The 143,646-nt window shown below is 43.5% G+C and overlaps 4 protein-coding genes and 1 pseudogene across 5 annotated transcripts; 3 read left to right on the top strand and 2 right to left on the bottom strand.

Annotated features, from left to right (window-relative positions):
• Window positions 1–23,860: 23,860 nt before the first annotated feature.
• Window positions 23,861–32,301, bottom strand: Rmi1 (RecQ mediated genome instability 1). Of its 2 annotated transcripts, XM_038334769.1 has the most exons (3): window positions 32,271–32,301; window positions 28,007–28,093; window positions 23,861–26,054 (listed from the first exon to the last, which is right to left on the bottom strand). In XM_038334769.1, exon 3 carries the CDS (start codon window positions 26,023–26,025, stop codon window positions 24,166–24,168), a length of 1,860 nt encoding a protein of 619 aa, XP_038190697.1. In that variant the 5' UTR covers window positions 26,026–26,054; window positions 28,007–28,093; window positions 32,271–32,301; the 3' UTR covers window positions 23,861–24,165. The 2 variants fall into 2 exon arrangements, with proteins under 2 accessions (XP_038190697.1, XP_038190696.1); XM_038334768.1 differs by lacking the exon at window positions 32,271–32,301 and having other exon boundaries at window positions 28,007–28,799.
• Window positions 32,302–32,543: 242 nt separating this feature from the next.
• Window positions 32,544–43,799, top strand: Hnrnpk (heterogeneous nuclear ribonucleoprotein K). The gene is given in 17 exon segments (XM_038334264.1): window positions 32,544–32,674; window positions 34,585–34,669; window positions 35,026–35,123; window positions 35,823–35,882; window positions 37,251–37,293; window positions 38,152–38,225; window positions 38,851–38,922; window positions 39,422–39,535; window positions 39,821–39,949; window positions 40,284–40,577; window positions 40,579–40,592; window positions 40,691–40,745; window positions 40,856–40,939; window positions 41,204–41,219; window positions 41,298–41,380; window positions 41,704–41,873; window positions 42,579–43,799. Coding segments are annotated over 16 exon segments (1,398 nt in total). The 5' UTR covers window positions 32,544–32,674; window positions 34,585–34,611; the 3' UTR covers window positions 42,613–43,799.
• A 7,436-nt stretch (window positions 43,800–51,235) lies between these two features.
• Window positions 51,236–60,480, top strand: C6H9orf64 (chromosome 6 C9orf64 homolog). The gene is made up of 4 exons (XM_038335422.1): window positions 51,236–51,631; window positions 52,479–52,738; window positions 56,183–56,378; window positions 59,854–60,480. The coding sequence occupies exons 1-4, from the start codon at window positions 51,301–51,303 to the stop codon at window positions 60,084–60,086; spliced, it is 1,020 nt and encodes a 339-aa protein (XP_038191350.1). The 5' UTR covers window positions 51,236–51,300; the 3' UTR covers window positions 60,087–60,480.
• Window positions 57,235–57,351, bottom strand: LOC119818174 (annotated as a pseudogene).
• Window positions 60,481–68,285: 7,805 nt separating the features above from the next.
• Window positions 68,286–143,398, top strand: Kif27 (kinesin family member 27). The gene is made up of 17 exons (XM_038333721.1): window positions 68,286–68,583; window positions 79,551–79,751; window positions 80,717–81,675; window positions 84,348–84,491; window positions 94,104–94,310; window positions 97,221–97,390; window positions 98,204–98,307; window positions 102,400–102,555; window positions 108,081–108,286; window positions 112,159–112,356; window positions 124,081–124,194; window positions 125,914–126,090; window positions 130,322–130,537; window positions 136,743–136,949; window positions 138,501–138,699; window positions 140,369–140,533; window positions 142,941–143,398. Exons 1-17 carry the CDS (start codon window positions 68,286–68,288, stop codon window positions 143,396–143,398), a joined length of 4,179 nt encoding a protein of 1,392 aa, XP_038189649.1.
• The last annotated feature ends 248 nt before the right edge of the window (window positions 143,399–143,646 follow it).

Here is a 143,646-nt window from a genome sequence, read left to right as displayed (position 1 = left end):
CAGATACACATACACGTACCAATGATAATAAATTTAAAAATTATATCTGTGAGTTTGAAGCCTGATCTACGTAGCAAATTCCAGGCCAGCCAGGACTACACAGTGAGTGAGACAGGTCTCATTAAATAAATAAAATTTTTTAAAAAGTCTCAAATTAGTAATTGAAGACACCTCCTGAAACAGAAATAAATCCAACTATGGTGGTTTGAATGAGAATGGCCTCCATAGATGCTTACTTTTGGTCTTTAGTTTGTGGAACTGTTTGGGAAGGGTCTTGTTGGAGGAAGCGTGTCCCTGGAGGTGGTCCTTGAGATTCCAAAAGCCCTCCCCCCGTCAGTTAGCTCTCTCATGCGCATGTGCTCTCTCTCTCTCTCTCTCTCTCTCTCTCTCTCTCTCTCTCTCTCTCTCTCTCTCTCTCTCTCTCCTCTGTGTGTCTCTCTGTCTCTCTGCCTCACGCTTGTGACTCAGATGTAAGCTCTCAGCTCATGCACAAGTGCCAATGCCTACTGACCTGCCTGCTACTGTGCTACTGTGCTCCTGCCATGATGGCCATAGACTCCCCGTCTGAAACTGAAGCCCCAAACAAACTCTCCTATAAGTGGCTTTGGTCATGGTGTCTTGTCACAGTAGTAAAAAGTAACAAAGACACCAATGTACAAAGTAGGGGGATGGTAGAGCTAAAAGTAGAAATCGTTGACATTGAAAACAGGAAAACAATGGAGAGAGATCAATGAAACAGAAGGAGAGCTCTATTAATGGGTCAATGTCTCTAGCAAGACTGACATTGATCAATAAGATGGATAAGCCTCCAGTAAGACTGACAAGAAACAGAAAGGTCAAAGATCACCAGTGCCAGGAATGAGATGCCTGCAAATCCAATACACCTGCAGCCACAAAAACTCAAGGTGTGGGTAAAATGCAACATTTTGCAAAACACCCGTTGCAGCATTCCCTTGAAGTGAAGGTAGCCAACGAACCCATAGAGAAATCTCGTTCATAGCTTCACATCCTCTGAACAGACAGCTCAGAACGTTTCTCTGATGGAGTCTACCAAAACAAAGCAAAGGACCAAACACCAAGTCTGCACGAGTGTTTCCCAAAGCATAGGAGAGAGAAGAGGTACATGCCATGACACCAAGATGGATCCAGAACTAAAGCCTAAGCCATTATAACAAAAGGAAGCCATGTACTCTGGGCTAGAAAGGTGTTTCAGCAGGTAGGAGCACTCCTGCCCTGTGGAGGACCTGGGATCCGTTCCCAGTACCCACATGGGGTTCACAGCCATGTGTAACTCTGTCCCAGTGGATTCAGTGACTTCCTCTGACTTCCATGGTCTCATGCACACATGGGGTACATATAGGTACACACATAAAATTAAATAGATTCTTAAAAAGGAAAACAATGTCTTGTAAATGTTTTCCAAAAAAACTCAACAAGGGGCCGGGCGGTGGTGGCGCACGCCTTTAATCCCAGCACTCGGGAGGCAGAGGCAGGCGGATCTCTGAGTTCGAGGCCAGCCTGGTCTACAAGAGCTAGCTCCAGGACAGGCTCTAGAAACTACAGGGAAACCCTGTCTCGAAAAACCAAAAAAAAAAAAAAAAAAAAAACTCAACAAGATATTAACAAACTGAATCTAGCAATAAATTAAAATAATTTGTTGTCTCAAAGTACAAGAAACAATCAATGTGATCCACCATTATCACATTCTAAGGAAGAAAAGGCTACATGATGCAATCAAATTACACTACACTCACTTGACACAGCTCAGCCTTCATGTACGGTAGGAATTCTCAGAAGTTTATAGATAGAATGGTGCTTCCATAAGTAGACAGAAGCATTACGGATGGGGTAGACCCAAACTTAAAACCTTCCTGTCTCAACCTCTTAAGAGCTGGGATTACATCACATGCTGTCATCCACTGCTCCTGGCTGTGGGCTTCTAGGCTCCAAAACTAAGGTGTTATTTAGAGTGTGAGGGTTACTGCATACCGCTCTTGCAGACAACCGGAATTTGGATCCCAGCCTCCAAAAGGCAGCTCAAAACCACCTGTAATTCCAGCTCCAGGTGATCGGTTGCCCTCTTCTGAGCTGTGCGCTCCTGCACACACACAGTAAAATAGACTCATGCAGGCATACACACACATAATTTTTAAATGTATTTATTTGTGTGTATCTGGGTGCTTTGCTTGCATGGATGTCTGCTCACCATGTGAGGAAAGCCAGAAGAGGACGTCAGATCCCTTGGGACTGGAGTTACAGATGGTTGTGACCTGCCATGTAGGTTCTGGAAAGTGCAAGAACAGCCAGGGTTCCTCATTGCTGAGTCCTCTTTCCAGCTTCTACATAATTTTTTTAAATCTTAAAATGTATTTAAAATTTTGGTGTAGCTCGGTGGTAGCATACTGCCTAGCATATTCAAAACTCAATACCACAGAGAGACAGAAAGATTTGATATTTAAGCGCCCAGTCTGTAGGGTCTGTTGCCTGTGTTAGCTGTACTTAGCAGAGATAGCTACAAGCCAGCTTTAGCTGACCTCACACCTTATTAAGGGGCAAACCTAACAGTTTTCTCTTCTAAGAACAAAGCAAAAATGTCCTTAGTCGTCAATTAGCTCCAAAAGGTGACTTGACGCTCTGTTCCACAGACGGTATTCCCTCTCCTCAATACCCTCAAGGTGTGTGCATGCCCGCACCACACACCTGTTATCTAAATGTTAACCACTTTTTTAACCACTGAGCCGTCTCGTTTACCTAAAGGTCTCCATTAAAACACTTTCACCTAAATTATCCAAATTGTCCCTGCGATCACCAGGCGTACACAAAGGCTATTTGAACGTAATGAGGGAAGAGGCAGGGAATTGGGTTCACCCCAATAATATGAAATCTGTGTGAAACAAAATTTAAAAAGAAACAGGATTTTAGTGTGCTCATGTGAGCGTCCCCAGCCCTGTTCGAAGGGTCAGGGTTCAGCTAATGGAGCTTTCGAAACCCGTTGTGTTCTCTAAGTTTATTATCCCAACCCTAAGGAAAGGGGAACAAAATATGATTAGAAAGCTTCTCAGAACCCTCAACCGTGAGTCATTTGGAGATGCAGCCCTCCCCACGTACGTATTGGAGCAATTTAGGACTGCAGGCTCTACTTCGCACCCACTCTGACCAGGCGGGAGTCTCACGCTAAACATGAAAATTGCAGCTACGGTTCTCAGACGGCTGCTTCACCTGAAGTCGGTGAGGGCCGCGGTGCTGCGTGGCGCGCCAAGGCTCCAGCAAATGAGGCTAGTGTTCGGTGGCTCTTCTCTCCTAAGGCTCTTTAAACAATGCCTGGATCTGCTCCCCACTCCCTAATTACCTTTTAAAAGAACGCAGCAGTAATTTAGCATCACTGTGTACTGTCACTTCTGCATCGGTAAACACCAGAACCTGCTGAGTAATTAGAGAATAACCTCGTAATGAAATGCAGTGAAGACTTCTAATTAAACTTTAATGTCGCTGAGAATGAGTCTGTTTTGAAAATGAGAATTTTCCGGCCGTGTGTTCTAATGAGTTATCAGAATGCAGCACCCTCCCCCGCCCCAAACTGCGGAGATGGACCCTAAATATTAGCACCAGCGGGCACATGTGTGGCACATTTATAGGCAAAATTATTCACCGCGCTTAAGTGGTTGATGTGTAGTCACATATGAGAATGCAGTGCCAGTGGGGAAAGGTAATTATGAAAGCTCGCTTCTCGGTTACTCTTCAGTCGGTCAGCCGCAAACGAGCTCAAAACTGTCTGCTCTGAATGTGGACTCGGGCAGGTCAGAAGCCGGCAACGCCTATGCTGTCCACCGCCTTCAAATGCTCCCTGGCCCCAGACGCACACTCAGACCTGCCCACGTTCTCTTGTTCTCCCGCTCCATCCACTCATCCTCTTCTGCGCATTTGCTGGAAATCCCTTTGGTGTTGATTGAGGTCAGACATGGTAAACAGCCCTTACCGGTTCTCTTTTTCTCGTGGCAGGAAGGCCACAGCCATCTCTTTTCCTCTTAGCACAGTGGGTTGAAGACCTGCCCCGGCATTGCCTGAAATCAGCGGCATCCTCATTATTGACATGAACAGCAGCATCTGCAGAGAGAACTTGCTTGGGTAGTTACTGGGAGACAGGACTTAATTCTCCCGAGACAGGGTTTCCCTGTGTAACCCTTGCTGTTCTGCACCTTGCTTTGTAGAGCAGGTTGGCCTGTAACTCACAGAGATCCATCTGCCCCTGCCTCCTGTGTGCTGGGATTAAAGGCATTCATCATCGTGCCTGGCTAAATAGCTTTTAAAAATAAAGATATAATTACATCATTTTCCCCTACCCCTTCCTCCCTCTGCCTCCTTGTAGACATACCCTCCTCCTCCTCCTCCCCTTCCTCCTCCCCCTCCTCTCTCCCTCTCTCTCTCTCTCTCTCTCTCTCTCTCTCTCTCTCTCTCTCTCTCTCTCTCTCTCTCTTTCAAGACCATGGCCTCTTTTTCTTTGTTGTTACATATACGTGTATATTCCTAAATATATAACTACAACCTACTCAGTCTGTATAATATTACTTCTGTGTATATGATATGATTTCAGGGCTAATCACTTGATTCTTGATAACCAATGGAAGGGGGCTCTTTCCTGGAAACACTATTTCTCTTATTCCTTAGTCCTTTGTTTAAGGTTGGAGCCCCATTAGATCTCTCTTTTCCATGTCAAGATGTCTATTGTAGTTCTTTAGCTGGGGTTGGAGCCCCATGAGATCCCCATTCCATGTTGCATGTCTGTGATGTCCTCTTTGTCCAGGTCTTGCTTTGGCAACCATGTAGTAGAGACTTCATTAGTGTGGCTTCCCTTGTTCTTCTAGGAGACACGATCTATCTCACAGTCAGCTTCTTGTCCCCTGGCTCTTACCATCTTTCCACAAGATGTTCCCTGAGCCTTGGGAGCAGGAATTGTGTTGTGCAGCTATCAGGTGGGCTTGGGCACCCAGGATCCCTTGTTCTCTGCATTCTGACCAATTGTAGTTTTCTACAATGGTCTGTTACAAAGAAAAGTTTCTCTGAAGAAGGGTGAGAGCTAAACTTACCTGTGGGCGAAAGAATAAATCTTTAGAATGCAGTTTGGAATTCTGCTGATTTAGTGAAGTGACATTTGTACGTTCTCCTGCAAATCCATGACCTCGCTCCCCCAAGGGAGGTGTCAGCTAGGCTTGCAGGACCAGGCACGGTTTTCCTCTGGTTGAGTGGAACTTTGTCACCACCAAGGTATGTGTGCCACGACTGCTCAGGGTTACCACACTGTGCTGGTCCCTGACAGTTGGCGGCTTCTCACCTTCGGAAGCTTGTGTGATGCCTTCTGGTACCATGAAAGACAGTCCTCAAGAAGGATTTTATGTCAAGCCAACTCTGACTCTCTAGGTTCTGTGTCCAAAGTACAAGGTATCTTCAGCAATAGGGTCTTACTTTCAATATCTGAGAGGCAACCAAAGGCAAAAGCATTTGTTCAGGTTTTTAGAGTCTCTTAGACTCTCCTGACCACCAACTAGAAAGAGGGCCTCTCGTGTCTGTCACTGGGGTTTTTGTAGATAGTCTGTGGCTCTTGAGGGAAGGAGCATTGTCAGCCCAGGTAGAAATGTTTCATTTAAATTATATATGTATTTATGTATATGTGTGTGCTGACTTGCATGTATTATATATAATTTTAGATAAACAGATAAAATAGGATTCCTTAAGTTTTTTATGACATCCTTACTATTATTTTATACTCCTCCTCCCTCTCAAAAAGGTTACTTTTATCTGTAGGCCAAGTTTCACAGTCTGAGTCATTTGTTTCTAATAATAAAGTTAAAACTGGTCCCAGGAATACCATCACTTTGTTGATTTTGAATCTTTATTATTTTTACTGCACACACACACACACACACACACACACACACACACTGTCCTGTGGTAGCTCAGCATGAGAGGTTTCTCAGTCAGCAAAGTTCCACAGTGAGACTTGGCGAGCCCTCCCACTCCCACTGATCACTCTGGATTGGTTCCCTTTCCTTTGCTTTCATCCTTCCCTCCCACTCAGGGATTCCTGATTCATCTCCCACATAAATTAAATCCTCACGTGTATCCAGAAGACCTAATCTAAGTCTCTCCCATAGATCATAGATTGAGAGGTCTAGACAATAGAAAGTAAGTTTCCAGAAGCACGCTGGCCATGAAAATACTTGACATAATCACAGAGGTGATTTCTTCCAAGGTCTCTTTCCCTGGGCAGTAGAAGGTCATCTTTCCTCTAAATAGTCACTGTCTTTCAACTGGAATCAGCCTCCAAGAGCCAACAAAAATCAAGCAGTTAATGTAAAAGTAGTGGTAGTTGTTTTGAGATAGGGTCTCATGTGGCACATGCTAGGCCTAAAATTTGCTATCTAGAGAGGATGGTTTTGAACTCCTGATCTCCCTGCCTCTGCTTCCCAGCTGCTGGAATTACAGGCATGTGCCACCACACCAATTCTTTGCAGTGATCAAATCAGGGCCTCATACACGCTAAGTGAACACTCTACCAGCTAAGCCGCCTTTCTAACCCCATGAGTAGTTAAATATACTCTATTTTTGACTGATGCAATTTTATTTTGAGACCATGAGAATTTGAGATAGTGGAAAATTCCAAAGAAGTTATGCCAGATATTTACCCAAAACATGTTTGTTCTAACTTAGCCCAACCAGTGTGTATATCAGGCCCAGCAGGCTGCTGTGAGAAACCCTGCTCCAGACCTGAGGAGCTTGGCTCCAAGGACACACTAGGGTCTTGCTGCTCCAGACCTGAGGAGCTTGGCTCCAAGGGCACACTCAAGTCTTGGTGTCACAATGGCGATTCAGTATCGCTGCATTTAGTAAGAATTTAACCTGAATGAATACAAGCCCCTTAATTCTGAGTATTTCTTTATGTCCTCGTGGAGCAAGGCAATGCTCATCTTTCCAGGATGCTCTGACATTGTCCTGGAAGCCAGCATCCTAGGACACATTGGAACGGCTGATAACCCAGAGTCCCTCAGAGTGAAGGGGGTCGTGGGGAGAGGTAGGATATGAATGGAAAACTGATAAGAAGGGAGAAAACTGATAGGCATTTCATTTATTGGGCTAAATTGAAAATGATGATTTTTTTCTGAGATTGTTTCCAGTCTAGTTAGAGCAAAGATATTATCAATTCCTTGCATGTTTAACTCTGAAACCTAGTAGTTGGTAAGAAAGTGACATTGAACATGAGAAAAACAATCACTCTATGGAGATTCTGAGAGAAGTCACGTGGAATGCAGTAGAAGGTGAGAGAGAAGATAACTCCTTTTGTGAGGTTTTCTTGTTTGTTTTGTTTTGTTTTAGTTTTTCAAGACAGGGTTTCTCTGTGTAGCCCTCACTGGCCTGGAACTCACTCTGTAGGCCAGGCTGGCCTCGAACTCACAGAGATCCGCCTGCCTCTGCCTTCCAAGCGCTGGGGTTATTGGATGTACCACCACCACCTGGATGAGTGGACAACACCTGAGCAAGGCTGCCCACAGTTCTCCACTGCAGCTCACACCTCATGTTCATAGCTGCACCGGAAACCACTTGTTGAACGTTTTTACATTTCTCTCCTCACTAGACAGCAGCTCCCTCCAGAAGCCTCCATCTCACTCACCTTGACATATTAAAATATTTACCAATTGCTGTTTGATTAAATAAACAATCAGATTTTGAAATTTCCCCATTTTTAGCATTAACAATGTATTTTTGCTAACAAAATCAGCATTCCATCCAATAGGGAACAAAAGTGCCAGGCATGGGATCGTCTGTGAGGTCCTGGAGAGTCCACCCCCACAAACATTAGTAGGTCATTGCCGTTGCTCTTGGTTACCTGTAGAACTTGATGGTTAAGACTCTATTACCCAAGATTCCATATATTTGAGTAATAGGAAAATGTAACACCTGCGCCTGTGTTGCTCTCTTGGAACGGTTTGCACGCCACTGTACCGTAGGCAAGCCGGGCAAGGGACTGGAGATCAGAGGCTGACTATAGTCAGTATAATGAATATGAGCAGAGGCAAGCTTTTCTTCAGTTAAAGTAATACATTGCCTTGCCTGAGGTGTCAACTTACAGAAGGAGTGTGCTCTAAGATCTTGCAGCAGCCTCCATTTACCAGACTTTTTCTTAATGACAAAGACAGGAGTATTCCAGAGAGAAGAGGATGCACTATGTGTCCTGCCTCTAGCTGTTCCTGGGTCAGGGTATGAGCAGCCTGTAATTTTTTTCCTTACTTAGGGGCCATTGCTCTATCCATACAGGTTTTTCAGTTTTCCATTTTATGGGAATGCTTTCTGGCTGCTCTGCAATGGCCCCTAAGAAAAATTTCCTAACCCTGCACGCTGTCCAGGTAACTGTTGTATTATTTTCTTGTCCGCTAAAATCTGCAGGTCTCCCTGGTTTGTTAACATGCGCTGCACAGGTTCAGTGGTCAGAACTGCTCCCATAGCTTGCAAAACATCTCTTCCCCACAAATTGAGAGGAAGGTGTTCCAGGACAAATGGTTTAAAAATGCCCTTATGGCCTTCTTCATCCTTCCAATCTAAATATTGGGCACTGCACTCTGGAGAACTGGTCACTCCTACCTCTGTAACGCCATAGAGGCTTGCTGTAGAGGCCAGGCCATGGGCCAGTGTTTTTTTAGCAATCACAGAACTATCAGCCCCTGTATCTAGAAGGCCTTGGAACCTTTTCCCATTGATTGTTAATGTAAGCGGTTCTCTAAGCTAGAGACCCCAAAAGCTCCAGGGAATCCTGTGGAGCCAAGCCCCTTGTCCCCTCGTTCTCGTGTAAAGAATGGATTAGTAGAGCGAAACATGGGCAAAAGCACTAGTTGAGCTCTTCTCGCTCCTTGAGGGGTGACAAGGACTCCCACCCCAGCTTCAATCATAATTTTAATTTCTCCAGTATAATCACAGTCTATAATTCCTGGTAAAATTTTAATTCCTTTAAGCACAGAACTACTTCTACCCAAAACTATACCTACTGAACTCTCTGGAATAGGTCCATATACTCCAGTCCCCAAGGCCTGCTCACCCATTTGTGGAGTCAATACTGCCGCGGAGGTACAGAGGTCTAGTCCTGTACTTCCTGAGGTGCCTCGGGCAAGGTCGTAGACAGTGAGGTGTTTCTTTGAAGAATGAATCTGATGGGAACAGCTGGTCCGCTCATGACCCCATACACTTGTGTTTTGGGGGCCTGGGGCAGGTCCCTCCTCCCGTTTCCCAACAGAGAGATGAGATTTCCTTAACTGTTGGTCTTAGAGTGACAGTCATTAGCCCAATGAGTCCCATTTGGACATTTTGGGCAAACACCTGGATTTCCCCTGGGCTGATTAACCATCCCTTTTGATGTGTCCTGCTCATCCACATTGAAAACAATTCCTTGACCTAGCTCTGCCTTGACTCTCCCTAAGGGCAGAAGCAATTACCTGTCCCATCACGTGACTGCCATCAATGTCCCTGCATTACCGGATATAGTCATTTAAACTCCTATTTCTATGGGGGTGTATAGCCTCTTGACAGTATTTGTTAGCATTTTCATAGGCAAATTGCTTTATGACAGGCATAGCTGAGTCCATGTCCCCAAAGCGACTTCCCAGCTGTAACAAGCAGTCAACAAACTCAGAATAAAGCTCTGAAGGTCCTTGAAGGACCTCAGACAGTTGTTCCCCTGCTCCTTTGTTAGGTAAAGCTTTCCATGCTTTACTGCAGCTGACCATAAACAGCAGGGTCATAAGCAACCTGTGCTGCTTATACCTAAAGGGTCTATGCCTCTCAATGGAGATAACGTTCATCCATGTTCATTGCTTGCTGTTCACAGTAGTGAGGAATCAGTCTGGATGTCCATCAACACACAAATAAATAATGAAAACATGATACATTTACAAATGGAATTTTATTTAACTGTAAAAAAATGAAATCACAAAACCTGCAGGAAAATGGATAGAACAGGGAAGTATTATACTAATTAAAGCAACCCAGATCCAGAAAGACAAATGTTGACTGTGTTTTCTCATACATGGACCACAGCTTCCAATTTTCAGATTCATGGGTTTAATTTGGAAGGTCTGTAGAGATCAGGAAACTAGAAAAGGTCCACGAGATGTGGGGAAGAGGCCTGAAGGGGTGGAGGTGGCAGGAGAGTGTGAAATGGAAGCCAAGGAAGGGGAATGCTGGGGAATGGAAAAACAAACAAAAAACAAGCAAACAAACAAAGACCACTGACTTTTGCTGGGCCTGGTGGCCTGTGCCTTTAATCCTGGAGGCAGAGGCAGGTGGATCTCTGTGAGTTTGAAGCCAGCCTGGTCTACAGGGTAGGACAAGTTCCAGGACAATCAGGGATACACACAGACACCCTATCTCAGAAAAAAAAAAACCAGGTGTGTGTGCAGGGTGTGTGTGTGTGTGTGTGTGTGTGTGTGTGTGTGTGTGTGTGTGTGTGAGCTGTACCAGAAGATTCTTCTGATGGCTGGTTTCCACCTTACTAGGTTCTATGAAGGCAGCTGAGGAAGAAAGGTCATTAACAATCTCTCCCAGTGATGGTTCTCAGGAACTAAAACACTGACTTGCCAGACAGCATGTGCCCACTGGTACAATGGTGACAGGGTTGTTCTAGGTGACCAGCTGCTTTCAGATTGAATCTAAGGCCTTCTCCACAGGAGGGAATTCATACCTGCTTCCTGTCAGTCTGTTCAGAAGTCCATGATTGGGGAGCTCATGGTCCCTAGGGAAGAAGTTATGTGATTAAGTGGACATGGCATCCTACTGCCTTTTAAATATTTGTGTTCAGACCCAAACACAAGAGGTGCTTTCGGCATTGATCGGAGAAGCTTCCTTTGCTGTCAACAGTAAAAGTTGGGTTGCACAAGGTGCAAGAAAAAGTGTGGTGTTCAGCCCTGAGCGGGCATCTGGAGCATCCTTCCAAGGCTCAGGGAGCAGCATTGTGGACGATGGGATGGAAAGCATCTACGAGCTGGGTGATGGGGGGCACTGTGAAATGCTGCTCTCTGGAATGGATACGGTCACTGCAAGCATTAACCCACAGCAGCCATGGTTGTCAGTGCTGGGCCTGTGCAAGTCTGGGCCTAGCAACAGTCAGTCATGGATGGAGATGGTCTCATGAGGGCCTGGCCACTCCCTCGGGGAGGATAAGTGTCTCCGGATGGGTCCTAAGGAAAGGAGAGTCATTATCTTTGATAATAAAGCCTCTGGTGGGTCTTCTCCGCTCCAGTGAGTAACTCTGTACTTACACTCACACCAACTGCCTTGGTTAAACTCAGTGGGTTGAAAAAACAAAAACAAAATAAAAAGACAAGGCGCTTGTACTGGCAACTTTTATGCCAACTTGACACCAGCTAGGGTTATCTGAGAGGAGGGACCCTCAATTGAGAAAATATCTCCATAAAAACAGGCTGTAGCCAAGCATGTAGGGTATTTTCTAAATCAGTGGTTGATGGGGAGGGCCTAGTCCATTGTGAGGGGAGCCATCCCTAGATTCTGGGTTCTATAGGAAAGCAGACCAAGTTGGGTAGTGGTGATGCACGCCTTTAATCCCAGCAGTCAGGACGCAAAGGCAGGCAGATCTCTGTGAATTTAAGGCCAACCTAGTCTACAGAGTGGGTTCCAGGACAGCCAGGGTGGTTATACAGAGAAACCCTGTCGAGAGACAGACAGAGAGAGAGAGAGAGAGAGAGAGAGAGAGAGAGAGAGAGAGAGAGAGAAAGAAAAAAAAACAAAGGAAAAAGAAAACAGGCTAAACAAGTCACAAGGAGCAAGCCAGTAAGCGGCTCCCCTCCATGGCCTCTGCATCAGCTCCTGCCTCCAGGTTCCAGCCCTGTTTGAGTTCCTGTCCTGACTTCGTCAATGATGAACTGCAATGCAGATCCATACGCTGCATGAGTCTACCCTCTCCTCCCCAGGTTGCTTTGGTCACGCTGCTTCATCACTGCAATAGGAACCTTGACTAAGATGGTGCTTGGGGATGGGAATCCAATCCTCAGGCACCACATGGGGGAAGGAGAGAATGGACTCTTCCAGCATGTTATCCTCTGACCTCCACATGTGCACACCCACACAGGGGGACACATACATACATACATACATACATACATACATGTAACTTTTAAAAAGGTATGAAAATGAGAGGAAACTTGTAGGAGGAGACGGAGGTTAAAAATAGTGTTGTAGAATATTATTTTAAGGTGTGTTTTGTTTATGCTCTGGAACTTTTGTTTAATGTTGCAAAGATATGTTTGATTAAATAAAATAAAATTCCCTGTGGTCAGATGCATTATATATACATATGTATGAAATTGTCAAAGAAGCTTAACTTTAAAAATGCTGGGCGTGGTGGTGCACAGCTTTAATCCCAGCACTGGGGAGGCAGAGGCAAGAGACCTCTGTGAGTTCTAGGCCAGTCAAAGCTACATAGTGTTGCCCTGTCTTTTCTGTTTTTGTTTTGAGACAGCATTTCTCTATAGTCCTGACTTTCCTGTAATTCGCTAGGTAGACCAGAATGACCTTGAACTCATAGAGATCCACCTGCCTCTGCCTTCAGAGAGTTAGGATTAAAGATGTGTGCCACCATCACCTGGCAGTGAAACCATGTCTTAAGGAAGGAAGCAAGGAAATAAGGAAGGAAGGAAGTCATAACAAAACCCATTATTTTGTGCACTAAATTAAAAATATTAATAATGTCATAATATGTGGCGTGAGGTGAGACCATGGAACCCATGGCAGGGGACAAACATGCCATCAGACAGGGTTTACATGGGAAGGAAGTTTATTGGGGAAGGTAAGGATGTGAGGGGAGAGAGAAGAGAAAGAGAGAGAGACAGAGACCTAGCTCCTCAGAGAAATGGCAGAAAGAGAGGAAGAGTGGGAGGAGCTTGTTTCTTAAAGTGACTTTTACAGCTGCATACATGCGTGTAGGGGTGGTCACTCTGCCTCTACCAGTTCCCCTAAGGGGCGGGGCCAGGATTGCATTTGCCTGGATGTTAACAAATAATACATAATTTAATTGGTCCTTTGTCAATACTAAGCTACTGCTTCAGAGTAAAAATTCACTACCTCCAGAATTCTATTTATGTTGGATAATATTATCCTTTTTTAAATCCAAGCTACTCTTAGCTTCTATTCTGTTACATGAAGTCCAATATAACCCAACAAATTAAAACAGTGACTACATGCCAAGCAGAGATCCAAATGCTTGCAACTTGATGAAGGATATGTAATTATTATCCCATTATACAGGTTATATAATTATGATCTCCAGAAGTCTTCAAGTCTGCACACCTAGTGAGTAACACAGCAACAGTTTGAAGCCAGCAATCAGCTCCCAAGTCCCTCACCCTTGGAGGCTGAATATACACATCGATGACAACACACAGATAGAAGTCAGGAGCAGGTGTTCGTAGTTGAAATTCCAAGTGGAAATGTCTATCAGGAAGCTAGAAATGCCAAAAACAGATATTCAGAACAGGGCATCATTTGCATGAGACAAGAGTTGACGGGCGACCTCTGAAAGATCCAAATCCTCCTGTTTGCAAGGTGAACTGAACAGAGGCGTGCAGGTAGCAACTCTCTACCTTGGCCTGAATAAAGATCTTTAATTGATATAAATGCCTTTACATATACAGAAATGAGCACATTTCTCAATGCAAGCATTTGTGTTCTGGCTTACGTCATCAGGAGTGCCGTGAAACAGAGCTCAGGCTGACCTCAGCTCTGTGCTGCCAGGGGAAGACTTTGGCTGTGCATAGCAATTAGAACATGACCTCAATCTCCCCGCAGCTACTGGTCTGCTAGGCTGTGCTGACCCAGCAGAACTGGACAGAATCTGAAATGAAGTTCCCAGGGCCGGTGGCTGCTCTAACACCTCTAACCTGAGCAGCTAGTCCTCCAGAGCAGGAATGGGCGCTGTTTTATCTTCACAGTACTGGGAAAGAAGAAAGCAGGGGAGGGGGTAGATGGCATGGATTCTGAATAAACAATGAAATAAGAGCTCACCTTATGCCAGGCTCTGAGCCAAGTGCTGCCCGTGAATTATCTCACTTGAAGCAAGTTTACTGCAGGTCTGCATCTACCCTAATAGCATCATAAAGTTCCTGAAGAAAACACTTGGTAACAGTGAGGATATCTTGGCATCTGCCAACTGTTTGAGCTGGTTGCTTTGGCTTGACTTTTTTCCACTTTTCTTTCCTTTCCAACTTTTCTCCTAGGAAAGGTCTAATAAAGGTCAGCTGCTTACTATAGCTGGGATATTCCTGTGTCCATGACAATGCTGTAGTTCACAGGCAGGTGACAACCAGTTAATAGATGAACGCTGTGGAAAAGAGCCCAGCCTGGTGGGTGACCTAAGCTCCCTACTGCCCACTGTGACAGGATGGTATTAATGTGGCCCTAGGAATGGACCAACCTCAGCCTGACTGGTCCAACACCACACTGTTAATGTGCAGCTGCATGAGGAGAACGGGAGGATGGGAAGATGCCCGTTGGACAGTCCTGGTGCAGGCCGACCTCATTTTGTGCTTTGCAGATAATTCACTGTTTATGAACAATGTAATTCATGGAAGTTTTGCGGCAGACCTACAGCAAGCGTGCTATTGGCACGGTTCTTCCAAAGCCAGGTGCTCACTCTGTAGCTGTCGTGTTGGTAGCTGTCCTAGCACCACAGGTATTATTGTCTCTATCATGGCGATCTATCAGTGATCTCTGACATCACTACTGTAGTTATACAGAGGCGTCACAAATCACGCCTATGAAATACAGCCAATGGCTTTGTATGCATCTCACCTGCCCACCAGACAGCTGTTTCTCTGCCTCTTTTTCTCTCTGTGGACTGCTCCAGTTTAAACCAGAGCTAGGTGCCAGGCATTGCACCCATAATCCCAGCTTTCTGCAGGCTGAGGCTGGGGACTTCTGTAGATTCTCACAGCCCAGGCTTCAGGGGCATCTCTCAAGAAAAACAAACCCAAAAACCTCCACAAAGCAAACTACAAAATATACAAATGATTATACCTTTGAGAGGGAGGTCTGCTAAAGCTGAGACCACCCCAAAGCCAGACCTCTTAAAGCAGACGTTTAGCCACATGGTAAACCTGAAGGGAAAGTTCTCACAGAAAATTAAAGTGGTCCTCCAGGGAAAACAAGAGTAAAGACAAAACCATCAGGTAGGTGCGGCAGCCCAGACTTGTAATTCTTGCTTTAGGGAGGTTGGGCAACCATGAGTTCAAGGCCAGTCTGGTTATGTAGCAAGACCGTACAAAAAAGAAAGAAAGAAAGAAAGAAAGAAAGAAAGAAAGAAAGAAAGAAAGAAAGAAAGAGAGAGAGAAAAAAAGAAAGGAAGGAAGAAAGAGAAACACCCATGGAGAAAGCCCTAGTGGTCTAGACAGACAAACATCGGCTTTTGCAGTGTTCCTTTAAATGGATGTGAGTACAGAGGAGGCCCAGCTCTGATGCTGAGCATCCCTAAGAGATGGAGGAAGATGCGGGGAAGTTTAAACTGGGAGGTTTAAAGGGAAGGAGCCCTCTCTATAGCAAAGTAAGTCTGAGACTACCAATACAGCTCTGAGAAGCAGTTTTCCTGCCCAAAGCCTGAGGTCAAACCTTAGCGCCACAAAAGAAGCAAAACGAAACAAACAAAAAAGGGGGGTAAAAAAAGGGCCAGAAAAGGACATTGGATACCTTGGAGCTGGAGTTAGAGACAACTGTGAGCTACCTGCTGTAGGTACTAGACACGGAACTCAGGCCTTCTTTAAGACCAGTATGAACTCTACCGAATCATTTCTCTAGATACACTAAGCTATATAGTTTTAAAGCCTTTCAATTTTTTTTAAGATTATAATTACATAAAAACCAAAAAAAAAGATTATAATTACATCTCTTCCCCCTTCCCTTTCCTCCCTTTCAATCCTCCCATATACTCCCCCAACATCCTGCTCTTTCATTCCATGGGTTCTTTTTCTTAAATTGATGAGCAAGTTGCATTTATGTACTTAAGATGTGAGTGTGTACACGTGTGTGTGTGTGTGTGTGTGTGTGTGTATTGGGAAATATTATTTTCAGGGGTGTGACTTTTGTTTATGCTGCATTTGTTTAACTCTGTGAAGCTGTGTTACTGTGCCTGTCTAAAGCATCTGATGGTCTAATAAAGTGATGAACAGCCAATAGGAAAAGGTAGCAAGGAGAAGCAGGGCTGGCAGATAGAGAGCATAACTAGAAGGGGAAATCTGGGAGGAGAGAGAACAAGGAACAAAGGAATAAGGAGAGGAGGACTTCAGGGGCCAGCCACCCAGCTACGCAGCAAACCCCAGAGAAAGAAGTAAAGAAAGGTATACAGAAATAGGAAAGGATAAAAGCACAGAGGCAAAAGGTAGTCGGGAAATTTTAAGTTAAGAAAAGCTGGCAAGAAACAAGCCAAGCGAAGGCTGGGTGTTCATAATTAAGAATAAGCCTCTGTGTGTGACTTATTTGGGAGCTGGGTGGTGGGTCCCCCAAGAGTCTAAAAAGCCAAAAGATTAAAACATCACATAATATTTTGGCGTACCATCATGGGACTTGAATATCCATCTACAGCCTGCAAAAGCTGGGGGTGGGGGGAAGGACACAGCTTCGTTAAGGGGTGTTGATGTTCCAACCATAGCATTAAGTAGAAACTAAAAACGGCAGGCTAAGAAAGCATTGCTTGTGGCAATGCAAGTGCAACAAGTACCGATTTCCACAGCGAGAAAGGTTTAATGCAGTTCTTGGTCACAAACATCTGACCAGGATGCAAGCTTTGGGCTTGACTTTCACAATTTTAACTGAGAGTGCATGGAACCAGCTGCTGGAGCATGCGGAGGATCCAGGTGCAACTCAGCAATCTAAAGTTTGTTTGTGCAGTCAAAACAGACTAGAGAGACACAGAAGAGGTCTAGACGGAAGAAACCTCTACATAGGTTCAAGTGTGTTGTACAATGTACATAGGCTTAAGATAGAAAAAACTGGGAGGAGGCAGTCATAGAAAGAAAGAAATTAAAAATAATAGTAAAGTCTTTAAAGAGACAGTAAAAATAATGTAAAAGGAAGAAAGAGCCACATAAAGATGGAAAACACACAGGTAGTCCTGATCCTGTGTAATACTGTGCTGATTTTGAGTTTTGTGACTGCTGAAAAGCAAAGGACAGCTGCTAAGAGACCCGGAATTGAAAGAGGGACTGTGGAAATAAACCAGTCTGGATATTTTAAGAATGCCTTAACTTTAAAAAAAAAAGTCAAAAAATGTATTTATCAAATCGAAATCAAAAATGCTTTGAAGAAAAGGAAACAAGAGGTTGTGGATTTGTTCCAGGTTGATTTGGATCTGGTTTGATGGGGGGGGGCCTCCAGAAATTTGACAAGTGATATCTGTCAACAAAGATGGTCTTCCCTGGTCTTGGCCATTATCTCAAAATTTCTCTCTGGAACCCGAAAAATACTTCACCCACATTCAGCAGAAAGCAATCCAGAGAACACAACATCCACATTCCCAAGAGAAAAGAGTGGGTGAGTGATCTTTGGTTATTTTGTGGGTTATGGATGTTTGTTATATTGAGGGGGATCTAGGACAAAAAGACAACTATTAATCTCAGATATTTTGCATTGGCATGGATTTTGGTAAATGGGCACAAATTCAAAGGCAATTTTGTTACACTATATGTTTTTACTCTTGATTAAAGAACTTTTGTATATTGATACAAATTGAAGGTAATTTTGTTACAATACACTGTATGTGTGTGTGTGTATATATATACTCTTGCTTAGAGGATTTTGTATATTGATACCAGTTTAAAGTTATTTTGTTACAACACTTTATATATGTTTTTGCTCTTGTTTAAGGTGTTATACCTATGCAGTTTATTTAAAAATGTAAGGTAAAATTGCAGTTTTGAAAGCTATTATGAATTGTTTAGAGTAATCAAGAAACACAGGTCAATAGTTAGTCATCCATCACAATCAAATTTGTAGATATGCTAGGTACATTTTCCAGATCATATAGAGATATATTTTAGATAGACAAGTGGTCTTCAAACTTTCCAAAGACCTACAGAAAATGTTTTGTTTACTTAGGAAGTTTTGTGCCAATGAGACACCTCTGCTTATGGCAGTACCAATATACTTCAGAGATGAAGGTTATCAAAGAAACTCTTTATGTAATTTACTTTCAATGTGGCAAGGCTAGCCATTTGGGCAAGAAGCTGCTCTTGCCTGGACTGCCCGACAGTATGTTGTATAAACTGGACATACAAGACCCATAGGAAAGTGACTGCTGAACTTTGCCAAAACAAGGTGGTATGGTCTAAATTGGACAAGTAGGACACAAAAGAAGGTAACTGGCAAACTTTGCCAAGACAAAGTAGGACAGTCCTTCAAAGTACCTGCTTCACAGAAAAGTCTGTCCGATATTCTAGACCCATAGGCCAAAGATGGATGCCCCAGTGCTGTGGAGGAATCTTGGGTGACTGTACAGGCAGTCAGCTGTTTCTGTCATTTCTATAATTTGGGAAGTTGTTTGAGCTGCACTTCCTGTTAATTCAGGTAATACATCCTTCTCAGATCTTTGATGGGGTTGAAGACTAGATATTTATCACTACAGTTCTTCTCGTTATTAAATAAAAAACTCTTAAAGAGATGTAAAGTTTATAAGATTGAAAGACATAAAAGCTTAAGTTGTATAAGAAAACGTTTTAAGGTCTAAAAAGATATTTTTAGGTTAGTAGTACAAGTTATTATATAATATGGTTTAAATACAAAACTTTAAATTCATGAAGATAGGATAAATAACAAGAGTATTTTCTCTGAATTTGCCCAAATACAAATGGACTGGACAGGGATGAACCAGCTCAGCTGGAGCACTGGGACCAGCAGGACAGGGTCTCAGGAATAGGTGATAAGGAGTTGGCAAATGACAGACACAAGACTCAAAGGAATTGCATCGGAACACATCTTTACTAGGCATGAGGCGCATCCTTTATACAGAAAAGATTGCTTAACAGCATGTATTGTTTTTCATGTGGTACAGATTATTCTTAGAATCATTATATCAGATACATGAGAATAGAATCTCATCAGACAGATGTCCCCAGTGTGAGTCTGTGGTTGGTCATGTTAGACATGGCTTGACATTAGTTTCGATATAAATCTATGAGTTCATGGCATTTTGAGCTAAGGGCAAGCAGTTGTGGTTAATAGCCACACAGTTTACAGTCTTTTTATATTTCTGCAATCTATGCAGAAAAACTTCTTTCCCTCTTCTTCTCCATATTTCTAACTCCTTTTCAAACCTTCCCCCAAACCAGTGTCAAGAAGTTACAGTCATTTATCTCTCTTCTGTCCTTATCCCATTTTTGCTAAATTTGTCTTAATTTTAATAAGCACCAAATTAAACCTGGAAACCTTTTTCCTTGAATGTTAACCTCTTCCTCCATTAGCATCATATATTCCTGTATATGGCAAGGGCTCATCAGTAGACTCTGGAAACTTAAACATACTGTCTTCCCTTCCAGGGGAAACCAGACTCTATTCCTTAGAACACAAGCAGGTAATGCCAAAAGTGCAAGGGCTCCAAAGCAGGAAGCACGGCACACACACACACACACACACACACACCTTCTCTGGGGCACTCTTCCTTGAAGCTTGTGCCACATCTTACATGAGAGACAGCACAGACTCCGTAAGAGGTGGCATGACACTGGATATTGTGAATGTAATTCTTACCTGATAATTGTTCTTATTGTATATAGTTTTTACTATGTTAGCATTAAAACCTTTCCTTTTTATTTAGACAAAAATGTTGTGGGATTATCTTTTTGTACACTGTAAAAATACATCTTTGCCAAGGTATCTTCTGATTGGTTTAATAAAGAGCTGAGTGGCCAACAGCTAGGCAGGAGAGGATAGGCAGGATTTCTAAGGAGAAAGAAGAAGAGAAGGAATCTAGGTATGTGAATTATGCCATCAAGAAGCCAGGGAGAAACTGAAAAGGTTGGACATATGGTACAGAGTAGAAGTAACTGAGCCATGTGGCAGAATGTAGGTTAATAAAAGGTTAATTTAAGCTATAAGGCCAGGCAGTGATGGCACATGCCTTTATTCCTAGCACTGGGGAGACAGGCGGGTCTCTGTGAGGTCCAAGCCACCTTGGTCTATAGAGCAAGTTCCAGGACAGGCTCCAAATGCTACAGAGAATCCCTGTCTTGAAAAATTAAAAAAAGAAAAAAGAAAGAAAATTAAATTATAATTTATGACTTATAAGAGCTAGTGGGACAAACCTAAGCCAATTACCAAGCTTTCATAATAATTGGGGGCTTAAGATCCAAAGGATAGTCCAACAAGAAAGCTTGCTACAGTGCACTGTGTGAAGTTATAAAGGAGCTTCCAGATAACCCTGGTAGGCTGGGTGTGGTAGAAGCAGAACACAAGGTCAGACTGGTCTACACAGAGAATTCTAAAACAATCAGGACTATATAGAAAGACCCCAGTTCCAAAAACTAAAAATAAAAGGCTTATAATTCTATGTGTGTTGGTGTTGGGGTGGCTGTGTACACACAAGGACAGGTGCTCTTGGAAGCCAGAATTGTCAGATTCCCTGGAGTTCTCAGCTGCCTGATGTGGTGCTGGGAATTAAACCCAGGTCCTCTACAGGAGCGTAAGAGCTCTTAACCACTGAGATGTCTCTCCAGACCCCAATTTGTATTTTCTTATCAGCTAACAATATCTTGAGTCTTCATATGCTCCTTTACTGTTTGTACATTTCTTGCCATGAAATGTCATTTTGTCCCCTAAGTTATTTTGGTCAGTGTGTTTTATCACAGTACCAAGGAAAGTAAATAAGACAGGTATTGAGCTGGGGGTAGACTGTTGGTCTGATGAAACATCAGTGCATTTACACAGGCCAATTACTCAGCCCCACAGCTCAAGCAGCTTATGTCCCAGCGAGCAACAGCACTAAAATGGGGATATTTTCCCTAGGATATACTTAGCAATGCCACAACTAGAAGGAAGCTGAAGGTCTTCCTACAGCAGGAGGAACATACCTGTACAGATTTGGACAACTACCAACAATCTGGGGCAAACTCGGGGGGGGGGGGGGGGGGGGGGGGGGGGGGGGAGAAAGGGGTAAGTTGATACAAAAAAGGAAGTCAGACTAGATCACAAATTGGGTAAGGAGTTCGGGCTTTACCTTGTATTTAAGAGGATAGTGAGAGATTGATATTAAAGGTGAAGGATGACAAAACAAGGAGAAAATTAGAAACATTGTAACCAAGTGGCAACCAAGAAACCGTCTTCCAGACACAGCAGAGCTGGTCATGTATGAACTCACTGAAGACTGTGGTAGCACACACAAGACTTGCACGGGTTCAAACAGGGTACAATCTCAGCACAAGGAAGGGAAAGTGAACACAAAGTCCCATCTTTAGCCAAGGAGCTATTTACAATTGATACCTGCTGGGAAAGGGAACTCTGTTTTCTCCAACAGAGCATCAGACACACTGCAGGGTAGGCTCTATGACCAGAAGTTGTTGGCCAACATGAAATGGACACCATGGTTTTTTTTGTTGGTGGTGGTGGTGGTGGTTTTTTTTTTTTTTTTTACGTTTTTTTTTTTGTTTGTTTTGGGTGTATGTTTATTGAATGATCCTGCCTCCAGGAATCTCAGAATAAAACTGTGAGGCCTGACTCCTCCCATTTTATAATCCTCTCTAGGGCTGGGATTAAAAGCGTGCACCACTATTGCCTGGTTTGTAAAGTAAACCAGTGTGGCTACTGGAATTAAAGGTGTATATTATTGTGGCCTGGTCTGTAAGGCAGACCAGGGCAGCTGTTTTACTCTCTGATCCTCAGGAAAGCTTTATTTATTAAAATACAAATGAAATATCACAACTTGTTTGTATTCTTGTGCTTTGAACTTTTTTTCAATGAAAAACATTTTTACATCTTTTTATTCAATTTTTTTTAGATAAGTCTCATGTGGTCCAAGCAGGCCTCTATGTAGCAAGAATCACCAACTTTTGATCCTTGATCCCCTTTCCTTGTTTTTCTCAATTATGAAACCAGGCATGGTGGCACACACCTTTAATCCAGAGGCAGGTCAGTCTCCAAGTTTGAGGCCAGCCTAGTCTACAGAGCAAGTTCTAGGACAGTCAGGACTACACAGAGAAATTGTCTCAAAATTTTTTTAATTATGTGTGTGTATCCACTGTGCACACAGCCACACCTGGGAAAGCCAGAAGAGGGTGTCAAATTCCCTGGAGATGGGGTTACTAGTGTTATACCCAAATCCGCCAAGTCCCAGCAAAAGCTCCATATGTAAACGCAAAGAGCCTTTATTTTAATCAAGTTTGCAAACTCAGTCTCTCTGCATTATAGTAGTAAAGGTGAGGGTGAGGGGGTTTCTGAGGTTTAGGAAACCTGATTGGCTGACACTTGTCTAGGGGAGTCCTGGTGTGTTGGCAAGTGATCCTGTCTACAGCAGTTGGAATGCTAGGCATTTCCTTTGAATGGTCTGTTCTTGGGTGGAGGTCGGGTAATCTCAGCTTGTGGTTCCTCCTACAACCATGCATTGCCTCAGGGTAAACTACTGAGACTCAGGCCTCCATTTAAATTTATTGATGGCCAGAGTTCTACTCTGGCAGGTGATAATGGTTGGAAATAAAGAACTTCCTTTGGGTGACCTGCCCATACTTAGCTTATGGCTGGTCCCCACAACTAGCAGGTCAGCAGCCCATCTTGGGACCCAAACTTGGGTTCTCTAGAAGGGCAGCAGTTGGTTCTTAACCACTAAGAAATCTCTCCAGAACCCCATTTATAATTTTAAAAGATAAAATAACTTCACCTCCCAAACATAATCTTGTAATAGCAAAGTGAGTGTAGCCTTTTTCAAACAGCCATAACAAAATGAAACAACTTATATGCACAGCTAGTTCGGAGGATGAGAAGCCTCATGAATTTGAGACTACCCTGGGGTACACAGTGAGATGCTGTCTCAAAAACCATTCGACAGTGATATGGTCCAGCAAGAAAGTAGCTGCTGCCAAGCCTGATGACTGTTTCTACAATCTGCATGGCATGAGAAAAGCAACTCACAGGTTGTCCTCTGAACCATACACAGACAGTAAATATAAAGACTCCTAAATAACAGCAAAAACAAACCTTTGAAATATTGAACATATTAGGGGAAAATTACTTTTACAATTTGCAACTTTCAATAATGTATCTCATTGGGGAACATCCTCCTATTACATTTTATTTCCTTGTGCCTACGGGGAGGGAGGGCGCATGTGGAAATCAGAGGACATCTTGTGGGAGACACTTCTTTCACCATGTAGGACCAAGAGAAGAATTGGGTCACGGGCTCAGCAAGAACACCCTTTACCACCAAGAGCTGTCAGCCCATCACAGTTCTTTACCCATCATCTTATATTCAACAAGTAGAAAGCCAGTTTCTCAGCAAGAATGAGTCAGCAAAGTTCTTCAACATGAGTGACTGGGGATTAGCTCAGTCAGTAGAGCATTGGCCTAGCACACAGTCATGGTTTTAAACTAGTGCACCAACTGAAACCGAAGAACCCTAATCCAGGCACTTGGGAGATGAAGACAAAGATCAGAAGCTCCAGATCACTCTCAGCTGTACAAGAGAGCTTGAGGCCAGCCTGAGAATGTAGACCCTTGCCAGGAAAGGGGGGGGAGGGAAGAGAAAATTAAGGGTCTAAAGATAAGGCTTCATGATAGAGGCTTGCTTACATTACAAGGTCCTGGCCCATCATCACCAAATCAAAAATACCCTTCACGTGCATTTTGATTAAATATCTTTATTTTTAAATGTCATTTAGCGTATATGTGTGTATGTTTATGTGTGCACGAGCTCCATGCTGCATGTGTGAAGGACAGACAACAGATTTTGGGAGTTGTTTCTCTCCTTCAGCCACAAGGGACCAAGGGATCAAACTCAGGTCCTCAGACTTGGCAGAAGCCTGTTTAGCCACTCAGCCATCTCACCCGTTTTTAAGCTCAAAAGTTTTTCCTTTACAGAGTTCCAAAAATAATACGAACAAATATTTGTATGTTTTTAAAGTGTACTCCAATGGTATTTTTGTCAAATTATTTATTCAGCCGCTTCTTTAGGTTCTCAAGGTGCTCTACACCAACATCTTGTAATTCAAGTACCAAGGCTTTATGTGAAAAAGGATCAAATAAAATAGTCATTAGGCAACACAAATCTATCAGATCTCGCTGACATTTTTGTAACCCTTTTAGGAAGTTTTGATATTTAAGAGGGTCTTTTTTTAATTGCTTCATTTCTGGTACTGAAAAGCCTATCATACTGGTAAGTATTTCATCTATAAAGTCCACATCTAGATAGGCGGTGCCATCAGAAACTTTTGCAGTCACACACCAGCAGCCACCGGAGCTTGAGAGATTCCCAGTCAAAGTGACAATAAATGCTTTGACTGTCACAGTGGTGACTTCCTTTGGCTTTCTGGCCATTAGAACAGACAAATAGATAAAGGGTGGAGAATGTAAGTCCATGTCAATAGAGAGATCAGTATTATTCTCAACTGATCTTGAAGAACAAGCCTGTAAAGGGGAGCCATTTTCATTAGAAACCTCTGAACTCTTTTCTGATAGACAGGTTCCTAGTTTTCTGTTTAACATTTTATTTCTGGAGCAATGTTCATCTGAAATGTCAATGTTTTGCTCTGTTGTATTACTGACTTCCAAAGTCTTACTGTCATCTGTAAAATCATGGGCTGAGAGTCTCTTATGATGGTCTCTCGCAGATGGACAGCTAAAAAATTTGTCTTTGTGAACTATTTGTTCAGATAATTTTTTTTCAATGCAATTGCTGTTTCCTTGTTTATTAATCAAAGGAGTGTGGTTCAGAGTATTAGGTTTATGTGAAAATATCTCTACACATTTATCTGTGTTTTTCTTCAAAGTTAATGGTTGTAATGCTTTTGTTTCCATCTGTTCTTTCTGGACAGTTTCCTCTAAAAGCAAGGCCTCCTCCAGTGAGAAGTCATCAAACTCTCCACTAGTGAAATGCACAGATTGGTTTGGCTTCTCCTTGTGCTTTAAAGAAATATTACATCCGGCCTCAGAACTAGGCTGAATTGTGGGAGTGGTAGTTGAGGAGCTGCCTGTGCTGAAACAGCTTCCTCCCGTGGGTGATGCATCACTGCTGGCTGCAGGCTCTTCACTTGCATAGAGACTTGCCAAGAGTTCTTCATCTGAAGGTCCTGAAACAGCATCCAACCCCCCTGAAACTCTGGGCACACTGTGATCAGAATTACTTGGTACAACTGAAACTGTTGGATCAAGTTCACCAATTAATCTTGCAAGTACTTTTTCTTGAGCATATTCTTCTGAAAGACCATCTACCTCACCCCCTAACACCTTCACATTTTCTGGTTTCAACAAGAGAACACCAAGACGGAATGAAATGCGTCCATGAACCAAAACTTTTGTACCTGGAGGAAGATCACCATGGAGAGCTGGAATAGACTGATACTCCATCCCTTGAATTTGAGTGACACCGTCCGTGAGCTGCAGCATCAGCATCCGGGAAGGCCTTGCTTCCCATGGTTTTGGAGTAATCTGTGTTTCAGCTGAAACTAGATCATTGGTTGTATTCTTTCCTCTCAGCTTTTGTATCTGGGAATACGCAGGCTGACTTACGTCAACCAAAGAATTGATCTGTAGAGCATAAAATCCATTCAGTTCTCCCTTTGGAATTTCTAAAACGTTATCAGGTAAGAGAGGATATTCCAAGTCTCTCAGGTCAGTAAGAAGCCATTGCTCCAACACCTGTTTGTTTATTTGTGCTTGGCTCAAATTAACATTATTATTTTCTTCTTGGATCCAATTAACACAAGCTTCCAGCCACATTAGAGGCACTTTAACATGCCATGTTGCCAAAAGCCAGGTTTCAACTCTCAATACATCACTAGTTAAACTCATTATTTTAAAATAGGAGCATACACATCCACCTGAAAACAAATAGAAAAGAGATTCAATAAACTTAAAGTTACATTTGTTTCTTTTAAACAAGAACATCTATGTCCACTTGATTCCCTAGGCTTAAAAACAGCACCTCTACCTCTCAAATCCACAGGCAGGCCTAATTACTTACCACACCCTTCACACCTTTCTCTCCAAAGGTAAAAACTACTTGACTTTCTACCCGGTCAACATGCAAACCTTACAAGTACTAAGAATGAGGAAAAACAAAGTGTCCGAGCGAGCTTTGTCGAGGCACAGGCTGCACTGACCCGAGTGTGATGCACTGACCCGAGCGTGACCCTTGACTCAGCACTGTCCGTCTGACAGGGCTGTTCAAAGGCTGACCGCGAAAGAAAGGAAGACAGTCATTACTATATCTTATTTTCTCAAAATTATAATCAGATTCATTTTCTATCACCCCCCTTTTTTTCAAGGTCTGATCATTTATTTGTTACCCTTAATAGACTTATTTTTGACTGGACTCAGACTCAGAAGTAGAAGCTCTCAGTGAGGACAGCCTTGGTCAGGAATTCTTCACGGCCTCAGGTGGGCTCACAGGCTCCTCACACCAGGCTGTTCCTCTCCACCTCACATCTCCAGATCTGCCTCTCTTTACAGTGCTCAAGCTGTTCCGCTTCTTTCTTTCCCATCTCTCCACCCCATATTTGTACACAGTAGCGGCTTGTGCCACAGGCAAGCCGCGTGTTGGGTGGGGTGTCTAGGTGTGTTCCTGCCTACTCTGCATCTGTGGTGGGTGGAGCCTATGTGTGTCTTCAAGTGTTTGTCCAACCCAAAGCTTCCAAAGAAATTAAATCTCTGGCCAACGTTAGACACAGCACGGCAAAACTGTAATTCAATATAGAGTTGTCCAGTCTCATAGCTGAACCACCACAACCACCAATGATGAGAAGTCAACCCAGCAGGACACGTCCAATCAGTTGTGGGTCTCCATTCTGCAGGCACTTCCCTTCCTCCTGGGCTAGGACATGGCTCTGGGAGTCACGATGACTCATATGGTGGTCAGTTTTCTCAAGGAAAAACTCGCAGGCCAACTAGTGCTTGTGTCTGTCGCTGATTCTCTTGATGAGCTGTGTATTTCACCTTTTCCCAAGGAGCAAGAACAGCAACTGCCTTCCATGCCTCCTTTGCACCTCACTTGACAGCGCTCTTCTTTTGTGTCTCTGCCATCTATCACTCCCCACCTCCTAAGCACGGTGCCTGCCAGGAGCTAGCACCGCTCTCATGCTGTCCTCACGGCCAGGTCTCACCTCACCAGGCTGGAATAGCACAGAGCTCTCATTCTTGGGAGAAATCAAGGCCCTGGCCGAAGCTTCCTTCAGCTGCCTCAGTCACTGCCGAGACCTGGAGCCTGACGTTCTGGTTGCAGTGGTTACTAAGGCCATCATGAGTCTCCAATAATCATACTCTATTAATTTAAATTTTACTTAAATAATGTTCACTAGGTTCTTTTGAAAGCTATAATTAACTTCGTATTTTAACAATTAAAATTTATATATCTATGGTTGGCCACCTACCTCTCTGGGCGGATATTGAGAAGTCTTACTTGTTTGTTTTCTTAAATATTCTCAACTGTGCTGTCAGTAATACTTAAATCTTATTTTCTCAGCAGGGTGGTGGTGGTACATACCCTTAATCCCAGCACTTGGGAGGTACAGACAGGTGGATCTCTGTGAGTTCAAGCCCAGCCTGGTCTACAGAGTGAGTTCCAGGACAGGCTCCAAAGCCACAAAGAAACCCTGTCCCAAAAAACCAAAACACAACAAACAAAAAATAAACCTCTCAGTATAATAATAGCAAAGTACTAAAGACAAATCTCTCTCTCTCTCACACACACACACATTATCTGTTCCTTCTAGAGATAAAGACACTAAAGAGACAGAACTTATTTAAGGTTTAACATGTCCATAAGAAAACTTACTTCACAGAACAGCATGAACTCTGAGGACAGGATTTCAAGCTAGGTGCCCAGTGGATTACTCGAAGCCTCTACAGCAGAGAAATGACCCTGGGAGGAAAGACAAGCAGCAGTAAGGATTCTAAAACAAATCAAAGACTCATTGTCCTATTTCTATGAATCTAAGAGTATCATCGTATAGTTCTAGGGATTCCTTAACAGTCATGGTAAAACGGAAACAATATAGGCTAGAAATGAGCAGGAGACTCTCTGTGAGTTCAAGGCCAGCCTGGTCTACACAGTGAGTTCCAGGACAGCCAGGGCTCCACAGAGAAACCCTGTGTTGTTGCAAGGGGAAGGAAAAGGGAGACTAGGGTGAGATAAACAGAAACAAGCTGTTGAGAGAAAGTTACTCTTTTTAGACCTCTTTCCTCATTTCATTTCTAAACTTAATGGGTTGTGAAAGTACAGTAGAAGAGAATTAATAAATTAGTGCAGTGTGTGATGGAGCGGTTCAGAGGAAACTGTAACATACTACCATCACTGTGTCTGGAGAGAGTGCACCTATACCACGGTACCCATGCAGAAGTTTGCACAACTTGCAGGAGTTGGTTCTCTCCTACCAGGTGGGTTCTGAGGACAAAACTATGGTTTCAAGCTGGGTGGCCAGAGCCCTGATCTACCGAGCCACCTTGAAAAAGGCAAGCATAGCAGAAAGTTTAGCCCAGGACCCCACCTGCTTTTGGTAGGACACACCCCCACTCCTATAGAATTATATTACCACAGTCACAGCAGGTAACAGCTCAGAAGGAAAGGCTAGCTAATTTCCCGTTAGCTGATAGACAAAGAACAGCCTCAGAGTCTTAAGAACTCCTCAATACAGGAAGAGAAACAACTCTGGAAAAGATCTTAAACTGAACGTTAACTTGTAACACACATTCTTACTTTCTAGAACCAATATTAAAAGAACAATCAGAGCAAAGCATGGTGGCGAATGCCTTTAATCCCAGTACTCTGGAGGCAGAGGCAAGTGGATTTCTGTGTTCCAGGACAGCCAGGGCTGTTACACAGAGAAACCCAGTTTCCAAAAACAAACAGGAAAACACACCCAATTAGAAATAAAGATAAAGGCAAGAACAAGGTACAGCTAGCTCTGGGGCCCTGGGTTCAATCTCCAGGATTTACGAAAGGAGAAAAGGGAAGACTAGAGGAAAAAGAAAAAAGATATGAGAACAATCATGTCAATGTTCATGTTTTTATATTAGAGGGATTTTGAATGTTATTTAGAAAAAAAATCTGTATCATGTTCATGAAATAAAAAGCTGTGTAATCTTAGATTTTTTAAAATGCTTGGGCATATGCACAAGTGCAGGTGCCAAAGAGGCGAGGTGTCAGAGCGCCGGAGATGAGTTAAACTCCAGCCCTCCAGACCCTGAAAGTTTTTTCTTTCTTTTCTCTCTCTCTCTCTCTCTTTTTTTTTTTTTTTTTTTTTTTTTTTGAGACAGGGTTTCTCTGTATAAGTGCCTTGGCTATTCTGGAACTCACTTTGTAGACAGGGCTGGCCTTAAACTTGGAGATCCACCTGTTTCTGCCTTCCAAATGCTAGAATTAAAGTGTGAGCCACCATACCCAGCTCTGAAGAGGTTTTTAGGGACTACTTAATGACATGAAAATATGTTCATGTTTTCTTAGTTATAGTAGCCACATACAAAATTACAGAACTTAACCCTCCCTGGTTTTACGGTAAGAAAAAAATATTTGAATTAACCTTTGTGCCTGACAGACTTGGCTGTCCGTGTAAATCTTCATTCTAAATTCCAACTACTGGGAATGAAACAGAAGAGAACAAAGTAGGAAGGTTCCATTACTTGTCACTAAAGCTTAGGCATAGCTGGCTCAATGATTAATTTTCAATCAGCTTCAAATGTTTTTAACAAGAAAAGCAGCATCCCTAGATGGTGTATGTGACTCCCAACCAATAGCTGAGATTCTAAAGCACCAACAAAAATCTACATCCACTTTACGGGTATTATTTAAAAACCGGGCCAGCAAGATGGCTCAGCAGATAAAGGTGCCTGCCCCTAGTGTAATGACTGCATCCATCACTACTGTCCCACAGTGGAACAGAGCCAACTCCACAAGGCTGCCTCTGGCTTCCACCTAGTCTCTCTCTCTCTCTCTCTCTCTCTCTCTCTCTCTCTCCCTCTCTCACACACACACACACACACACACACACAAAACGTAATTAAAGCATTTACTCTTTAAATCCACTTTAACTTGTTAAAGACTTCAAAGAATTTTCGAATTTTGAAAAGGTACTTCAAAAAAATCAGGGATGAAAAATTGTTATATTGTCTGGGCAGTGGTGGCGCATGCCTTTAATCCCAGCACTCAGGAGGCAGAGGCAGGTAAATCTCAGTGAGTTTGAGGCCAGCGTGGTCTACAAAGTGAGCTCAAGGACAGCCAGGACTTGTTACACAGAGAAACCCTGTCTTGGGGGAGGAGGGATGTTATATTATGGTTGACATAAAGTAAGAATAATAAGAGCTGTCTGTGCATCCTCCAAAACACAATATAAGGAAACATGAAAGAAAATTTCATTTAGGAGTCTACAACCCAGCTGTTATGAGGCCTTGGCTATGGTTCTCATCCTCAGTACTTTTTACATTCTGTGTGTGTGTGTGTGTGTGTGTGTGTGTGTGTACACATGCAAGTGGGGATTAGAGACAGAGAGTCGGTTCTCTCCCTCCACCACGTGGATTCTGGGGACAGAATTTACATCATCAAGCACGGCCTCAGCACAAGCACCTTTACTCACTGATTCCTCTCATACCCACCCCCACCCCACCCCCTCCATGTTTTCTGTGTTTGTTTTGTTTCTTGAGACAGCCCTTATCCACCTGTTTCTGCCTCTCAAGTGCTAGGATTAAAGGCAGGAACAACCACACCCATGAAACGAAGATAACCACAACTTTCTCAAAGTACTGTGATAGCATTTAACTGCCAGCACAAAGTCTGGCATACAGTAGAGAACTCGGGATATGGTACCTATAGTATTTTAAATATTATTCCAGCTAGCTCCTGTACAGTTACAATTATATTAAATCCCAGTTCAGTAATACTGGCTCTAAAACATTCGCCTATACAATTTAACCATTAACCCCTGATGAACCCGGGTGTCACTAAATGAAGAGACTGGCACAGTGCCCAAATCCAGGGCCATGACACCGAGCTGTATATCCAGTCCTGAGCAGGGGTTTTAATAATGAAAACGTCCAACTTCAAAGAGAAAATGAAAGATGGAGACGAGGCAAACTTTCAGTTACTCAAAGAGGAAACCTATAAAGACAAAACCAAACGAGTATTGCTGAGTTTAGAGAAAGTAACTTTCCACTAGCGTCTACTCGAGATAGTTCCAGGAGTTTCCTTGGGATTCCCACTCATCATTGGTTACAGGGAAGGAAAAAAAAGGCGCAACAGAAATACTAATTTTAGCTGGGTGTGGTGAACATGCTTTTAATCCCAGCCCTTAGGAGGCAGAGGCAGGAGGATCTTTGAGTTACAGAGTGAGACCCTGTCTCAAAAAACCAAACAATTAAAAATTGTGGGTCAGGTGTGGCACCCCTTTAATCTCTGCATCTGAGAGGCAGGGGCGAGGTAAATTCCGTGGCAGCCAGGGCTACAAAGGCTGTCCCAAAACCTTTCTTACGTCCACCCGCACTTCAAGCCTCACCAAATCCTCAATTCCCAGTTTTCGTCTGCCAAGAAAGTAAAAGATAACGCAACGACTGTAAATAGCGCTCCTTAGAAAGATGCAGGCATAGATATCCTGAGATCATTCAAGGGTCAGGCAGGACACAGGTGGACCAGCACGGAAGCTGTTAGGGCGGCTTCCAGAGACCGACATCTTGCCGTCCCAGCAAGAGTCTGGAGCAGGGGGTGAGAACGGAGGAAGTACCGAAACCGGCCCTTCCCCAGGTCGGGCGGCCACGCCGCCTGCGAGCTTCCGGCAGAAGGAGTGCTGCCCAGACGCGCGGGGGCCTATGTCGTGTTCTGCGCTCTGCATTTTACGGGGCCAAGGCGAAAGTGACTTGGGTCAGTTACAGCGACGTGAAGGCCTCGCCAGGCAGGCGCCCCTTCCGGGCCGCGGCGTCCGCCCGCCCTCCCGCCCGGACCGGGCCGTTAACACAGCGGGTTTCCCGGGCCCTGCGGAGGGGCGCGCAGACCCGCGGCGCTGGGAGCGAGCGAGCCGCGACGGGGAGCTGTGGAACCCCGGCCGATCACCGACCTGGCCATCCCGGCTCGTGTCGCCACAACCGTGGGCTCTCCAGCCCGGCGAGGCACCGCCGCGCGCTCCCTCTCCCGTTCGCGGGCTCTGTCCTCTCCCCGTTTCCACTTCCTACCGCCCACCTCGCGGCGCACGGCCGTCCCTCCTCCAGACCCGCAGCCACCCCCTCGGGGCTCGCAAACGCCCTGGCACCGCCCCCTCCACGGCACACGTGAGCGACCGTGGCAAATCTCGCGAGAGCGCCGTCCCCCTCTTCCCCCCCCCACCCCCTCGCGACAGAGTGCGCGAACGGGAGAGGAGGAGGGCGCTTCGGGCGACAGCACTGCAGACGCCATTATCCTCTGTGCCTCCGCTGCACGGACGTCGCCGTCGTGCTCGCCTCCCGCTCGCCTGCGGCCCCTCACGTAGGTGTCGGAGGGGACGGGGCCGTGGGGAAGCGGCGGGTCCGGGAAACGGGCGGGCGCCGCGGGACGGCGGGTTGTTCGGGCGGGCGCCCCAGCCCTGGTGGGTTGTCCCAGGCCCCGCGGCCTGCCAGCCCGAAGGGAGTAGCCGGCGGGAGGCGGGGTTCTGGGCGCCGTCATTGACGCGGCCGGGGGCCAATCGCCGCGCGCTCGCGCCACCGCCGACGCCCGGGTAACCAATGAGGCGCGGCGCCGAGGCGGGAGGGGGTGGGTCCTCGGCCTCTGTCTGGAGCAGGGACCGACCGTCGGAGGCGGCGCGGTGCGGCGGCCAGGAGGCAACGGCGGACTCGGCGCGGTGAGCCCCGGGGGGCCGGGCGAGCGGCGCGCGCGGCGGGGAGTGGGGCCGGAGCTGCAGCTGCGGCGCTGCTGTCGGGAAGGGCTCGGGCCGGCGCTCTGTCCCCCGCCCGCCGGGGAACGTTGCCCGGGCTCCCCTCCCCCACGGCCGCCATTTCCCCGAGCGTGCCTCTGCAGTTGGCGTGCGCGCCGCTGCTGCCGCTGCCGGAGACTTCGAGGAGCTCGTGAGCGGAAGCCCGGGGGTCGGAGCCGGGGGCGCCCGGGGTGGGAGCGGCGCGGGGATAAGGGAGTCCCTCCTCGGCCGGGACCCCGATGGAACGGGAGCCGCCGCTTTGTCTCGGGCGAGCGGGCGGGCAGTGGGGGGAGGTGCGGGGGCCGAGCTCGCGGGCCCGCGTGCTGGGTGGGTGGGGGAGGGGGTCTCGCGCGCGGCGCCGCCTAGTCGCACGTAGTCGCCATTACGCGGGCCGCCATTTCCTGTCGGATCCGGGTGAGGAGAGAGGGAGGAAGGCGGGCGCTGCTACGCTAGGCCACCGGCCGAGCCCGGGAGGGGAGGTCCGGGGCGGACCGTGGGCAGGGGGACGGCGCGAGCTTCCGCGCGGCCGATCCCGCTCGAGCGAGCGGCTTTCGGGGACGTGGGCTCGACTCTCAGTCGACCCTGCTGTCGTCCGCGCCTGCATCCATTTGCCGTCGTGGCTGCAGAGCGAGCCGAGCGGCGGGTCCCCGAGCCGCCCTTAGCGACGCTAGCAGCCAGCGCTCGGGGGTGGAGGAGGCGTAAGTGAGATTCGGCCTCGGCTTTGTTGTGCTTGCCGTTCGCTTGGTACGGCCACGAAAGGACCGGACCAATTGTGTCGCTTTGGCTGCAGTCTTTAAGAGTTGTATTAGAGGTGAAATTGTTGGGAATTGTAGCCTTTTTAAAGCACCGTTTACAATCGTAGTGAATGGTGGTGGTTGAAGGCTTTGCTGGAGAATGGCGCTGGTTTGAGTCTGGTCGGGGCTTTAGATTGCTCCCTGTGGACGTTAAAAGCAGCTTGTATTTGCCGTTATATTTGTAAACTTGGCAGATAACATTGAAATGGTGTCATTCGCAAACAGCCACAATAATTTCAGTTACTTACTGGTCTTACAATAACACTGATTTTGTGCTACGGTGCGGTCTTTCCCAGAATTAGTTTTGTGAACAAAATCTTAGGGCAGTTGACTTTCCAGTTGTAATGAAATGAAGTGAGTTGTTGAGGACGCGATTACTGCGTTCTTTGAGGGAAATCCTTCATTTCGTGGTAGTGAGTTGAGCTGTTGCGTTTCATTGAGACAGTCCAAAAGCAATCCATCACACTTATTCCCCGCCTGAATTTTTTAGAGTAGGAAGGAACAGCCGCTTCCTCAAATCAGACTTACAACCCAATATTAGTATTGAATAATAAAAGGAAAAGCAAAGTTGATGTCAATTCAGCACTGCAAAGCTGTGTGTTCTGGAAGCAGTCCCTTTTAAAGATTTTAAGTAAAATAGTGTTTGCTTTTTCCAATAAGCCAAATGTACTAGCTTCTTTATTTTTTTACAGGTTGGTGTATCCATTTAATTCAAGAAAATGGAGACCGAGCAGCCAGAAGAAACCTTCCCCAACACTGAAACCAATGGTGAATTTGGTGAGAAGATATTTTAATTATGAGAAATTTATGAATATATTGTTAGTTTCATTATGACAATAGCTTTATGTGTGTGGTGTGGTTACCTCTTAACATAAATATAATTCCGTAGTTTTGAGATTCTGTTAAATCTTGGATTTTATGAACAAGAAGTAACCCTGTCTTGCACAGGTAACAACCAGTACAAATTGTTTTCATCCAAATTTTTAATTTTTTTTTTTTTTTTTTTAGTATTTGTTATTATCTTTGTCGCAAAGGGGAAAGACCAAGAAAACAGTGGGGACTTTATAAAGTGTATTTTAAAATACATTTACTTGAGGATATTTCTAATTCAAAATAATGAACTTAATTTCTAGGTAAACGCCCTGCAGAAGATATGGAAGAGGAGCAAGCCTTTAAAAGATCTAGAAATACTGATGAGATGGTTGAACTGCGCATTTTGCTTCAGAGCAAGGTACAAATACAACTTTTTGACATTTGAATTTTGGATGTTTAAATTTTGTCGTTAAAATTACAATATTTCATTCTAAGCCCTAGTTTGAATCCCGGGAATGCTTTTAGAACTTTCCACATTGAATGAAAGTTTGAAAGATTTCATTGGTGAGGCTGGCCTTAGCTCTTTATTCATCTGTCTTCTGCCTTTGATTGCTGGCAGAACAGATGGACACTAACTATGAGTTAGTTGGTTTGCCTCTTTATAAGTAGACTTGTGAACTCTGGCTAGTGCTCGAGTTCTGAAGGTATGAAAGCCTTATTACAGGGTCACCACAGATGGCTCTGAAGAGTGAGTGGGACTCTGGGCATTGGTAGTTTTATTCCCCTGGGGAACTAGTTTGATTTTGGTTACCTTATAATTTTGCTCAAGTCACAGTATAAAAGTATTTGCTGAATAGATTTTTGCCTGGTTTTCACAAGATAGCACTTGTAAAGGTATTCTGTACTTTCTAGGAACTTTACACTCAGTTTGGTGTTCTAAATATTCCAGAGATGTATTGTAAAAATTACTCTATGCTCAAGTAGTGGAAATCTTGGGTTTCCCTTCATTCCGCAAATAGATTCCCTGTCCGTGGTGCAGACTTCATTGTTAAGTTTATAAAATACATGGGAGGAATACTAATTTTATGGAATGGCATCAGTATTTTTTTTCTTTCAGAATGCTGGGGCATAGTGATTGGGAAAGGAGGCAAGAACATTAAGGCTCCTGCGTACAGACGTAAGTATTAAACTACTAAAACCATTCGTTGTCTGTTTCTAGAATTTTTAAAGGTTCACATCTTAGAAATCACTAGCTACAAACCATTTGTAGTAATTAATGGTCGTGTAGAGGATTCCTACTCTTTTTAAAAGCTCTGATGGTGGAACATATATAATTAAAATCTTTTCATTTTATAGGAAGGCCCTTAAATTATACTTTTCAAATAAGACAAAACATCTTAATTAGAAATAGACAAAGTGTGAAAACCCTTAATTGCATCATTCCTCGTGTGTGTGTGTGTGAGAGAGAGAGAGGGAATTGGTATTACTCAACGCCATTGTGGATGGCTGATGAAAACAACCTTTATTTTCTTTTAATAAATACTTTCCATTCTGTTCCACAGCTTGCAACATAGAGCTAATGTTAACTATTTTTAACATGAATAAAGAATAATCTTGCCAGTCGAACTATCTGCCTAAAATTTGAGTCTTCATAATTTATAGTGGGTTGACTCTGTGATTAGACACATTAATGTTGGCAGCACCGGAAGTGTGTGTGTAGTTCTAGACCTTGATTACACCAAAATTTCCTACTTATCTCAGTAAAGAAGAGGCGATAGCTGTGTGGAGTATCTAACAGTATTTCATTTCTTCTCGGTAACAGATCTTCGTGTTTCTCTTTATTGCTATAAACTTTGAATTTTGTTTTGATTTTTATAAGCCTGCTTTGAGATACAGGATTGTGTTTGACACCTCATGAAACCAAAACAGTCTTACTAGTTGGGGATTTGGTGTGGGGAATTTGTGGTTTGTCCTTGAAACTCTTCTTATCCTCTTAAATTCAGATGTTCGGTATATATACTGGGTTATTTCCCCATTTTCCCTCAAGAATTTCAGTAAAAACTTTTGAGTCATGACAGGTTTTTGTGTCTAACCCTCGACGAGCCAGCACTGCTATACTGAAACATTTTTAGAAAAAACAAAAACAAAACTGAACAATCAATTTAAAGGTCCTTAAATGTTAAGAAGGGCACAGTCAGGTATAGAGAAGTCCATTTTGTGTTAGTCCTTCAGAACAACTTAAGCTTGTTTCATTAATTGAGAGTAGTGAGTAGATTTTGTATTAATTAAAATTTATTGAGTTCTTTTCCCCCTTTCCCTCGTCCTTGTTTTTTTTGGCCATATATCTCCGTTGCCATGTACTGGATAGACTTACCCCTGCGGTTGCCACCATGACGTGGCCCATCCGCACCCGGAACGCCCATGTGAAAACCCTGGTTGGCTATGCCCAAAAACTGTGCTCGTGCCAAACGGTACAATACTTGACAACTTCTGATTGAATGCCCATGCCCAATGCCAACATCCACGAACGCCATGACCAATGCAGTACAATGCCAGTGTTTCAGTCCCAGACAGCAGTGGCCCCGAGCGTATGTCCCAACAGTTTATGCCTCACTGCCTGATTAGAAAGAGAGAAATGTATTTTATTACCGCCTTTATATAATTAAATAGTATCCCCTTTAGACGTGGTATTTGTTTTTCAAGTTTTCTGTCTTATTTTCCCCATTAAGTCCTTTTGTCACTGAACTTTTACCGTGAGTTGCCCACCCAAAACGATCCCACTAATTTTATTTCAATGGAAGGAGCACAGCTTCAAGTGTTGCATATTGCTGCATTTGTAAATCAAACTGTTACCACCAATAGTCTCTCGCTCTGTCTTTGTGGCCCACCTTGCTTCCCAACATTGTCTGTTCATAATGTTTCTGATGAAACGCTAACTGGTTCACTTTCCTTCACTTCTCATTTGTATTGTCTTTGTTTGTCTTGCATTTGTATTTGTTTCTTGCAGAGCCATTAGTAGGTCTAATTTCTAACTGGTATCCATAACCTTACTCCAGATACAATGTTCACCACTTGCATATTCCTCCACTTTACCCAAGAGAAGGTGTGCCAGTATTACCAATGTAACAGCGAGGGTGTCCTTAACTTGGTGGCGGGGAACATGAGAATTCAACTCTGCTTCAATTCTGGTCGATTATTGCCACTTAATCTGAGCCCTTCCAGCAGCCCATTCTCTCTGTCTTTTCTCTCTCAAAGTCTTCTAATAATGTTATGTCTGTATTGGGCATAAAATAAAATGCATGTACAAAATTCATAAATAGGTTACTTTAAATGGGGACTATTAAGTAAATGTGTTGTTACTTCTCTAAAAGATGACAAATCTGCTGATGACAAAACTCATTTTTCTTTTCCACCTTTTTGTATTATGTGGTATTTGATATTTGGCAGCATACTGAGTATCAGTGCTGATATTGAAACGATTGGAGAAATTCTGAAGAAAATCATCCCTACCTTGGAAGAGGTAGGTTTCTTTTGTTATAATAAAAAGATGTTGGACAAGTTGAGGGTCGGTGTTTTAAGTTTTATTGGAGTGTACAGAGGGACAGAAGAGAAACTGAACAGTTCTGTAGCAGCAAAATCATTCATAGTATATAACATTCTCTATTTGTCTTTAAAATTCAGGCTGGCCACTCCTGGAATAGTAAATATCTGTGGTCATGTATTATGATTTAAAGGCCTTGATTTTAGGGTCTGTTTTCTTAAACTGACAATGTTGAAAAATAAAGGGCAGTTCTTTGTTGTTGTTGTTTTTTTCCTTAATTGGGAGAAAGGGTTTGTATACAGCTCAGTTGCAGGGTTATAGTCCCATCTAAGGTAGTTTTAGCTACAGGAACTTTCATAGCTCTTCTGTAGATAGGAAGCAATGAATCCATGGGTATGGCTCACTTTCTGTATTAATATTGGCATTAAGAGTCTGAACATTTATTTACTGAGTATACATGGAGAAAGGCTTTTACTATTAAATAAGTTGTTTTCTGGATTAGTAATATATTTTAAAATATGTTGTAGTAGCTTTACCAATATATGCGACAATAGCCTGATCACGCTAGACACTTAACCTATTATTCTTATTTTTCTACTTTCAGGGCCTGCAGTTGCCATCACCCACTGCAACCAGCCAGCTCCCGCTCGAATCTGATGCTGTGGAATGCTTAAATGTATGTCATAGTGCCATTGAACCCCACTGAAGTATGGAGCCTGGCCCATAGGATCGATTTATTTTTAACATAGTGTGCTTTTCCCATCTCTATAGAAAAAGGCTTAAAAATATGATATATGAATGGTCTTACAACTCACTGTTGACCCTGCTCCATGCTGCAGTGGGAATTAACTACATTTGCAAAGTGCTTTGCAGTCATTTTTATTATGGTGTTATTTGAATGTTAATAATTTTGTGGTAACAGCGACATGCTAAATGGCTGCAGTGTGGGTATGGTGTTGCAGGACCTGAAAATAAAATAGTTTTTTAAGGTGGTGCAGATTGTCCTTTTTGGGCCTGGCTATTGAGGATAATAAGCACATAACTGGTAAAGTTATTGAGATACAAATTCAGGTTGCTTACTGCAGCGGTGCATTATGTTGTGCTTAAACATAAGCTGATAGTGTGTCGGGAAGAGACTTATAAGAGAGTAAAATTGTAAATTTCCCCCTCCACAGTATCAACACTATAAAGGAAGTGACTTTGACTGCGAGTTGAGACTGTTGATTCATCAAAGTCTGGCAGGAGGAATTATTGGTGTCAAAGGTGCTAAAATTAAAGAACTTCGAGAAGTAAGGCATTATTTTGTTCTGTTCTGTTCCTTGCTGGATTTCATAATTTTCTATGCAGAGTTGGTTCTTTGCGCTATCCCAATGATAGATAACCCCATTGCTATTTACTTGGATCTTAAAGTAACGAAACTAAGTTGTTTTGTTCAACTTTTATCATTTCTAGGCCACTGTATGTTTGACCACATTTTTTTATATTGGGAATCATTGGGTTCATATGTCTGAAGTAGGGAGCCTGGATGTTGTTAACTTCCTCTGATGAGTTTTCTTTCTGTGAATGTCTTACAGAACACTCAGACAACAATCAAGCTTTTCCAAGAATGCTGCCCTCACTCCACTGACAGAGTTGTTCTTATTGGAGGAAAGCCTGATAGGGTTGTAGAGTGCATCAAGATCATCCTTGACCTTATATCTGAGGTATTGGGAGATTCTGTTTGCATTCAGTTTATCACACTAATAGAAATATGGCAGTATTTAATTCGGCATTTTCGGGGTTTATATTGCCAGCTTTAATAATACAGAGCTTTTGGTCCTTTATGCAAAAGTCCTTACATATTGCCTGCTTCTTTCAGACGTATCTGGGGTAATGATCTTAGTAATTTTGAAATCCATTCTGTCATTGCCTCTTCCTATCTCTGCCTCTATTACCTTTTGAGACTGGTTAATTAATAATTGCTGATAATTAATAATTGGAATGGTTTGATAAGACCAAGGCTCTTCAGTCTTTAAAGTACTTTGTTTCTGTTTTTAGTCTCCCATCAAAGGACGTGCACAGCCTTATGATCCCAACTTTTATGATGAAACCTATGATTATGGTGGTTTTACAATGATGTTTGATGACCGCCGTGGACGTCCTGTGGGATTTCCCATGCGGGGAAGAGGTGGTTTTGACAGAATGCCTCCTGGTCGGGGTGGGCGTCCCATACCTCCCTCTAGAAGAGATTATGATGATATGAGCCCTCGTCGAGGACCTCCACCACCTCCTCCTGGTCGTGGTGGCCGGGGTGGCAGCAGAGCTCGGAATCTTCCTCTTCCTCCACCACCACCCTCCCAGAGGGGGGTAAGTTTTAGCTAAACAGCAACATTAAAAGAGGCTGCAGTAAACGGGATTGTCTTGGTGCAAGGCTAAAATTATTACAACACGTGTTATGCTTACAGAGATCTAATGGCTTACGACAGAAGAGGAAGGCCTGGAGACCGCTATGATGGCATGGTAAGAATTTTGATTTATAAGGGGGGGTATGTGTAAGAGACCTTTTAATCAAATATTTTGTGCAAGATTACACAGCCATCTAAATAGTTTGATATTTCTGTGTAATACAGGTTGGGTTCAGTGCTGATGAAACTTGGGACTCTGCAATTGACACATGGAGTCCATCAGAATGGCAGATGGCTTATGAACCACAGGTTGAGTATTAATAATGTTACTGTAATTATCAGCAATATAATTTGCCTATTAGAAATGGTTCGTGTCCGTGCTCCCTGACAATTTCTAGATTAGAAATCTGCTTCTAAATCTTTAGTTTGTTAACTGGAATAGCATGGGTGTGGGTTGATATAGGGAGGGGGGGAGTTTTTTTTTTTTCTAAGCTCTGGGTTTTGTTGGCTTTTGGGGCTTTGTTTCGTTTTAGGAATATTGAAATAAGTAATTTTATTTTTCTTTGTTTTTAGGGTGGTTCTGGATATGGTAAGTTTCTTCTTTGTGAAAACAAACATTGTTTTATACTTGTTTTTCCAAGAACTTACTGCTCATTATTTAAATCAGATTATTCCTATGCAGGGGGTCGTGGCTCATATGGTGATCTTGGCGGACCTATTATTACCACACAAGTAACTATTCCCAAAGATGTAAGTATTTTTAATTCAGGGAACTTTCATTATTTTTTGTTATGATTGTTGCTTCTGTAAATTTAGCAAAGACTTTCAATTTATGATTGATCATATTTAAGGATTTATGGGGAGTATATTAAATCTAACAGCAGATGATACCATTAACATAGGTGGTTTGGATTCCTTATTAGTTTGTTAAGGAAATGTTAAATTATAACATAATCCAAAATATAGTTCAGAAATTTAAGACTGCCATTCTATGAAGTTGCTACTCTTGATCATTGATAAGGGATTAAATTTTTGTTAAAGTTGTCATTAAGCTTGTATTTAAATCTTTTTAGTTGGCTGGATCTATTATTGGCAAAGGTGGTCAGCGGATTAAACAAATCCGTCATGAGTCAGGAGCATCGATCAAAATTGATGAGCCTTTGGAAGGATCTGAAGATCGGATTATTACCATCACAGGAACACAGGACCAGATACAGAATGCACAGTATTTGCTGCAGAACAGGTCAGTCTGAGCTTCCGTTTGTGTTAGCATATGCACACTAAAACCTTTTAAAGAGCTCTTCTTCCCAATTGATTTTTCTTTTAGAAACCATGGTGTTTCCGTCACCTGGGGACTCTAACTTCTTAAACACCTTAATTAATAGCTCTGCCTTGATTTTCTTCTGTTTTCTTACTAAAAATGAAGACATTCAATACTAATCTTGCTGGAAGAAGCCCTAACCAAGCAAACTTCTCATTTCTCTGGTGAAAACTGCTGCCAAAACCACCACTTGTAATAAATTATACAGAGCCTGTAGAAAATGTAGAAGAGTCATTGGATGTTGGCCTAGTTCTGTGTGGAAGACTAGTGATTTTGTTGTTCTTAGCTAACTAAAACGACAACAAATCACAGTCTGCCATATGGCACAGGCCACCTCTGCAGGACATGATGGTGCTGGAAATCGCAGCATTTCACACCTGCCTCGCATGCCTTGTCCTTTCTACCAAGGATTAACAGCTTCTAGTCTCATCTTCTTACTCTGCATTACTGTCTAACATTTCTTGAGTTACATTGCTTTAACTTAGAGTTGCTAGTGCTCTTTAAAGTTCTTCTAAATGTAATGGACGTGTTTATCATTTTAATTTAGCATTGAAATTGTCTTAATGTTGATTAAGATGTTTCGAACAAAAATTCTAATTCGTACTTTTTTTTTCTTTTCTTTTATAGTGTGAAGCAGTATGCAGATGTTGAAGGATTCTAATGCAAGATATTTTTTCTTTTTTATAGTGTGAAGCAGTATTCTGGAAAGTTTTTCTAAGACTAGTGAAGAACTGAAGGAGTCCTGCATCTTTTTTTTTATCTGCTTCTGTTTAAAAAGCCAACATTCCTCTGCTTCATAGGTGTTCTGCATTTGAGGTGTAGTGTTGACAAGATGTATAATGTTTTAGTTACTTACAGGGTTGGGGGGAGGGCATGCAAAAACAAACATTAAAAATTTGAAACCGCAGCAGAGTGAGTGAATTTAATTTTTCTTTATTGTTGGTGGTTTTAAAAAATTTCCCCCCGTGTAATTATTGTGAACACCTTGCTTTGTGGTCACTGTAACATTGGGGGGGGTGGGACAGGGAGGAAAGTAATAGTCCACATGTCCCTGGCATTTGTTCAGAGCAGTGTGCAGAATGTAATGCTCTTTTGTAAGAAACGTTTTATGATTTTTAAAATAAATTTAGTGAATCTATTTTTGGTGGTCTTTTTTTTTGTTTTTTTAAGGCAATTTTCAAATGGTGGTTGAACTTTCCAGCCCACCCCTAAACTAAACACTAAGTTTGATTTTCAGCTCCTCTGTTGGATATAAGTGCACGTCTTGGACATAGGCAAAAACACATTGGCAATTTCAGATTCGGTGATTTTCTTAATGGTTGGAAAGATGTGGCTTGATAAATTTCCATCACATATTCATGCTTATAATAAGCTTGGGATTTTGTTTGTTTTTGCAAATGTTTGCCACTACTTTTCAGCAGTTTTCTATGTTAATGGGGAGAACTAAGGTGGGAAACAATATTACAAGAGTTAACCATCCTAAGTATATGCCAGAGGCCTAATGGGCAGTGAGCTTTATTAATCAGAGTAACACTTGGTTATAGAAGTGATGCTGAGTAAAATCTGGTTATTTTTGTTAGATAATTTCTCACCTATAGACAAATTGTCAACCGCTTTAGTGTCTTGTTAGTTGAACTTTGTAAAAATATATATATACTTGTTTTTTTCCATTGTATGCACAATGAAAGAAAAAGGATGTACCATTTCTGTCGTGTGTTGAATTATGTAGGAAATGTTTGTGAACGATTCAAAAAAAAATGGAAAAAGTTCCTGTGGATGTTTTGTGTAGACTTGGCATCTGTATTGGTAGTTCAAAATCCACATCTTAAATAAACTTCCATGATGTTAGTTTTGATGTGTGCCCAATTTGAAAGGGGGTTGACTGATACATACAAAATTTGTTGACTTGTTCCTCTTGTAAGGAAATACAGTAATCTTAAATTACATGGGATTTTTTGCGTGTGTGAAATGTTCCAGCACATAGAGACATTCTGCTTAAGGGTGGCACAGGGAAACAAGTTCTTTAGAGAAGCTGCTGATACTAGTTAGACCTCAGTGCTCGGTAACTGCAGAGTAAAGAATAGCTGGCTCTGTCTATCCTCAGAATAATTTGCTTTCAGCTCCAGTAAATTTGAGGTGACATCATAGCTTAAGTTTGAAAATGTTGGGGTAGAGATGTGAAATGGGCAGGGTCTTCTAGCACACGTTGAGTAGTGCTTGCCAAAGGCTTTTTAGAGTGAGTTACTAGCTTTGTGGGAGGGCACATATATATATGGTTTTGTTAGGGAACCATTAAATGAATGCATTTGCAAAACCAGCAAGAAGTTACCTGAGATTTGCATCCTAGGCAAGACCTTGCCTTGGCATTTAAGTGAATTTAAGGTTTGGGATAAAGCAAACCCCTCCCCCGCACCTGAGGAAAATCAGTACCAAATTGCTAATGATACTGGAGGGAAGTAACCTTCATTTCTAGGCTTTCAAAACATTAGTGGAAGAACACTATTCTTTTAGGTTTGCTTTTTAGCATAATTTACAACATAAATACATGAATACCTTGATGCCCTTGGAAAGTGACACTGATTTGAATGCAGTTCTGGGCGGGATAGATGTTTCACCTAGGGGTTTCAGGACTAGGATGTCCACAGGGATAAAGGGGTGTGTAAGTTGGTAACCTGTCAGCTAGGATTGTACATACCTGTAACCCAGGACAGAGGGGTCACAGAAGGGTTAGGCCAGCCAAGGTACCGGTACATACTATACGAAATTGTCAGGAATTGTCAACCGCTTTAGTGTCTTGTTAGTTGAACTTTGTTAAAATATATGAGTGTATACACACACACATAGTAAATGGTGCGTTAGATTTCTTGAGGTTGGTATGTATGTGCCTCCCTGAAGGGGTTACACATGGGGTGGGGACCAGAAGGTTTTCTGGCTTCCTTGAAACTGGCTGTGCAATAAATCAAGTCACCAACTGGCTTTCTTCCTCCCTAGTACAATTTCCAGGCTCCTGCCTGGCTTTCTGTGGGGTTTTGGGAACCCTAACTCATGGTTTTATAACAATCATTTTTCACCAACTGTTTGTACCAGCCAGTCAAGAATATGCTTTTTTTTATTTTTTTAAAAATATTTATTACGTATACAATATTCTGTGTGTGTGCCTGCGGGCCAGAAGAGGGCATTAGACCTCATTACAGATTTTGTGAGCCACCATGTGGTTGCTGGGAATAGAACTCAGGACACCTCTGGAAGAGCAGTCAAGTGCTCTTAACCTCTGAGCCATCTTTCCAGCCCAAGAATATGCTTTTTTGAAAGTCTTATGTGCCTGCGAAAATTTGGAAATAAGAGTTCCAAAAACTTAGCAATGAAATCCCAAATTCTACTGTATTCATCAGTTGTGTGAAGAGGGCGTGTGCTTGTATGCCATGCATATGTGGAGGCCCGAGCAATTCGGAAGACTAGATTCCCTAACTGGAACTGGTCAGATTTGGTACCTTTAACCTATGAGCCCAAATAAACTTTTAATGTGTTCTTTTTGTTTGCTTTAAGACGGGCTTGCTGGCAGACCTTCAACCTGTGGTCCTTAAACATCCTGAATGTAGGGATTATGATATTGTACCACCACACCGAGCCTGGCATAGCTTCGTGGTACTGCAGAATTCTTGGAAAGCAATACTGCAATGTTTCTCATTGTATTATTAGAACCAACAAAAACACCAAGGGTACTGGTTAATTAAATCCAGGGGGCAACCAGCACTTGTCACATAAGCCTTGCATCCTGAGTTCAATTTCCAGAACCACAAAGTTGTCCTTTAATCTCCACTTGCAGAGAAGGTCAGAGTGCCCACCCATGTCAAAATACACAAAAATTTCAAATTGATATTAACAAAAATGTAATTTCAATGACCCATTTAAAAAGTCGGGGGTTGGGGTGGCACATCCTTTAATCCTATCACTTGGGAAGCAGAGGCTGTGATTTCGAGGCCAGCCTGGTCTACAGAGGGTGTTCCCAGAACAACCAATAGCAACAGAAAAACCCAGTCTTGAAAAACAAAGTTTTGATGCAAATTCACACAGCACAGGAGAGGTTGGAACAGGAAGGAGTTCAAGACTAGCCATGGCTGCATGAGACCCTGTCAAGACAAGAAACAATAAGTCATACCTCAACAAGTAAATGAATATCGAGGGGCTAGTAGCATATTCCTAGGTGCAATGGGGAAGATTACCTATGAGAGTAATCTGTATTGGATTAATAATTGAGGCAGGTAAGACTAATCTAAAATAGAGGTGCCATTGTGAGTGGCTAGCTTAACCTCCTGCTGCATGATAAGACAGTCTTCAAACTGGGCCCAAAAAATATTCTCAAGTGTTATTGTCAGGTGTGTGTGGCACCACTAAGACAAGTACCTAACACTAGGTTAAGTAACACTGAAGAAGGACACTATAAAATCCCACACTAGCTCAGAATTGAGTATAATAAAAGGTTATTTAGGGGTAGACTCACAGATCACAATCCTCTGCTGGAATGGGGAACAGCAACCGAATCCCACAGCCGGAAAAGAGGCCAGACACGTGCTTTATATGGGCATATATAGTATAAGAGGCCACGCCCAACTGGGAGGGTAACTTAAAGGTTACTAGCAGTAGGAATTCCTACAGCACCTCCCCCTTTTGTTTAAATAAGAAAGTTCAAAATAAATAAGGAAGTTCTAAGCCTACTACAAAGTTAAATACAATAAGAACAAATATCAAGTATAAAAATTAGAATTACAATCAGCATAAATATCAAGCAAGAAACGCGATAAATGTTTCAGTAATTATCCTTATGAGTTTAAGTCTTGTATACAAATAACTTGGCCAAGTCATGAGAGGAAAGTACAACTATCTAGTCTCCAACCCCAACGAAGACCCGAGAAAGGAAATAATACTACTTGAGTAAGCAGGAGGTGCAATCAAGCAACTTCCAAAATGTGCAACAAATGACAGAGACAACTGGCTACCTGGGCAATCACCCAAAGTCTCATTTGCAACATTGGAGCAACCAGCTTTGGCTAAGGCCTAGAGTAACTGACAAATCATTTTTAGAGGCAGGAAAATTTTCAAAACCGGTTTACCCTGTCTTGGCAGGATCTGGCACTCTTTTCCTTGTGTCCTGCTTGTCCTGTCCGGACACGGTGCATTTTGTCAGTGGGAATGAGTGGAAGTGCTTGGGGACCAACATGTGTGAAGGCCATTGTACGATTCTGAAGTCATTTCTTTCCAGCTTGGTTTTGAAGCAGGTCTCTGTCTGCTCTTTGTGTGCTCCAGGTGACCAGTTACATATGACTATGCATTCTCAAGCATGTTGGGACCCCCAAACTGTGGTCTCTAGTAGATCTATAAAAGTAGGCACTGTCAGTTTGTGTGTACAAATGAATATGATTCCTCCAAGCTTTGTAACTTCCATTCGAGAAAAAAAATCTTTTTTTTTTTTCTTTTTTTGGTTTTTCGAGACAGGGTTTCTCTGTGGCTTTGGAGCCTGTCCTGGAACTAGCTCTTGTAGACCAGGCTGGTCTCGAACTCACAGAGATCCGCCAGCCTCTGCCTCCCGAGTGCTGGGATTAAAGGCGTGCGCCACCACCGCCCGGCGAGAAAAAAATCTTGAGCCAAGAAAAAGCTCGGACACTTAAGACTTCCTTCCTCCCATTCCCTCCTCCTACCCCGCATCCACTCAGAGAGGGCACATTGCTTTAAGGTAGGACCAAGGCCCTCCCCACAATATCTAGGCTGAGCAAGGTATCCTTCCAAAGAGAATGGGTTCCAAAAACCCAGTACAAGCAATAGGGATAAATCCTGGTCTCACTGCCAGTGGCCCCCAGTCTGCTCCAGCCATATATATAACTGTCACCCACATTCAGAGGGCCTAGTTTGGTCCTATGCTGGCTCCCTCGCTGTCAGGTTAGAGTTGGAAGGCTGTCATTAGCTCAGGTAAGCTGTTTCAGGGGGTGTACCCCATCATGGTCTTGATCTCTTTGCTTGTATTCTCACTCTTCCCACCCTTCAACTGGACTATGGGAGCTCGACCCAGTGCTCTGCTGTGGGTCTATGGTCCTGTTTCCATCAGCTGCTGGATGAAGGTTCTATGGTGACATTTAAGATAGTCATCAATCTGACTACAGGGCAAGGCCAGTTCAGGCACCCTCTCCACTATTGCTTAGGGAATTAGCTGGGGTCATCCTTGTGGATTCCTGGGAATTTCCCTGGTGCCAAGTTTCTTGCTAGCCCCACAATGGCTCCCTCAATCAGGATATCTTTTCCTTTGCTCTCCATCTCTGTCCTTCCCCCATCTGGATCATTTCAGTCCCTCAAGTTCTCCTGCCCCCCCCCCCGTCCCCTTTTCCCCTCCTCCTCCCCTTCTGCCCTCCCTTCTTCACCCCCATGTTCCCAATTTTTGCAGGAGATTTTGTCTATCCCCCCTCCCCAGAGGGATCTATACATGTTTCTCTTAGGGTTCACCTTGTTACTTAGCTTCTCTAGGATCATGAGCTATAAGCTCGTTATCCTTTGCTTTATAACTAGTATCAACTTATGAATGAGTCCATACCATGCTCATCTTTCTGGGTCTAGGTTATCTCACTCAGAATGCTTTTTTTTTTGGTCTCCATTTGCCTGCAAATTTCAAGATGTCATTGTTTTTTGACACTGGGTAGTACTCCATTAGTAAACGTATCACATTTTCTTTATCCATTCTTTGGCTAAGGGGCATCTAAGTTATTTCCAGGTTCTGGCTATTACAAATAATGCTGCTATGAACATAGTTGAACAAATGTCCTTGTAGTATGATTGAGCATCCTTTGGGTATATGCCCAAGAATGGTATTGCTGGGTCTTGAGATAGGTTGATTCCCGGTTTTCTGAGAAACCACCATACTGACTTCTAAAGTGGTTGTACAAGTTTGCATTTCCACCAGCAATGGAGGAGTGTTCCTCTTGCTCCGCATCCTCTTCTAGCATGATCTGACACTTATGGTTTTGACTTAGCCATTCTGAGTGGCTGGTGTAAGATGATTATCTCAGAGTTGTTTTGATTTGCATTGCTCTGATGGTAAAGGATGTTGAACCTTTCCTTATGTGTCTTTAGGCCATTTGAGATTCGTCTGTGGACATTCAAGTCTGAGAGCTAGGTCCTTGAACACACCTAGTGCTTTGTTCTGTAGAACATCTGACTTGTACTATTGCTTTAAACTTCCTTGCTACTTTATAGTGTAAAATAAAGTATAATGTTTTTAAAATGGGAAACTCATTTGAGTTGGGATGGCTGTAATGATTTACATAAAACGGCACCATTCCCCAAGGGGCAGCAGTGGGCCATGAGGAGCCGAGGTGGGTGAGAGACAGAGACTGAAAGGGATGCCATGCAAAGAGAGGGTTTGGATATAGTTTATTCAGTGTGTTATGGAAGGAAAGGGGAGGGAAAGAGAAAGAGAAGGGGAGAAGAGGCCTCTGCCTCCTCTTCCTTGGCTGGAAGAGGGAGGAAGATCCACTTGCCTGGGGGGCAGAGGGGAGTGGGTGGGTCTTGCCTCTTAAAGGGACAGGACAGATCATTGCTGTGGTTATGTGCAAACACAATGGAAAATATAAAATGTTGATAGTGATGACTGATTTTCTTTGATTGGAGGAAAAGATATCTAGATGGCAAAACACCCTTTGACTATGCTTCTAAGGACATTTCCAGAGACTACAAGATCTGAAGACTGAATCCATGAACTAATCAATGGTTTAATCCATTAATGGATTCAGATTTTGAATAAACATGGACAGTGGTAAGACTGGAAGACGGTGCTGCCTAGGGGGGAAAAGTTGGCCACTGTGGGAGAAGGAGTATTCCTAACTAAAGATGACTGGTTATCCTACCTCTACCTCCCGTTAAACTGTTTATTTTACTCTCTCTTCCTTTCTGTTCGTTTTACTTTTTGAGATAAGGTCTCTACATAACCCTGGCCGTCCTAGAACTCACCACGTAGACCAGGCTGGCCTTGAAGACACAGACACCCACCTGCCTCTGCCTCCCTAGTTCTGAGAATAAAGGCTGTGCCAACACCACACCTGGCTTCTCAACGATTTAAGTACTTGTCTACCATTACCGAAAATAGTAACCCCAATAGAGAAGACCACTTACAGTTTATAGTCAATTGAAAGTATTCCAGCCAGTTGGGACCACCCCGGGGAATTCAGGGACCTGGGTGTGGTCCTGAGTGTCTCGTTAGTCACCAGGTGGGTTTTTTTTGTTTGTTTTTGCTTTTGTGTTTTGAGACAGGGTTTCTCCGTAGCTTTGGGACCAGTCCTGGAACTTGCTCTGTATACCAGGCTGGCCTCAAACTCACAGAGATCCGCTTACCTCTGCCTCCCTAGTGCTGGGATTAATGCTGGGATTAAAAGCGTGCGCCACCACGGAGTCCAATCACTCACCAGTTTTTTTAAAGGCAGAAACCACGTCCTATCATCTCGCTCAGCAGTTGCAGGGAAGTTTTGAAGAAGTATATATAGTAGTTGCCCAATCAGACGTCTGGGTCCTAGAATTGGGTAATTGTTTATGGGAGATAAACCTGAAATTGTCTCAGCAAGAATACACGATAGAGGAACTTTTTTTTTTTTTCTTTTTTTTTCTTTTTTTGGTTTTTCGAGACAGGGTTTCTCTGCAGCTTTAGAGCCTGTCCTGGAGCTAGCTCTTGTAGACCAGGCTGGTCTTGAACTCACAGAGATCTGCCTGCCTCTGCCTCCCGAGTGCTGGGATTAAAGGCGTGCGCCACCACCGCCCGGCACGAAAGAGGAATTTTTGCACTGTCTTACCCTATTACAACCTAAAGGCCAGAATGATTGGCGTCTGTGATTGGTTCATACTGTCCCTTCATTAAGTCTGATGGGCAAACAAAGGTATAAATTTCAGCCTTGGCTATTGCTTGGGGGTGGCGAACCTCGACATTGAGTGTGTCCCCCCCTTTATTTGCAAACCGGGGTCACCATCACTCCTGTCACGTGCAGGAAATTCAGGGTCGAGCACAAAGCCAGACATGAGGTTTAACAATACTGTTCCCTCGTCTATTCCATGTTCCGACTAATCCTGAAGCTTGGGGACGGAGGCCGGGGGTGTGCGGAGCGGCCCAGGAGCCTGCTTGCTGGCGGCCGCCGAAGTCTGTCTCCATCTCGCCACCAGGCGGCGCGGGGCAGCAATTTGAGCCCCACGACCTGCGCGATCCCCGGAGGCCGGCCGGAAGTCTCCTGGGCGACTTCCGGACTTCGACCCGGAAGTGGGCCTGAGGGCGTGGCCGCGGCCAAGGCTCCGAGCGGCGTCGGGGGTCGAGGGAGCCGGCAGCATGGAGGCGCCACTGTCGCCTCGCGAGTCCGCCAGGTTCGTGGCCGAGAACAGTCGTGACGTGCTCGTGGACCTCGAGGGCGTGCGCAGGGCGGCCGAGCTGCTGCTGCCCGCGGCCTCGGCGTGGCGTGTGGAGCAGTGGAAGGCCCTGCACGAGCTCAACCCGCGCGGGGCCGACGAGGCAGCGCTCGACTGGGTCTTCGTGGTGGACTCGCTCAACTTCTCCTTCTGGGCGGAGCAGGAGGAGCGCAAGTGTGAGGTGCGCTACGGAGGGACAGCATACACCGGCTACTGGGCCCTGTGCGCCGCCGTGAACCGGGCGCTCGACCAAGGTGGGTGTGGCCCTTCGCCGCCTGCTGCCCCGGGCGCGCGTCCGGAGGTGTCCCTCCCTCTGCCTAGAGCAAAAGCCCGACCGAAGCGCTCCGGCCATCAGCAGAGGTGACAAAGCCAGTTTTCTTTAAAAAAAAATTACTTTAATTTGGTTTAAGTTGGGCATAGTGGCTCCTGTCTGCAATCCCAGCACTCCAGGCCACGGCAGGAGCACCACTATGGTTTCTAGGCCAGCCTGAGCAACGCAGTTTTAGGCCAATCTCAGAGCGAGCGAGACTCTCTCGCAGAAAAACAAATGAAAAACAAACGCCTCCTGAAGAAGAAAAGGACAGATTACAGAACGTTTTATGCAAGGAAAATACACGCGCCACATTGAGTGGTTGAGTAAGCAGACAGCGAGGGGTGGGGTTATTTGTGCGCTTTTGATGCACTTCCGGAGCACTCATTTGGTTACTCATTCTAGAATTATTTTTCATTTGTATGATTTTTGTTTTGGGGGTTTTTCCTTTTTCTGTTTGGTTTTTGTCTGCGTGCACGTCTATGCACCACGTGCATGCAGTTCCCACGGAGGCCACAGAGGGCGTCGATCCCCTTGGACTGCAGTTACAGAACGCCTTGAACCACTATGTGGGTGCTGGGAATTGAACCCTAGTCCTCCGAAAGCCTCACTGAGTAGCCCTGACCCGTGTAGAATTCAGACTACGTTGGGCTGGCCTTAAACGCGCAGAGATCCATCCTGCTACCTCGAATGCTCAGGTTAGGCCAGCACCACTGCACTCTGTCTTCTTTAACACGAATTTGATTCCATATTGTTTGCAACTTCTCCATCTCTGAATTCGGTCTTTAAAGGGATACCAGTAACCAGCGCCTCCTACTATGCCACCGTGACTCTTGATCAAGTTCGGGATATCTTCCGTTCAGACACCGCCGTGCCCATGCCTTTAATAGAAGAGCGGCATCGGATTCTCAATGAAACTGGGAAGATTCTGCTGGAGAAGTTCGGCGGCTCTTTTCTTAATTGTGTCCAAAAAAGTGAAAAGAGTGCACAGAGGTTAATGCACTTGGTCGTTGAACATTTTCCTTCTTACAGAGACGAGGCGCAGTTTGAGGTGAGTTTGTAGCCGAGGATTTTAGAATGCGCATTAACTCCAAGTTAATGCTTTTCTTGCCAGAGCTGTTTTTAATGCTAGCCACTTAAAATTTGAAGCTTGCTCACCTTGGACTAGAAGCAGTAACAAAATTTGCGTTTCACACGCCTCACTTTTTGTTTTCCAGTCAGTTTTTAAAATGTTTCAACCCTCAATAGAATGGCATCACCTGAGGCTAAAGAAGCACGGTTAGTACTTTAAAAAGTTCACAGAGCTGGATGAAAATCAGAGTAGAATGTATAACAGTTTTTCTCCAGGAAAAAAGCATTTCTTGAAAAGCTTTGTGTATATTTTCTTTCTTCCACACTGTTCTTTTATAATATTTGTTCTAGGATATGAAACAGTTGAATGGAAGTACTTTTTAAATGATGACCATTTGTTTGATGCTCCCACTGCACACCTAGGTTTTATTTTTGTAAAATTCCTTTGGAATCCTTGCCGCTGAATATCTTTTGTTCTTGTTTATGTGCATGAGCTGTGAGCTGTGAGCTTTCTGTGCTGTGTGTGCCACTCCAGGCCCCTTGCCCCCAGACCCTCCCTCTGGAGCTGTCAGCCCAGATAACCTTCCTTTCCTAAACTGCTTCCGGTCGTGGTGCTTTGTCACAGCCCCAGAAGAGCAATGACGTCCCCTTCCCCATCCCGAGTTTCTTCCCTTTGTTAGATATGTCTGATTTGTGTATTAATGCATTCATGTTTTCTTCCTGTGTATATGTGCCTTGTGTGTGCCTTGTGCCTGTGAAGTTCAGAAGCGACAGGTTTGGGAACGGCTGTGAGCCACCGTGTGGGTGCAGAGAACCACCTCCTCCCACCCCAAAGTCCTAATGAACATTTGTTCATTTCATAAAAGTAGGTAAACCTTAAGGTTGGGTAATAGGTTATTCCTCATTGTGACGAGGTGTTTTGGAGTGTTTTTAGGTATCATTTTTTTTTTTTTTGCTGTTTAAAATTTACTTCGGTTTTTACACTTGTGTGTGTGTGCATGTGCACACACCCAAGCCTATGTGTACACTGCATGTGTGCCAAGGCACCCATGTGGATGTCGGAGGACAACTTCTAGGAGTTGGTTTTTTTCCACGTGGCGTTCAGGAGGTTGGGCTTGGTGGCAAGCCATCTTCAACAGTCCTTTCAGGGTTTTGTTTTGCTGTGTTTTTGTGATATTGGGGTCCAGTCAGGGCCTCCAGGATGCAGAGGAAGTCCTCTATCTCTGAGCAACACTCCAGACCCTTGTGGGCTTTCTCTATGGGATTTGTCCTTAAATTAATTCCAGAGGGCGTGTGGTGGTACACATATCCAGCCTCTGCTCTTGAAAAGCAGACGAGAGGACTGAGTTCCAGGCTGGCCAGGGCGCTATCATGTGATCTTGTCACACACAAAACTGTATTTATTTATGGTATTTTCTAATTCAGTTATTCTGAGGTGGTAGTTGTATGTTCTGAGAGCTAGTTATGGATTATTTTCAGTAGATGAGCTGCTTTAAAACACGGAGATTATAGCCACAGGGATCAAGACTAGGATTAGATTTTAAATATCAGTATTTTTTGTAGTCTATACATTAGAAACACTTGGGGGAGGAGCTTTATGAGAGGCTTGAGGGTTGGAGAGGGGCTGTAGAGGTCCAGACCCAGGTGATCTGATGTCCTCACTGGGGCTGACCTTCCTGACTCCAGGCATCATGCATGCTGGACAAGCACTCACCGAGACATAGTGCTGGTCTGTTACATAGTCTTCTTGAGTCAAGTTATGTCTACGACTTTATTCTGTGCTTAAATGGAATCGGCACTTTAGTTACGTAGACTCCATACTGACTTTTATTAATTGCCCAGTCTGATCAGCCCTGGCTGGCTCCTGTTCAGTTACATCTTCATCTCTAAAATAACTTTGTGATTTGAAAGGAAACGGTTTAAAATCAGCACTGTGCTTTCTGTAGCCTACAGGTAATTATCTTCTTCACCCTCCATTATTTATATACGGTTACTGTGAACTGTGCTCCAATTAGATGAGCATTCTCTTTTTTTCTACTGTGCTTGGAACTGAACTCAGAACCAGTACTTCACCACTGGGCCACACCCCCAACCACAAATACGCATGTTTTCAGTTAAAGGATTTTTCAAAAACAATGCTGCCTACATATAAGAATACTAACTAGCTGAACTATAGTACATGGGCATATATTTATGAATAATATTGAGAGAGTGCTAGAGACTGGAGAGTTGGCTCAGTGGTCCAGAGCACTCACTCTTCCAGACTAGCGTTTGGCTCCCAGCACCTGTGTTGGAGCCACCAACACCCATGGCTCCAGCTCCAGGCTGACACCTCTGGCTTCTGCAGGCACCCACACAGGTGTCATATACCACCCCCTACACATGCACATATGCAAATGATTAAGAATAAAATCTTTTTTAAAAAAGAAAAAATACTGGAGTCTAGGGATATAGCTCAGTTCGTGGCTATATCTCAGTGTGTTTATCAGTTGGTGGCTATAGCTCAGTGTGTTTATCAGTTGGTGGCTATAGCTCAGTGTGTTTATTAGTTGGTGGCTGTAGCTCAGTGTGTTTATCAGTTGGTGGCTATAGCTCAGTGTGTTTAGCTTCTGCACATGAAGCCCTGAGCTTGATCCCTTGCACTGGGGAGGGAAGGAAGGGAAGGAGAAAAGAAAATGAGTACTGAATGCTGAATGGTATCAAGAGTGAATATTGTGTACCTTGGGGTGGTGAGGGGAACAGCCATGCATAATACTGCACACCCTTAACCCCAGCACTTAGGAGGCAGAGGCAGGCAGATCTCTGAGTTTGAGGTCAGCCTGAAACTCTACAGAGCAAGTTCCAGGACAGCCAGAGCTACATAGTGAGACCCTGTCTCAAAAAAGAAAAAGAAGTTCTAGTGATAGTGCTAATTAGATACTTTAAAATTTTGTTTTGCTTTGATTTGAGATAGGGTCTTACTGTGTAGCCCTTGCTGGTCTGGACACTGTGTAGACCAGGCTGCCCTAAAACTCAGAGATCTGCCCGTTTCTGCTTCTTGAGCACAGGGATTAAACATGTGTTGCCACACCAGGCGAGAATTTTTCTAAACTACATGATTGTGTTTATTATGTGCTCAGGTCATGGTTGTGTGCTGTACTGCACAGTGAGTGTGGAGGTCAGAGGACAACATTTGGGAGTTGGTTTTACCATGCAGGTCCCAGGAATTGAATTCACCTCATCAGGCTTGGCAGCGCAGACTTTAGCCTGCTGAGCCTCATCTTGTTGTCAGGTCCTTTTATTTTCTGTGAAACATTTGTATTTATAAATCCTTATCAAGAGAGTAGGATCGTTGTCGACAGTCTCTGTCTCCGTCGCGCGCCCTCTTTAAGTAGCATACGGTAAGAATTCAGAAGCCCCAGTGATGAGTATTCTCCAATCACAGGGGAAAAGGATTGCCTTTTACAAGCGAGCCCAGATCCTTGTGGCAGACACATGGAGTGTGTTGGAAGGAAAGGGGGATGGCTGTTTTGATGACATCTCCAGCATCACCATGTTTGCTGACTACAGACTGCCACAGATTCTTGTTTACCTTGGAGCCCTGAAATACTCTGACAAGTTGCTGGAGAAGCTTCGCAAAGGTTTGCAGCCTTTTATCCTTGTTTGCCCCTCTGTGGTTTGTTGCTGAGTCTGTTTGGTTTTGTTTACAAACAGCTCTCTGTTGCTTACAAAACAGAGCACTGGTTTGAGATTTATGTGCTGGGCAGGGTGGTGGCTTCCTGTACTGAGGAGACAGAAGCAGAGAGTGGAGAGTTCCAGAGCAGCTTGGGCTACAAGGGGAGAGAGAGAGCCTATGTTGAGCAGGGCATTGTAACACACACACCTTTAATCCCAGCACTCAGGAGGCAGAAGCAGGCAGATCTCTGAAGTGGAGACCAGCCTAGTCCATAGAGTGAGTTAGTTCTTGGACAGCTAGGGATACACCGAGAAACCATGTCTCAAAAAACAAAAACAAAACAAAAAAAAACCATGACAAAAAAGAAAGAATAAAACATGCAAAGGTAATTGAAATGTAAAGAAAATGGCTTTTCTTGTTTACACTGTGGAATGTAGACATTATTGAAAATTGTGTTTACTTGGCCATTATAATTTCAGAGCTTGATAACTGAAATCTAAATTTGTTACATAGTGATGTATGAAATAGGTACAGTGATTAATGTGTGGGGATTGAGCTGAGTAAATTCCGTTGTGATGGAGGTGGGATCAGAGAGAGGTGGCATGCACAGGATTTAGAGAGAGCTTTCTTTCCGGGGCTTACCTGTTGCCATGCTTGGGCACAGTTATAGATGAGTAAGGCTGGATACATTGAAAAGTTCATGTGAGCATGACTTCTTTTTTATAAGAAAATGACTGCCACTTTCATGCTAACTTACCTCTCAGGTAGAGGAGTTTCTGTTACTTTTTCTTTATTTTTAAAACCAAGGTTTTTTTTTTTTTTAATGTAGGAGAAATATACTTCTACACAACCTCTACTGTAAGGCTGGTAGCTCTGAGAACTCCTTGATCAATGTAGCATGTACCAAGTTTTTATAATTGAATAATTTTCTCGTGTGGAATAAGTGTAAACAGAGTTATTATCCATCTAAAGTTCACCAGGCTTTGTGCTGCCAGGAGCAGTCCTTTCTGACTCTGTGCTTTCATTGAAAAGTAACAAGCTGTTAAATTGTAATGCTCATAGCCAATAAGTGCTTGATTATTAGATACCTTATGTTTTATGACAAAGAAGCATGTGTGTAGGTGTGTGGGCATTCACCTAACTTCAGCCGACCTGTTTTGAGACAAGGTCTCACGTGTAACCCAGGTGGCCTCAGATTCTCAGCCTTCTGCCACAGCTTCCCAGGTATCCAGTACTGCAGAGGTGCACTACCATGTCTAGCCCATTCCTGTTTTTAAAAGAAGTCACGTTCATAGGTAGCAAAAGGTAGCGCTCCAAAGTTGTCTTTCCAGGGAACAGAGTTTATTAACCCATTCATTACTGGATGTCTTGTGTAACACAGGAAGCATTTACTATCTTGCAGTTTCTGTGGTCTGGGAGTCTGTCTGGGTTCTGCATAGCTGGGCTCCTCTGGGCAAGGCTGCAGTCGGTAAGAGTAGCCATCTGATCTAGGGCTCTGCAGAGGTGCTGGACTCTGCCTTGGGGTTACACTCGTGGTTGACTCTGCAGTTTTACCAAATGAGAGTTAAGTTTGATTAACAGAAAAGGAAGGCTTACATTCTGTGCCAGCGTCTGAGGCAGAGGAGCTGGAAGAAACCCCGTCAATCTGTGTTCTTCCACTGGCCAAGCAATGAGGGTGTTGGAAAGAGAGCAGCTTTACTTGAATTTAGAGGTTGGACGCAGCCTGCCAGGCTTCCTATCCCTCAGCTGGCCTCTGGGTACCCTGAATGGTCCTGCCTAGAGCCCAGGACCTGAACAGCACCCAGTGGGGCTTTAGTGATGTCCGAGCAGACTCCCTCCATTTCCTACTGGGCTCAGGCTTACCCCGCTGTTGTCATCAAAAGCACCACAAAAGTCTAGCCATGACGAATAAACGAACTGAAGGGAGACAGATGCTGCAGGCTTTGTTAGAGGGGATGATGGTGCTCCTAATCATGTTTTTGAAGAGAGGGAGTTAAGTTAAAACAGAAAAACAAGCTCACTTTTTGGTGAATCTCTAAAACAAAAGCCAGAACTAAGAGTCAAAGAAGGTGGCCAAGATATCTTAAAGGAACCTTGCAGAAGCTTTAGGAAAAATATAGTTTATTCTTTTTAGAATAGAAAATACTCTGAAAAGATGATTAAACAAACTTCAAAACTGGAAAACAACAACAAAAAACCCAAGAAAGTGTTTTATTTGGTTTAAAGAATGATCCACAAATCTTGATAAACATCTTGATATTGCAGAAGGTCTTCTGCTTCTAAGCTTGGTTGAGAAACAAAAAGAGAAATTAATTTCTATCAATGCCACCTCTTACTCTAAGAAAAAGACGAATAGAAACACTTAGGCTATTTGGAGGCTCTTAGCAGTTGAGTAGCTGATCCTGATGGAGCACTACAGAATGGGGAAATCCAAACTGGACCAACAGGCCACGTGTCAATTTGGACACATTTCCCCTTCCTTTTCTGCTGAAATCAAGCAATTAACTCAAGGATAATTTGTTCATGAAAAAGCTGTAATTGCTTTAGTTCAGCATTGTGCTTATGATTTGGGTTCTAAGAGAGACATAGAAAGCCGTGAAGCTGTGAGCCCTCCTGCTTCCACAGGCCATTCACGTTGCCATCAGTGGACTCTGAGCAGAGCCAGGCTAGACTCCGTCCTGGATTCTGTCACTGGAGGGTCCTCCATCACCTGGGCTCTGAGCTACCAGCCCGGCTGGAAAACGAAGTCAGAAAGCTCTTTTCTGGAACTTTGCTCCATGTCCTCCAGTTTGGGCAGCCACGAGCTGAGAGAAAACTGTTGGATTGCTGTCATCCAACATACTCCTGTGCTGGTCTCAGGCCTCCCTCATGTGAGGCCATGCACACAACTATACTCCACTGCTGGTCTCAGGCCTCCCTCATGTGAGGCTGTGCACACAGTTACACTCCACTGCTGGTCTCAGGCCTCCCTCATGTGAGGCCGTGCACAGTTTGATAAATGGCTCTGGTATGGAGCTCCTGCACAGAGGAGACCTATGATAATGTGCATCTGTATCTACCATTTAGTTCTGATTCGTGTCATAAGAAGCCTAACCCCTGACCATGTGCTGTGGAGCACACCTTCAGTCCCAGCACTGGAAGACATTTTTCTGTGAGTTCTAGACCAGCCTGCTCTACATAGTGAGTTGAAGGCCAGCCAGAGCTACATAACAGGACCCCTTTTCAAAAGAAAAAAAAATTCCTTTAAATTTAGGGCTAGCATATCCTCATTTAACAAGTTTACTTGAGGGACTAGTGTGCAAAGTGTAATACTTGGTCCTGGAAGAACTGAGACCAGCAAGGCAGACACCCTCTGTCACCGTGAATTTAACTTGTGATCTTGCATTAATGCCAAGGTTTATAAAATGATTTTTTTTCTTCCTCTCTTTTAATTATTGCAGGAGAAATGCTCTCAAATGGAGACAAACAAGAGGTGGAAATTAGAGGTTGCTCGATTTGGTGTGTCGAGCTCATCCGGAACTCTCTTCTGGAGCTTCTTGAAGAAAGGGGTGAAAAGCCTCAGGGTGAGATCAACTCCATTCTTCTGGATTATCACTTGTGGGACTATGCTCGCGACCACAGGGACGACATGAGAGCAATCCCGTTCCATCGCACCCGCTGCATTTATTACTGACCCTCGTGTGGACGGATCCAGGGGAAAGACTTGCACTTTTAGATCCTGCAGTCATTTGCACAATTTTGATTTGATAGAAAGACAAAAATTAGAGGAATAGGTAATTGACTATCCAGTCTTTGTTTCTGCTTTTTTTTTCTTGGCATATCATTGTGTATCCCCATAATCATACTGCATAATCTTTAATGATAATATCCATGTCTTTAGTTGGTAGCTTTTCTCAACTTGTAGTCATTTTCTTCCTCTTCCCCTTTTTTGTGTTTTATGGCCCTGGGGATCAAGCCTATGTCTTGTGTATGCCAGGGAGGTGCTCTACCACTGAATCACACGCCCAGCTTAGTTATTGACTATGTGCTATAATAATTTAATATTAGATATAGTCTTTGGTATAAAACGGTTTTTTGTTTGTTTGTTAATGTATACAGTGAGTGTTCTGCCTGCATGTCTGCCTGCAGGCCAGAAGAGGGCACCAGATCTCATTATAGATGATTGTGAGCTACCATGTGGTTGGTGGGAATTGAACTCAGGACCTCTGGAGGAGCAGCCAGTCTTCTTAACCACTGAGCCATCTCTCCGGCCCCTAACATATTACTTTTTAAAAAATAATGTAGAATTTATATACATGTAATCCCAGTATTCAGAAGGTGGAAGCTGAGTTCTAGGCCATCCTGGATTGTCTTAAAAATCAAAAACCAGTGCTAAAGAGACATTTACTTCTCTTGTAGAGGACATGCGTTTGGTTCCCAGCACCTATCCTGGGCACTAACAAGTACCAGTAACTCTAGCTGAGCTTTTCTCACCACTAATCATGCAAGCCAGGGAGAGCTGCTACGTCCAGGCACCTCGCTGCCATCTGCTGGACACTTGTGGCAGTGACTGGGTGTGCAAAGGTCTGACCTGAGCAGGACACAGCTTCCGCTAAGTAGCTGGTGCCTGTCCCTCCTTGTGTGATCCTGTGGGATCGGAGCCTGTGGAGCTGAAGGGCCAGGCGATCCTATGCCCACCCAGAGGCAGGTGAGGTAGTTTCAGTGAGTCACTGTCACCCTGTCTCCTGGCTTGTGAATCTTGGTAATGGGGATTGCAGCTCTTCAGGAAGGACCCAGGGAAGTTTCTCTTCTTTGAGAGAGGGTCTGTCTGTCAAAGCATGGCAGTTGAGACAGTAGTAGTCTTTGTGTTTATTTCATTCAATGTTGGGAATGGAACCCAGGGCCCTGGCATTCTGCAGGCAAGCGCACTACCACAGGGCCACACCCTCCCCTGTTGTAGCCAATTTGAGGACCCAGAGCTCTGTTGTACCTGTGGTACCTGTTCTCTCTGTGATCATCATGCTTCAGATTAAAAACCACATTACATTTTCAATTTTTTTTTCATTTTGTTATTTACTATGTGTGTGCACATGCATGTGCTTGCCATGGCACATGTGGAATTCAGCACAACTTGCAGATGTTGAGTGTCCCGGTGATCCAGCTCTTGTCATCAGGTAGCAGGCACCTTTACCCGCTGAGCCATCTTGCCGACCCTCAGTTTGCTGTAACTTACACTCAAAGCAACCTGATAGCTTTCAACTTAATCTTTGTACTCCTGCCACGTTCTGTGCCTCTTCTCTTCCGAGCCCCTCTCTCTAAGACAGGATCTCATTCAGCCCCGTAGAGAAGGCTGGCTTCAAACTCACAGAGATCCACCTGCCTCTGCCTTCTGAGTGGTGGGATTAAAGGTGTGCGCCATCATACCAGTATAAATATTTTTTTAAAAAGATTTAACAATTGTGTGTGTGTGCATGCGCACGCCTGCGTGGGTTTATGTGTGCCACGTGCATGCCTGCAGAGGCCGGAGTTGTCAGACTTCCCTGTAAGTGAAGTTGCAGAGGTTATACACTTCCTGATGAAGGTGCACAGAACCAAACCAAGTCCTCTTAAAAAGGAGTAAGCACTCTTAACTGTTCCAGCCCTTTGCAGAAAGTAGTTTTCACTAATGCTACTACCTCTCTTTCTTCCCCTTATACGCTTCCCAGCACCCACTAAATAAGCTCTATACCCAGGCTCTCTGCATGGCTTATCTGTCTGTCTCCCACCCACAGCGGGTCCTGCTGGGTCGCCTGCACCACCGTGAATCTTGCAGGGCTCTGCCTGCGTGGCACCATTTGCTTCTGGTGTTGCTGCAGTTTTCAGGCTGCTTTCTGAAATCGTGCTCTCTGTGCTGCAAATGCAGTTGTGAATTTGGAAGCCAGGCCGCTATATGCCACACGTAGATTTCCATATTTAAACGATAAATTAAAGTCTGTCAGCCGAAGAACATCTCTAGGAAGCCAGGGTGGGTCATGCCTGCAATCTCGGAATTCTAGAGACAGAGGCAGGGGGATGGCTGTGAGTTTGAGGCCAGTCTCTGCTATATAATGAATTTTAGTGCAATCCAGCCTGGACCATAATATAAGGCCCCATCCAATTAGTAACAACAAAAATCTCAGTAAACCTATGGGGAACAAAAAATTTCATTTTTTAGATGATAACTGCCAAGAGTCTCTGCAAGACATGAACTGTTAGTTTGATTTCATGATGTAAAGAACAGCGGTCAGACTTTAGTCTCCCGTCTTTGTTTAAATTGTTCAGTGTAACCTGGGGCCAGGAGCTGAAAGAGGTTTAAGGATGACGGTGTCTGTGGAATGCATGAGCCTAAAGTGTATATAATGTAGTAAAATCTGTTGAATACCCAGCTCTTCCTGGGGTGTTAGCCCAGCCAACAAGCACTAGTCAAGAGGTTTTCCTTAATTAGTCTCTTAAGTTTGTGGAGTGATTTCTCACTAGGAAGATGTTGCAGGCAGAGGTAGTATAACCAATGCTCAGTTGGTGTAACAAAAATTGTGTTTTATTATGCTGAGAATCTTCACACAAGCTCCACACTCTAAGTTCCTTTTTTTTTTTTTTTTTTTTTTTTTGGTTTTTCGAGACAGGGTTTCTCTGCAGCTTTTTTAGAGCCTGTCCTGGACCTAGCTCTTGTAGACCAGGCTGGCCTCGAACTCACAGAGATCCGCCTGCCTCTGCCTCCCGAGTGCTGGGATTAAAGGCGTGCGCCACCACCGCCCGGCCCACACTCTAAGTTCCTAACTGTGATCCTAGCCTATTGCTCCATGGCTGCTCACCTGTGTAGCATGTCCTAGCAGGTCTAGTCTCTAGTTGAAGGGTCAGGATCCCAGGGGACACTCTTCATCAACAGGACAGATAAATCACTCCACACACTTAGAGATTAATTAAGGAAAACCTCTTGAATTGTAAATATCTGTGTTTTCAGATGGCCTTAGGTGACCTCTGTGAAGGGGCTGTGACCCACAGGTTAAAAACCACTTCTTTAGACAGATCACTGGAGATAGCATGGAACCTTCATGACTCAGCTGAGCCATCCCCAGGCTCCTACTCAAATGTGAGAAGTCTGTTTTAAGCCACCAATTTTCAGGGTAATTTGTTGCTCGGCACCAGGGATTAAATGCAATGGATGAGTAATGTGTCAGTCACCTATCTGTTACTAGAGCAAAACATCTGCTTCATGAGATTGGCCCCCACGCACTCCTGTAATTGAATACTTGATAACCAATTTGTGGAACTGTTTGGGAAGGATTAGGAGGCATGGTCTTGTTGGAAGAGGTGTCACTGGGGTGGGCTTTGAGGTTTCCAGGGCTCAAGCCAGGCCTGGAGGGGTCCCTGCAAGGTTTACAGCAGGGGGTGGGGTGGGGTGGTGATCCTGCAAATAGACAAGGATGAAACTTGGTCTAGTTAGGTTTTTAGACACCAGTGCTGGGCCAGGGCTTCTAGACCCTGATACCAGATCATTTACATTAGCCACAGTTAAGCACAGAACAATTTTGGGAAAAAAAACTTTTCTGATAATAACTATTCCCAAGTGTACAACAAATTTAAGACATATTACACAGGTTTTTTTTTTTTCTTTGATTTGGTTTTTTTTTTTTGAGACAGTGTTTCTCTGTATAGCCCTGGCTGTCTGTCCTGAAACTCACTCTGTAGATCAGGCTGGCCTCAAACTCAGAGATCCACCTGCCTCTGCCTCCCAAGCACTGGGATTCAAGGCATGTGCCACCACTGTCTGGCCTACATTGAGATTCTTTACAAAGTCTATCTGGCTTCTTTCACAAGAATGATGACCGTTGACTCAGACACAGGGATATTGACTGAGGGTAAACAGAACGCCTGTGGGAGTCAGGATTGGCCTGCCCCGAAATAACATGAAGTCCCTTAGGCTGTTATAAATTACAAGTGACATTACTCATAAGGGTGGGTTTTATGGCCCAGAAGTAAGGTTTTAGGGGCTAGAGTCTGGGATTAGTAAACCATCAATTCTGGTATACACATACAGGGCAGAGCCTCGCTCATCAGACACCAGCTGTAAACTCCATCCATTGCTCGCACTCCAGGAGGGGCAGGTTCGGCATCTCCTTCCTTTGAAGGATGCCTGTGATTTCACCCCCCCCCCCCCCCCCCCCCCCCCCCGGCTTCTCCAGTGCTTATCTGTGTGCATAAGCACCTTTTGCCCTCCAAGGCCCCATCTCATCCTCTCTGCCTACAGTTGAGAATGATGTGTGCACTCCCAGCTGCTGCTCCACTGCCTGCCTGCCAAGGCGCTCCCTGCCAGGACTAACCCTCGGAAACTGTAAGCCAGTCCCCGCTTAAATGCTTTCCTCTGTATACTGTCTTGGTCTTGGTGTCTGCGCACAGCAGTAGAACAGTGGAACAAAGACAACACCTAAGATAAATAACTCACACAGCCTCGGAACAGGAAGACTCTGGCTCAGTTTCAGAGGTTTCAGTCCGTGGCTAATTGTCACAACAGGCCAACAGCATAGCAGCGAGAGCACACAGGAGCACTTCAAGACCATGAGGGAAAAGAAGGGAAAGAAAGAGGGGCTTCTCATTATTTCTTCAAGGACAGACTCCAGATGATTGAAGAGACAACTGTCACTTCCCAACAGCACATTTAAACCCGTGTTCCGGCTCCTTTAATTCATTTGGGCACAAGCTACACAGAGGAGGGAGCTCAGTTGAGAAAACGCCTCCACAGATCGAGTGTTATGGAGGGAAGTAAACAGCGCCCCTCCATGGCCTCTGCATTGGCTCCTGCCTCCAGGTTCCTGCTCCATTTGAGTTCCTGCCTTAGCTTCTTCCCTCAATGGACTGTATTCAGGACATGTAAGCCACACAAACGGTTTCCTTTCCTCCCCAAGTTGTCTTGGTCAGGATGTTTCATCAGAGCAGTATCAACCCTAGGACCCCAAGGTACAGCAGTAGCTGTTATGTAGAAAATGTCTTACCCATCTTCAGCTAGAGCTTCACTGAAGACCAAAATACTTTAAACTGTAGGTTGCATTCTATTATTGAGTTTTGAAATCAGTTGTTTGAGGAAAAAGCCATGGTGAATGAACTCTGGGCCATGTATGTTACAAATACAAGTTCAATCACTGGACTATACTCTTTGTGCCAATGAAATCAATTTAGGGAGTTGTAGTCAATGTTAAAAGTTACAGGAGCCGGGGCTGGAGAGATGGCTCAGCGGTTAAGAGCACTGGCTGTTCTTCCCAGTCTTCTAGAGGACCTGGGTCCAATTCCTAGCACCCACATAGCAGCTCACAACTGCCTGTAACTCCACCTCCAGGGGACCCACACTCCACACAGACATCATTCATTTATGGCCCGACAACGCTTGCTTGCATGAGCAACCCATTTTTGGCAGTTCTCCAGTTGTTCCTATCCCAGGAAGTCCTAGGTGCTTGTGTTATTGTCATACCCAAGGTTCCACAGTCTTCCTCTATGCTGTCTGTCCAGTGTTTTTTGGGCCTTCCGCTTCCCTTATCCGTGCACTCTTCCAAGCGGTGCTATGTTCGGGTATCTGCCGTCATTCAGTCTCAGCGAGAGACGTAACGACGACAGCAGAATTGCACGTGTACGAGACCCTGAAGCCTGGACAGTGAAGCGCTCCTCAGAACAGCGGCTGAATGTGTTCGAGATGGCGTGTCTGAGGAGAATTCTAGGCGTCCCACGAAGAGGCAGGCTGCGCAACGTTAACATTTAGAAACACCTCCATCTGCAGAAGGAAGTAAACTACAGGATACGGCAATGGCGCTTGAGATACTTTGGCTGTGTTAAGAGAATGAATGACTGCACACAGACACACATGCAGGCAGAATGCCAATGCACATAAAATTAAAATTTCGAAAAAGAGCAGAGCTAACTATTGTTTCATGAAACTTGTTTTCGTTTATGTACTTAAACATGCATTGAGTCATGGTAATTTTTTTTCATACTGCTCAATATGTTGTGTTCTCAAGTTTATCTCTTAATGGGACAGGTCAAAGTCGAAAGTCATTGTTCCACCCCACCTTTTTTAAAATTCCTGAGAGTGTATCACTGTGTAGACCCGGCTGACGCTGAAAGTCTTCTTGCCTAGGTCTTGAGGATACTGGTGTTCGCCACTCACCAGTTCGGGTTCTATGACCTTACCTAGCATGGACAAAGCCCTTGGTGTCAGTTCTTTGTACCACATAAGCAGTGTGGTGCCAGGTGCCTGGGGTCCTAGTCCCCAGAAGCAAAGGCAGGAGGTAGCCTGAGCTACAGAAGACCCGAGTCTCAAAAAATAAGCTACCTGAGATAGTAGCTGGAGACTGAAACTCAACAGTGGAATCCAGTGCATTCATTTTCTTTTTTTTTTTTTTTTTTTTTTTTGGTTTTTCGAGACAGGGTTTCCCTGTAGTTTCTAGAGCCCGTCCTGGAACTAGCTCTTGTAGACCAGGCTGGCCTCGAATTCAGAGATCCGCCTGCCTCTGCCTCCCGAGTGCTGGGATTAAAGGCATGCACCACCGCTGGGCTCAGTGCATTCATTTTCAAGCCAGAGAAGGCTCCTGGGGCAGAGGCAAGCTGGGGACTCCACGAAGGGCGGGGCCATGTGGGCGGGGCCCTGTGGGCGGCTTTAGCGAGAACCTGGGCCTACGTAGGCCGGGACACCTTGGGGCGGAGCCAGCGGGGGGCGGGGTCGCGGAGGGGCGGCGGGAGGCGTGCTGTGCCGTTGCCGTGAGAACTGTTGACAACAAAAGACGTGGGCGCGGCGGGGCGGAGAAAGGAGGCTCCGTGGGGCGCCGGCCTGCGAACACCCGGGCTGTCCCGAGCCAGACGGTGTGCCCGCGGGCCGAGGGGCGCGAAGCCGGCGGCACCGGTCTGCGGCGGCCCCACGGAGAGCGGCGGACGCGGCGGGCGAGCGCGGGCGAGCGGGGTCCTGAGGTAGCCGCGGGGCCGGGGCGCGGGCCGGAGGGTGGCGGGGCGCGCGCGGCCGCGGCGTGAGGCGGGCTGGCGGGGAAAGCCTCGATACGGTGCCCGCCGCCCGCCCGGGGCTGTTTCCCCAGTCACGCCGGGGCCCTTTATGCCGTCGTGAGATACTGCGAGCTCCGTCATCTGCTGGGAACGCTTCCCTAACTTCTACTCTTCCGCCACGTCCAGAGAAGCCGGTGTTTGAAGACCCCATTCCTGGCCAATGACAAGGCACGGGCCCAATACTTACCTTGCATTTGATCACATTTCAAAATTCCAGTGGGTGTGACCCTAAGTATTACCAGCCAGTTAAATTTCCCTGCTGTTGGTTTTTGTTTTTCGTTTATATCTGACAGTGTATAGGTTTCCGAGGACCAAACTGAATCTGAAGAATAGCTGTTATATACAGGCTTTAAAAAACTTGACTGAATATTGTTTATGAGCCATATGTGTATGCATAATTTTTAATGATTACAGTAATCGAATTTCAACTGCATATGGCCACACTGATTCTGTCAGGATTGTCTTCACAAAAACAAACCAATGAGGTGAAATTTTCTGCATTTATCCCTTAGCTTTATAATTAACCAATTCATGGTCCCCAGTCCCCTCAACTATTTTGAACCAAACCTAAATGCTGAGTTATTTAATTATTAAATTAATTAAGCACTTTGCAAGTCAGATAAACTCTTTGTAATTTAATTTGTACTGGTAAAGAATCTGTTCTAAAGACTTTGCTTTGAAACGTGTGGTTTTATTTGCATAACTGGAGCCAGTAATTAAATTATATCTTTTATTATTTTGATATGCAGGAGTCCAGATCTTCAATAAAATGGGTGTTTCTCACACTGTTACTGAACATTAAGTAGATAATCTATTCAGTAAAGTTCAAGCTGCCATGGAAGAAATACCAGTAAAAGTCGCTGTAAGAATTAGACCTCTACTTTGCAAAGAAGTTCTTCATAAACATCAAATTTGTGTGAGGGATGTTCCCAACACCCAACAGATTATCATTGGCAGAGACAGAGTTTTTACTTTTGATTTTGTTTTTGGCAAAAATTCCACTCAGGATGAAGTTTATAATATATGCATAAAGCCCTTAGTGCTGTCGCTCATCGAGGGTTACAACGCCACGGTTTTTGCGTATGGACAAACTGGATCTGGGAAGACATACACCATTGGAGGAGGCCATGTTGGTAAGACTCTCAGCTCTCATCTCCCCTTTTATAGCGTGTGTGAAACTTCATTTCGTTTGTGACTGAGCACTGTTTGGTTGCGTGGGTTTTGTTTGACTTTGCCCTGCTGATGAGCCTTGGCTTGGCTCCTGTTCTTGATGCTTTAAACGCTGGTGTGTGGCCATCTGTTTGCGTCCATCATAGACCTTAAAATTTTGATTTTGAGTCTAAGGTCCTGGAAATAGAGCTTGGTTGCTGTGCTTGCTGGCTAAGCACCAGCTACTGGGCTAGATTCCCTAAGCCTTGTTTTTACCTTTTTGGTGCAAGGGAAAGTCACTCAGTTGCCCTTAAAACTTACTCTGTAGCACAAGTAGTCTTTGAAATTATGATTCCCTTGCCTCAGCCCTCACCAGAGTTGGTTTGCAAGTATGTGCACTAGGCCCTACCCTCTCATAGCCTTTTACAGTTAGCTTTTTACGTTAACAGACAAAGCAAAAGGTTTTCTCAGGCATCTTGGTATACACGTTATATGTTCTTCTCAATCATTGGCCTGCCTTGCCTACCCTCATCTTATGCCCCCATTCTCTCCAGCTGAGCCCCTTCTTCCTTTGGTTAGTTCCCACTTTTGCTTTTTATTACATGTTCCATGACATTTTTCCCAACTCCTGTTAGATCTCCACCTCCTCCTCATGATCCCCTTTCTAGTTTTGTGGCCACACATATGTGCATATATAGACTTATAATTTTAAATTCAGGCTTCACTTGAGAGAAATGTGGTGTTGGTCTTTTGAGTCTGGCTTATTTTCCTTAAGTGATTTCTAGTTCTGTCCACTTCCTGCAAGTGTCAGGGTTTCACTTTCCTTATGGCTGTATCCACTCCACTGGGATGTGTACCACGTTTTTCTGTTGGTGCACATCTAGGCTGGTTCCATTTCTTGGCTGTTGTGAATAGTTCAGCAGTAATCAGAGATGTGCAAGTGTCTCCGTGATGTCCTTGAGTCCTTTGGGCATAGAGTAAGGTAACCAGGGTCAGAAAGATGGCTTGGTGGATTAGAGCACTTGGTACTGTAAGACGGAACCAGGGTTGAGTCCCAGCACCAACATGTGGCTCACAGCTATCTCAACTCCAGTACTAGGAGACCCCGGTGCTCTCTTCAGATCTCCTCGGATACCAGGCACACTCTTGGTGCACACTCATACATGTCAGAGCAACCACAAATATAATCTAAATAATCTAGAAAATAAAAAGCAGCTGAAAAAGATACTTAGAGGACACTTAGGAATATTATAACAGCCACATGGAAGTTCTAGTTCTGGGTTTTGGGGAACTTTTGTACTGCTTTTCTTTTTTGCAGCACACCTTTTCTTTTTTCCTTTCATTTTCTTGAGGCAGGGTTTCTCTGTGTGACAGTCCTGACTGTCCTGGAACTCAGTTTGTAGACCAGACCGGTGCCAAATTCACAGAGATCCACCTGCCTCTGCCTCCCAAATGCTGGGATTAAAGTCGTGCACCACCACCACCTGGCTTTTTTTCTTTTCTTTTTTATTTGTGTGTGTGTGTGTGTGTGTGTGTGTGTGTATTATTCTGTCTGCATGTATCCCCGCAGGCCAGAAGAGGGCACCATATCTCATTATAGATGGTTATGAGTCACCATATGGTTGCTGGGAATTGAACACAGGACCTCTGGAAGAGCAACCAGTGCTCTTAACCTCTGAGCCACCTCTCCAGCCCTTCTTTTCTTTTTTAATTAAATTTTCATTTACTTTACATACCAACCACAGTTTCCCCTCCCTCTTCTCTTCCCGTTCCCTCCCCCCACCTCCTATCTATACTCCCTATCTCCTCCTCCTCCATTCAGAAAGGGGCAGGCCTCCCATGGGAGTCAACAAAGCATGGCATATTACATTGATGCAGGACCAAGCTCCCAGGCATCTCTGCATAGAGAATAGGGTCCAAAAAGCAAGTTTATGAGCCAGAGACAGGTCCTGATCCCACCGCTAGGGGCCTCACAAACAGACTAAGCTACATAACTGTCATCCACGTGCTGAGGGCCTAGGTCTGTCCCATGATGGCTCCCTAGCTGTTTGTCCAGAGTACAGGTCAGCTGCCTCTGTGGGTTCCCCCATCATGATCTTGACCTCCCTCCCCCCCTTGTTAGTACAATCCCTTCTCTGTCTCATCAACTGGACTCCAGGAGCTTGGTCCAGTGCTTGGCTGTGAATCTCTGCATCAGTTACTGGATGAAGGCTCTCTGATGACAATTAGGATAGTCACCAATCTGATTACTGGAGAAGGCCAGTTCAGGCATGCTCCCCACTATTGTTAGGAGTCTCAGCTGGGGTCATCCTTGTAGATTCCTGGGAGTTTCCCTGGCACCAGGTTTCTCTCTAACTCCCAAATGGCCCCTCTACCAAGATACCTGTGTCATTACTTGTCCTCTCTGTTTCACCCCCAAGTCGACCAACCCGATCCCTCATATTCCCCCCCCACATCCTCTCCACATCCCTCACTCCCTACCCCTAGCTCACCCAGGAGATCTCATCTATTTCCCCTTCCTAGGGAAATTCATGCATCCCTCTTAGGGTCCTTTTTGTTACCTAGCTTCCCTGGGCTGTGGATTGGCTGGTTATCCTTTGCTTTACAGCTAATACAGTGGAGCTTATGAGTACACACTGTGTTTGTCCTTCTGAGTCTGGTTTACCTCACTCAGGTTGGTTTTTTTCTAGTTCCATCCATCTACCTGCAAATTTCACGATGCTATTGTTTTACTGATGAATAATACTTCTTTGTGTAAATGTATCACATTTTCTTTATTCCCTTTATTTGAGGGGCATCTAGGTTGTTTCCAGGTTCTGGATATTACAAATAATGCTGCTGTGAACATAGCTGAGCAAGTGTTCTTGTGGTATGATTGAGCATCCTTTGGGTATATGCCCAAGATTCGTATAGCTGGGTCTTGAGGTAGGTTTATTCCCAATTTTCTGAGAAACCACCATACTGATTTCCAAAGTGGCTGTATAAGTTTACCCTCCCACCAGCAGTGGAGGAGTGTTCTCCTTACTCCACATCCTCTCCAACATAAGCTGTTCTTAGCATTTTTGATCTTAGCCTTTTTGACAAGTATAAGATGGTATCTCAGCGTTGTTTTGATTAGCATTTCCCTGATAGCTAAGGATGAACAATTTTTTTAAAAAATATTTATTTATTTATTATGTATACAATATTCTGTCTGTGCGTATGCCTGCAGGCCAGAAAAGGGCACCAAACCCCATTACAGATGGTTGTGAGCCACCATGTGGTTGCTGGGAATTGAACTCAGGACCTTTGGAAGAACAGGCAATGCTCTTAACCTCTGAGCCATCTCTCCAGCCCTAGGATGAACAATTTTTTAAGTTTCTCGACCATTTGAGATTCTACTGTTGAGAATTCTGTTTAAATCTGTACTTCATTTTAAAATTTGTTTGTTTGTTTTTCTTTTTTAACAATTTATTTAGCTTTATTTTATGTGCATTGGCATGAAGGTATCAGATCCCCTGGAGCTGGGGTTGCAGACAGTTGTAAGTTGCCGTGTGGGTGCCAGGAATTGAACCCTGGTTCTCTGGAAGAGCAGTCAGTGCTCTTAACCACTAAGTCATCTCTCCAGCCCGATTATTTGGTATTTTGATGTCTAATTTCTTGAGTTCTTTATATATTTTGGCGATCAGTTCTCTGCTGCCATGTGGGGAGTTGGTGAAGATCTTTTCCCGTTCTGCAAGCTGCTGTTTTGTCTTATTGACCATGTCCTTTGCCTTACCGAAGCTTTTCAGTTTCAGGAGGTCCCATTTATTAATTGTCGATCTCAGAGTCTGAGCTGTTGGTGTTCTGTTCAGGAAGTTTTCTCCTGTGACAGTGCACCCAAGGCTCTTCCCACTTTCTCTTCTTCAGCTTCAGTGTAACTGGGTTTATGTTGAGGTCTTTGATCCACTTGGACTTGAGTTTTGTGCAGGGTGATAAATATGGATTTATTTGCCTTCTTCTACATGCTGACACCCAGTTATGCCAGCACCATTTGTTGAAGATGCTTTCTTTTTTTAATTGTATAATTTTGACTTCTTTGTAAAAAATCAGGTGGTTATAAATATGTGGATTTACATTAGAGTCTTCAATTCGATTCCTTTGATCCACCTGTCTGTTTTTATTACTGTAGCTCTGTAGCAGAGCTCTAAGTCAGGGATGGCGATGTCTCTAGAAGTTCTTTCATTGTACAGAATTGTTTTAGCTATCCTGTTTTTTGTTTTTCCATATGAAGTTGAGTATTGTTCCTTCAAGATCTGTGAAGAATTGTGTTGGAATTTTGATGGGGATTTCATCGAATCTGTAGATCTCTTTTGGTAAGATTGCCATTTTTACTATGTTAATCATAATGATCCATGTGCATGGGAGATCTTTTTATTTTCTGGCGTCTTCTTCAATTTCTTTCTTCAAAGAGTTAAAGTTCTTGTAATACATGTCTTCTACTTGCTTGGTTAGAGTTACCCCAAGATATTTTATGTTATTTGTGGCTATTGTAAAGAATGTTGTTTCTCTGGTTTCTTTCTCAGCTCATTTATTATTGTATATGGAGAGCTACTGATTTTTTTGAGTTAATCTTGTATCCAGCCACATTACTGAAGGTGTTTATCAGTTGTAGGAGTTCCCTGGTAGAATTTTTTTTTGTTTTTTTCGAGACAGGGTTTCTCTGCAGCTTTGGAGCCTGTCCTGGAACTAGCTCTTGTAGACCACGCTGGTCTCGAACTCACAGAGATCCGCCTGCCTCTGCCTCCCGAGTGCTGGGATTAAAGGTGTGCGCCACCACCACCCGGCTTTCCCTGGTAGAATTTTGGGGTCACTTATATATACTATCAAATCATCTGCAAATACTGAAAGTTTGACTTCTTCCTTTCTAATTTGTATCCCCTCGATCTCCTTTTATTGCCTTATTGCTCTATCTAGAATTTCGAGTACTATATTGAATCAATGTGGAGAGAGTTCTTAGATTTGATTTGACAATATTTCATTGAGAAATTTTGTATCAATGTTCATGAGGAAGATTGAATTCTTTTTCTGGTTACATCTTTGTATGGTATGGGTATCAGGGTAACTTGTGGTGATATTTTGTTAGTGTTCTAACAAATAAAGCTTGCCTGAAGATCAGAGTGCAGACCTAAGCCACTGGTTAGCCATAGAGGCCAGGCAGTGGTGGCACACACCTTTAATCCCAGAACATGTGAGACAGATCTCTATGAGTTCGAGGCCACCCTGGGCTACTCAAGATTGATCCAGAGCCAGGTGGTGGTGGCTCACACCTTTAATCCCAATACTTGGGAGTCCCACACCTTTATTCCCAGCAGTAGGGAGGTAGAGATAGGAAGGGATAAGGCTGGGCAAAGAGAGGATTTTAAGGTGGGAGGAGGCAGGGGCTCAGCACATTCAGTCTGAGGATTCCTAGAGGCAGGATCTTGCCCTGTCAGTTCTGAGGATGTCGTAGAGATAAGAACTAGTGGCTGGCTGCTCTGCTTCTCTATCTTTCAGCTTTCACACCCTAATATCTGACTCTGAATTTTTATTATTAAGATCAATTAGAAATCATGCTACAGTAACTGTGGCTTCATAGAAAGAATTTGACAGTGTTCCTTCTGTTTTTATTGTTTGGAAAAATTTGAGGATTATTGATATTAACTCTTCCTTGACATTATGATAAATCTGTGCTAAACCCATCTGGCCCTGGGCTCTTTTATTTTCTTTCTTTCTTTTTTTCTGGCCCTGGGCTCTTTTATTTTCTTTCTTTCTTTTTTTCTGGCCCTGGGCTCTTTTTTTCTTTTCTTTCTTTCTTTCCTTTTATTTTTTTGTTGAGGAACTTTTAATGACTGTTTCTATTTCTTTTTTAAAATATTTATTTATTTATTTATTTATTTATTTATTTATTATGTATACAATATTCTGTCTGTGTGTGTGCCTGCAGGCCAGAAGAGGGCACCAGACCCCATTTCAGATGGTTGTGAGCCACCATGTAGTTGCTGGGAATTGAACTCAGGACCTTTGGAAGAGCAAGCAGTGCTCTTAACCTCTGAGCCATCTCTCCAGCCCCCATGTTTCTATTTCTTTAGTGGTTATAGGTCTATTTAAAAAGTTTGTCTGGTCTTGATTTAATTTTGGTATATGGTACCTATCAAGAAAATTGTCCATTTCTTTTAAATTTTCCAATTTTGTAGAGTACAGGTGTTTGAAGTATGACTTAATGATTCTCTGGATTTCCTCAGTGTCTGTTATGTCCCCCTTTTCATTTCTGATTTTGTTAATTTGGATGTTCTCTCTCTGCCTTTTGGTTAATTTGGATAAGGGTTTATCTTGTTGATTTTCTAAAAGAACAGACTCTTCATTTCATTAATTCTTTGTTCTCTTTGTAATTTATTGATTTCAGCCCAGAGTTTGTTTTCTGTGGTTTACTCCTCCTGGATGAATTTGTTGCTTTCTATTCTAGAGTTTTGTGTGTTCCATAGTTAAGTTCGATTTAAGTCGCTAGTGTGGGATTTCTCCAAATTCTTTATTTGAGCCCTTAGTGCTGTGAACTTTCCTCTTAGTACTGCTTTCATAGCGTCCCATAAGTTTGGGTATGTTGTGCATCCATTTTCATTGAATTTGAGGAAGACTTCTTTCTTTCTTATTTCTTCCTTGACTCAATGGTTATTAAGTAGAGTTGCTCAGTTTCCATGACTTTGTAGACTACAGGTGTATACCAACAGACCTGACTCAAAAAGGTCTTAATTTGCATTCACCAATGGCTAAAGGTGATGAATACTTTCTCAAATATTTACTGGCCATTGTATTTCTTTTTAATGTTAATTTTATTTTTTATTATACTGGGATACATAAGACCATTTTCTTACAAGTATATAATGTAATCTGAGTGCATTCTCCCAACAGCTTTTTCCCCTTCTTTCTTGCTCCTTCCCCTCTTCTGATCAGTCTTCTCTTTCCCCCAGGCAGCTTCACTTCTACTGTTATATCTTCTATACATATGTGATACCATATGTGTCTTCCCATACATATGTGATACTGTATGTCTTCTATAGATATGTGATACGGTGTGTCTTCTATACATATGTGATACCATATGTGTCTTCCCATACATATGTGATACTGTATGTCTTCTATAGATATGTGATACGGTGTGTCTTCTATACATACGTGATACCATATGTATCTTCCATACATATGTGATACTGTATGTCTTCTATAGATATGTGATACGGTGTGTCTTCTATGCATATGTGATACCATATGAATCTTCCATACATATGTGATACTGTATGTCTTCTATAGATATGTGATACGGTGTGTCTTCTATGCATATGTGATACCATATGTATCTTCCATACATATGTGATACTGTATGTCTTCTATAGATATGTGATACAGTATGTCTTCTATACATATGTGATACTGTATGTCTTCTATAGATATGTGATACTGTGTCTGCTATACATATATGATACCTTATGTGTCTATATAAAATCTAGACCTTATGATAATTGTCTTCAAGATGATAATTGTTTAATTGGAATATTTCCAGTTGCACCCATTGAAAATTACATAGCTTCACTATTCTCTATTGCTAAAAGAAGAGAGAAACCCTCCACACTATGTATAAGCCACTCTCCTAATCCATTCCATTATTGATCTATTCCTGGGTTGTTTCTACTTGGCTATTGTAAATAACATTGCAGTGAACATCCCCCCTGCAAGTTTCTGGGACATGTTAACTTGGGATCTGTTGGTTAGGTACACAGTCATGAAATGGCTGAGTCGTGTGGTAGGTCTCTTTGGTTTTTTTGAAGACATTCCGTTTCTCTGATTTCTGTAGTGGTTAGACCAGTTTGTGTCCCACCAGCAGTGCATGGGGGTTCTGTGTCATCTGCATCTGCGCCAGTATTAGTTATTTTCTTGATGACATCCATTTCAACAGAGTCCTCTTTTTGAAGCTGTCTGTCTCATTCATAGTCCATTTATTGGTGGGTTCATTTTTTGTTAATTTTTTGAAGCTCTTTGTGTAGTCTAGATATTAATAACTGTGTGTTGTATAGTTGAAGAAGATATTTTCTTTTTCTTTCTTTGTTTTGATTTTCGAGGAAGGGCTTCTCTGTAAAACAGTCCTGTCTATCCTGGAACCCACTTTGTACTCACAGAGATACACCTGCCTCTGCCTCCCAAGTGCTGGGATTAAAGGCGTGCGCCACCACCACCCAGCTGGTAATCCTGTACTCTGTTCACTCAAATGATTGTTTCCTTTGCTGTATGATGCAAATTTTAATTTTCTGTAGTTTGTCAGTTTGGGGGATGATTTTTGTGTCACTATAGTTCTTTTTTTTAACTTAGTTGCTTAAGATGGTAATGATGATGGCTTTATTTATTTATTTATTTAAGATTTATTTATTTAATATGTATTTAGTGTTGTGCCTACATGTATCTCTGTAGGCCAGAAGAGGGCACCAAATCTCATTAGAGATGGCTGTGAGCACATGTGGTTGCTGGGAATTAAACTCTGGACTCCAGCCCCAGTCATTATAGTTCTTTACAGAAAAACTATGCCTAAGTTTATCTTTTAATTTTCTTATTTATTATTGGGGGAGCATGCATGGAATATGAATAGATGTCAGATGACAACTTTCAGAAATCAGGATTTTGTTTTGTTTTGTTTTTATTTGTTTGGTTTTGTTTTCAGATCTAGTTTCTAGCCCAAGCTGGCTTGAATTCAATCTGCAATAACCCTTTGAACTTGTGCCCCTTTAGCCTCCACCTCCCGGGTGCTGAGGTTTACAGGTCACACCACTGCCTCTGGTGTATCTAGTGCTGGAGTCAGACCTAGAGCTTTATGCACACCAGACAGTCTCTCTACCCAGTGAGCTGCAACTCCCAGCCCCTTGAGACTGATTTTTAAATTAATTTGCATCAGGACCTGAAACTATCGAGTGTGACTGTGTTCATTTTCCTCCCCCATTCTTTTTTTAAATTTTATTTATTTTTATTTTATGTTTGAGTGCTCTGTCCATATGCTTGCATGCTAGAAGAGGGAATCAGGTCCTATTATAGATGGTTATGAACCACCTTGTGGTTGCTGGGAATTGAACTCAGGACCTCTAGAACAGCCAGCGCTCTTAAACCGCTGAGCCATTTCTCTAGCCCACTCCCCATTCTTTCTTAAACTCAATCTATTCAGACTTCCACCACCATTGAGATTGTACCTTTTGAGATAATTCTGAATGATGTTCACTCTGCTAAATCCAGTCACCTGGGTCACCTTACTAGACCCATCAGCACATTCTCCACTTGGTTTCCAAGTGACTGACCACATTCTTGGTGTTTTTCCTGCTTTACTACTCCCCTTTCGGTGCCCTGGCAAGTGAACTCATCATTAAAGTGCTGTAAAGCTCGGCTTTTGCTCTCCCCCATCTTGTCCTTAGTGGCCACAGCCAGGCCATTACATTACATGCTGCCATTGTACCCTGATATCATCTCGGTCCCTCAGTCACCAGAGTACTGCTCTGAAGCGATCTCTTCACTTGTGCTCCTGCAAAAGACAGCAGGGAGAATGTCTGTAAATTTCAGACAGTGGTGCTACTGTTCTACCCTTGTGGCTCTGACCTCCGTCAAAATGACTGTGGATGTACAGCAGTCTGCACCCCTCTGACCTCATCTCTGTCCCTCTGCTCCTGCTCCCTGTGTTCTGGCCGTGCTGACCTTGTTTGCGATCCCATCAGGCAGTGCCTTCCACATGCGTCCTTCCACTCAAGCTTTGCTCACGACCTTCGTCTTTACGATTGCAATGGAGTCGCACTCCAGTCTCTTTACCCTGCCCTCCAGACGCGCTTCCAGATTTTGTTTATTTGGATTCATCTATTTATTTACTTTTGAGATAGTCTTGCTCTATAGTCCAGGCTGACTGTGAACTCTCAATACCCATGTCTCAGCACCTCAGTGGACTGGCAGGTATATACCACCGTGTGTGGTCAGCACTTTAATATACCATAGGGTCTACATTTCATATACCATAGGGTCTACAGTTCATATACCGTAGGGTCTACATTTCATATACCATAGGGTCTACATTTCATATACCACAGGGTCTACATTTCATATACCACAGGGTCTACATTTCATATACCATTCTACAGTTGATCTTTGTTGCTACTGCTTCTTTCTTCTCAGGGGAATCCTACAACATTAGAGAATTTTCAGTTTGTTGATTGGTTGTTTCCAGGGTCCTAGAATATTGCATGATATGTGGTAGGTACTAAATGCCTATTTGATAAATGAATAAATTCTGCATGAGGGGTACATGTGAAAATGTTTGCCCTGAATTGTTTTATATAGGTATATGTGCATGGTATGTATACACACATGTATGATTTCATGCCTGTATATCACTCTCAACTCTATTCCCTTGATACAGGATCTTTCACTGAACCTGGAGTTAGGCTGGTGATCAACAAACTCCAGTGATCCTCCCATCTCTGCCTGCTGGAGTACAGACATACTTGTGCCATGCCTGACTCTTTACATGGGTGCTGGAGCTCTCAGCTCAGGTGCTTGTGCCTGTGTAGCAAGTGCTCTTACCTAACGAATCATGCCCCGGCCTTTCCCCCCTGAACGTTATGTTTGTGTGGTTTAGCCCTGGCAGACTTTTAACTTGCTATATAGACCAGGCTGTCCTTGCATCATTAATTCAGTTAATTACTATACATTTTGAAACTGTGCCTTGCTATGTAATCCTGACTGGAACTCTGTATGTAGGCCAGCCAGGCTGTCTCTGCCTCTGGAGTGCTGGGATTAAAGGTGTGAGCCACCATGCCTGCCCAATTTTTAAATTCTTATAAAAGAAATGTAAGAAAAATATATTAAACATAAATTTTAGATTCTAGTTTTCTTATATTTCAAGTCTCAGCTATGCTTTCTATTTCTGAAATTTCAGCATCAGTTGTGGAGGGTCAAAAGGGCATCATCCCTCGAGCTATCCAGGAGATATTTCAGAGCCTCTCTGAAAACCCTAGCATGGACTTTAAAGTCAAAGTGTCATACATAGAGGTGTATAAGGAAGACCTGAGGGATCTCCTAGAGCTGGAGACATCCATGAAGGACCTGCACATCCGGGAAGATGACAAGGGAAACACAGGTGACATAGCTCAGTGAAATTATTGAGTTCCTTCGGTGGCATCTAGAAAAACACATCAATATTCCAAAAATTAAGACAGTATATGCACAGTGAATTTGCTTTTGCTTTCTATTCATGTACTTGCTTTGCTGTGCTGGAAGTTATCCAGCTAGGACAGTGTTGTGCCACTAGCCTTTTGATTTGGGACGGAGCCTTACTATCAAACACCTATGCTGGCTTTGAACTTTAATTCTTTTGCCTCACCTCATGAATAGATGGGGTCACAGGTTTTGTGCCACCAGGCATGGCTCCTGTTTTTTGTAATAATTACAATCAAAATATTGAAACAGAGTGTTCCTTGTCTCTGTTTGTTTGCTCTTGATTCTAGAGCTTGAAGCCAGGGCCTCATACTTTGCACATACTCTCCCGCTGAGCTGTATTAGTCCAGCTCCAGGGATTTTGATTGTCAGTCATTTTAAACAATTAAGTATGATATTTGTCTAAAAGCAGCAACTGGATCTTAACCAATAAAATACGTCTTTGAGAGTTTAAACATAATACCATTTCTTAAAACTGTTCCTTTTGGAGTTTTGCTGAAATGAATGAAACTGACTGATGCTAGTATCTGAAACACTGGAAACATGCTAGTTTAAACATTAGTGCTTTTTTATTTTATTTTTTCTAATATTTATTTATTTATTATGTATACAGCATTCTGTCTGTGTGTGTGCCTACAGGCCAGAAGAGGGCACCAGACCCCATTACAGATGGTTGTGAGCCACCATGTGGTTGCTGGGAATTGAACTCAGGACCTTTGGAAGAGCAGTCAAGTGCTCTTAACCTCTGAGCCATCTCTCCAGCCCCATTAGTGCTTTTTTAAAGGGAATATCTTTTATGGTTGCTTAGCAAAGGGTAACTGTTGTGCTATTGATTTAATTATACTGGATTTTGGTGAAAGCATGGTTTTAAAAACTTTCTGTTTTAAGTGATTGTTGGGGCCAAGGAGTGCCAAGTAGAGAGCATGGATGAAGTGATGAGCCTCCTGGAGATGGGGAATGCTGCCAGGCACACAAGCACCACCCAGATGAATGAGCACTCCAGTAGATCCCATGCAATCTTTACCATAAGCATTTGCCAAGTTGAGAAAACTCCAGAGACGGCTGAAGATGGAGAGTGGTATTCACATCGGCATATTGTCTCCAAATTCCATTTTGTGGATTTGGCTGGATCAGAAAGAGTGACCAAGACGGGGAACACTGGTGAACGATTCAAAGAGTCAATTCAGATCAACAGTGGGCTGCTTGCTTTAGGGAACGTCATCAGTGCCCTTGGGGACCCACGCAGGAAGAGTGCTCATATTCCATATAGGGATGCTAAAATTACCCGGCTTCTCAAAGACTCCCTGGGAGGCAGTGCCAAGACTGTCATGATCACGTGTGTCAGCCCATCCTCCTCAGATTTTGACGAGTCCTTAAATTCTCTCAAATATGCCAACAGAGCTCGGAACATTCGAAACAAACCTACTTTAAACTTTAGCCCCGAGTCAGACCGAATGGATGAGATGGAATTTGAGATTAAGTTGCTTAGAGAAGCTTTGCAGAGCCATCAGGCCAGTATCAGCCAAACCAGCCAGACCCCATCAGAGGGCATTCCTGACCAAAACCGGATCCACTCTCTGGAGGAGCAGGTAACCCAGCTCCAGGAGGAATGTCTGGGCTACCAGGACTGCGTAGAGCAAGCGTTTGCATTCCTGGTGGACCTAAAGGATGCAGTCAGGCTAAACCAGAAACAGCAGCACAGACTCCAGGAGTGGTTGAGCAGGACTCAGGAAGTCAGGAAGGCTGTCAGCACCCAGTTTCCAGGGCACCAGGGCGTTGGGGACATGGAGGAAGGACCCCAGCATGTGACAGTTCTCCAGCTGAAGAGAGAACTTAAGAAGTACCAGGTACTTAGACATTACTTTAATTAATGTGTTTTTTGAGACAGCGTCTTGTCATGTAACCCTGGCTGGACCTCAGTGTGTACCTGAACTCTCTTTTGTTTCTTGAGTTCTGGAATTTTAGGAGTGTGTGGTTCTAGCAGACTAATGAATGCCCTCCCCACTCTGGTGGTACTGGGGATTGAACACACAGCCGTGCATATGCTAGGAAAGTACTTTCCTTTCTGAGACACAGTCCCAGATCTATTTTATCTGTTTTGAAATAAGGTCTTAATTGATTATCCAGGCTGGCCTTGAGCTCCAGGTAGCTCTCCTGCCTCTGCTTCCTAAGTGCTGGCTATGAATGTGAGCTCTTACACCTGAGTCAGACAGCACTTGTTTAAGGACTACATTTATTTGGACAAGTAAATTCCAAAAGTCGCTTTGGAATTTCAGAAGTTAGAAAGTTGACAGTGAAGATCAACCATCACAATTCCATCCCTTATCAACTTGATATCCACTATTTTTGGTTGTAATATTCCATCCCGGTTTCTTGGTCTCATTTTCATCTCAATACAAAATATATTTACTTAATCTCTAAACATCCCCATAGTCTAAAGATTGCTCAGAAGTCTAAAGTATCCTCTGAGACTCAGGTTTCTTAACTTTGGACCCCTACAATTTCAGTGGGCAATGGCACCAAATAAACATATGCATTACAGAAACAGAGCCTAGCAAGGAAATGGGACCAAAGCAGGATTGAAACCCAGCAAGGAAAACACCACATCTTGCAACTTCATGTCCAGCATCTGGGGCTTGTGATATATCATCTGGGCTACAAAGGGCTTGGGTCGCCATACCTCTCCGACTCTGCTGCTTTTGTACAGATAGCCTCTCTCTTAGGCTTGTCTACTGCATGTCTATAGCTTTCCTTAATCAGTGTCCCATGGTCCTGGCATCTCCAATGTTCTGAGGTTCCATTACAATGTAGGCATTGCCCTCACAGCTTTACCCATTGACCCTCAGGGATTCCTTGCAGGCAGTTCTACATTGTAATACATTGACCAGTCCCAGTGGCTTTCTACAAACTTGGTACAAGCCTCCACGGCCTTCCACTCTTGCCCTGTCATGCCTACAAAGCAGTTGTCTCCTGGATACTGCTGCCAGGTTTGCTGCAGCTGTATTCACCTTGGGATGAAATGCTGTCCTAGGCAGCTGGTTTTGGAAGGGAACCCCTTCAACAACAGCAGCAGCTGGTCTCTCTTCTTTCAGATGAATTTTCATTCTCACAAGATGGAGCCTTTCTTAGGTAGAATCTTGCCATCAGGGCACATTTTCTGTTGCTCTAGTGCAAAGCACTGTTTTTTTTTTTTTTAAATAGTTCTAATCTCATTAACAATTACAGCTGTTTTTTTAGCCACCTTTCTACCCGTTTCTTTCCCTGGCAAACAGTGCATTTTGCCGACAGTGTATGCTCTGCTTGTAGCTTTCTCTTTCGCTGTGCAGATCTGGGTAAGAGCACTGAGTAGTTACTAGGCTAGAACCTGAATGCTTTCTTGTTTGAAGCTTTCTTCACTAAACAAATTAGTCAGAATGCTTCGAATTCAGCCTTGCTCAAGTTCTCATGGACAAACTTTGTCAGCCTGTAACAGTTCCCATTATAGTTCCGGTTTCCCTCTGAAGCCTCATGAACTGAGTCTCCACGCTCCACATTTCTTCTGGTGTTCCGGTCAACCAAACTGCTGCCGGAATGACCTGCTAAGCTCCAAGTGTAGCATTCGAGGGTTTTCTACATTAATTTTCCAAATTCTTTCATAGTCCTCGGGCAAACCGGGTCATGTGATGAGTTTCATCACAATTGCCCTACTTCTTAGTAGCAATTTTTTTTCTGTCAGTTACTTTTCTTGTTGCTGGGAAAAATCCCTCACGAGAGCAGCCTGCAGAGAGGAGGACTCATTTTGGATCACAGTTTTGAGGGTCCAGTCCTTGATGACAGAGCTGCCGTGACAGCTGGAGCCTAAGGCGCCCGCGTCAGGAAGAAGACAGGTAAATGCTAGTATCCCAGCTCATTTTTGTTCCCATGGAACCACTCACATTTACAGTGCTTTCCCCCGGCCTTTGTACAAGACCTTAAAGGCGCACCCACGCTTATACCTATCAGTCTGCCTGACAGACTCTTTGTGCTTATTTAGTTTAAAAAACTGTTTACTCTGTATCTTAAGTTTATGCTGAACCTAACAAAATTAGTCAGAAACAAGAAATAAAGACATTACATTTTATTTCTGGACTTTAGAATCTGTCTCTTTCTAGTAAATGTATTAAAAATCCACAAGGAAACTATTTAAATGCCCAAATGAGTTTTTATATCTTATAGGTCTTATAGGAAGATGAGAGCTTTGATTATTAAAACCCACATTAAAGTCTCATGACAAGTTTAGCAAAGTCACAATTGTACTCTAGACCCTAGATAACTAACTTTTATATAGAGGAAAAATTATCAAGAAAATCATAATTTCATGTTAATTCTCATGGATGGAGTCATAGTGATGGCCCCTCTATGTATGTGTTTCTCAGAAAGAATCTAGGAAAAGTGAAGGAACAAGGACAAAATGCTAAATGGCACTGTCGAGCTGTTGCGACTTTTATATCATCATGTAGCTCTCTGAGTAATTCTGAGCTCTGTCTTCCTTCCCTCCCAGTGTGCCCTGGCTGCTGACCAAGTGCTGCTCACTCAGAAGGAGCTGGAGCTGGAGGAGCTAAGGAACCAGGCGCAGCTGATGGTGCAGGAGAACAGAGGGCACACGGTGGCTTTGAAAGAAGCCCAGAAAGTGAATAGATTACAGGTAGGGCTGTGTGCACAGAGTCTGCAGCACAGTGGCCGGGTGGACGGAGAGCATCTTAAACCATAGGCTGGTGCTTTCCAGAGGTGCATTTCCGGTGGATAGCTGTGGACACTGGCAGCTGAATTGTTTTTTAAACCCTAAATCTTAAGGGGAAACCATTTTTGTTGCTAACCTGGCATGTGTTTCATAGACAAAGAAAATACCTGTGGATTTGATTTACAAATTATGCATTAATTATAGTTTCTCCAGACTCTTTCATTCACTTTTGTCAAATTACTAGGCAGTATGGTGTTATGGACTGCAAGGCAGGACTGGTGTTGTGGGGCAGTGGTAAACAGCTTACCTGGTATGTGCAAGACCGTGGGCTCAGTCTCTCGTGACATTCTCCTTCTCTCTGTCTTTTCTCAAACCCCAAAGCAATTGGAAGGTAATCATAAAATTTAAACTTTTATAATTCACGAGTCTAACCTCTTAAACTACATGAGTGATTTGCTCTTTGGTTTTAGTTAAGTCTTTGAAATTCTCTGTCTTGGAATTCATATAAGTAACACAGATATGCCTGTATATTTAAATTTTTTTTGTCCAAGGCCAATTGTAGTGGCTCATACCTTTAACCCCAGCACTCAGGAGGCAGAGGCAAGTGATCTCTGTGATTTAGAGTCCAGCCTGGTCTACATAGGGAGTTCTAGGCCATCCGGGGTTACATAGTGTGACCCTGTCTCAAAAACAAAACACAATATTTTGCTCAGACTAGGGTCCTGTAATTTTTTTTTAAGATTTAGATTTATTTATTATGTATACAATGTTCGTCCTGCATGTGCACCTCTATGCCAGAAGAGGGCACCAGACCTCATCACAGATGGTTATGAGCCATCATGTGCTTGCTGGGAATTGAACTCAGGACCTCTGGAAGAGCAGCCAGTGTTCTTAACCTCTGAACCATCTCTCCAGCCCGGATCCTGCAATGTTTCTTCTGTTTTTTTTCCCCCTTTTAATTTCAGACCTTGCATTTTGACCCATTTTAAGTTGATTTTTGTATAGAAGACACTGAAATCCAGTTTCTTTATTCTCTGTATGAATATCCAATTTCTTGAGCACAATTTCTTGAAAATACTGTCTTTTCTCCACTGTGTATTTTTAGTGTATGTCTAAGTTAGGGTTCTATGGCTGTGACAAAACACCATGACTAAAAAGTAAATTGGGGAGGAAAAGGTTTATTTGGCTTAACATTTCCATATTGCCATTCATCATCAAAGAAGCTGGGACAAAAACTCAAGCAGGGCAGGGACTGGAACCTGGAGGCAGGAGCTGATGCAGAGGCCATGGAGGGTGCTGCTCACTGGCTTGTTCATCATGGCTTACGTAGTCTGTTTTCTTATAGAACCCAGGACCACCAGCCTAGAGGTGACACCACCCACAATGGGCAGGCCCTCCTCCATTAATCAATAATTAAGAAAATGCCCTACAGCTGGGTCTTGTGGGACAGTTCTCTCCTTCAAGATAGCTCTAGCTTGTGTCATGTTGATATTAAGACTGGCCAGCGTAACTGACCCCTTGTCAGCTTGACACACAAACACATCACTGTGAAACCACAATCCTTCCTTTCTTATTTCTCCCCAAGATCTCACATTAAAATCATAAATAACTTAAAAGTCCCACAGTTCTTACAAATTCTAACGCATTAAAATTTCAATTTCTTTAAGATTGCCAATCTCTTTTAAAACCCAAAGTCTCTCAACTATGGACTCCAATAAAATAAAAAATAAATACTTTTTTATTTCAAGAGGGAAGACAGTAGCAAGCTTTCTTGTCAGACTTTCTTTAGACCACCAACCCAAAAATATTGGCACAGAGACTTATTAATTACAAAAGCTTGCCTGTACCTTAGGTTTTTCCCCAGCTAATTCTTATAACTTAATTAATCTGCTTTTATTAATCTACATTCTACCATGTGGCTTTTACCTTTCCTCAGTACAGCATATCCAACTTGTTCCGAGTCTCACTGTCATCTCTCCACCTCTCTTTTTTCCCCCAAGTTCTCTCTCTCCCTGGAAGTCCCCGCCTATTCTCTCCTACCTAGCTATTAGCCATTTAGCTCTTTTTTAAAAATATTTATTTATTTATGATGTATACAATATTCTGTCTGTGTGTGTGCCTGCAGGTCAGAAGAGGGCACCAGACCCATTACAGATGGTTGTGAGCCACCATGTGGTTGCTGGGAATTGAACTCAGGACCTTTGGAAGAGCAGGCAATGCTCTTAACCTCTGAGCCATCTCTCCAGCCCAGCCATTTAGCTCTTTATTAAACCAATTAGAAGGCACCTTAGACAGAGACACATCTTTACAGTATAAACAAATATTCCATAACAAAGAACCAGGACACAGTTACAATCAAATCAAATCAAAACCAAACTCCAAGAGTATAAATAACTCAGCATCCAATATCTAGATTCACTCACGATCTCCAAGGGACTTGGGTCACTTATCTGGCTCTGTCCTCTGCAGCACACACGGTTTTGTCTTCTAAGCTTGAGCAGGCTCCACTTCAGTGCTGCTGCTGTTTATGATCCCATGACACTGGCATCTCCAAAATGTAAGCCCGCCCGAATAATCACACAGAAATTATATTAATACAACACTGTTTGGCTGATGGCTTAGGTGTATTTCTAGGTAGCTCTTACATCTTAAGTTAAACCCATTTCTATTAATCTATGTATCACCAGAAGGCTGTGGTCTACCAGTAAGGTTCCAGTGTCTGTCTTCTTCAGCAGCCACATGGTATCTCCTTGACTCTGCCTACTCTTCCTATATATATCTCTGTTCAGATTTTGCACCTTACTATATATTCTGCCTTGCCATAGGCCAAAGTAGATTTGCTAACCAATGGTAATAAAATATATTCACAGCATACAGAGGGGAATCCCACATCACCAAACGCTGGGGTCTCTGCTGTAACCGGGCTGCACTTTCACCAATAGCCTCTCAGAAGCTCTCTTCCTGGTGCCAAGCCTCAGCTTCTCTGCATGACCCCTTCAGTCCTGGGCTTTCAACTGCCACTGAGGCTACATCGTCACCAATGACTTTTCCTGGCTCTTACAGTATCAACTCTCAACTTCATTTCTTTAAAACCAGCACTACCTTGGTTATTCTTTTTTTTTTTTTTTTTTTGGTTTTGGTTTTGGTTTTTTCGAGACAGGGTTTCTCTGTGGCTTTGGAGCCTGTCCTGGAACTAGCTCTTGTAGACCAGGCTGGCCTCGAACTCACAGAGATCTGTCTGCCTCTGCCTCCCGAGTGCTGGGATTAAAGGCGTGCGCCACCACCGCCCGGCTACCTTGGTTATTCTTAACAATACCGAAGTTTGGCTTCCAGTATGAGGTACAACCTTGGTCACCTCGGACACACAGCTTCGGTGGTGACTCTGAGGAAACGCTTCTCAGAAAATTTTCGCTCAACAATTGATGCTGGTCTTTTCTGAATCACCACTAATTTCTTAGCTCCAGCTAACTAACATCAGTTGTCACAGTAACGTAAAGGTTTCACTTCAGTTGTGCTGGTCTCTTGTTAATCACGGCTGACCAGAGTGACAGAATTTTAATTCAAAATAGAAAAAGCCCATGATATGCCGGGTGGCGGTGGCGCACACCTTTAATCCCAGCACTCGGGAGGCAGAGGCAGGTGGATCTCTGTGAGTTCGAGACCAGCCTGGTCTACAAGAGCTAGTTCCAGGATAGGCTCCAAAGCCACAGAGAAACCCTGTCTCGAAAAAACCAAAACCAAAAACAAAAAAAAAAAAAAAAAGAAAAAGAAAAAGCCCATGATAGAGTATTGAATTTTCCCTCTGAAACTTCATAAGCCAGGCCTCCATTGTCTGCATTGTTCTGACCACTCAATGGCTTTTCTAGCCCAAAGTTCAAAGTCCTTCCACAATCCTCCCCAAAACATGATCATGTATGTCACAGCAACACCCCACTCCTGGTTCTAACTTCTGTCCTAGTAGGTTATCTGTTGCTGAAGACAAAACATTATGACCAAAAACCAAATTGGAGAGAAAAAGGTTTATTTGGCTTAATACTTCTATGCTGTTCATCATCAAAGGAAGTTGGTACAGGAACTTAGACAGGCAGGAACCTGGAGACAGGAGCTGATACAGAGGCCATTGTTCAATTTTTACCAATAAAGACTTGGGAACCAGATGCTGGGGTCAAAGCCTGCTAGCTCAGAGAAATAGAGGAAGCACCCAGCTGACCTTCCTCTCCAAAAGTCTCTCCTCTCTCCTGTCATCTCAAACAAGTCTCCTCAAACTCAGTCTCTCTTCCATTTCCTGTGCATCTATCTGTCCTCCTGACTTCCCCTTACTCTATATGGTTTTTTCTTAATCATCCTTTGTTCACTTTCTGTCAACTGATTGATTGCTCTGCCTCTTTGACCTATGGTTGACTTTATTTAATCATGTTTACAATATTCAAGCAGAAAGCTCTTGGATTAAAGGTGTGTGCTAGGGTTGATCCTACAACAGGCCATGGAGGGCTGCTGCTTACAGGCTCGCTTCTCATGACTTGCTCAGTTTACCTTCTTATAGAACCCAGGACCACCAGCCCAGAGATGGCCCCTTCTCCATCAATCACTAATTTTTTGTTTATTTTTTGCCTTTTTTTATTTCAAGACAAGGAGTCTCTGTGTAGCCTAGCTGTCCTGGAACTCCCTCTGTAAACCAGGATGGCCTCAAACTCAGAGATCCACCTGCCTCTGCCTCCTAAGACTGGGATTAAAGGAGTGCACCACCACCACCTGGCTGGTGTCAGTCACTAATTAAGAAAATGACCAGCAGCCCGATTTTATAGGGGCATTTTCTCAATTGAGTTTCCCTCCTGAAAGATAACTCCAGCTTGTGTCAAGTTGACATAAGACTAATCAGCACACTGTCTTTGTCAAAAATCAGTTGATTGTAAACACCTTGGATGTAAGAACTCTGTTTCATTGTTCTATGTAACATACATACCACATTGTTTAAATAAACAGACATTCTGTGTTTTAATGCATGTAGCATGCTGTTTGGATTTGGTTATATAGTCTTTGTAGTCCTGTGCAGGTTTGGTTGGCCCCTTTTCTCCAGCCTTCCCTTTCCCCCATCTCTGTACCCTCATCCCATCTCAGTTCTCAACCCCTGATATTGCTCCCTCTACTTCATAGCAGATGGTTTTTGCTCTTCCCACCCACATGAAAAACTCACTTTCTTGTCCACCTCTAATGGACTGTTCTTGCTATCTGGGCTGTGCAAGTATTCACTCCAACTGGAACGTGGAAGTCTGGAGGTTTTGAAGTTAGGATCCACATATAAGACTGTCAACAGAGAGAGTTGCCCTTTCCCCCACATTCTTGCCACCATTGTTGCCCTTTTATTTTCTTCTACATTTATTTATGCCCCCCCCCACTACACGCAGTGCATGTATGTACACGTGTCGCCGTGTACTTCTGGAGGTTTGAGGATAATTTACTGGAGTTGGTTTTCTCCTCCCACCATGTGGACCATGGGAAGCACGTTAGGATTGGCAACAAACATTCTTAATTTAATAACCACCTTGCCATCACTTTGGGTTTTCAGTAGCCATTGTGACTAGGGTAAGATGATAGCTAAAAGTAATTTTAGTTTTTCCTTTCTAGATGAGTGTTGTGAACCACTTTAAAGTCTTGACTAGCCATTTATATTTCTTTGAGAATTCTCTGTTTAGATCCATGGCCCTGTTTTTAAGGAATGTTTAGTGTTAGTTTCTCTGTGTATTCTGGATATTAGTTCTCTGTCAGATATGTAGCTGGCAAAGATTTTCCCCATTACCGCCTCTCCACTTGGTTGACAGTTTCCTTAGCTTTACAGAAGCATTTTAATTTCATGAGAGCCAACTTACTGACTGTTGTCCTATTTCTTGAGCGGCTGGAGTCTAACTTAGAAACTCCTTATCTGTACTGTGTCTGTAATACGCCTCCCACCTTCTCTTTTGCCATCGTCAGTGTTTGCAAGTTTTATATTAAGGCCCCGGTCCGTCTGGAGTTGATTTTGCGGAGGTGAGCAGTGAGGGTCCAGTTTCATTCTTCTCCATGTCGACAGCCGGTTTGCCGACATTTGCTGAAGGGGCTGTTGTCTTCAACAGCGGGGTTTGCTGCTGTTGTTGTTTTGGGTTTTGTTTGTTTGGCTTTAACATCTTTCTTAAAAATCAGGTGGATCACTGACTGTGGCAAACTTGGGAAGGAGAGGTAGGTAGATCTCTGTGTTTGAGGCCAACCTGATCTACGTAGTGGGCTTCAGGCTAGCCAGTGATATACATAGAGAAACTCAGTGTCAAGAGGAGAAAATGAGGCGGATGAACTTGTGTGGCCTTAAGTCTAGTCCCCTGTTCAGTTCCACTGATCCGACTTAGGTTTTGTGCGGATACTACTTTGTTCTTTGTTACTATGACTCTGTTTTATAACTGAAACCAGGCGTGACACTTAATCATGTATGTGCTCTGTTTGTTCAGAATCTTTGGCTCTCTAGGTCTTTTGTGGTTCCATATGAATTTTAGGACTGTTTTCTGATTCTATTTTCCTAGTATTAATTATTCCAACCCTTGCCCTGAGAAGTTTTGCCATCTTTTAATGTCTTCTGCAGTTATTTCTTTGGGTTTTAAAGTTTTCCTGTAGATGTCGTTCACCCCTGGTGTAGGCTTTTCCAAGGTATTTTGTGGGCATAATTAGCGAGGTCCACAAGAGCCCTGAATAAAAGAGAACAAGGCTTTATTTATTTGGGGGAAAAAACTCACAATAAGAGTAGAGAGCCTTGGTCCTCTGTGGGCCCTCGAAGTTGTGAACAGAACTCTGACACCACTCAAGGGAGAGGGAGCATGCTTTCCGTCTGTGCTTCTAGTACCTCAGACCACGCCCTAACGGGCTGATACCGAAAAGGCTATTGGCTGAGTGAATTCCTACAACAGTATTTTACTTTGGTTTCAGGCTGTTGTGAGCAGGAGTGTTTCTTAGTGTACCTGTCATAGGTGTACTGGAGAGCTAGTGGTTTTTCATGCTGATTGTGCCACTTTGCTGAGTGTCGGCGCTGAGATTTTCTGCTGGAGTCCTTAGACTCATGGAGATCGCCTGCCAGTGAAGACACTTAGACTTCTTTGTTTTCCATTATTGTTGTCTTTTGAGACAGGGTCTCATTTTGTAGTCCTGGCAGGCCTGGACCTGGATTTGTAGGACATACTAACCTCACACTCACAGAGATCTGCCTCCTGCGTCTCGGCTCCTTACATTTGTTTTCTTGTCTCAGTATTCTAAGACTTTAAATAGCACTGTAGTGGCACTTCACTTGTATTTTAATAATAAAGCTTGCCTGAAGATCAGAGAGTAAAACAGCTCCACTGGTCAGCCTTACAGGCTAGGCAGTGGTGGTGCGTGCCTTTACTCCCAGTAGCCACACTAGTTGGCCTTAGAAGGCAGGCACTGGCGGTGCAGGCCTTTACTCCCAGCACTGGAGAGGAATATAAAATGGGAAGAGACCTCAACTCAGTTTCCATCTGAGGATTCATGGAGGCAGGATCATCATTTCGGACTGAGGTAGAGGTTAAGAGCCACGGCTGGCTGCTTTGCTTTTCTGATCTTCAGGTTGAACCCCAGTATCTGTCTCCGGATTTTTATTATTCATGCTACATAGCATATTGAATAACAGTGGGAAAAGTATACCTGCTCATCTTGTTCTAGTTTTTAGTTGGAGTGCTTGAGTTTGTCTCCATTTACCATGGTGTTCGCTGTGAGTTTGTCACATATAGCCTTTATTATACAGAGATATGATCCCCTCATCCCTAGTCTGTCTAGGGTTTTTATAATGAAAGGATGTTGGGTTTTGTCAAAGTCTCTCCTGCATCTATTGGGATGATCATGTGATTTCTGACCTTGAGGCCATTTATAGTATGCATTTTTTATAGTTTTTTTTTTTAGTTTTATTGCTCTAACCTGTGTTGAACTATCTCTGCATTGGTAGAATGAAGCCAGTGTGATCATGTGGATGTTCCTTTTCTGTGCTCTTGAATTGTTTGTGAATATTTTCTTGCGTGTTTTTGTCTGTGTTTGTGGTGGTTTGAAAGAAAATGCCCCAAAGGGTGTGGCACTATTAGGAGGTGTGGCTTTGCTGGGGTAGTCATGGTCATGTTGGAGAAAGTGTGTCACTATGGGGGGTGGGCTTTGAGATCTCATATATGCTCAAGCCGCACCCAGGATCTGGGACCACTTCTTGTTGCCTGCAGAAGATGTAGAACTCTCTGCTACCTCTCCAACACCAAGTCTGCCTGAACTCTGCCGCGTCCTGCCCTGACGATAATGGATCTGAACTGTAAGCTGCCCAATTGGATGTTTTCCTTTATAAGAATTGTGGTGGTCATGGTGTCTCTTCACAGCAGTAGAAACACTAATTAAGACAATAGTCATCAAGGAAATTACTTATAATTTTCATTTCATAAAAAGACTCATTTTTATTTAAGTATGTGGGAGTTATTTGCCTGCCTCTGCTGGAATTAAAGTCATGGGCTACTATGCCTGCCAAGAATAACATCTTTTGATCTATGAACACAGTAGATTCTTTTTTTATTATTTATTTATTCATTATGTATACAATATTCTGTCTGTGTGTGGGATTGAATCCAGGCTTTGTAGGTTCTGGGAAAGTTCTGTCATTGAGCTGCCTCTCCAGCCTTGTCTGATACATTGTTGTTTACATTTTTTGTTATTGTTTTTGCTTTTAGGATAGGGTCTCATGCAGCTATGGCTGACCTGAGATGTGCTCTGTAGATCGGGCTGGCCTCAGGTTCACAGGTTCACAGATAGCCAGCGGCCTCTACCCGCAGAGCACGGGGTCTAAAGGCAGGTGGCACCGTGGTGCACTTTCTGTGCTTGGGAGACAAATGCTGAAGTTAGAACTTTCTGTACTGACCATGCTCCAAACCCAGACTTGTCCTCAGACCAGACACACATCCTGTCGCCCATTCTGCCTTGGAGTTCCAAATCCTTTCTCGCCCAGAACTGTCGGGTCACTGTCTCCAGTCTCTAGGTGTTGGACTTCCTTTGTCAGATAAAGTTTCACTTTGCCCAATCCACCATTTTCTGTCTCCTTTGCTGTAATCTCCTGTGCTTAAAAAAACAAAAGAACAAAAACTTGTGCTTCTTGGCTTTGTCTGGTACATCTTGTATTTCAGCCAGAAAGTTCAGACTTTTATAAGAATACCCAATTAAGTAGACCGCTTAGAATCACAGTGTCAGATTATCCAGTCATAGTTAATGGAACATTATTATTCTGTAGTATTTTCATTTTTGCCTATTTCTGCGTAGTATTCAGTAAGCTTCTGTGGGTTGGGGATACAGCTCAATGGTAGGGTCCTTGCCTGGTGTGCACAAGGCCCTGGGTTTGAGCCAGCACTGAAGAAGAAAAGATCCTTGGCTTTTAGAACAGTACTAGTTACTGATGGGCCCCAGACGGAAGTGGTGAGGCACCGTTTAGGCAGTTGTGGCTTGGGCCAATGTAACTTAGCTCTTATTCATGATTGTGCATATACTGAAGTTCTCTGCTTCTCAATTATCTCTTCTACAAAGAAAGAAAAGATAATAGAACAGCAGCTTCTTCTGGATCAGCTGGGTGAAGAACTAGCAAAATTTAACCTGTCGATGACGTCTTCAGTTAAGGAAAACTGTGGCGATGGACCTGATGCCAGGGCCTCTGAAAAGAGACCTCACACCGTACCCTTCGGTAGTTACTGGGGACACCGCGTTTACAGCCCTTCCAGGCAGGACTCCAAGCAGGTGAGTCCAGTGTCAGCGTCAGTTCTGTGGAGATCTTCAAGTTTCTTAGAATATCTGAGTGTTTGTAAAGTCTCAGGAGGATTTCTTTGCCTTTTGGTTTCATGGACACTTCTATATATACTTTTCCTCTTAAGTGCTGTTAAAATTAAAAATTAGTAATCAAGAGCGTATACCTGTATAGGTTTAGGGGGATGCTGAGTGACGGTAGCAGTTGGACCTGCTACGTATTTACAGACATGTATTTTCAGACATGGCTAAGTTTGATAGTGTCACGATACTGTCCCTGTAACTTCTCAGGGTGAAATGAAGGTAGTTTCAGTGGTTTTGCTTGTTCATTTGTTTGCTTGCTTGTTTTATCTAATTTGTCTTTGTTTTTAACTTTTGTGTCATTCAACATTATCAAGTTGACAGGATGGATAAACATCACATGAAATTTAGTTTTAATGTTTGTTTGTAAAAATGTGGGTAGCAAATATATGTCTGCATAGAATTGTATTTTTAAATTTTTTATTTTATGTGTACGGGTTCTGCCTGCTATGCTTGCCTGGTGCTGCATGGGCTGCAAGATGGCATCAGATCCCCTGGGACCAGAGTTGTTGAGCTGGTTGTGAGCTGCCGTGTGGGTGCTGGGAGCCAAATCTGGGTCCTTTGCAAGAGCAGCCCAGTACCCTTAACCACTGAGCAATCTCTCCAGCCCTAGTGTGGCTTTATCGTGAATAAAACATCCAAGAATTTACTGTGAAGAAGACGTAATTATTTGATTGGGTTTTTGTTTTGACTTACTAATTTTATGGATGGGAATAATTTGTTTGAAATCTGTATAGTAAGTTAGTCAGTAGGATGAGAAATAGGTGAAGCTGTAAGATGTACATAGGGAAAGGACTTTGTGTCAGGCAGGTGTAGGTGTAACTAAGCCCTTAGGATCTCATGCTCCTTAGAGTAAGTGTTGGGACCCCAGTGGAGGGTACAGAGCTTATTAGAGTGTGGCTCTGATGGCACTGCCGCACTGTGTCCTCACCATACACCCGTGGCTATGTTCTGTCCCAGGCTCGGGTGACAGGGCCCAGCACAGCACTGTCCCACCGTATCCTCACGGTGACAGGTGACAGGGCCTCTGTTAGTCCCAGGCTTGGGTGCTCTGGGGTCAGTAAGACAAATGAGATCTTTACCTGTAGCTGTTCAGGTTTAAGTGCTTGGGTTTTGTATTTTAAGCCATTGTAATTACTAATTTCCATTTTGCTTTGGGAAGCTGCTGAGATTTTCTTTATGATTGGATTTGTGGCTAATTTCCATTGACCATTATAAAAGAATGTTAGGTTTCTGCACCGCTGTGGCCACACAGCTAAGAAAAGCAGCTGAAGAGAGGAAAGCTTTCTTTAGGTTTCGGATTCCAGGGCTAAATCGTCCTTGATTGCTTGGCTTCCTGTTTCCTGCACATTGTGAGCAGAATGTCATGACCTTGGGAGCGTGTGGTAGGATAGCATTATTGCCTCCGTGGTGGGAAACAGAACTGTAGGGAAGGGCCAGGGTGCCTTCTTTCTTGTGCCCCAGTCCTTGAAAGTGAGAGGCCACTTAGAAAACTTTACTCTCTGCCCACCTCATTGTTGATAGTCCCCCTAGGGGACCAACCACAGGAACATAAAAGTCAGATGCAAGAGGCCTGGTGCCAAGTACACACTTTGGGAAGGAGGCACATGAGGGCTCTACTGTTAGCTAATTAAATTTTTAAATTTTCATTTATTATTTGAAATTATCATACATGAATATAATAATATCCACCCTTCTCTCCCTCTTCAACTCCCCACAGGACCCCTGTCACGTCTCCTTCCCAAGTCCCCACAGGACCCCCGTCACGTCTCCTTCCCAAGTCCCCACAGGACCCCCGTCACATCTCCTTCCCAACTGCATGTCCTCCTTTTATAATTATTTGCTTATTTAATCCACTGAGTCCAGTTAGTGCTGCCCATATGTGCATGGACATGGGGTCATCCGCTGAGTATGTGGAGCCTGTTAGTGGCCACATTCCTCAGGAAAGTGACCTCCTCTTTCCCAGCATCATCATCTCCAGTAGCTCCTCGCCACCTGGTGTACACACATCCTATGTGCATTACAGTTTTAATAGTTGTGCAGTGATCACACTAACACACTGGATGACTCCTTAGGACTTCATTGTTTACTTTCTTTTTGAGAAGTCACCCTGCTGTTTAGTTATTAAGAGGTAATGTACAAGGAAGCATTTGGAAACAGAATCTAGAACAAAGTATAAAAACAGTTTCTACTCCACCATTGTTTTCAGGATCATTTTTTGAGCCCTTAATATATGTTTACAGTAGAAATATATTATAATGTTGACTGTCCCTAGCTGGCCCATAGGGTTTGTTTGTTGTGTGATGTCCATTAACTGTGTCATGTGGAGCAGCACTGCAGTGGTTTCCCTCCTCTTCATATATCAAGGATCACAAACGTGCTCTGGTTTCCAAGGCTGGAATGCTATCACAGCAGGGGGAGTTCATGGATATGAGGTTTGCCCTGTGCTGGAATTGGGGTGCAAGGAGCTGTTTATCCCTCAGCAGCCCCACACGTCCACAGGAGCTCTGAACTGGCACCCTTGAGTTATGAACACTTTTGCTGGGGAGCATGAACTGTGCCAGACAGTACTATCATGCTGCTTCGGCTTTGTCTTTGAACACCATTCTCCATAAAACCATCACTGAAAACAGGAGAGAAAGAGCTGAGTCTGTGATGCATAACAGTACTGTGGAATTTGTTTGGATGTTTGCACGGAGTGCATTTTCAGTGACTGGCCCCTCTCCAGTTCTTACCTAGATCCCCTTAAATCATTGCGAGTCCTAGGATAAGAGTTGGCTTAAACAATCACCTCTTTTGTTGTTGGGTGGGGTCACTTGCCAGGTCTGTTCAAATCCTCCTATATGCTCTCTGGATCAAGTATTTGCCGGGTTTCGGACACGAAGCCAGATGCTCGTGGGCCACTTAGAAGACCAAGACGAAGTCATCCACTGCCAGTTTTCTGACAACAGTGATGGAGAGGAGTCAGAGGGCCCTGAGAAGCCTAGAGTGAGGTATGTTACACAGGGACCCATCAGCAGCCATTGCTGTAGCTGTTGGTGGTTTGACTCACTGTATTGTCTCCTCCATTTATAAAGCAGTGGGGAGTCTCTGCTAAATCAGCTGTCTAAGAAATGGTGTTTGAACAGGCCATTTTTTATTTTTAAGAACTTATTTACTTTATTGTTATGTGTGTTAGTGTTTTGCCTCCATGTATGTCTGTGTATCACCTGCCTGGTGCCCGAGGAGGCCAGAAGAGGGCTTCAGATTCCCTTGGACTGGAATTACAGATGGGTGCTAGCAGCCGTGTGGGTGCTGGGATTCAAGCTGGATCCTCCAAAAAAACAACAAGGGCTCTTAACCTCTGAACCACTAGATTTAGGCATCCAGAGATTTTTTTTTAATGGAGAGATTCATTTTTTTAAAATATTTATTTATTATGTATATAATATTCTGTCTGTGTGTATGCCTGAAGGTCAGAAGAGGGCACCAGACCTCATTACAGATGGTTGTGAGCTATCATGTGGTTTCTGGGAATTGAACTCAGGACCTTTGGAAGAGCAGGCGATGCTCCTAACCACTGAGCCATCTCTTCAGCCCCAAATTTTTCTTTTTTACTTTCTGTATTCTGCTACAATGGCTGCAAACATTGCATCCAAGATGGAGGTGATCTCTTTATTTGAAAGAATATTGATAAAATCTGCTTGTTTCATACAATTACCTTTCTAAAACATTGTTACCTTTTGGAGAATCTAAGTTGAAAGCCTAGGTTATGCTAACAAGGAAGTTGCCTTTAATTCTAATCTTTTATAAATGTTCTCTTTTAGATCTAGAAGTCATTCATGGGTCAAAAAGCCAGGCTCTGCTTGCTCTCTTGTTGAATTAAGTGAGAATCGGGATGAAACACAGAAGTCCTATCTGGGCAATGGAGGTAAGTGTCCTTCCCAGATTGCACAGATGTGGTGGCGGATTTTACACGGTCCTTTTTAGAATTTCTGTGCACTCTCAGGGCTGGTGAGTAGCAGAACTTCCTGTTAATTCCATATTCTCAGTCATTCTTTGTCTTTTCAAGATATTTATTCCTTAATAATTTCTTAGTTTTGGTTTTTGGAGACAGGCTTTCTCTGTGTAACTCTGGCTGTCCTGGCACTCAGTCTGTAGACCAGGCTGGCCTTGAATTTAGAGATCCACCTGCCTCTGCTTCCTAGTACTGGGATTAAAGGTGTGCGCCACCACACCTGGCTTTCCTTAATTTTTTTAAAACATGGGTATACTGGTACACCTGAAGTCTCAGCACTTAGTCCCCTGAGGCAGGAAGATTTAGAGTTTGAAGTAATCCTGGATTACTTAATGAGCCCTGTCTCAAAAACAAAAACGGTTTCTACCAACCAGTTCTGGCTGGAGACACATAAACTCTTCAGAACAGAAGTTTAAGTCCGGACTTGCTCTGATCTGTGTTGTACTGCTGACTACCCTGAAGTCACTGTAGGCAATCTGCTAGGAGTCTGTCCACTTGGCATTCTACTAGTGATCCATCATGAAGCCTAATTAGTGCCGCAGCAATGTTTTAAAAAAAAAAGTGATGGAATTTTATACATTTTAAAATCAGTTATGCCCTGTGTGTGTATATATAAAAACAGTAATAATCAAAGAAAGAAACTGAATTTGAGAGGCAGTGACACAGGCATTGAAGGGGTTAAAGGAAGGAAGGGGAAAGGGGAATATGTAATTATATTTTAATTAAATTTTTAAAAATGAGAAATTATGCCGGGCGGTGGTGGCGCACACCTTTAATCCCAGCACTCGGGAGGCAGAGGCAGGCGGATCTCTGAGTTCGAGGCCAGCCTGGTCTACAAGAGCTAGTTCCAGGACAGGCTCTAGAAACTACAGGGAAACCCTGTCTCAAAAAAACAAAAAAAAAATGAGAAATTATGTAGCAAAAGTTGTACTAGGATTTAAAGCCCATGTGTGTCTGTGTATGGATATGCACACATAAGCACAAACACTTGTAGATGCCAAAGTGTCGGATCCTCTGCAACTGAAGTCACAGCGTGAGCTACCCAATGCGGATGCTGGGAACCGAACCCAGGTCCTCTGCGAGAGCAGCATGTGCTCTTGACTTCGGAGCCATTTCTCCAGCTAAGCTGAAAAGATATTTTAACTTATCTCTTTATGAACTATAAGTGGGTTAATACACAAAAGTAAGATTATAGAGAATTTAACATGAAAAATGTCAAATTATGAAATGACATCTTTTAAAGAGCCTATGCTTATAATCCCTACCAAAATTAGATATGAATAAAACTAAGAAATAGTAAAGATAAGATACGTGCTAGTCAAGTACCCATCCTTGAGTCATTTGTTACTTTCAGTCTGCAGCCACAAAAGAAACTTGGGTAGAATGTACATGAGTGTATGCTAGTTCCTTTCTTGAAAGCCTGTTTATGAATATGAAGTAACCTGAACAAAAACAGCTTTGTGTTCTGCTCAGGACCCTGAGTTATTGTCCTGGAGCACACTCTTGAAGAGCAGTGTAGATGTGATTTTCTGTCCCTTCTGTCAGCTCCCAGGTCATGACATGGAGGCTTGTTATTAATTATGAAAGCTCAGCCAGTAGCTTAGGCTTGTTTCTAACTAGCTCTTATAACTTAAATGACCCTATTTCTATTTATTTTTTGCCTCATGGCTTTATCACCTTTACCCTGTACTGCCCATGCTGCTTTCCTTCTTCCTCCGTCTCTGGCTGGAGACTCTCTGCATCTCTACCCTTCTTCTTTCCAGGGTCCTCTCTGCCCTGAAAGTCCTGCCTAGCTCTTGACCATTCAGCTTTTTATTAAACCAATCTGAGTGACAAATCTTCACAGTATATAAAAAGATTACTCAGCAACATTTTCCCCTATTGTCTAAATAAAAAAAGAAAAGTTTTAACTCTAACATAATAAAACTGTAAACAATGAGAACAATTATTAGATAAGAATTACATTTATAATATCCATTGTATTTGGAATATTTGGAGAAAATACTCCATTATTTATTGTATCTTGATGAGTCTAAAGCAGCTCTGTACCTAGTTAACATTTTATCATAACTAAGGAAAACTGCAACTATAAGTACCAAGTCTTCAACTCCTTAGAAAAACCCAAGAAAGGGGCCAAGTGGTGGTGGCACACATCTTTAATTCTAGCATTCAAGGAGCCAGAGGCAGGCGAATTTCTATGCAGTTGAGGCTAGTCTGGTCTACAGAGTGAGTTCTAGGACAGCCTGAGATACACAGAGAAACTCTGTCTCAAAAGAAACAAGCAAACAAGAAACCCAAGGATAAAATGTTTACTTGAGTAAACAGGAAGTGCAGCAGCAAGCGACTTCCAAAGCTTAAACAAATGACAGAAACAGATGGCTGCCTGGACAGACACCCACGGTTCCTCTGTGATGTTGGAGCATCCGTCTTTGGCCTACAGACCTAGAATATCTGACAGACTTCTCTGTGGAGCAGAAATTTTTAAAGGAGTGTCCTACTCTGTCTTGGCAAAGTTTGACAGTAACTTTTCTTTGTGTTACTGGTACAGTTTGGAGAGTATACTGTCAGCAGTTGAGGCAAGAGCACTTTTTTGCCCAAATGTCTAGGTTTTACCATAAAAAAGCAAACTCCATATGGAGGTTCTTCGATGCTCATTACCTTTTTTTGAAGTAGAGTGGTGCCACCAGGAACAGACATATCTCATTGTCATATTCTGTGCTCTTTGAAGTATCTGAAGGTCACCTATCTAAACTATATCTCTGTATTACCTTGAAGACATACCTAACATGGCTATAAGTTTAATAGTTATAGAAGACTATTAACCTGTGTTTATTACCCTAAGTAGCTTTTAAAAGACTAAAACTTTACATAACCTTTTAAAATTACCTGCATAGGTAAAATACCTTAAACAAGAGTAGAAACATATATGCAGTATAACAAAAGTAACCTTAAATTTGTATCAGTATAAAAAAATCCATACCAATGTAAAATATTTGAGACTAGTAGCTGTTGAAAAGTAGACTCAACAGTCTACTCTTCAATCTCATCATACTATATCCCCTTTTGTTCCTTCAGAAAGAGATCTTGAATCTAACTCCTTTGTCCAGTTTTTCCTGACCATGACCAATAGCAACTTATAACCAACCCCCTTAAATGATGATGAGCATCTGTAAATCATTGAATGACCAAAAGTTATTGGCTGTTCAGCTTTTTATTAAACCAATCCAAATGACAAATCTTCACAGTGTACAAAAAGATTATTCCACAACAGAGTAAGCTAAAGACTACATTCTCTGCTTACAGCAAAATAGAGGTTCATAGGAAAACACTCACTTTTCTCTTCACCTGGTGATCTCATCTCTAACTCAAGTGACTTTAGTTAAAGGGAATAAAAACTATTCTTCCAACCTTATGGGACATGATAAAAAATATACGCATATATATATATATATATGTGTGTGTGTGTGTGTGTGTGTGTGTGTGTATAAGGGTATATATTTTAAATTAACTTTCTGTAAGACAGAAGCTTAGATCTCAATTGCTGTACATTGTTCCTGTTTTCATTCTCTTCTTGTTTGCCCTTCTGCTACCTCTTTGAGAATGTAGAGATGAGAATAGCCCCCCAAGCTTATTTGACCACTTTGTCTCCAGTTGGTGGAACTCTCTGGGAAGGATTAGGAGGTATGACCCTATTGGAGGAGATGTGTTACTGGGGACAGGTTGTGAGGTTTCAAAAGACTCACATAATTCCCAGTGTGCTCTCTCTGCCTCGTCACTGTGGTCAGGATGGAGCTCTCAGCTGTCCCTGCCGTCATTCTTTGCTCTGCCGTCATGGACTCTGAGCCCTGAAACTGTAAGCCAAGCTAAATGCTATCTTATGTAATTACAGCAATAGAAAAGTAACTAAGACACTCTAAATTGCTTTTGTTCTGTTTTTGTTTTAAAATTATACTTCAGTTAAAATATTTTATACACAGGTTTTTTTTGTGTCTTTGATTTTTAAAGATTTGAAGATGGAATGTCTACAGGAGAGTCAAGAGTTAAATATGCAAAAATTAAGGACTTCAGAAGTCATACTTAATAAAGCGAAACAAAAAATGAGAGAACTTACAATTAACATCAGAATGAAAGAAGATCTGATCAAAGAGTTAATAAAAACAGGTAATGGTGTCTTGTTCTTGTATGAGAAAGAAAAGTACCTGAGATTGCCCTGATGTGGTGGCATGAAGCTCACAACTGCCCTCTGTACTTGGGTGTGTCTCGCCAGCATGTGCACAAGTTTGTGAGGCCAGGACTTGCCTTGGAATTGTTCTCAATAGTGGTAGCTCTATATAGATGAATTATGACATTTAGTATGTAGACCTAAAAGGAATATATTTATCTCACCTTTCTTTTCTTCCTTTAGAGCATAGGATTAAACCCAGGACCTAGCTGGACCTCACCTCTATAATCCTAGCAATTTAGAGGATGAGGAGGATGATTCCTGTGAGTTCAAGGACAATCTAGACTAGCTAGTGAATTCCAGGCCAGTCTGGGCTACAGAGTGACATCACTGTGAACTACAACAACAGCAATAACAAAACCAAAGAAAAACCAGCTTAGGTATTTGCATGCGCTGGGTAACTGTCCAGTAAGTTGTGCCTAACAATAATTTCCTTTCCTTTCCTTTCCTTTCCTTTCCTTTCCTTTCCTTTCCTTTCCTTTCCTTTCCTTTCCTTTCCTTTCCTTTTTCTTTCCTTTCCCCTTCCTTCCTTCCTTCCTTCCTTCCTTCCTTCCTTCCTTCCTTCTTCCTTCCTTTCTCCCTCCCTCCTGGGTTTCTCTGTGTTGTTAGGACAGTAGACCAGATTGGCCTTGAACTCACAGAAATCTGCTTGCTTCTGCCTCCGGAGTGTTGGGATTAAAGGCATGTGCCATCACTGCCCAGTTATTTTTTTTCAATAATGATTTTTAACTATTAGTCACCATTGACTCAAATAGTTCACTTTTAATTTTTTTTCTGTATTGGAGGTTAAAACTAGGACTTTGAGCACACCACACAAGTACTCTACCAGTGGGCTATATCCCCAGCCTTATTTATTATTAACATTAAATATTGTACTTTGGATATAGGTAATTTATTTCTCTGAAAATGTAAAGATTTGGTCTTAAGAGTTATTTTCTTTGATGAGCCAAGCTTTTATCTCTTGTCCTGTGTCTGACTTTTGTCAGGTTGGGGTGGACACACATTGTAAGGCAGGTTAGGTTTACCTTAAGGGCAACTCAGCCTCTTTGGTCTTTTTCTTCCCAGTAGTCTAAATGGTCAAACCTGACAACTTTGAACTTCAGTAAAGAATTGAAGGTGAAAGAGACACCATCATTTATTTCTAATTCCTATGCAAAATGACTCTGGTCTCATTTAAGGGAACTGAAGAAAATGTTTCCTTGTGTGGGAGTCAGGTGAAGAGCTGTGTGTGCTTGCAGTGGCCAGAGGGTAACCATGGGTGTTCTTCAGTGGCCAGAGGGCAACCAGGGGTGTTCTTCGGTGGCCAGAGGACAACTGTGGGTGTTCTTCGGTGGCCAGAGGACAACTGTGGGTGTTCTTCAGTGGCCAGAGGACAGCCATGGGTGTTCTTCAGTGGCCAGAGGACAACCGTGGGTGTTCTTCAGTGGCCAGAGGACAACTGTGGGTGTTCTTCAGTGGCCAGAGGACAGCCGTGGGTGTTCTGCAGTGGCCAGAGGACAGCTGTGGGTGTTCTTCAGTGGCCAGAGGACAGCCGTGGGTGTTCTTCAGTGGCCAGAGGACAACCGTGGGTGTTCTACAGTGGCCAGAGGACAGTGTGGGTGTTCTTCCGGCATTGTCTGCCTAGTTTTTGAGAGTCTCTTTCTGGTTGAAATAAACCAAGTAGGCTAGGCTAGGACAAGCATGTGCCTCTACGCCTTCTCTCATACATGGGTTCTGGCGATAGAGGTCCTCCTGGCAAATCCAGTACTTTTATCAACCACATAAATTATGCTGAGTCTCAAATCTGTTCCAACAAGAACATGGCTTCCCCGTTTCCATGTTCTTCCTTACAAGCCGTTGTCTAGCTATTGGTCCTTCCTTCTGCTTTCCAAAGTCTGCTTTGTCCCTCATTCTTAGTGACATTCATGCACCGTGTCACCCTCACTCCAGCGAGCACAGACATTTCATTAAGTTCAGCAGTGTTCCCTCAGATACCCCCTTAGGAGTGTGGGGAGCTGACCGAGGTTTGGGTTTCAGGATAGTAGTGCCTCTGCAAGTAGAGACAGTTATTACCTCCTGGAATAAATGAGCTTTAGGATGGGGTCTCACCCTGGAGCTCACTGAGCGCATGTGCTTTTGTAGCTGTGTACGTCTGTGAGTGCTTTAACAGAGAAGGCATCCAAGCTTGTATACAGGCGATCTTTTCCCTCATAGACAAAGATGATGTGGGGCTTCCCTAACTTTTAGTATTCTCAGTGAAGACCTTTCCCAAGCAACACCCATGCCAGTCATTAGTAATGACAGGGACATGGATACTGTATCTTATGTATTCCAATATGCTTTTTATGCCTTAGTGTCTTAGGAAATCAGTGTGTGTCTCTTCATTTTGAACAAGGTCTCGTTACGTAGACCCATGGAGATCTGCATGTCTCTGCCTCCCCAGTTATTTTAGTGATTGTCTGTTACTGTGAAGAGACACCATGACTAAGGCAGCTCAGAAGAGAGTGCTTAGTGGGGACTTAGAGTTCAGACGGTGAGTCCAGTACTGTTGTGCTGGGGAGTGTAGTAGCAGTTGGCACACATGGTGCTGAAGTAGTAGCTGAGTTCTTATCCCAGTTTACAAGCTCTGTGCAAACTGGGAAGAGTGAGGCTTATGAAACTTCAAAGCCCACCCCCAGTGACACCTCCTTCAATAAAGCCTCCCCTCTGAGTCCTTCCCAAACAGTTTCACCAGCTGCAAACCAAACATTCAAATATATGAGTCTATGACAGCATTCATTCAAACCTCCCCAGTGTATGCCTCACACCTCCACAGCGGTGCAGGGGGTAGAGGTGTGCACCTCACACCTCCACAGCGGTGCAGGGGGTAGAGGTGTGCACCTCACACCTCCACAGTGGTGCAGGGGGTAGAGGTGTGCACCTCACTCCTCCACAGCAATGTGTGTCTGGGGGGATAAAGGTGTGTACTTGGTCAGTGTGTCATAAATCCATAGCAGCTCAGCATCTTTTTATGAACAAATTTGCCCTATGATTTTTGATTAGTGGTTCATAAAATACTTTTTTAAATAATGAATTGACAACTATCTAAGGTTTGCTCAAGTCTGCAGTAGTCGTGTGTGGTTTCGGCCAACCTGCTAGTTGTATGTATTACTGTTATGTGCTCATAGAATTTTAGAGTGAGGGAGAAGCTATTTCACTGTTCATTTAGGTTAAGAACTCCACTTTATTAAACAAATACAAGCTATAAAGTATGTTGCATTGTTTCTGCTAATTTAAGCAGCAGCTGGGATTTTCCCCCCTTCCAGGCAGGGTTTCTCTATTTAACAGTCTTGGCTGTCCTAGAGCTTGCTTTGTAGACAAGGGTGTCCTCAAATTCACAGAGATTCCCCTGCCTCTGCCTCTGCCTTCCAAGCTCTGGGAGCTGGCAGTAAAGGCATGCGCCACCATGCTCAGCACACCACCGGGGATTTCCTGAGAACAGCAGAGGCGTTCGCGGAGCTGGAAAACACAGTTCAGGCTCAGAAAGGGGTCAACTCCAGGGATTGAGTTCATTCCCAGGACTGTAGAAAGAAGAGCCGACTCCTGAAGGTTAACCTCAGGCTCCACTTGCAGCACTGGACACACACACACACACACACATACACACGCAAAATAAATTATTATATGTAAATAAAAATTTAAAATAATTACTGTAATGAAATGAAGAATAGCTAGCTCTGTATTGAAGGATACTTTAAAAAATTAAATTAATTTATCTGTTGTGTGTCTGTACGTACATGCCACAGCATCGGTACAGAGAGTCTGTTCTTCTGTCATGTGGGTTCCCAGGATTGAACTCACTTTGTCAGGCTTGGCAGCAAGCGTCTTTATCTACTGAGCCATCTTGCTTGCCATAGATTAAAGCTTTCCTAATAGATATAACAGTCAACTGTATTGTGAACCTTATGTGGATCCTGATTAAAATAAACCAGTTAAAAAGACATAGTGAAGCTGGAAGTGCGGGTCTGAAGCAGCGGGCACTCATGCTGTGGTGGGATAGAGACTTTGTGGTTTTGTCTGCACTTTACACAGGTAGTTTGCAGGAATATAAATGGAATGACGTAATATCTGGGATCCAGCTGTGGTGGTGCACACCTTTAATCCTGGCACTCAGGAGGCAGGGACAGGTTGGTCTTTGTGAGTTTGAGACCAACCAGGACTATATAGCAAGATCTAGGCTACGCAGTGAGACCCTGTCTCAAAACAACAACAACAAAATAGTATCTAGGGTCCATATTGAGGCAAACCGAGGTGAAAATAGGCTTTACTGAAATAGCTGCTACCAATACTGATATCTTAAGTTTAAGCAATGGGATTCCATCTATTAGTCCTTTATTTTTAATATGTTAAAATAGTTCATAATAAAGTTTCCTTTTTTTCTGGAGACAGGTTCCTGGCTGTACTGAAACTTACTCTGCAGACCAGGCTGGCCTCAAACTTACAGGGATCCACCTGCCTCTGCCTCCCAAGTGCTGAGATTGAAGGCATTCGCCATCCCACCTGGCATAATAAAGTTTCTTAAGAAAAATATTTCGCCGGGCAGTGATGGCATATGCCTTTAATACTAGCACTTGGGAGACAGAGGTATGCAGATCACAGTGAGTTTGAGTCCAGCCTGGTCTACAAGACAAGTTCCAGGACAGCCATGGCTGTTTCGCAGAGAAACCCTGCCTTGAAGGGAAAAAAAAGCCTAACTGTTGTTTAAATTAGCAGAAAATATTTCATATTGTTTTTAACTTAAGAAGACGTCATGGACAGTAAAAAGCTAAAGTATCCTAACTAAGAAGAAAAGCCCCTCCTGGGAGCTTTTATTCTTTTAATGTGTGTGGATCTTTCACCAGCATGCGTGTGTGTGTCACATGTGTGCCTGGTACCCACAGAGGCCAGGAGAGGACATTGGATTCCCTGGAGCTGGAGCTTGGGTGCTGTGGGTGCTGGGAAATAAACTCAGGTCTTCAGGAAGAGCAGCCAGTCCTCTAACTGCTGAGCCACTTCTCTGGTCTTCTCATCTCTTAGATAAAGCTCCACACTAGCAAACCTCAGCTGCCAATTTGGAAGATAAAACAACTTGCTGGGTCTGAAGAGCCCTGGGTTTGCTTCCCAGCACTCACATGGGGCGGCTCATAAACCATTCCCCACTCCAGCTGCAGACGACTGGACAGCCTCTTCTGGCCCCAGTGGGTACCACACACACGGGCATCTACATATAAAAATACACACGTTCGTTCATACATAAAAATTGATCTCATTAAACATTATAACATTAAAACATAGAGGATAAACTAGTGAAAAGATCAGCCAGAACCGGATGAGGACCGTCAGGAAGAGGGCTGGAGGTCAAGCTGGGTGTTTAATGTTAGGCCTTAGCTGTAAACTGCGTCTCGTTTTAGAGTAGAGGGCTGGAGCTGTGGTTTGTAATTACTCTTCCTCCTGTGTTTTGGTGAAGGTAACAATGCCAAGTCTGTGAGCAGACAGTATTCTTTGAAGGTAACAAAACTGGAACATGAAGCTGAGCAAGCGAGAGTGGAGCTCACTGAAACCCGAAAGCAGCTGCAGGAGCTGGAGAGCAAAGATCTTTCTGATGTTGCTTTGAAGGTAAAATTGCAGAAGGAGTTCCGCAAGAAGATGGACGCTGCCAAGCTGAGAGTCCAGGTGAGTGGCTGACCTCTGACCTCGTTCGCCGGCCTTCCTTGGGTTTGCAACAGTCTCATGTTAGCCCTGGCTGTCCTGGGACTCACTATGGGGACCAGGCTGGCCTCAAACTCAGAGATCTGTTTGCCTGTTTTTCTGAGTGCTAGGCTTAAAGGCATGCACCACCATGGCTAGCCAAGCCACCCTTTCTTAACTCTTGATTCCTGCTGGGCTGAGGATGAAGCTCAGGGGTAGAGTCCTTATTTAGTGTGTGGGAGACCCTGATTTTGATCTCCAGCAGCACAAAAAGAAAACAAGTCTCAAGAGATTCCTGTGTTGAGAGAAATGGGATTCAGTTTTTAGTCCTCAGAGCTGTATGACATTTCCTTTTGCCTAGTGTGCCAATTATTTTATGTATTTACAGTCTGGATAGTCTATTTCTTTATTCTGTAAACATTAAATATTGGCATAAAATCATATATAGTAAGACATGACGGTAGCAGAAATTGTATTCTTTTCTGAAGGACAGAAGACTAACATTGACTGACACTTTGTAGACGGTTTTTAGGATCAGAACTGATTGCTTTAAAAGTAACCTTGTGTGCTGCAACTCAGGCTTCATTTCCAAGAGCTTTGGATTTGGCTACAACTCTAGGAAGAGTTCAAGCTGCTTTTCTGGGGTTAAGGTGTTGCTTGGAGAGCATGTGAATGCAGAGGGAACACACACACCTTATTCAGGAAGAGTATTCTGTACAGAAAGGTTTTTATGCAAGGGAGCCATTTCCAAGAACTTTGAAGATTCTAGAATGCCTCTTCCAGTTCTTTTTTTTATGTATTTTGTTTGCTTTGCGTTTTTGAGGCAGGATTTTACTATGTAGTCAAGACTGGCTTCCACACCATTGTCCTGCCTCAGCCTCTTGAGTGCTTGGATTAAAGGGGTATGTTACCATATCTAGTTTTTTAAAAATGTTATCTACTCTCTCCATATTGTAGAAACATATTTATATTGTCCGCATTTGTAGATAGAGTTGACTTATAATTAGGCTATTCAGAGCTCTATTACTAGGATGTTTAAGGTAGTACTAGAGACTTCAGAAGGAAGGGCTCCTTTGGACTGCTCACCTCTGCATCTCAGCAGTGGTAAATCCTGACATACCAGAGGGTATCTTGTTGAAAATAAAAATGACAGTTCCACTCCAAACCCACCCCCCCCCAAAAAAACCCAAGAAAACAAAAACAAAAAACCTAATAAAACTCTGAATAGGTGGAACTTACTTATTTTGCTTTTCCTGTTTTCTGCTGTATATTCTTTTTTACCCATGGTACTGAAAAGGAAAGAAAAAAGGAGCAACTGGACCTCAGAGAAGCACATCTGTTTAAGGAGGGCTGAAACAGAATGTGCCCTTTAGAAGGTCCTGTGCTCTGATGTGTGCAGCCACAGCTGAGGGGTGCGGTGCTGGCTGGTGTTGGGTTAAGACAAGGCTGTAGTAATCATCTGCTCACTGTCCTCAACGTGCCGTGCACAAGCCCGAGAGAAATAAGTATCTTTAATCACCGCCCTTGGCGGTGGAGGTTTTTCCATTACTCACAAAGAAAGAAAGTTAAGTGACTCATCTCAAGTTGCAGAATGTAATACTAGTTTTCAGTACTGTAGTGTGCATCTTAGAATATTGAAATATTAGTGTTTTTATTCCAACAAAACAGTTTGTTTCCATTTTAAAACTTAATTTTTAAAGTTGTGAAAATGTTATATTTTCAAAGAGAGCTATATTCTGCATTCACACTATAATACTGATACAGGTATACTTCTGAGCCTCTGTGGAATAAATGTGGAATACAGTGACAGCCTTACTTGATTTTTAAATAAGTTTGTTATGCTGTACACTAATATTTAATACTATATGAAAAACACTCATAATGCTAGCACTGTTAAGTTTTGTTATTATCGTAGTAACTGACAAAGCCAGCATAAGATTGCAATATACTGGTGGGAACTGTGTGCACAGTGTTAGTTCATGATTTGCAATGAAATACAGTCAGTCAGTGCACAACTTCCTTCATCAAGAAATCTTGCATGACCGAGAATGGCAGAAATAGTCTTTTCTAGGGAAGGTTCCCCAATTGACTATCCAACACCAGGTGGTCAACTCCAACATCATATACATACAAGTAACATTATACAGACTGAGCAGTTGCATTTATATGTTTAGGAATACACACACACACACACACACACACACACACACACGTAACAGCAATTAAAGAAGTACAGGCCATCAATTTGAGAGAGATCAGGGAGTATGCAGAGAAGGTGAGGGAGCGAAGGGAAAGGAGGAAATGATGTGATTATATTTTAATTTCAAGAACTATATATATGAAAAAGCCTTTAAGGAGCTGGTAAGATGGCACACTGCTATATTCCCAACATTCAGAGATCTGAGGATTGTAAGTTCAAGCCCAACCTGAACTCTTTTCTGTCTGACGTAAACAAGATGTCTTGCATGAAAATAATATTACCTTAGCCTAAAAGCATGCTTTGCAATGCAAGCCACAGTCTGACCAGTGCTGGTTCATAGACTGACTTGGAATAGCACTGCTGTAAGTTGTACTATTTCCATGAATATTTAAATCAGAACAAATTGTTTATATTAACAATCTTTTGCTATAATGAAGATAATAATTACTTATGATGTGTATAATTTATTAATAGCATTTATAATTTTGTTTGTTTGTTTATGAGATAGAGTCTTGCTTAGTAGCCTTGGGTATCCTGGAACTTGCTGTGTAGAACAGGCTGTATTTGAACTTGTGGTCGTCTTTCTGTTTTTGCCTTTTGAAGCTAAGATAGCCACCATCCCTATCCCCGGAGCTTCTCCCAGTGCCATGATACAAGTCTTATATGTGTCGTTTGTTTGACTGGGATTAACTTGTAGCATGCTGGCGTTTCATACTGCTATAAACAGTGGAAAACATGAGCATGTTTTAGTGCTGCTGACAGATAACTGTAGACGTGATGGCCTTTCAGGGCAGATGACCAATTCTAGTCAACTTCTTCAAAGATTGAGTGATTCAGGCTACAGTTGAATCAGAAAAATTGGAGTGGAATATTATGTAGTCATGTACAAAGCAGAAAGTTTTAGACCTCCAGGAGCCATAGAACAGAAAAGGGAGGGGCTCCATTTACAAGCATGTCTCCTTACATCTGATGAACATGCCACGAATAATTTGTGTCACAGGACAGGTAGATATAGAGTCTGGGGTAGCATAATTTTATTTATAAACTCAGTTTTGTGTTCTAATTTTTACCACATATATATCATGTTTGTGTGTGTTTGAAACAGTGCCTCAGTCTAGCCCAGGCTGGCCCTGGGGATTGTGATCATCCTGCCTCAGCCTTTTCAGTGCTGAGAGTATAGGTGTGAGCCCCTGTGCATGCATGCATGCATGCGTGTGTGTGTGTGTGTGTGAGAGAGAGAGAGAGAGAGAGAGAGAGAGAGAGAGAGAGAGAGAGGTATGTGGGGGAGAGAGAGAGACTGAATACACTGCAGGGGTTTGCAGACTATATTAAATAGAATACTTCATGCCATCTATATTTTAAATTAGTCTCATCATAAAAGCAAAAGAGGTGGTTTACTCTGATTGTCAACACAGGTTTCAGCTTTCTTCAGGTATCTGATGAAAGCACAGGGTTTTCTTCAATTACAGAGTTAGAAGTAAGAGATCCTAACTCAAAACGGTTTTAAAAGGAGTGTAGAAAGGTAAGCATGTGTTGATGAGCCTGTCCAAAATAAATGTAAATCCAAGACAATGGCCACCTTTACCACTGAGGGAAATTATTGTGTCATTAGGAGATGAGAGAAGTATGCGCTCTTACTCTGGGTTATTCCCTGCAGGTCTTACAGAAGAAGCAGCAGGATAGTAAGAAGCTAGCCTCACTGTCCATTCAGAATGAGAGGCGCGCCAGCGAGCTGGAGCAGAACGTGGATCACCTGAAGTACCAGAAAGTGCAGCTGCAGAGAAGGCTTCGTGAGGAGAGCGAGAAGAAGAAGCACCTGGATGCAGAGATTAAGAGAGACCAGCAAAAAATCAAAGTAATCCTGTCCATACTTCCTGCTTAGCATTGTATGAGATGGTGAAGGCTCAGGCCGAAGCCCAGGCTCATTCGGCTGCCCTGTGTAATGTCTCTGGCCTTGCCTGTGTTTCAGTGATGTCCTCTTTCCTGTAAAGCTCTTGGCCACATAGTAAAACCTGTTAATCAACTCTGAGGACTGCCTTGAAGGTTTTGACATCACAAGTTACAATGATAAAACTCAGATCTTTAAGGATGTCAAAAATGTAAGCTTATAAAGGTCACTTTCTACACGGTACCATTTGTAAAGGACTGCTCATTTTCCAAAGTGCTTTGCCGTACATTGTTCCTGCTGCTGGGTGGGAGAGTTCAGGTGGAGTGCTAGCATCCCCTTCAACGTGCGAGTTTGCCAGTCTGCATACCCGGTGTTCTATGGAGTGGATAGCTGGAAAGGAACATGGGCCAGCCTGCGATCTGGAGCCAGGCTGGCATTGTGTTCACTGCTAGCTTTCTCTGCTCCTGCACGAGGTGCATGGAGAAAATCATTAGCCCTCCCTGAGTTTGTTTCTTCTTAATTAAAGTTGCCTTCATCAGACTTAGCTCCAGGGACTCTGGAAAAGAAGTGGACAATCCTAAAAATACTTCCTAGCTCTGTGTGCCAGGCTCCGTTCTGTTGAAACAGCAAACAGAACCCAAGGTTGCAGCATAATTAGAAATGCCCAAGGTTTTTTTTAGTGACGACTTATTTCTAGAGTAGAGTCTCAGGAAACAAAAGACACCAGCGTCTGTTCCTGTAGCACCCAGCTTCCTCCATTGCCAGCACCCCAGATTAGATGTATTGTAACATGGGTTGTAATCTGCCTTCAGACCATTTCAAAGCCAACACAGAACCTAGTTATGGAACTTATGACATATTTGCCCATCCTAAATTTTTTTGGGGGGGTCTTTATTATCCCTCTCCATTTATTTAATATATCCTTTAGCGTTCAATTTGATCTTTTTTCAGTTTTTTAAAAATTGATATTTATTGAGCTCTACATTTTTCTTTGCTACCCTCCCTGCCTCTCCCCTCCCCACTTCAACTCTGTAACATGAAGGGCCAGGCCTGCTTGTTTGGGTTTCTGTCCCGCCCGGTACCCCACAACTGTTTAGCCCCAAAGAAAATCACACATAGGTCTCCATAAATTATAAACTGATTGGCCCATTAGCTCTAGCCTCTCACTGGCTAACTCTCACATCTTGATTAACCCATTTTTCTGATCTATGTTAGCCATATGGCTCAGTACCTTTTTTCAGTGGGGCAGATCACATCCTGCTGCTTCGGTGGTCTGGGCAGGAGTGGGAGGAATCAACTTCCTCCTTCTCAGAATTCTCCTGTTCTCATTACATCATTTCTACTTCCTGTCTGGTTTTCCCGCCTATATTTCCTGCCTGGCCAATCAGTGTTTTATTTATAACATGATTGACAGAATACAGACAATTCTCCTGCACTCTCCCAAGGTCCCCATGCTCCCAATTTACTCAGGAGATCTTGTCTTTTTCTACTTTCTACTTCCCATGTAGATTATATCTATGTAAGGCTCTCTTAGTGTCTGCTTTGTTCTCTAAGTTCTCTGGGGTTGTGGTTTGTAGGCTGGCTTTCTTTGCTTTATGTTTAAAAGCCACCTATGAGTGAGTACATGTGATAATTGTCTTTCTGTGTCTGGGTTACCTCACTCAAAATAATGTTTTCTAGCTCCATCCATTTTCCTGCAAAATTTAAGATGTTGGTTTTTGTTCTGCTGTGTAGTACTCCATTGTGTAAATGTACCACATTTTCCTTATTCATTCTTCAGTCAAGGGGCTTCTAGGTTGTCTCCAGGTTCTGGCTATGACTGACAAAGCTGCTATGAACATAGTTGAGCACATGTCCTTGTGACATGATTGAGCATCCTTTGGATATATACCCGAAAGTGGTATTGCTGGGTCTTGAGGAAGGTTGTTTCCTAATTTTATGAGAAATCGCCACACTGACATCCAAAGGGGTTGTACCAGCTTGCATTCCCACCAGCAATGCAGAAGTGTTTCCTTTTCTTCATAACCTCTCCAGCATAAGTTGTCATCAGTATTTCTGATTTTGGCCATTCTTACAGGTGTAAAATGGAATCTCAGAGTTGTTTTGATTTGCATTTCTCTGATGACTAAGGATGTTGAACATCCTTAAGTGTCTTTCAGCCATTTTAGATTCCTCTGCTGAGAGTTCTCTATTTAGGTCTGTACTCCATTTTTTTATTGGATTATGTGTTCTTTTGGTGTCCGATTTCTTGAGTTCTTTGTATATTTTGGAGATCAGACCTCTGTCTGATGTGGGGTTGGTGAAGATCTTTTCCCATTCTGTGGGCTGTCGTTTTGTCTTGTTGACCGTGTCCTTTGCTTTACAGAAGCTTTTCAGTTTCAGGAGGTCCCATTTATTATTTCTCTCAGTGTCTGTGCTGCTGGGGTTATATTTAGGAAGTGGTATCCTGTGCCAATGCATTCAAGTGTATTTCCCACTTTCTCTTCTATAAGGTTCAGTGTGTCTGGCTTTATGTTGAGGTCTTTGATCTTTGGATTTGAGTTTGTGCATGGTGATAGATATGGGCCTATTTTCATTCTTCTACATGTTGATAACCAGTTATGCTGCACCACTTGTTAAATATACTTTTTTCCATTTGATATTTTTTGCTTCTTTGTCAAAAATCAGATGTTTGAAGATGTGTCAATTGATATCTGGGTCTTCTATTCGGTTCCATTGGTCCTCCTGTCTGTTCTTATGCCAATAGCAGGCTGTTTGCAGTACTGTGGCTCTGTAGTAGAGTTTGAAGTCAGGGATTGTGATGCCTCCAGAAGTTCTTTTATTGTACAGGATTGTTTTGGCTATCCTGGGTTTTTTGCTTTTCCATATGAAGTTGGGTACCATTCTTTCGAGGTCTTTGAAGAATTTTGCTGGGATTTTGATTGGCATTGCATTGAATTTGTCCATCCTAAATTTTTTATTATAATTTTTTTATTGGGATATAATTTCTTTACCATACAATGGGCTTTGATATATTGTTAAATTTTATTTTTATTGTAATTTTTAAATTTTCATTTTTGCACTTATTTTTGTGTGTGTGTGTGTGTGTGTGTAGGTGCCACACAGTGCATGTGTGGACGTCAGAGGACGAGGTGCAGGAGTCCGTCCTTCCCTTCCACTCTCCTCACGTCTGAGGAGTCTGTGAGTCAAACTCTTGTCGTCGGGCTTGGTGACAAGCGCCTTGCCTACTGAGCCAGCTTGGTAGCCCTGTCAATTTTCATGAAGTATGACAAAATATATGTAATATAAGACTTACCATCTGACCCTTATAAATGCTTAATTATGTAGCATTAATTCTATTCACAGTGAGGTGCAGCCATGTTGTTTTTTAAACATTGTCAAGACTTCAAAGAGAAACTCCGTAACTGTTAATAGCAATTTCCTGTCCCCCTTTCCTCCAGCTCCTCCAGCTCCTGATAAGCTCTGATGGATCTTGTCTCTGTGAATCTGCATTTTCATGTATTTCTTGTACATGGGATGATCCGTCCCTTGGCATTCGTTGGTGCTGTAGGACCTGTTGGAGCCTCACCCTCCTCACTGTGGCACTGGGCGCAGTGCGTATTTGCCAGCTGTGTGTGTGCCCACTCCTGAGGCTGAGACTGGGTGGCTTCTCATCAGTTTGAAGCCAGCCTGGGCAAACAGCAAGACCATTGCCCCTCTCCCAACAGGGTTTCTCTCTGTAGACCAGGCTGGCCTTGAACTCAGAGATCCACCTGCCTTTGCCTCCTAAGGGCTGGGATTAGAGGCGTGTGCCACTGTGTCCGGCCTGTTTATTCGTTTCACTTTTACCCCTCAGTGGATGCTGAGGTTGGACTTTGTAGTTGTTGTTCATAAGAACGCTGATGTGGTATTGTTGCCTTTTAAATTTACAAGTGTTTAAAGTTCCTTTAGCTTTCTGAGGAGCTGCCAGTGGCTGCGTTTCTATAGCAACAGCAGCATCCTTTTGCATTCCTACTAGCAACACAGAGTAGATTTTATTATAACATTCTCTGGCCTCAAACTCACAGAGCTCTGCCTGCCTTTGCCTCCCGAGTGCTGGGATTAAAGGTGTGCGCCACCACAATCTGGCTCTTTTTATTTTTTCTTATACATCACATCCCAAGTGTAGTTTCTTCTCTCTCCACTCCTTCAGCTTCCTCCCCCCACCACACCTCCCCTCTCCCCCAGATCCACTCCTCCATTTCCCTTCAGAAAAGAGTGGGTCTCTCAAGGATATCAAACAAATCTAGCATAGCAAGTTACAGTAAGACCAGGCACATCCCCTCTCATTTAGGCTTTATGAGGAAAAGGGTCCCAAAAGCAGGCAAAAGAGTCAGAGACAGTCTCCACTTCCACTGTTGGGCGTCCCACAAGAACACCAAGCTACACAACCATAATGTATATACAGAGGACTTAGCTCAGACCCATGCAGGCTCCATGTTCTGGTCTCTGCGAGTCCCTGAGAGCCCTGCTTAGTTGAATTTGTGGACCATATTCTTCTGTCCTTGACTCCTCTGGCTCCTACAGTCTGTCCTCTCCCTCGTTTACAGGGTTCCCCTGGCTCTGCCTAATGTTTGCTTGTGGATTCCTGCATCTGCTCACATCAGCTGCTGGATAAAGCCTCTCTGATAATGACTGGGCTAGGCGCCAGTCCATGAGCATAGCAGGATATCATTAGGAATCATTTTATTGACTTTGTCAGCCGTGTTTGGTGCTCTCCCAGGTCTCTGGGCTGTCCAGCCTCTGGCTCCTGGCCCTCCAGGAACTCTCAGGCATGGGCTCCCTCTTGTGGTCTGGGCCTCATATTGGACCATTGTTGGCCTCTTCCATAAGTTTTGCACCACATTTACCCCAGCAGGAAAGCTGTAGTTTGGAGGTTTTGTGGGTGGTAGTCCCCCCACCAGAAGCCTTGCCTGGTTACAGAAGGTGGCCGGTTCAGGCTCCACATCTCCCATTCCCAGGAGTCTTCACTAGGGTCAGCCTCACAGATTCCAGGGACTTTCCACTGCTCTAGGTTCCACATTGCTCTCCTAATGCCTCCCCAGTTCAAATCATCTCTTCCCGTACTCTCTTCCTCCATCCCCTAACCCCGGCCTAATCCCTCCTGTTCCCATTCCCACCTGCCTCACCCACCCTTGATATCTATTCTGTTTCCCCTTCCCAGGGAGATCCACACATCCCCTCTTGAGCCCTCCTTGTTATTTAGCCTCTCTGGGTCTATAGCATGGATATCCTTTACTTTACAGCCAATATCCACATATAAGTGAGTACATACCATGTCTTTCTGGGTCTGGGTTACTTCACTTAGGATGATCTTTTCTAGTTCCATCCATTTGCTTGCAAATTTTGTTATTTTTTTAGCAGCTAAGCAATACTTCATTGTGTAAATGTACTACATTTTATCTGTTCGTCATCTGAGGGGCATCCATGTTGTTTCTAGTCTCTGACTCTTATTAATAAAGCTGCTATGGACACACTTGAGTTAGTGAGTATCCCCACTATAGGATGGAGCATCCTTTTGGGTATACTCCCAAGAGTGGTATAGCTGGGTCTATGAATAGATTCATTCCCAGGATTCTCAGGAACTGCCATACTGATTTTCATAGTGGCTGTACAAGTTTACACTCCCACCAGCCATGGAGGAGTGTTCTCTTGCTCCTCATCCTGTTTAGCATGAGCTGTCACTTGTGTCTTTGAACTTAACCATCCTGACAAATGTAAGATGGAATCTCAGAGTTGTTTTGATTTGCATTTCCTTGGTGGCTAAGGATATTGAACATTTCTTTGTTTCTCAGTCATTTGAGAATCTTCTGTTGAGAATTCTGTTTAAATCTGTACTCCATTATCTGGTTTGTTGATGTCTAGTTTCTTGAGTTCTTTACATATATTGGGTAGTAGCACTCTGTCAGATGTGGGGTTGGTGAATATGACATTTTCCCACATGGATCTACTATATTTGGATGTCTCCTGCTTCCCCCTGCTATCCCTTTACCCCATCTCACTCCCGTTAATCCCTTTCTCTTCTAATCCCACTTCACTCCCCTTCATTTTCCTTTCTTTTATTTTTATTTATTTTTTCCTGTTGCCTACTGCTCATTTGAGTTGTGTACAGGAGTGTGTATTTATTACCAGTGGCTATACCACTGCAGAGAGTGTTCTCCCTCCCCTGTCAACTGCTCTTAAATCCTTGTTGGGGGTAGGGGACCCATGAATCCCACCCCTTTCCGTGGCAGGGTGTTGAAAGGCCCAGTCATATGGGGTATAATGCTATTCTTTTTTTCTATTTTGAGGCAAGGTCTCATATAGTTCAGCCTGGCCTCCAACTCACTATATAACCAAAGATGGCCCAAAGATGGCCTTGATTAACATCCGATCATACAGGCTTCTCTCCCTGCGTGCTGGGATTCCAAGCTTGCACAGCCATGCCCCGTTTATGTGCTGCTGGGGACTGAACCCAGGACTTCTGCCTCCTAGACAGGACTTGTACCAGTTGAGCTGCGCCCTCATCACATCCCTGAAATGTTTTTGAGGCACAGCAGCTTTAAATTCTGAAGTGCACTTTATGTGTTGCTTTTGATGCCAAGTCCAAGGCCATGGAGAACTTAGCCTGTATTTGCTCACAGAAGCTGTATGGTTACAGCATACAACCATACAGCTTCTACAGTCAGCTTGTTCGTCTGTCTGGTGCTGGTTTTCATAGATGATGTGACTCACGGGCCTGGCTTCATTCTTTCGCCTGTAGTTCTAGTTGTACCAGTGCCATCCATTGAGGGCGCTATTCTTTCTTCCTGACGGAACTGACAAGGGTGTTATCAAAACTAAGTTTGGGTTGGGAAATGGGGGACATGGGTTAAAGGGTACAAAGCTAGAAGAGTGAGTCCAGACTTCTAATGGGCAGATTACTGACGACAGCTAACAGTGTATTTAAAGAAAGCTGGATCTAATGACTCAGGCTTGGAATTCCCACATTCAAGGGGCTGAGGCAGGAGGATTGCAAGTTCAAGGTCAAAATTGGCTACAGCTTGAGATCCTGCCTCCAAAAGCTTAGCCCTTGGACTACAGTGATTGGGGAGAGTGAAGGAGCAAGGTAGCCCAGCATCCTCAATCCTGGGTCCCAGGGCTAGGGAGGGGCAGAAGACCACACTCAGGGTGAGCATCAGAACAGAGGGGAACCCAAGGGAGAAGTACAAAGAAGGGATGTGAGACAGTGACACAGCTAAAGGTGGAAGGCAGAGGCCAGACTCCCAGGATAGCCCAGCACCTGGGAGGTAACAGCCTATCAGAAGAGGGGAGTGAACAGGGCAAACCCATCTGGTCTGCTGAATGCAGTTAGAGATTAGTGGGGGGTGAGCATTAGGAGAGAGAATCCCTGGCTGTGCTAGGTGCTGGCCCTGACTGTGAGCGCGGGTACTGGGTCCCTAGTATAGCCTAGCATGGGTTCTGCGCCTGTCTGTGGGCCTCTGGGCTCTCTAGTTTAGGTCACATCCTCACCTCATGGAAGACTGTGTGGTTGAAAGTTTCCCTCTTTAGTTAGAGATATTCTCCAGCTTAGATCTCAAAATACAGCCCTGTGACATTTGTTTTGGATTTTCGGAGTGAGACATCCCAGGAGGGACCGTTGCCTCTAACCTGCTTAGCTGCCAATCCACTGCTTGCCCATGCTGTTTGAGTGCTGAGAAGAGAGGGTTTTCCTTGCTTCCTTCAGTCTGCCAGTGTAGTCTGCAGCAAACACCTCATCTCCCTCCCCCCTCACTCCCTTCCTCCCCCTCCTTTCTTCCTCCTCCCTCCACACCCTCCATCTTATAGAACTGCCTGTGCAGTTTCTGAGGCTTGCCTTCTGTCCTGCTCTGTCGTTCTGTAGGCTGTGGTTGTCCTTAACCATCAGGGACAGGCCCTCTAGGACAGACTCCCCACTTTTCTCCTCTCTTCTGTTTTTCAAACTTCCCTTTCTTTGTTGCTGAAATTGGTGTTTGCCATTGCCTGCCACCTTGGAGGGCAGCTGCTACCTGGAGCAGGTTCTAGAGGGCAGCCTGAGAGTGGGTGTTACTGCTGTCTTCTGGAATGTCGGTTGCCAGTTTGTAGTGTTTCTAATTCTGTCTCTGTTGTAAGCAACTCAGGGTCTTGGTTTCTGTTCTTCCGTCCATATAAGGATCAGGCCTGCCTGTCAGACTGTGCTTTGGGGGTTTCATGTAACACAGGCCAAGGCTTACCTCAGGCGTAGTGCTGTCTAAATCTATGCTATAACATGCTGAAATGCAACTCTACCTACAACTTAAACTCTTACACTCTGCAGTAATTGTTCAGTGTAGATATTCCAGGAAACGAAACGATTGCTCTGAGTGTAGTAAGATTATATTCTTTCCTGTAAAACAAAGAACCATGCTCAGTCCAAAAGGATACCTTGGCATTTGTTTGGAGGTAACTTTGTCCACTTTATACTTGTCTGAACCATTTCCAGAGCATAGAATGGCTTGTTCACAGGCTCCTCTCCCCTGTTTTGTCTTAGCTGCACTGGACTGGGAACTGAGGGTCTTTTATGGATGAGGCTTGCACTGGGCACCTGAGCATCCCTGTGATGAAGATTTGTGTGTCTCTGTCACTCAGGCTGGCCTACAACATGTGCTCCTGTCCCAGCCTCCAGAGTGCTTTGGTTACAGTCATAGACACCATACCGAGCTTTTGCAAAGAAATAAGAGAGAATGTCTAAAATTATGGGTTGTGCTGTGATGCTGGGCTTTATTACTTATACCCACCTGTTTCCTTCTTACATGGAGGTTACAGTAGTCCCGTTTCCATGCTGTCTCTGTGAGGGACAAATGTAGCAAGCTTTCTTGTTGGACTGTCTTTGGACCGCCATACCAAAAGTAACGACATAGAGACTTGGATTTAATTATGAAAACTTAGTCTTTACCTTAGGCTTGCCCCCAATAGCTCTTATAACTTAATCTGCATTCTACCAAGTGATGTTATTACCTCTTCTGTGTGTTCAACTTGTTCTGCATCTCTTGGTATCTTCTGCATGCCTGGATTCTTCTCAGTTTTTCTCTGCCTGGAAGTCCTGCCTGTGCCTCTTGCCTAGATACTGGCCATTCAGCTTTGTAGACAAGTTTCTGTCCCACCTGGCCCCACAGCAGTTCAGTCCCAAAGAAACACACAGAGGCTTGTATTAATTATAAACTGTTTGGGATGTTAGCTCATGCTTATTATTGACTAGCTCTTAGAACTTAAATTAACCCATAATTCTTGTCTATGTTTAGCCACATGGCTTGGTACCTTTCCTTAATAAGGCATTCTCATCTTGCTTCCTCTGGGCCTGGGTGGTGACTGACTCTGCCTTTCCCCTTCCCAGAACTCTCTTAGTCTGGTTGCCCTGCCTATACTTTCTGCCTGGCTACTGGCCAGTAAGTGTTTTATTAAACCATTATGAGTGACAAATCTTTACCATGTACAAGCATTATCCCATGGCATTTCCCCTCTTTTCTTTTCAAAACAAGAACTCTGAATCTGATCTCCTTAGTTTAGATTTTTTTCCTGATTATTAATCATAACAACTTGTTACCAACATACTAAATAAAGACAAACATTCATAATCCATTTTTTGGGAATGTGAGCCTAATTTTCTAGGCTACTTCCTGTTGACTGGGGGCACTGATAATCTTATGGGGACCCAAAGAAAATTTAGGATTATGGTCAAGTCCTGACTGGAGTATTCTGTGAGGCTGAATCATCTCAGCTAGCAGTCCTGAAACTTGTTCTGGTTGTAGAACTCAGAGGAAACAGCAACACAGGTGCTCTGAGATGTTGGATCATCTGGGACATCTGTTCCTATTGGAGACTTTTCAGGTGTTCTTCCTTAATCAAACCTGATTTTTCTTAATGCGGAATGAATCCACAGCCTCTCATTTCCTGTGAAAACAAAAGCAAAACCTCTTTCCCAAAGTAGCATATCTTTTGACTTATATTTTGAAGTCAAGATATTTTTAAAATATGTATGTTGGTTTAACCCAGCAGCATTTATAATCAAATGTCTTTTAGCAGCTGTTGCTCCTTCCTCAGCAGTCAAACAATTCAAAAACAACACAATAACATACAGTATCCAGATTCTCTGTGTATTTTCCATCTTTATGTGGCTTAAAAAAAACCCTCTATTTCTTTTTCTTTTTTGGTTATTTGAGACAGGGTTTCTCTGTGTTTCTTTGACTGTCCTGGATCTCATTCTGTAGACCAGGCTGGCCTCTAACTCACAGAGATCCACTTGCCTCTGCCTCCCCAGAGCTAGGATTAAAGGTGTGCACCACCATGCCCAGCCTAGCTCTTACAGTTTAAATTAAGCCATACTCCTTATTTAAGCTCTGCCACGTGGTGTTACCCTTATTAGGATGGCACATTCATCTCCTGCTCCCTCTGTGTCTGGCAGGCAACTCCTGACCTGCCCTTCTTCCCATCATCCTTAGTTTGGTCGCCCTACCTATACTTCCTGTCTATTCACTGGCCAACAGCACTTTATTAAACCAATTTAAGTGACAAATCTTTACAGTGTACAAGAGGATTATTTCATAGCACGCCTCCCAAGTAGTAAGAGTAGAGGCGTAAACTATGCTCAGCTAAGCACAAAATTTAACCGATTGAAGTCAGTAGATTAAAAAAAATTATGAGGTGGAATCGCTGTGAAAGCAACTCAACACTTTCATCTTCTGTGCTTCTCCATCCGAGGTCAGTAACAAGCCCATGTTTAACCAAATATCTGTTCCAATTACTCTGAAAATTTAAATAATCCTTAGGTCTCTTGAGTTAGAAGGCCAGGCCCCTTAGTCTCTTCCTCCCATCTTTCTTTCCCTGAGTTGCTGTCTCGCACATATGAAACATCTCATCCACGCCCTCCTTCCCGACTCCCGGTGTCAGTAGAAGAGGAACACCATGAGCATCAGGCGTCTTGATTCAGTCCTCCAGACGTGGAGGGAAGCTAATGGAGCTGGAGCGTGCTCTCAAGAAGGCCTGAGTCTGTCTGGCCTTATAAGGCTATTCTCAAGCTATAGGCTCCCATTTTTAAAATGCTTAACATTTTTAATTCTGTATATATGGGTGTGTATGTGCCTGTGAGCGCAAGTCCCCCAGAGGTCAGAGACAGCTGAATCCCCCAGAGCTTGTGGTGAGCCCCCCAACATGGGTTCTGGGCACTCGGGTCTTCTGCGAGATCAGCACCCACTCTTAACTCTTATCTACCAAGCCACTGCTCCAGCCCGAGAAAGATTCTGCACTGCAAGCTTGCATTCCTACTCTCAGCTCAGACACAGCACGGCAGGTGGGTATCACGGGCGGCTGTGAGGGCCACAGTCTCGGAAAGGAAGAGAAAACACGTGGAAATCTGTACCACAAAATGAGAAAGCTTCAGTTTCGTTAGCAAACCCTGACCTTATTGCCTTCGACCTAAGCTAGCCCCACTTTTCATCATATTTTGCTCTTGAAATAGGAATGTGAATGCTGGGAACATCCCTCTAAGACGGTGGGTGTGAACTCAGCAGGGCACACGTGGCACGCGTGTGGCTGTGGGGTCTAACGAGCATTGGAAGGGATGAGGGACGAGGACAGAGCAGAGAGAGAATGCTTATCTGAGTATTAATGAGAGGCGGGGAGGAAAAGTGAATAAGGCGTTTTTAATTTCTCTGTGTGCAGGACCTGCAGTTAAAAACCGGGCAAGAAGAAGGTCTGACCCCAAAGGCTGAGGACCTCGATGGACTTAACTCGAACAGAAGAAAAGGTCCTTTTAGAGGTGTGGACCAAGTGCAGGTTGGTCAGCTCTGTTCAGTATTTCTAATTATCTTCAATTTGATGAGAGAGAGCCTCAATACAGGTTGAAAAATAGCAGATTCTGAATAAAATCTTCCAATGTTAGATTTTTTGTTGCTTGTTTGTAAAATCTCTGTATTTCTTTCAAAAATGTTATTAAATTATTTCTCATCCAGAAATGTGTTATCTTCTTATGTTGGCAGAAATGATTTTTTTGAATATGGTATGAAATCCATGTTCTAGATTATATTTAGTCCCATTAAAGACAGGTATATTTTTCAGACAGGTATATTTTTAAAATCCAGAGCTCTACTTTCAAACAGAACCAAATTATGTATGTACTATAACATATTATAGTATTTTTGTGTTATACTTTAAAATAAAACCAAAACCCATAAACTAAATTCAAAGGTCAAAGAAATTAAAAATATTTATATAAGAAAAACAATGTAGTTAAAATTTGTAATCATATTCAGAATACAAATACATCTATTTAAATTTTGAAAATATTTACATTTTACATATTTTAATAGTAACATTTAGAGTATGGCCCTATTCCCACAGATACCATTTACACTCAGAAATATCTTCAGTAGCTGTCTTTTTGTCTATTGGAAACCCTACTCACACTTGAGAAATGCTATAAATATTAACTTAATTGTGGACTTCCTAAGGCCTTTTCCTGGAGGCTAAACTGAGGTGTTTGAACAGGTACGGCGTTGTGTGGGTTGACAGTGCTTACAGGATCATACTTCATAGGTCTGTTCTAAGATTTGGCTGCCTTTGCATCTTTTTTTGCCTCGGCTACATTGCTCCCTTTTCTCCTGCATTTTTATTACCTTGTCTTTGTGCAGTTGCTTTGTGACAGGGTCTCAGGTGAGCCCAGATTACTCTGAAACCTTCCTGTGTAGGTGGACGACCCTGAACTTCTGATCTTTGTCTGCTCTGGAGTACTGGGATTACAGGCGTAGGACCCCGTGTCTGGTTTCTCACTGTCTTAGTATAGATTTCTAGTTCTTTCTATGGGGCCCAGGACGGACCGGAAAACAGTGCTCTGTTGATGTCTGTTTATTTGTTGTTCTAGTGATTTAAAGACACTTCAATGTGCTTGTGATGGCATGTGTTTTAGTCATATTTTATGTATGTCTCTACTTGCTCCTGGTCGTGTCTAACAGAATACTATCACGCTTTGTACGCCCTCCCACCCTTCATTTTGTTTTGTGGCCTTTAAAGTTGACAATCTACAAAGTCAATTTCTTTTCCATGGAGTATTTATTCCATTGGTTGACTGAATAAAGCATTTATTTACTTACTCATTCGACCTTGTATCGAATGCCGTCTGCAGGCCAGGCAGCACATGGGGAACTAGCCATAGGGAGCTGACCAGACCGCCCTTGCAGTCCATGAGTAGCTCGGGTTGGAGGGCAGGTTGAGAGAGCAACTGCCAGTGGAAGCCTGGTCTCTGCAACAGTGATTTTAACAGACGTGAAGGGAACCGTGATGCTTTTGTCAGGCAGAAATAGCTGGAGTGTGCCACTGTGGGCCAATAAATTATAACTCCCTACAAAACGACACAGCAGCATGTTCTCAGAATCACCAGAGCCATGGGAACAGGAACTGCTCTGACAATCGTAGCGTTCATTTTAAGTCTCAGTCCCTTGAAATGGTATAATTTTTGTGGTGGGGGAGTAACAAACCATAGCGTTTCTTTTAATATAGAAATTGGATGAGCAGAAGAAATGGTTAGATGAAGAAGTAGAGAAAGTTTTGAACCAACGCCAAGAACTAGAGATGCTGGAGGAAGATCTGAAGAAACGTGAAGCCATTGTCTCTAAGAAGGAAGCCCTGCTCCAGGAGAAAAGCCACCTGGAAAATAAGAAGCTGCGATCTAGTCAGGTATCGTGCTTGTCAGTGTTCTCTGCTTCTGGGATATGTTCTCTCTAAAAGAGAAATCTGGAGCTGGGTAAATGGCTAAGAGACTAAGAGCACTGGCTGCCCCTCCAGGGGTTTGAGGTTTGATCTCAGCACATATATGGAAGCTTACAACCATTTCTATACAACTCCTGTCCCAGGGAATCTCTTCTGGCCTCCATAGGCACCAGGCATGCACATGGAACACAACCATACATTCAGACAAAACACCCTTAAGCATAAAAAAAATCAGAAAAATTAAAAGGTAAATCACAAGCTTATTAAGTAATTTGCTTTCCGTGGGCTGGAGAGATGCTCAGCGGTTAAGAGTACTGCCTGCTCTTCCTAAGGTCCTGAGTTCAATTCCCAGCAACCACATGGTGGCTCACAAACATCTGTAATGAGATCTGATGTCCTCTTCTGGCCAGCAAACATACACGCAGAAATGCAGACAGAAGACTATTAGTCCACTGGATTCTTATCAGAAAAAGGCATTAAAAGATTTCATTTTTTTCTAGTGTTTGAGGACTATGTACAAGACTTTGACTGTATGCATTTCAGACAAGGACCATGATAGGTTGAATACATATCTAAAATGACAGAAAAGAAAAATGCTTCATATACAGTTAACTCAAGCCAAGCATGGTGTTAGCACCTGTAAACATTGCATTCCTGAGGTAAGGTAAGATGATTAGGAGTTCTGGGCCCACTTGACCTACAGACCATGTTCAAGGCTAACCTGGGATACACAGGTTATCCCTGTCACAAAAGAAACAAAAAATTAAAATATATCACCTGGCCTTGGCCTAAAAATCAGAGCTAAAGTTATAAGCCTACTGAACAGACACACAGTCTGGACTGTAGGCATTTTATAATGTAATTTTTAAGATTTATTTTTTATGTGTATATGTCTGCATACATGTATACATATATGTGCCCACAGAGACCAGAAGAGAGTGTTGGATCCCTGAAGTTGAAGTCACAGACAGTTGTGAGCCACCTAATATGGGTGCTGGGAACAAAACCTGTGTCCTCTGCAGGAGCAGTGAGCGCTCTTGTCTGCTGGCTAGTCTCTGCGGCCCTCTTTGTGACATTCCAGTAGGGATTTCTTGGTGTCACACCTAAAACACAGCAGGAAAAAAAACAAATAAGATGGACTTAAAAATATTTGAGATTTAAAAGACACAACCAGCAAAGTAAAAAGATAGCTTACAGAATATAGGAAAGTGTTTGCAAATTCTTTATCTGCTAAGAGATTGAGAAAGACTTAAAATTTGATAATAAAAGGTTAACCTTTCTGCTCTGCTAGCACTTGGGAGGCTGTTGAAGTAGGAAGATTATATAGCACAATCTTGTCTAAAACAAAAATGAAATAAATATGACCTAATAAAGAGCAAAGGATCTGAAAAGACTTTTCTCCAAAGAAGATGTAGAAGTGGCAATAACCACATAAGAGGAGAGTCATGTCAGCCATCAAAGTAATTAATACAAAGAAAACCTCAAGTGAGAGCCTGCTCACTAGAAGTATTGCTCAGGGATCAGGGGGAAGATGGAGCATTTGTCTACTGCTGGTGGGATTATGGTATGGTTCAGTTACCTTGGATGACTATTTTGGAGTTCCTCTAAAGGCTAAATATTCAGACATGTTGTTACCCAACAATTCCTTAGGTATGTATTCAAGAGAAATAAAAGCACGTGTCTATATAAAAACTTTAAGATTTATGGAATCCTGGCTAAATAATAGAAACACGACATGTTCACCAGCTGATGATGTATTGAGTATTGGCTTTAAGAAGTAATGAGTCACTGGTATCTGCTCCATAGGGTGAACCTTGAAGACACAAGTTGAGTGAAATAAGCTATTCACAATATGTATTGTGTAATACTATTCCAGAATAGGCAATTCCAAAGGTAGCAGAATAGGTTGCCTAGGCTAGGAAATATGGTTAAGAAAAAAAGATACTATCACCATAAAACAGGAAGCACAGGCCATTAAAGACATGAGGAACTGTTAGGGGTTGAAAGGGTAGGCAGGAAAAGCTGAAATGTTTGAGTGAGTTAAAAGAAAAGCCACTAGAAAATAAAGAGGGGGAAATCTCAGATAAATCTAGGAAGCCCATCATTGAAGTAGCAGGAAATCCAAAAAGATGGATCAGAGAAAGCACACATCAAGCTATGCCTTTATTTACCCTCCTCAGGTTCATGTGTGATACATGTGGTAGTTAGAAAGAAAATGGCCCCCAAAGAGAGTGGCACGGTTCGGAGGTGTGGCCTTGTTAGAGGAAGTGTGTCAGTGAGGGGGTGGGTGCTGAGGTCTCTGCTCAGTCTACTCCTAGTGTCACAGTCCACTTCCAGTTGTCTTCCGATCAAGATGTCGAATTCTCCAGCACCATGCCTGCCTGCATGCCACCATGCTCCCCTCCACAGTGATAATTATCTAGACCACTGAAATTATAAACCGCCACCCCAATTAAATATTTTCCTTTATAAGAGTTGCCATTGTCATGGTGTCTCTTCACAGCACTAGAAACCCTAATTAAGATATTGCATTTACATATATGCAGGCAAAACATTCATATTAAATACAAAAAAAAATTTTTTTTTGGTTTTTCAAGACAGGGTTTCTCTGTGTAACAGTCTTGACTGTCCTGGAACTAGCTCTTGTAGACCAGGCTGGCCTCGAACTCACAGAGATTCGCCTGCTTCTGCCTCCCAAGTGCTGGGATTAAAGGCGAAAAATAAATAGATCTTAAAAAGAAAAGGTTCCCAACATAATATGATATTTTAGACTTGCATAAAAGCCCATCAAGGGCCCAGCCGAAAAGTGTTCAAAGCAAAGCCTTGTGGAAGGGTTAGGTGAACTGAGGAGAAACCAATCTTCAGTACCCCAACTAGAAAACTAGTCAGTTGTCACTCTCAGGAGCCAGAATGGCACTGGCTTCTCTGCTTTCTTCACTGGGACTCAGAAGATCTAAAGCAGCCTTCAGATTCGTGAGGAAAACGATTTCAACTAAAAATCCTCTTCTTAGTCCAAAGGCCTAATTAGTGTGAAGGTAGAGCATCTTCCATAGAGTGTCTCCTGCCTCAGGGAGCTGCTGGAGGAGCTTGCGCTTCACGTATGAAGAAGGATCCAGGGTCTGCAGACATTACTCAGCATGGGCATTCAAGAAAAGAACAGGCTGAAACGGCTCAGTGGGTGGGGGGTGGCTGCCAGTTCAGTTTGATCCTCAAAAGCTCACATGCTAGAATTAGTTATACGGTACAAAATAGATATATCAGGTGGAAGTATGATCATTTTTTACAGATATATTAGCTATGGATAATAGTCACAAATTCATAATGAGGTCAGTGAATATTGATTTAACTAAAAGCTCTACTATGACTTTGAGTGGGAAAACAGAGGAGGGACGGCCCATAGAGAAGGGGGTGTGAGTGCTGAATTCTTACCCTGTGCTTTTCAGCAGCATCTGAAGTTGGTTGTTTACACACAGGGCAGAATACCAGAAGAACCAACTAAAAGGAATTAAGGAGGATTATTTGGGCAAATGGTTCTGCTTATTATTATGATATGTTAAACCTTATGATAGTTTATGTGTATGTTAGAAACCATATGGAAGTATATAATACAATATCTTTACAAATTATTTTAAGTAATAATGGACATCTCCACAAATCTGACCAGATTCTTATATTTTCTGACCATAATGAAATAAGAATAAAAAGTATGCTGAAACACACCAAATATTAACATTTTAAGAAACCGTAACAGTCTTACCATGTAATGAACTAAGGAATAAAATAATAAAAAGAAAAATGCCACCTCTCAAAACCTTTGATTTTTTTTAATGAGTCAGTATTTTGCCTGTATGTATAGTGCACTATGTGTGCAGTGCCCAAGGAGGCCAGAAGAGGGCGCCGGATTCCCTGGGACTGGTTACATTGTTAACTGTCTTATGAATGCTCGGAACTGAAATGCCATCCTGCCTGAGCAGCCAGTGCTCTTGACTGAGCCACCTCCCTGGCCCCCATAACTTCATACTTCAAACCTATAGATCTTTAAAGAACCATTAAATTTAAGATTTTAGTTAATGGATCCCTTGAGAAAGTTTATGGAAGAAAATAAAATATAAAAATAGAACCATTTAGTATCTTGTTGATTTTTTTTCTATCTGAATTTCTTGTAACTCTCTTTCTACTGGTGGGTTGTGTCTTTTAGGACTTAAGCACAGACTGTCTGAAAATATCAGATCGCCTGAACTCGTTGGAGCAAGAGTTGTCGGAGAAAAGTTTGCAACTTGAGAGCTGCACAGCTGAGGAGAAAATAAAGATCTCAGAACAGGTTCAGGCTCTCCAGAAAGAAAAGGATCAGCTCCAGCGACAAAGAGACAGTGTGGATGAGAAGCTTCAGAGTGGCAGAGTGCTGTCCCCCAAAGTAAGTCAGTACTCCTTGGAGCTGGAGCTGTCCTATGACGAGTGATGTGGGTCACGTGATCATAAACCTGACAAACCGTCTGACTGTGTCAGCTAATGAGTTCATCTGGCATCTGTGTGGTACTGTCAGCCGTGCTTGGTGAGAGACAGATGTCCTCACAGAATGGCGTTCCGCATGGACCCTCCTGGACCGCCAGGCACTAGAGAGTCAATACATCCCTTGAGCGTGGCCTCAGGCACTAGGGAACCAATACTCAACATCCCTTGTGCGTGCCTCCTCAGCTGATTCTCACCTGAAATCACAGATCACAGGAAAGCCTCTCCCATTTGTCTTTCAAGGAGAGCACATAACCTGTTTTTCCTTTTTCACATTTTGAGGCATGAGCCCATGTGCACAAACCATGATGTGTTGTGGGGTCAGGACAACGTGGAGGAGTCAGCTCTCCCCTTCTTACCATGTGGGGCTCAAGGGTCAGGCCTGGCCCTCCACTCATCTGTCACCTGGGTATCTTTGGTAACATTGCTAGGTAGTTCACTACATAAAACATGCCTATGACATTAAGAGTTAATTCTTTCTATATAAACGTGACTGAGAAAGGGCTGTTTTTTTCAGAGAAAATTCTCCACCATTCAAATGAAAGTACAAATTCCAATAAGATACCTTCCAGTTACAGTTTTTATCTGAGAGGCGTATAGCTCTTCCCATCTGGTTTTGGTTTTGGTGTTTTGAGACAGGGTTTCTTTGTGCAGCGCTGGTTATCCTGGAATTAGCCTTGAACTCAAGATCCACCTGCCTCTGCCTGCCAACTGTTAGGATTAAAAGCATGCACCATCACCACCCAGCCTGTTTTCTTATTATATAAGAATTGATTCATTCATTGGCTGTCAAATCACCCCAGACTTGGTCCTTTAGAACATGTTTATTTCAGTGGGAAATGATCCCAATGCCTTGAAACTTCTCTCCGAATATTTATTGTTATGGCCCATTATTGCCAAAGCAAGGGCAGCTGCCGAAAGAAGGTGAACTTCAGGAGCCTTGTGCCTTACGTGTTAGCCTGGGCAAGAGGGGGCATTAGAGGGGCTCCTGAGGAAACAGCAGGAAGGGTGCCATGTAAGTCTCCTGTAAATCCAGCGTTGAATGAACTGATGAAGGGAATTCAGGCTACCTTAGACAGCTGTCTGTCAGCTGAAGGGACTTTCCACACATCTGTTTACTGACTTAGAGCCCCCAGAGCTCCGAACTTTCAGATAAGCACCTAAACACAGCAAGCTTTAAGGAATTCTGTCTGCCCCGGACTGCTACCAGGAAAACATGTAGAGGAAAACAAAGCAAGCCAACTGCTAGGGTGTGTTTCTCCTGAGAATCCATATTCTCATGGGGAAGATGGACATATTAGAAACTGAATCCCTAAAGAACATTAAACAGACAATTACGGGTGCCGTAGTAAAGCTATAGTTACATTATCTACACAAAGTAGTGCAGAGATCATCCGGGGAAAGATGTGTCAGCGCTGCCGTGGTGGATGGCAGCCGTAAGTTGGATTTTGAAAAACATGGTGAATGTTTTGATAGGGCCATTACAAGGTAGAGCAACCGGAAGTGAGAAACCTGTTTGCAGAGGGCAGAGCCCATTGCTAGTAGACAGTAAAGCCGTGGTAGTTAATACGTACCCACATCCTAGCACTTGGGAGGCCGGGTGCAAGTCAAGGCCAGCGATACTGAGGTCGCTCTCGCAGGAAATGGCTTCTGTTCCCTGTGGAATTCTCTGGCAGAACATTGGCAACACTCCCTGAACAATACCGGCCCAGGTGGAACACGGCTGGGTTCCGCTGAGCCTTGCAAGCTTCTCTGGCTTTCTTTGGCATAGTGTGGAAGAGCCTCTGCTCTCACTGCTGTGTTATAAAGCCAAGGTCAACACTCTTAGTAGGTCGCCAGTGGCACATTATCAGAAGGAGATTCTAAAAGGACATGAATAGGTATGGGATAGCTTGCAATTTTGATGTTTTTAAATTGCTTCAAATTATTTTCTCTTTTTACAGTCATTATTTTTCTGATTATATTGTTTACAAGAAATGATAGACATTAGATCCTTTTAGTAGCAGATTGCCCAACAATTCATTGGAAACAGAACACTTCCATTTTTTGATGAAATACAAAAATTAAAATTTACATATTTGAGACTGGGTGGTGGTGGCACATGCCTTTATTCCCAGCACTCGGGAGGCAGAGGAAGGCAAATCTCTGTGAGTTCAAGGTCAGCCTGGTCTACAGAGTGAGTTCCATGACAGCCAGGGCTACACAGAGAAACTCTGTCTCAAAAAAACAAAACAAAAAAATAAAAAAAAAAGAGGAGCTCAAAGTTTCTTAGAGCTGGAGAAATGGCTCAGTGGTTAAGAGCACTGGCTGCTCAGCTAGAGGACTGGAGTTCCCAGCACCCATTTCAGGTGGCTCGCCATCACTTGTAACTCCAGCTCCAGGGGAACTCATGTAATCATTTGCCCTCTGTAAGAACCTGCACACATGTGGCATAATGTACATACATATAAATGAAAATATGAAGTCCAAAGTCCCTTAACTCTGGGCTGCTTCGGAATAAAGTTACACACTTTCCTAGCCCTGCAGGAGAGCGCTGGGGCTGATAGACAACCAGCAGTGTAAACCCCCCCGATCCCGTAGCTCAGCGTCCAGGCCCTGGGACTCCCCACTGCCGCGTTCCGGCTCCAGAAGGCTGAACGGTCTCATTCCATCTCCGCCATCCGTAGTGCACAGCGTGACTGCAGCTTGTGCCCACTCCCTGTACACTTGCCACTGTCCTTGCCAAGACGTTCACAGCTCCGGCATCTCTTAATGTTCTCCACTACAACCGGGGATGCGCATTCACCGTTGGGCCTTTCTGTCTCTGCCACATGGTACCAGGCTCTCTGTGATTCCTGCAATCTTGTGTCTCTCATGCTTTGTGGGAACTTTTATAAACTGCCGAGTTTGGCTACCAGTGTGAGACAAAGTATTGACCCCCTCGCACCCCAGCTTGTGTGTGCTGACCCTCAGCAGATGCTTCCCTGCTGCCTCAATGGGGCGCACTTTGTTTAGTGGGGTGATCCTCAGCCCTCAGCTCCACGCCTCACCACGGCCCCACCCCAGTTCCCGCCGACCCGCCCATCCCAGGCCTCCAGCATCTGTGTTTTTCTTAGCTTTTTCATCTTCCTCGCCCACAATGTTTTAAAAGCTCTGAGCACCCAGCAGCTTTTTAGTCCTCAGTTTGAGGTCTTCTACATCCTTCTCTGAACTGTGTTCAGGTCCATCACAGCAGCTCTCCTCTGCTGCCAGTCTCTGTCCTGGCTTCCTTTCTGCCACTCTGGTAAAGCCCTCTGAGTGAAGCAGCTCCGGGAAGGAAAGGTTGTTCAGCTTGCAGGTCGCAGCCCTACACTCAGGGAAGTCAGGACAGGAGCATGAGAAAGAACTTGACCCAGATGCAGGAGCACTGCTTGCTGGCATGTGTGCAGGCTGGTCCTCGGCTTGCTTTGTAGACAGCCCAGACATGTCAGCAGTCAAGACAGTCCTGCACAGGTCTAGCCCCAGGTTGGCCTTGCTCAGAAACCCCTGCTTAAGATGCCCCTCTCCAGTGACTCGCGGTGTCAGGCTGACAGATTTCACTGGGACCATGAGAACTAGATCTGTCTAACTGTTTCGGGGTGCTAGCTAACCTCTCACCATCCTCGCCACTTATAGTTTCTGCTGACCGTTGTTCTACTCCCCACTTGTAGGTTGTCAGGTTTTTTTTAAATCTTGCTCAAGTGCATTGAAAATGCTTCATCTTCATTTTCCTGTGCGAGGCTTCTTTTATTAAGTTAACGCTTTGCATAGCTGCCATGTTGCTGGCGATGACAAGGTTGCTGATGATTCAGAGCTGTTCTCTAGTAAGTGGTGTTCAGGAAGAAAACACAGTGCCTTTATGTCCATTCTGCCTTTTAAATCCCAGTTCCTTCTTTATGTCTAAACATTCGTTCATCCCAAATATACATATAACACAATACTCACATGAAAACTTTTGTTAGTCTTTTGTTTTACTTCTTGATTGAGAGTGTTTAATTTAAAGCATTTAGAGACTACTTCTTTTGGCCCTTGTTCTCAGGGAAGCCTATTAGAAAAGTAGATCCTTAGGACTCACCCAGATCTGCTCTCTCAGAATCTTCATCAACATCTTCAGTTCAGATGAGAGTTTAAAAGTGTGTGCTGTGACGGTTCACCACGGCCACTTACCTTGAGTTAGAGGACCCCAGCTGTGGGGGTCATTGTATTTTCACCTCTCACTCTTGTAAAGTTTCATGTGGGGTGTGTGTGTGTGTGTGCGCGCGCGCGCGCGCATGAATGTATACGCTTACATGTATATGCGTGTACATGCATGTATGCCATTCCGCATGTATGAAGGTCAGTGGACAACTGGGGAGTTGGTTCTTTACTTCTGTCATGTGGATTCCAGAGAACAAGCTTAAGTAGTCAGACTTGGCAGCAAAAGCCTTTACCCACTGAGCCGTGTCATTGGCCCGTGGGCAGAAGTCATTTGGAGTGGTAGTCCTCAGGATTCCATAGTTATACCTCATGTTTTCTTAGCCATTCCTTAACTTATATCCAAAACTATGAAAACTAAAATTATGCTAAATAGTTCCCATCATGCCTTTCATATTTATTTGTGATAAAATATAATCTGAGTATCAATTAAAAAGTCAGAGTGTTCTCTTTAGATAACTCACTTCTATTTCTAGGTTCCTTTTCTTCGTTCACCTAAGAACCTCTCAGAAGTATTTAAGGTGGTTTTCTTTCTTCTGAAGAATGTGATTGTTGGGGTGAAAAGATGGCTTCAGTGACTAGAACCTGGGTTCAGTTCCCAGCACCCACACGGGGCAGCTTGCAGCCGCCTGTAACTCCAGCTGCAGTCCAGCCAGTATCCTCCAGTATCGTCGTCTGGATTCTGCGGGGCACCTGCACTCACGTGCTCAGACAGTACACAGATATACCTAATTTCAACGTTGTAAAAATTAATCTCTCAAAATATAATTTTGTTTATTTTGGAACAATTATTATATAATCAAAGGATGGTTAGCCCAGAGAAATGGCAATTGAATGTTTTTCCCAAATCGTTCTCCCAGAAGATTTAATAAGATGGCCTATTAAAGTGAGTGCTTGAATTCCTGCTAGATGATTCTTGAGCTGAGAACAGGAGGTCTGTGAGTCACTGAGAGGTGGAAAAATAATCAGACATATGAAAATTTTAAATTTTCATTAAGTCCAATAAACAGTTTACAGCATGTGATAAACACCGTGCTGGGCAGATGTGCGTGGGCAAAGCCGTCCTCCTGGAGAAGCTCGCTCTGGGGACCTCAGTGCAGACACAGGACAGACACAGAGACAGCCACCTCTTCGGGCACCAGGGATCCGAGTTCCCCTCCTTCCTTCCGGATAGCCTTAATCTTGACAACTCAAAGGCCGGTTTTCTGTTCTTACACACGGTGTGTATTACCTGATGCTATGCTGCCATCATTTAAAATAACATTGCACAGGAGGGGTTTTTTTCTCAGAAGGGGGTTAAAACAGCTCATGATTCCCCTGCCTCAGCCTTCCGAGTGCTGGAGTGTTAGGCATATGCGTCTGCAGCTGGTTCATTTCATAGGAATCCTGTGAGGTGTCCCAGTCCCGAGTCCTGACTCCTATGTCACCTCTGCTCCTTTTCTTCCAGACTCTGCTGGTCGCTAGTGCTCAGCCCCTGGCTCCCAGTGCAATGTCCCCTCCTCCTGACCTAGCACTGTCTGCTTTGCCAGGTCTTTGGAGCTACAACAGTACCACCATCATCAGTGGGGATTCTACATGTAAATGCACTTGAGGAATATGGAGGGAGATGTCAGTATTGCAGAGTCTGTGAGCTGAGATCATGTTCAGGTGTATCCTCTGGATTGGGTAGTCAATGTTTGCTGTGTAGCCTTGGAACATCATGGAATACACTTAGCTTTTGTTTCTTCCTTTTTGTTATATAATGTTTGTGTGAAGATTTGACATCTCTGTTATACACTGACAAGTGACCCATCCTACAGTGAGAGTCAGGGAATAGTCCCTTAGACGGAGACTCTGTCACATGGTAAGACCTGAGGTAAGCATACGACAGAGTTCAGGCTATAACTTTTCTTAAGATAAACGCTCTCTGTGGTCCCTAGGAAGAACATCTTCTTTTCCAACTTGAAGAAGGAATAGAAGCTTTGGAAGCCGCAATTGAATTCAAGAACGAAAGCATCCAGAGTCGCCAGAACTCACTTAGAGCATCATTCCAGACTCTCTCTCAGAGTGAGGCAGATGTCGTGGGGAAACTAGTTTGCCTGAACCTTACCGAGATCAGAGCTATTCTTTTCAAATATTTTAAAAAGGTATGTGTCCAAGGAATAATACTTTACTTACAAAAGAGGGTCAGAGTACCCTTATTTATACTGAACTAAAAGTGCCGGCCTGGAAGAGCTGGCAGGTTGACTAATCTTAAGCACTGCTGTTCTTTATGGTACTGAGCGCTTTCAGAAAGGATTGTGAATTATCCAGATAAACCTGACTTGGTGAGGTGGTTAAAACTGAAGTCCCCTTGATAGGAGGTCTTTTTTAGACAAATTAATTTCTATGCTTCCTTATTTCTTGCTTCTAAACATAAATGCTATTCATGAGAAGTCTAGGGTCCTGCAGGTTGTCGCTCCTCCACCACTGTGAATAGGAACCTGCTGTGTTTCCGACCGTGATGTCTGAGTTGATTGGAGACGAAGTGATGCTCCGGTGGCCGAGAGAGCAGCAGGTTTTATTAATCTGGATTGCTTAATCAGGTTATCTTACAGAGCTGGCAGTTTTCTGATACTGGGATACTTTGTATCATTGAGAACTATATTCTTATTTTCTCTATTATTTTTTCATTTAAAATATGTACCATTTTTCCCTAAAAATATAGTGAGTTACTGAGAATATTCAACAGTTGATACAAAGTAAGACAAATACTTTTTCAAGGTGTAGTTGTGTAAAATAGAAAGTGAATGCAAAGCTCAGCATAGTGGCACACACCTTTAATCCCAGCACTCGGGAGGCAGAGGCAGGTGGATCTGTGAGTTCAAGGCCAGTCTGGTCTACAGAGCGAGTTCAGGGCAGCCAGGGCTACAGAGTGAGACCGTCTCGAAACAGTTGAGTGAAAATATTAGTCATTCTCCCAAGACTGTGTCAGGAGTAGGTGGTCTAGGCTTGGAGACAGAGTCTCAGGTGGCATCCTGAGGGCTCAGCCAAGGCCACTGTGTGGAGTGGGTGTTGTTTTGTGGCAGTCATTTGAGAGTCCTGTCAGGATCTACTGCACAGACACTGTCCACGGTGCTCCGCTTCTGTGTCTGCAGACCACAGCAGACACACGCATGGCCTGGAGTGGAGCCTGTGTGCTTCAGGCCAGAATACTCTGTAACTTAGGACAGAGTGGGTGCTGCAAGAATAAAAGCATCCCCTGTATCCATGCGGACTAGAGGAGCAGAGTTACAAAGTTATAGCCAGGCATGCTGGCACGTGACCATATATTCCTAGCACTTAAGAGGCAAGTTCGAGGCCAGCCAGAACTGTATAGCAAAAAACATGTCTCCAAAAGAAAAAGCAAACAAGAAAGAGAATTATAAAATCTGAACTCAGAGATCTTATCTAATAAGTTTTAGAAGGGCAACTCTTAGTGCAATATTATGTTGAAAATGAAAATATTACCAGTTCAGAATTCCAACAAATTCAAATGGTTGTTAGGCTATTTTCCAGTTATGTTTTAAAGCATTTGCCATGTATCCTACACCTTTAAAAGGCACTTAAGATCTTACTAAAGTTAAGTAGCTGCAACTTCATGTAGTCCAAGAAAACTAATCTATTGTGTCAGACTATGTAAGATACCCTCTTAAAAGGTCAAAAATTGTCTTTGATAGGTGATTAATTTGCGAGAAGCTGAACGCAAACAACAGTTACAGAATAAAGAGATGAAGATGAAGGTTCTGGAGCAGGATACTCTGATCCACGAGTTAGAGTCTGCCCTGGAACACCTGCAGCTGCAGTGTGACCGGAGACTGACCCTCCAACAGAAGGAGCATGAGCAAAAGATGCAGTTGTTGTTAAATCACTTCAAAGGCAAGTCCTTGGGGGTCGGCTGGGTTAGGGGGCATGCTGAGGAAGGGAGCCAGGCCCCATGTCATCTCCCAGTGTGTGTACATAGTTACTCCTTTATATGCGTGGCTACCGTGTTTTGTGTCATTTGGTGTAAGATGACCCATGCTCGAGTTGGTAGACGAAGTGATAGATTCTGTTGGAACTCCCGACTCTATTTCTTGTTACAACTTTAGTTGATTATAAAATTTTATGCATTAAGGTTAGATCATAGATCAAAATTGATGGGTACACAATATAGTAATACTAGTGGCCAGCAGCGGTTCAACAGTAGATTCTGGTGTAGGAGAGCTATCGCAGTAGTCTGGCTTCACGTTACCTGAGGAGGGGGCTGGTGTCCAAACAGGCGCTGTGGCAGCACAGACCTTGCTAGCTGAGCCTGCTTCTGCTCTAATTCAGGCTGCTCAGCCCTGACACTCATGATCACAGAGCTGTGATTGGTTGAAGGGATTTGAAAGAAGCAGAAAATTGGAAAACATAAATTTGGGTCTTGAGGAAATGACAGCAGGTTAACCTTACAGTGTTCGTGTCTCTGCACAGTGAACAGGACCTCCCTTGGCTGGTCCCACAACCACTGCAGTCAGACGCACCCCCTCCTTTCTGTAGTCGCGTCTAAGAGATGATTGGGATCACACAGCAGGAATTCATAGCTCACTGGGAAGAGTGCTTACAGGTCATGCGTAAAGCCTGGGTCCAGCACCTCTTATTCTCATGATTCTCATGATACTGTGTCTCAAAAAAAATCAATAAAAATCAAATTGTTTCTATAGTTATGCATACAGATTATACACAATAGCTATAATTATAATTATTAACAATTTGAGAATTTTCTAATTTCAACTGTATTCATATGGGAAATTAAGCTGAAAAGCTATATGGCATTTGGTTGGTTGGCTTTTCTGGTTTTGGTGCTGAAGACCAGACCCTGGGACCTTGCACGTCATTTTTAAAGCTAGATGATGGGTTAAATAGCAAAAGAAGATGGAAACCAAGTTTTTATGTGTGTGTGTGTGTGTGTGTGTGTATGTATATATGTATGTACTGTAAGGAGGGTGTAAGTCTGGAAGTGTTTTCTGAAGGTCAGAAAACTAGATTTATCATTGTAGAACAATGGTACACAGTCACAAATATTATTACCTGGAACAGCAACCAAAGCTCCCATCCCCATTCTGTAGTGTTTTTTCTTTGTTATTTAACCTTTCTAGACTCATTACTAACAGCTTTTCTGTTTGTGGGTTTTTACTGTGTGTTTCTTCGGCCTATAACCCAGGCTTATAACTTTCCATATGGCCACAGTCTGATGCAAGCCCCAAGTCATATGGGTAGAGGTCTACACACTTGAGCTGTTTCTAGAGGACGCCTGTTCTGTTGTTCTTGATAAGCTTGGCGAAGGCGCCGAGGCGGGGCAGGGAGTGGCTGACAGAGAGTAGGTAGAGAAGGGAACAAAGGGATCGATCCTTTGAAGAAAGTTGTATAGAGAGAAGAATCCATACTGTGGCTGTGGAAATCCCTTAAGGCAACAGATCCATATAAATGCTTCTGACCCTTTAACGCGAGTCTGGAGCTATTCTGAGCTATAGTTTTGAGTCATTTGTGTAAGCCAAGGTTAAATGTCAATTTTTGCTTTGTGTAGAGCAAGATGGAGAAGGCATTATAGAAACCTTTAGAAAATATGAAGATAAAATCCAGCAGCTGGAAAAAGATCTTTACTTCTATAAGAAAACCAGCAGAGATCTTAAGAAGAAACTGAAGGAGACCACCGGAGGAGCGTCACCATGGCGGCTCTCACTAGCAGAGCGTAAGGCTTCAGGTGTCACCTGACATGCTAACCCTGCCTCCTTTCCCAGACCTCTGCTGAGGTCATTTCCCAAGTGACAAGTTGTTTAGGGGAGGTGCTTAATTCATCTCTGTAGACAAACTGTTCACAGAAGTGCTGGGGAAATTTTTCTTTTCCTTTTTTTTTTGTTTTTTGAGACAGGGTTTCTCAGTGTAGTCCTAGCTGTCCTGGAACTAGCTCTAGTAGACCAGGCTGGCCTCGAACTCAGAGAGATCCTCCTGCCTCTGCCTCCCAAGTGCTGGGAGTAAAGTGCACCACCACCGTCCCTAGTGATTTTTTATTATGGGCATGTTTTTATTAATTATGGAAAATATTCAAGTCAAATTTGAAAATGAAAGTATAATAAGCCCAAAGCATTGTTTAAAAAAATATATTAACTCCAAATAAAGGTTGTTTCAAATAATATATTATGGTAGTTTAAATACTGCACTTAATTCTTTCTTGTGCAGTGAATTAATGAACTGAACCCCTTGCCTCTTATCTAGGAGTGTTGCACCTCACGCGTGCTCTTGTCTAGTGTTGCACCTCACGCGTGCTCGGCAAGTGTATTGTGAGGCTTAGGCTCAACTCAAACTTGTGAATCTGCCCTGGAGTTTATCAGCATGAACAGTAGCTACAGAACTGTTCATCTTACTTCAGTCACTGTCTGGGTTGTAGCTACAGGTTTGTTAATGTTCTCATTCATTGTTGAGGGAAGTACTTGACTTTCAAACATTAAAAATGTGTAAAGTTTAAATATACAAGCTGTGTTAAAATTACAAACTGTAGAATGATTGCTTTTATTAATTGCCTGCTATAGGGCAATTGCTTTTTGCTGTCCTTGGCTCTTAGCCCTTAGGGCATCCCTAGAATCTGTTAACTTTCCTGTGTTATAGAAAAGCAGCCTCTGGTTGCCACCAGCCCCTGTAGACAGGAGATGCAGTGTCAGGAGGACTGGCTGCTCTTTCCATGGACCTGGGACCCACATGGTAGCTAACAGACACCTGTAACTCCAGTTCCAGAGGCTCCGAAATCCTCTGGCCTTACATAGACATACACGAAAACACATAATAAAAATAAATAAATCTTTTTAAACAAGATTTTTAACAATATTGTCCAAAAAGTAAAACCATGTGTTCCTAAGGTCAGTCCTAAGGCATGCCCTCCAGACATTTAAAAACATGACCAAACTCAGACATATCCTTGTATAATTATCCCCTTCATAATAGAACAGTTACCATGACAGAGTACTCTACAAAAGTCAAAAATTCCTGGAAGGTTATACATTGTTCCTTTTTATAAGACCTCAAAATAGGGGGGCAGTGAATATTTCAGAAATAACTTGACCCTAAATCACAGACTGCAGATAACAGAATATTGCTATCATGCGAGGGGGCCAACATGACCAGATTTGCATACATGTATGTGATGAGGAAAGCCTGGAGATGAGGGCAGAGCAAGCTTAACTTGGCCAGGACTCGGCATTAACTAGTAGCCAGCCAGGCAGAGGACAAGGATAAGAGGGAGGAGGAAGGGATGGGGGGCTCGCTGGCCTGGCAGAGCACCCAGACTTCAGTTCCGGGTGCTCACGTCAGGTGGCTCATGACACTTCAGGGACTCTGACACCCTCCTCAGGCACTGCACACACGTGATACCCATACATACATGCAGGCAAAACACTTACATACATAACTCTTCAGACTAGAGAGGTGGCTTAGCAGTTAAAAGTACCACCTGCTCTTTCTGAGAACCCAGGTTTGGTTCCCAGTACCCACATGGCAGCTCACAGTCACTTCCAGCTCTAGTCCCAAAGGATGTGATACCCTCTTTACTCTCCGCACATGAGGTGTGCAGACACATGCAGGCCAACATCCGTATGCATAAAACACTGAATTGCATTAAACTGTAGAAAAAATGAATAGCTATTTCTTTAAAAAGATTTCAGAGGCACACAAAGTACTCAGGTTTCTAGAGAGTACCAAAATCACTACTTGATTTTTCAGCGTCAATGAGTTGGAAAAAAAATGTTATTCACTCCCGGTGGTGGTGGCGCACACACCTTTAATCCCGGCATCAGGAGGCAGAGGCAGGTGGATCTCTGTGAGTTCGAGGCCAGCCTGGTCTACAGAGCTAGTTCCAGGACAGGCTCCAAAGCTACAGAGAAACCCTGTCTTGAAAAACAAAAACAAAAAAATGTTATTCACATTTCAAGATGTTTATATGTGAATCAGGATTGATTCGTAGCCACACGTCTATTTGAAGATGCCACTAAGCAAAAGTCTGAAAGCATCGTATATAATAGTCATAATGATGTAGTTTGTTAGGCTGTTGTCCCAAAAGTACCTGGTTTTGAGAAGATGTTCGCTTTGTTTGTGTGGCTCCTCCTTAGAACGTGATGCTGGAGATGGAGTCCTGAATCCAGAAGAGGCAGCTTCTGAAGAATCAAAATGGGCCTCTAGAACTGAAAAGACAAAATTGAACGGAGGAGAAAGAGAAGGAGACAATTCTTCAAGCGGCCTAGAAATGGAACCGGTGCCCCAGCAGATTGCGGAGGGCAGCCCAGACTTACTTCCAGTCCATGGCTCAGTAGCACCCTCCAGTGGCCAAGTGCCGAGCAGTGCCGATAGACCAGGGGCCCCTCCCTTCACACAGCTGCAGAGTCCACCGCCGTCCCAGTTCCAGACACTGAGAAGTACCGGGCAGCTTCAGGGTGTCAAGCCTGTCAAGCTGTGTCGTAGAGAGTTACGTCAGATTTCTGCCTCGGAGCTGTCATTACGGCGCTCCAGTATTGGAGCTGGGGTCCGGTCGGTGACTGCTGATTCCCTCGAAGTACCCGAGGAAACATAGTGACTTCAAAGCCTAGGCCCTGGACAATAAAACTTAATTTAGTAATTATGTGAGAGGTCCCTTCTTCTCACAGAATGAAAGCCCAAGGTCACCAGCTTCTTCCCAGGACACAGGAAGGGGGTGGGTCTCTTGGGTACTAGAGTGTATTTTAGGGTTTACTGTTTTATAAATGAGTTTTTGAATGCTTGGGTACTAGAGTGTATTTTAGGGTTTACTGTTTTATAAATGAGTTTTTGAATGCTTGGTAC

Source organism: Arvicola amphibius, chromosome 6 (assembly GCF_903992535.2).
Source record: "Arvicola amphibius chromosome 6, mArvAmp1.2, whole genome shotgun sequence".
Lineage (NCBI taxonomy): Eukaryota > Metazoa > Chordata > Mammalia > Rodentia > Cricetidae > Arvicola > Arvicola amphibius.
Note: the sequence above shows the minus strand (reverse complement) of the source record. Positions and strands in the feature narration are given on the sequence as shown.

Coding starts and splice junctions, on each gene's coding strand:
- Rmi1 (XM_038334769.1), bottom strand. CDS start 26,025: ATGAGTTTAACTAGTGATGTATTGAGAGTTGAAACCTGGCTTTTGGCA.
- C6H9orf64 (XM_038335422.1), top strand. CDS start 51,301: ATGGAGGCGCCACTGTCGCCTCGCGAGTCCGCCAGGTTCGTGGCCGAG. Junction 51,632..52,478: donor GAACCGGGCGCTCGACCAAG/GTGGGTGTGGCC, acceptor CGGTCTTTAAAG/GGATACCAGTAACCAGCGCC. Junction 56,379..59,853: donor GCTGGAGAAGCTTCGCAAAG/GTTTGCAGCCTT, acceptor TAATTATTGCAG/GAGAAATGCTCTCAAATGGA.
- Kif27 (XM_038333721.1), top strand. CDS start 68,286: ATGGAAGAAATACCAGTAAAAGTCGCTGTAAGAATTAGACCTCTACTT. Junction 98,308..102,399: donor GTCCTATCTGGGCAATGGAG/GTAAGTGTCCTT, acceptor TGATTTTTAAAG/ATTTGAAGATGGAATGTCTA. Junction 124,195..125,913: donor GAGGTGTGGACCAAGTGCAG/GTTGGTCAGCTC, acceptor CTTTTAATATAG/AAATTGGATGAGCAGAAGAA.